The sequence below is a fragment of the Phragmites australis genome, chromosome 15, assembly GCF_958298935.1.
Source record: "Phragmites australis chromosome 15, lpPhrAust1.1, whole genome shotgun sequence".
Lineage (NCBI taxonomy): Eukaryota > Viridiplantae > Streptophyta > Magnoliopsida > Poales > Poaceae > Phragmites > Phragmites australis.
In genome coordinates, this window is record NC_084935.1 from 1,676,566 (window position 1) to 1,812,606 (window position 136,041).

Sequence of the window (136,041 nt, forward strand, 5' to 3'; positions counted from 1 at the left end):
TAGGGTCCCCTAGCAGGGGGACCCATGAGGGTCATTTAATCAACCTTTTCTACACGTTATGATTGGGCAGGAGCATGGTCTCCCATCACGTTCGACCAGCGACCACACGACTAGTTTCTTCGACCAGTCTCTAGGTCTCAGAGGGAAACCTCGCAACCAGTTTTCTCTGGTCGCGAGCCAGGTATGTGCCTAATCAGTCTAATTTTATTACATACTTTTTCACTCAAGTGTTATCTCTTACACAAGTCGTCCTTCCAGGTGGACCTAAGCGTGACCAATACAGGCTTGTCGTGTTCCGTCCCGTAGCATTAAACACTATAGGACAGTCTAACAAAGCGTGACAATAGGTTTTGCAGGAGCACAGATGACACGTGGGGATGGGATCTGGCAGAACAGGCGATAAGGATGGCGCGGTGTGAGACAGATGGCACAAACCCTATAGACCGATAGGGAAGGTGGAATGCGGTCACTCGTCGTAATGATAGGCATATGTTAGAAGGATTAGTTAGATCTGGGTCTAACTTAGGTCCTCATGTAAATCTTCTCTCACTCGGATATATAAAGAGAGGGAGACACAAAGAAGAGGTAGAGGATATCCAATTCATTCAGACTCATATAAAAAATACATATGATGTGGAACTATTATTCCAAGTGAGATCCAAACCTAAATAACTCATGGCATTCTTGAGTTCATCATACACATGCAGCTAGGACATATAGCTTTACGTCACGGATCACACGTCCGTCATCAGTTATACCCTAGTATTATTATTAAGGACTAATTCTCCACAGTCACTCTGGCTTCTCGGAGGCTGTGATCGACAAAAACTGAACCAGAGGCAGGTTCAGGACGAGCTAGCTGTATGGGGCTATGGATCACAAATGAAATGAATGGATCGCTGATGAGCTTGCTACTATATATAGAGAGGAAAAGAGTAATGCGCACCCGACCGGTCCATGGTTGGTGTAGTAGATAGGTAGAGGAGTTGGTGAATTAAAGATCATTTTCATGGTGCTGTAAGCTTTTTGTACTTCAGAGGTGAAGACTATTGCACTGGCTGGGAAGTATGTATCCTCAAACTGATTCAGTAACTTGGTAATTTTGTTTCAATTCTAGGGTCAGTAACTGTTGGTAATTTTATTTCCCGAGTGTATGGTAACATGATAGTTGGATGAGTGTTACCGTGCCCAAGACTGAGGTTACGAAGCCCCAGGTGATCATTGCCCATTGAGATCTCCGGCTACTGAACCTGTCGCCGTGAGAGTGGCGTGCTCCACTGTAGAACGAAGCATGGGTGCCATGGTTGTATCTATCTGCATGTGGTATAATGTTCTCCAATGGACTTGGCCCATTTTCAGTGCCTGTTGAGAGTAGTTTTGTACTGTACAAAACTGAATAAATAAAGCAGTTCATGTGCTGTGTATGATACTGCTCGCACCTTTCGATCGTACATCCGCGTTGGTTCATCCTCTGCTTTTTGACTTCCAATTCATCATCGTTCTGCTGCTGAGCCGTTGCATCACAGTTCATGCCTTCATGGTGTTCCGACCTTGGATTCATCTTGGCGTTCGCATTCCTGGCACCGCGCAAGACCACACCCACACAACACAGTCTTGGAACACCAACAGTCATAGAACTAGGAGCACCATATGTTTCGTGTACCCTCGAGATTTGGCTGTCCTGAACAAAAACATTGGGATTGCCATGTGCATGAGAGAGGAGCAACAAATGAACACAACCATATTGGGAGGGATTATCAGGTGCATCACAGTTCCAGCCGAATATGTATCACCATCTCACCAAAACTAGCATAGAAAGAAAACTGGTGACCTTAGACACAACACATGTTTCGCCATAACACACCGCCTGGCATTTCAACTATTTTAAGATAAATAGAGATTCAAAACCTGAGTAACTAAAGGATAAGCTCGCATCCCAGGAGAAACTTGTGCGCTCGCCATCACAACCAGTCCCAGTTCCAGACCCCCAGCAGCAAATTGAGTGGTCTATTGAGCTTTTTAGATCTTGTTGAAGGCAACAATATCGCAGCTCTGAACATATTCGTTGATGGGCTCTTCAGTGAGATGCTCCTCAATTAGACTGTCAACAGACACGAGGTCGTCCACAATGGTCAACATGATCGTCAACTTCTTGATTCCATAACCAACGGGCACAAGTTTTGCTGCAATATATAAGAGTATGTTAATTGTATGTCACAGGCAAATCAATAGCAAGCAACGATGCAGACACAGATAGGAGACACAAGTTCCTTACATGCTCCCCAGGTGAGACCCTCCATCTGAACACTGCGTACAGCCTCCTCAAGCTTCTTCATGTCAGTTTCATCATCCCACGGCTTCACATCCATCAGGACAGAGGATTTCCCACCTGTAAAGATATGCATAAGCACAAGCCATACATAACAGGCTAGATCTAGATGTAAAACTGAACTAAACAGTGTCAAAATTGTCCAGTGCATATAGTAAACAATGTATGTTAACACTCCAAACTGAAATTACACGTACTTTCTTTCTTCTTGGAAGAGACCTTGGCAGACGCACGCTCCTCTGCGGCCTTCTTGTCCTCCTCGGTTTCATCCCCGAAAAGATCCAAATCATCATCATCTTCCTGCAGAGGATCGAGAGCATATTATACACCAGAGCTAACTCAGCAAAATTATATATGTTCAAGTGAGAAGTTTCATGACTATGATAAACTCTACTACAGTACCACTACTGTTTCCGGTTTTTAGTTTTCAGTTAGTTGACAGGATTACATTAAGAGAGGATGGTGGTACAACAAACAACAATTCATTAATCTAAAGCATCCACGTGAGCACAATTTTATCTGCTGAAGAGATAGCTACATCAATCCAATATAACAAAACAGAAAATATCTCAATAGAAGAATCTAGCATAAGATTACTGCAACGGGAGTTTCTGCAATTAATCATAATTCATAAAGCGTACTGTGCTAAATCAAACAGAGCAGCAATGCTCAATTGCTCAACCTACTACAAAGTAATAACAGATTGATAGAAACAAAAAAAGAAGGGGTGATTGGGAGAAGTCCGGCGAGAACAAACCTTGGTAGCCTCAGCGGCAGGAGCAGCTGCTGCAGGAGCCGATCCCGCTCCAGGCAGATTCACACCAACATTCTTGCCAGGGAATCTGAAACCAGTTACAGATCAATCTACTATCAAAACAAATCCCAGGACCACCTATAACATCTGCCGAACTACATCACAAACGTAGAGGACGGACAGCAACACTGATCGCACCTTGCAGCAACAGCCGCGGAGACGGTCTCGTACCAGCGGGCAGCATTGGGGAACTCGGCACCAGGCTTAGACGGCACCGCCGCGAACACCTTAATGTCGTCCTTGCTGATCGCATCCCTACACAAAGCATCACAAGCACCATAAGCAAGCACAGCACCGCCCCAAATCACCAGATCGATTTGCTAAATTTGAGGCGAAAACAGCAAGATGCCATAGCATGGGCACAATCATTATACAGCACCTCAGAGCGACTTCAAGTGATCCGGCGCAAGCACTACCGATCAACAGATCTAATCGCTATGGCAAGTGGAATTCGAGACCACGAGAGAGAGTAACCAGGCTCACCCAGAGACGTAGGTCTTGTCGGCGAGGTGCGACTCGAGGGCCTTGACGCCTTCGGCGGTGTGGAGGTCGGAGAAAGTCACGGCCATCGGATCCGGCGAGGACTACGGCGGCCAAGACTGGGCGTGAGGAGCGGCGGCGGCAAAAATCCCAAACCCTAGAGACGGAGCCCCGCTTATTTATACCTGGCGGCGATGGTGCAGGTGGGACCCACCTGACAGAGTCGCGGAAGAGGCGGACACCCGTGTGATGAGGCATCTATGGCGAGGATTCCGTGGACAGCGTAGGGGCCGTACGGACCGTCGGATCGAATCTTCGATCAATGGACGGATCAGATTTTTTCCTCTCCATGGATAGCGCTTTCGTCTTCCTTCCCCAGCTGCTGCCCTGCGACCCTCTTCTCCTCGTCTCCTCCGGCGCCGTCCCTTCTTGCTCCCATGGTCTCGCTCGCCGTTACCGCCTTGTACTCCCTGGGAACCCAGCTGGCCAGCGCGCCCACGAGCACGAAGACCTCCTTCCAATGCGCGTGCGTGCGCGTGCCGGCCGGCCATGGAGCGGAATTGAAGGCGCTGGCTGCGGAGGCTGAGCAGACGGCGGTGAGCGAGGCGCCAAGATTCAGGTGGGACGCATTCGGGTCCGACCTCTCCGAGTCCCAGAAGCGGGCGATTCGGGGCCTGTCTCCGAAGCTGCCCAACCGCTGCAAGGCCCTGATGACACGCGTGGTGTGCCTGTCCCCCGGGGATGAGAACCTTGGTGCGTTGCTCGCGTACTGGGTGAAGGCCATGAAGCCCAAGAGGGCTGATTGGTTGCTGGTTCTAAAGGAGCTGAAGGCCATGGAGAGCACGCTGCTTGCTGAGGTCAGTGACAGTGAGCATTCCCCAACCTGGTTGTTACATCTTTGAACTTCTGAAGCATCATGCGATGTTCTATGCTGTCATGTTGTTAGGGGTGCTTGTTCAAGTGCTAGAACAGCTAGGAAGTCATTTCCATGTTTTTGACGTAGCTGATTCGAACTGTTGATTCTACACCGCTCAAAGATACTGAATTTAGATCGTTACTTGGCTATTTCAGTGTTGTGTTTGGACCAAATATTCTCTGGTTGCTGCTGTGCTTGGTTGAAAACTTGAAATGATCACTATTAACACCACGATTGCCTAAAGATTGTGAATTACTAGTTTGGAATTTCTTGACATTTGATCTGTTCGGTGTTAACTGATACTCTGTTCTTAGCAATGGGCTTATGAGTCAAGTAATTTGACAAAGGTCATGTATGTTTGGTAGTTACTGGAGTATGCATTGCTGGAGGATTCATTCGAAGCAAATGTTCGCGACTACACCAAGTTGATCCACATCCGTGGCAAGCAGAAGCTGCTGCAGAAAGCTGAGGATGCATTTCATGCCATGAAAGGCAGAGGTTTACCTTGTGATCAGGTCATGTTGACTGCACTGATGGACATGTACAGCAAGGCTGGAGATCTCACCCGCGCAAAGGAAATTTTCGAAGAAATTGTCTTGCTTGGCCTCCCGCTGGATAAGCGTGCATACGGCTCAATGACCATGGCTTATATCAGGGCTGACATGTTGGACAAAGCAGAAGATTTAATCAAAGAAATGGAGGATCAGCAGACATTTGCAGGAAAGGAAGTTTACAAGGCATTGCTGAGAGCCTATTCATACAAAGGCGATTCAGGTGGGGCACAACGGATTTTCGATGCCATACAGTTTGCTGGGATAGTGCCTGACACGAAGCTGTGCGCGCTTCTGGTGAATGCTTACTGCCTCTCCAGTCGAATAGATGAAGCTGTTTGTGTAATACGGAACATGAGAAGTGCAGGAGTGAAACCATGCGACAAATGCATTGCCTTGGTACTGCGTGCTTACGAGAAGGTGAACATGTTAGAAAGTGCGCTAGCATTTTTGACAGAGCTTGAAGAAAACGGCGTTACAATTGGCCAAGAGCCTTCTCAGTTGCTGGCAGGATGGTTCAGAAGACTCGGTGTAGTTCATGATGTCCAACAAGTTCTGAAGGACCTCTCAGAGGAGAACAGTAATAAAAAAATTGCAGTATCTTTGGAACAGAAGTGATCTGCTGAGTAGCCTTCTCAAAAGACATTGTGACAACTGACAATGTATTGCTTAAAATGAAGTTACACAGCTCTCCTGCATGCTCTCGGGAAAAAACTTGCCGGTGAATCACAGGTCACTCTTGGAGAATCCCCAACAGGAAGGCCTATATGGAGTAAATGCTGCTGTAGAATGTTTCAATTTAATTCTATTGCCAACTCCACTACAGGCTGCAGCAATGAAACGAGCTAATGCCGATAATACGTCTATATATTCACGTCATTTTGCCGTAATAAACAATGCTACCTTATTTCTATAATAATATAATAGAAACACATGCGAGCTAATGAGCTATCCTCTTCAAGTTTCATATATATCTAAAATTGCAATAAACTATACTGCAAGCTGCAACAGGGCTATTCAGCATCTGTGAATCATCAACGACAATATAGAAATACCGAACCAGGCGTGCAATAGCTTTACCGTTTCAATTCAGGCCTCATCGCCTCACTACATTATAAACCTCACACGGGCTCAAGATGTGACGGCACCACCCACTAGTGAACGCTTAATGTAGCTGAGGCCCAATTGGATCAACTGGTGTACATAAGTAGATCCAAGATGTTAACTTCGTTAAGCACAAATGCTAGTTACTAAATAACTACACATCATTGTCCTCAGTTTTTGACTTTTTCTTCTTTTTCTTCTTCCCTTCAGTGCCTGTCTTAGGCTCAACATCCTCTGATGCCTCACGGTTCTTCTTTTTCTTCTTCTTCGGAGTCTCATCTTGTTTGACACCACCATCAGCTGCCTCGGTAGCCATCTCTTCATCCTGTGGCTCCTCTAGCTTGTGTTTCTTCTTCTTTTTCTTCTTCTCAGTTTGAGGTTCATCTTCTCCAGCAGCGGGCTTATCAACATCCATTGCTTCACCGTCAGCCTCAGCTTTAGACTTCTTTTTCCTACTTTTCTTAGCAGACACATCACTCTTATCGTTGCCTGCAAAAGAAATTATGCAAAGCGTGTAAATTACAGTTTCATGTGACTACAAGTGTGTTGAATTGAGTGTTTAGGTGATCAAGGAGTGGGGATGTGTATCCTTACCATCACCATCTTCCGACACTGCATTTGTAATACCCTCAATAGCAGCTTTCATCACATCAAGATTCTTCCGTGGTGCAACACCCTTGTCATAGAAGTCTAGTCTCTCTTCAACTTGTTCACGCAGCTTCTGACCGAAAATGGATGTACTCAACTCTGGAATAAATAATGCAATCACACTCGGAACAAGGAGTCGGCATATGTAAAATGTGAAAACAAAGTTCTGCAACTCACCTGAATAACAGTCAATGCGTGAAGCAATGGAACACTTGTTTGCCAGGTATCGAGCCATTCGGCCCTTGTTTCGAGCTGATGCACGGCCAATGAAAGATGAGTGAAATATGAGGCCATACTTGGGTGTATTTCCACGTGTTTTCAGAGCTCTGCGGTTAAATTGTGAGAAAAAACAAAACAAAAAGGAAATCAGAGGCATAAAGGCAAACTTCTGAATACTTGGCAAAACAGCAATAATCAAAAGCAAAATTATAATGGTTTTGTAAGCATGGCTTAAATTAACAAGGGGCTGAAAAAAAACATAAACAGCTCATTAAGTACCTGAAAAGCGCCTTTTCAGCACCAAGTATCTGGAGAGTGGAGGCAGGGCACTTTGCAAGATTTGAAAGACTGCCAGCATGAGAGATTAGCCGAGCTCCAACAACCTCACCAATCAAAGAAGTGAGATTTGGTGCAATATCATTCATCTTTGTTACCAGATACTCATAGAGCTTTTTACGGTATTCAGATAGATTCATGACCCTTTGGGCAAACTGTTGGACATTGATTAAATCAACTGGTGAAAGATCCTGACCTGAACACACAAAGGTGAACAATAAGGGAACCATGAAGATATCACTACAACTATTGAGAAGCTAAATCAATTGTAGGCATATGTCTTACCCATAGAAGCCTTTGCTGCTTCAACAATTTCTTTCGCCTTGTCCTCATCTCCAATTAGATCTGCTAAAGCTGGAATGTCTTTTTCAGCTAAATCAGATTTGTTCACCACAAACTTGGCAATCTTAGCATAAAGGTAGTTGTCATTCACGATTTTGACCAGCTCTGGAAAATGCCACGAATACCACTCCCTGCATCATGGTCAAGTAAAAACTTAATACATCCACACCAACACCATTGCCATACAGAATATTAAAATAACAGTTACACCATCTGGTCAACGAAATAAAATTTGTCATATGCCCATCCCAAGTATAACATAGAACATACTGCAGGGCTGAGGAGATGAATAATCTCTCAAAAGCATATAGCCTGGGGTGGTCCTAAGAACAATCTCCCAAAAAACAGAATTGGCCAAACTTAGAAGAACCAGTTATACTGGTGCTCCACGCTTGAAATGATTCACGCAAACATTTGCTGCAATTTGTAGGAGTCCTCAATAAGAGTATTCCAGCATTGCCCACACTTGATAATTTAAAACTAAGTTGAGTGGCAAGTACAACATTACATCACAGCTTTGAATTGCTTGCTCTGAAGCACAGCATATAGTTACATACACACCCTCAATGGAAAAATATGACACAGTGCAGACCACTTGACCAGAATGACATAACTGTAGGAAAAAAATGCCATGACAGGATATGCAAACAGAAGAAACAAGGCCACTCAAATACCATTATCTAGAATATTGCTGAGGCTCAAACATCAAAATCAAAACAATATCGAGGTGGGCACAATGTTGTAATGCCGTCAAAGCATCTAAACAGAAGCACTGAACAGTGAACAGTTAGATTAAGGACAGATGAGAAACCAACCTCACTCTCATGGAGAAGGAATTGATATCCTTATCAAGCGTGTCCAACAGAAAGATTGCTTGAATCACCATGTTATCCACACGGTTCACATTGAATTTGACCTTTGCTCTGCTATAGCTATGTCCCAGACCCAGCTGAGCCTTCTCCAGGTCAGATTTCTGCAACCAAACACCAAAGGAGCAAGTAAACAAACAATTAAAAAATGCAATCACTGGTTGTGTCAAGCAATTCACTTCACATGTGAACTAATACCCAAAAAGAAAAATTGATGCACAAGCAAAACGTAGTTATAACTGACGAGATGCTCATGAACTCTGTAGTGTGCAACTCCTCAGACCAAAGTCATGCAGAATCATAGTTTTCAGCTAAACAAGTGCAATTTTACCAGAGCATCAATTTTCTGCAACAACCAGCTAATGTGCAGCAACTCACTCAACAACAGCACAACCCGCATTTGATTTATTCCACTACAAAAATGTAGACTCCATGTTTGGATCAGTTACAAAAATGTCAAATATAGAGTAGAAATAATCTTAAAAGTAAGACTCATCACCTTGAGTTGGTCGATGAACTGATCGAAGTGCAGGCGCACTCCTCGAAGCAGCTCCTGAACGAACTCATTGCTCTGGCAGGGAATCCCGGTGGCCTCGGAGATGTGGGACCCGACCTTGGGTTCCATGACGCCGACGCTGAACTTGGCCTTCTTCCCCTCCTTCACTTTGGGCAGATTGAGCTCCAGGAAGTTCCTCAGCTCGTCGGTCATGATCCCTGCACCAACCCAAACACCATCCACCAATCATTCGGGCTGCGCGTCACGGGAGACAGCGGGGGTTTCGGGAGTACCTTCTGAGATGGCGTTGCATTGGTTGAGCGCATCGACGGCGGAGGAGAAGGGGGAGAAGCCGGCGAGCTTGACGGCCTTGCCGAAGCGCTGGAGGTCCAGCACGGAGGCGCGGACGGCATCCACGCTCTGTCCGATCTCGTCGATGCCGTACGCATGGAAGAGAGCGTACCCCGACGCCGACTCGAAGAGTAGGTACAGCGCCATCTCCTCGCCGCGCGCTTCGCCGGCGGCGGCGGCGGAGGGGTTCGGGGGTGGACCCGCGGGAGGCTAGGGTTTTAGGAGGGGAACGGAAAGAAGAAAAAATGGTTTCCCCGGAGAGCTATTTATGGTGGCTTTTCTGGTTCGCGCGTGTCCGCTGTTGGATCCCCGCCGTTGGATAGGATCATCGGCTCATCGCCGGTTGCACGCTAAAATTTCCACTCCAATAAATTTCATCTAAAAACAAATTTCCACTCCAATAAATTTCATATAGGCGTCTTTCTTACCAAAAAAAGTCGCTAGCGCCTATGAACTGCTACACTCCAATGGTTTTATCAAAACTAACATCGGCTCACCCATCGGTGCACGTGTAGTATAAGCAACAGGAAACCTTGAATGTAAAATTGTGAAAGAAGACAAAGTAATGGATAGAACTTATGGAGTAAATATTGATTGTTCTCAACGTAAGTCCAAGATTTGAACGCAAAACATTAGTATGTGTGGGCTCTATGCCATCGTAGACGTAGAAACATATGTAATATTAAACTTCAAAGCATTAAAGCAACTTCAACCGATGTCTTATACGACCTATATCCTATTTTTGAGAAAAAAAAAGATTAAAATCATCTCCAACCGACCCCTCATCCAGCTCCCGTTATTTGATAAGCCCTCATTGCTAGTCACTCACCCCCTCCTCCCACATGTAGGAGCACGCCGTGAGCCCATATTCGAGCAAAATTGCAACTACAAGTTGCTCGCGCCGCCATGTGAAAGTGCATCTAACCCCTAAGAGTGAATTTTGTAATTAATAACAAAACTTATGGACTAAGAAGTGTGCTAATAATTGTTAGTATGGTGTTCCTTAGGTGATGTATGGAGGAGAAATATACATCAAGATGAATAAGCTTTAAGTAATACTCGGGTAAGTCAATAACAATATCTATGGACTAACAATTATGTTGAGAATTGTTATTATATTATTCTATAGGTGATGCATAAATGATGAAGTATGGATTAATTGAGAAATGCCATGAGTTAAAAGAAATCAAAGTCATTGAAATCTTAATGATGCTCATAAAAAGAAGAAGAAGCTTGAAGAATAAAAGTTAAGTTACTTGTGGAGATCAAGTAACTGAAGGTATATCATTATTAATAGAGTTTTATGGAGTAACCCGTGTGCTATGTGCCTGAAAATAAGTGGAGTTAGGTTCCATATGAAGAACGACAATAAGTATAAAAGCTAAGTTACTTATGGAGATCAAGTAACTTGATGTATAAAGTTGTCAATTATATTTTATGGACTAACTCATGTGATTTGTTCTTGAGAGTAAATTAGGAGTTAGGATCTATAAGAAGACATAAGTTAAAATGAAATCCAATATGCCAAGAGTGAAGAACAAATATTGGACTCCATATTTGATAAAGTAAATTCATTGAAGATATCGGATACAAAGTTGTTTTTATATGGCAAAACGGTAAAATTCAAACAAAACTCGATTGTGATGGACCATTCGGTAGTGAAGGACAAGCAAATAGCTTAGCGTCAAAGGACCATGATGGTGGTGAAGATCAAGTGAAGGCTTTGCGCCAATACCGTATGAGCCCATGGGAAGCTATAAGTGATTCGCATCAATCACATGAAGAATAAGAAGAGATTGATGTGAAAATGATATAAAGTTGGCAACCCTCTAAGTTTGAAGTAAAGAATATATTCAAAGGTTCAAAGTGGTTCAAACGAATTTTATCTTTGAATTTGAGCATATGTATGCCGCACTATTAATAGGGATACAACGTAGAGCTAATTGTTGTGTATAAGTGCTCAAAAGTTTCTAACCAATCCAAAGTGAGAGTTCGTTTTATGAGTCTAGTGTGGAAAGTGTGGAAGTGTCCGAATCGAGTTTCAGGGTGTTACTAGTTTTGATTCAATATGTTTCAGATCATGAATTCAGTTGAGATGTGTATCCCTTTGAATAAGCTTTCTGTAGAGTCTAAAATCGTCAAAATTGTACATTAGGATCAAAAGTTATCTTTTTTTCAGAAGAACTGCTATGCTGAATTCGTAAGTTCCGAGTTGACTCAGAAGTTCCGAGTTGTCAAAAAAATTCGGGTTAAATCCGGGTTGGGGTGCTCGATTTGGGCCTCTTTAGTCTACTCGGAAGTTCTGGGTTGGGGTTCTCTATTGGGTTTAGCTCGTGTAACTCAGAAGTTTCGAGTGAATTCGGAAGTTCCGGGTTGTACTGACTTTTGGACATAACGACTAGTTTTTAGGGGTTGGGTATAAATACTCTCTCATCCTTTTTAAATGAGCTGTTGCTTGGGCACAAAAGAAAAACTTTCTAGAGTCAAAAGAACGCCTTCCTACTCTGATTTAGTGTGAGATGTAAAAAGAAAAATGAGTTAGATTGAGAGATTGGAAAATTGACTGCAAGTGAGCTAAACTATATTCTTGAGCACTCGAGTTATCTGCAAGAAGTTCATCATCGCGTTTGTTACTTTTGGAGCTTGAAGCTCTTAGGTGGCTATGCGTCACTAGCTAGCACCCAAGGTCGTGTTGTGTCATGGGAAGTTTGTGAAGGGTCCGATTTCATCTTCGAAAGGGAAAAAATTAAGAGTAAAAACCCAAACTTAAGTGTGACCAAGCTTGGCTAGGAAAAAGATTGAAAGAGACTCGTCTCAAATATGATTGACAGAGACGTAGTAACCTCTAGAGGAGGTGTTCGAACTTCGAGAAACAAATATTATGTCTCCTTTCTTGTTTCCTTGTTCTTGAGTTCTTGTTTTTCATTTGTGCATATTTGTTGGATCTACTTGTTCATGTGAAATTATTTGTAGGTTCTCCATTGATCTACTTGAAATCATCATTTGGAACATACGACTTCATTTGGTTTGAGCTATAACTCATTAGGCGTACTTTAATTTCAACTTCGAGCTCTTTCTCTATCTAAACCCGGAATTTCCGGATTGAACCTGGAACTTCTAGTGAACAGTAATTTCAACACTTCCAGTCAACAGTGTGTCAAGATTTTCAATTAGAGCTTTCTTGCATATCTTTTGCTAGATTTGAATAATCTTTGTCACTCTAGAATTGTAACCATCACACTTATTTAAGGTGTTTGTGCACTAGTTAAGCCTAGTATATTTAGGATTTTCACTTGTGAAAAATCCGTTAGTTTATTTTTCGGTGCAAGTTTAGGCTAACAGTAAAAAGGGACAATATTTTATGAAAATACATATTTACCCCCTCTAAACGACATCATTATAATTTCATAGTGGGCCTGTTCTTCCCGCTAGGTACAACCACCTCCCTCACTCGAGCCACCACGTCCTCGCCTCTCTCCCTCTCCTCACTCGCCTGCTCTCTCTCGGCCGAGCCAGCCACCACCGCAGCAGATCGAGCAAAGCATGTTGTGGAGCACCCAACCACCTCTCCTCGCCACCTGTCACTAGATCTGGTCAAGAAGCATCACATGAGCTTCCTCGCCTCCTCCTCGACACATCTCGTCGATCGCGGCTCGCTGACACGCCTCCTTTCTTCCTCACGACCGGCTGCCTTAAGCTCTCCTCCGCCTCCACGCCGACCGCCGCCTTTGGCCACCCTCCGCTCCATCTGACCCCACGATGAGATTCACCGCGGTCTGTGGAGCCTCAGTGGCCCCTCATTTCCCTATCTCCCTCAGTAGATCGAGCCACCGTCGTGCAACCCGACACACGCAGCCATGGACCTCCATCGCCGGTGTGCATGCTGCCGTCACCCCCCCAAAACATATTCCTCTCATCACGCTGGTCCTCCTGGTACTAACATCCCGTCGAGCTTCGTCGTCGGCGACGGGTCAAAGGATCGGTCAAATTGATCCCTTTTTGCAATGTAGGTAGAGGAGAGAGAAGGGAGAGATGAGCTTTAGCCTTTAGGTTTACCTATGTATTGTATTGCCCGCATTTGTAAAAATAGAGGAAAAAAGTTGACTAGAGTGATTTTGCATGATGTTAGTTCTGATTTGCAAAGAAAAGTGTTCCGAGGAGGGTGGCTAATCTGCTTAATGGTGAACAAATAGGTGTGCTCTCATTACCATTTTAGGTAGGATGAGCAATTGGGAATTGCTGCTCTGTTTAAGTAAATGATGTTTTGATGCCATACTATGAGTGAATGTTTCTTATTGATGCATGTTAGCCTTATAAGTGATCTTCTCATAATGTAAACTTGTCAACTATCGAGACATAAACTGTGAGAAGGTCGATTTGGAGAGGTGGAGAGCAAGGGAGAGAAACCTTGCATATGTTGTTATTTTTTTGCAATGTAATCTTCATATAGGCTGTGATTATCTAAATGGATAATTTGATTCTTATATGATGTGATCTTGCATTACAGGTAGTTAAATGCATAGCTATATTAATTTGCTAAATGCAAATAATGCGGACAACAGTGAGTTAAATTGGGATGACACTCAATTTACAAGCCCACTTGAGAAACAAGATTTTGGAGAATAGCTAGTTGTCGAAGCTACTCCAGCCGTGAAAGGAAATAAGAAGAGATAAAAAAAAAATCAGTGTAAAGGATGATTTGAAAAATAGTTGTTGTACAACTTTCAATGCATGTCTTCTCTGTCGCGATGAATATATTGACGCCTAGGCATATGATCGCCCCATTGTGGAGCATACATAGTGTAGCGAAAATGGCCCTATAAGGTTATGATTTGTGATTTTGATGATTAATAACAACATAGTCATTGAGACTAACATGTATGTGAAGAATATATGTTAGTAGGTCTCATAGATGCAATACATTAAGAAACTACCGCAATCGGGATAAAGTTTGATTGAATTGAAAAAGCCCCAAGAAGATTTGTTACACCGGAAGGTCTGGTGCAGAGGGATTGAATTCACCAGAGTATTTTGTCTAAAGGCAAAGTGAATGTTGATAACTTCACCAGATGGTCTGGTGCTCTGTGTGTTGAACTCAACAGAGTATTTCTGAGAAAGAGGAGAATACTGAGGATCTCACCGGATAGTCCGGTGATATACACAGGGTAGCACCGGAGTATTTATTGCAAAGAAGAATGCAAGTGCAGAAGACTAGAGATCAACCCACTGGATGGTGCAGTGCTTGCTTTGTGCACACCGGATTATAGCATCAGAGCATTTCTTACAGATGCGACTTCAAAGTGCTGATGAAAGAAGAACAACACACCGAAAAGTCTGGTGCTCTGAAGATGAATATACTAGAGTATTTTACACAGAGAGGCTGTAAAGGTTTGGATGGTTCAAGATAACTCATCGGAAGGTTCGATGATGGATTTGAAGGTACACCAAAGTATCTAATGTTCACAGAGGCTTTGAGTGGAGTTCCAACGTCTAGTTTATGAGGTTGTACTTACTGGATAATCCGGTATTAGTACTACTGTTCTCATCGGATCATCCGGTGTTAACAGATTTTCTGAACCATTAAGAAAACGTCTAGTTGACGAGTTTGGGGCTATAAATACCATTCTACTCAGTTACTTGAATGTGTAGCATATTGCTGGAGTCTAGAGGAAAATCATACATACTTGAGAAGATATCCAAGCTACCAAAGTGTTTAAAGTGATCATTCAAGACGATTAAGCATAATATTAGAGTGAGTTGTAGCTAGGTGCTACAACTTGAAGAAGAGATCAAAGAGTGATTATAGCTTGTACCAAATGGTACGTCGGCACCTTGGAGTCTTGGTGACTCGTCAACATCTTAGATCTTGGTGGCTCAAGCTTGTTGACTAGCTAATTTGGTGTGGAGCGATAGCAAGACACATGTACAAGGAAGTGGAGACACTTACCTTGGTGGCTCAAGCGCCGAAGTGATCGCGGTGATAAGTGACTGGAAGAGAGGCTAGTTACGAGGCCTTACCTTAGTGGCTTGGTGACTCGTTGTGCTTAAGACCTTGTCTTGACGACTTAGTAACTCAAGAGCCGTGATCGTAAGAGATTTAACGATTAGAAGCATATCCTTTGTGGAGTTCTAACGTGGACTAGAGATGTCATTCATGCAATCGATACTACAAGATAAAAATCTCTTGTGCCGAGTTTGTCTCTCTACCTTATTTATGTTTCTGCATTTACATATTTACAATTTACCTTACTAGAGTATATTACAATGCTTTTGAGTGATAGAGTAAACACACTAGATAAATTTAGAGCATATTTAGATAAAAATTGAGATAGATTTATCTTGTGAAGTTTTTGGAGCCAATGTGGTTTAAATTTCCAAGTCTTAATTCATCCTTATCTTAGGACGTCATCGTTCCTTACATATAGCTTGATATTGAGTATGCTTGGTGTAATGTGGCAAGGATGAGTTCATCGTCGTCGTCATCTGACGATGACGATGACTCATTTCAATTAGAGAATGAACAATAAGGCCAATGACTTGGTATAGGAACTAGGTGAATGGGCATACATATATAGAGGTGCAAAATGTAGCTGTTGAAATATAACCGTTGAAAATGTAACCGTTGAAAATATAGTAGTTAAAAATGTAGTCGTTGAAAATGTAGCCGTTGGAAATAACACTCTTTAAATATGAAATGGTTACCTGTTAGTTATGAGATATTAATAAAATAGAGATAATTGAAATATATGGGGTCAAATGTGAGAGATTGGTTGAAACGTGCTAAGAAGTATCTGTACTACTTAAAAGATCTGTAAAGCGTCGTCGTTCCGCTCACGATTACGTTCCGCTCCCGGATTTCCCGCACTCACGATTCGCCTCCGCAAACTAATCCCCACTTTCCGTTCTTTCCGTCCCCGTCCGCGATCCACACGCCCCATTCACCAGAATGGCGGCGCACCGTCACACTCGCGTCTCTCCTTGCGATCTTCGCGCGCTCGCTTCTCGCGTGGGGCTGTCCTCCTCCTCCGCCGGTCTTGCACCGCCTCAAGCCACGCACGTCGACGCCCTGCTCCGCCCTCGCCGCTGCCCCAGTCCGCCGCCATCCCGAATCGCCACCTCCGAGCCGCCGATCTCGCACCGCCTCAAGCCGAAGCCGCACGCACGATGACGCCCTGCTCCGCCCTGGTGAACCTTCCACCTCACCACTGCCCCTGTCCGCCTCGAGAAGCTGCCCTCGAGAAGTTGCATCGCCTCGTCGAGCACGAGGGCCGCTCCGTGGCGGAGCCCGACGAGCTGGGGTACGGGTTCCTGTTCCGCCTCATGGCGTTCCGCTCCCGCATTTTCCGTGCGCCCCTCGTTCCGCATCTTCGTCCGTCCGCATCTTCGCACCGCACTAGCGCCCACACATCCGCATTGCTCGCTCGCCCGTCCGTCGCCCTCATCCCGATCCCTCTTCACCGCGCCGCCCTGCCTCCCCTCTGAGCCACCTCATCGCGGAGGCGCCAGGTCACGGCCACCACGTCCGCGCCGTTCGTCGGCCTCTAGCTCACCCTCTGGGCCATTGGATCTGAGAGTATTGTGCGCGTCGCCGGCGTGGTGTGGAAAGGGAGGGAAGGGAAAAGGAGGTGGGGGGGATGGCAGCGGCGACGCTCCGGTGGGTGCTGCAGCGACCCCGGGACGTGTCGCGGGCGGCGCGGTTCTACGCGGAGGGGCACGACTTCTGCGTCAACGTGTGCCCGCTCCGCTGGGCCGAGCTCCCGTCGTGGCCACTCAAGCTCGCGCTCGTGCGCACCAACGACAGGTGCGGCTGCTGATACTGCCCTCTCCTCGTCGTGTTCTCTGGTTCGTAGGCCTTCGGGTGGTTGTAGGGGATGCGTATTGAGAGGGGTTTGATGAAATGAGGCGGAGGGGGTTCGGCTGCTTGTTGCCGCGGTGGTGCTCCGTGCTGTGAGGTTCATGTGTTTGATGAAATGCGTGTGTGGTGCACTTGTCAGACTCTGAAAACACATTGGTGATGGCATGCATGACTGTACATTGCTAGATGTTCGGGATAGTACGTTCCTACCGAGATACAGCCAACTTTGGATCCAGTCATGAAAATCTGGGCTCCAGGAACAGAAAGAACTTTGTCCCGCTGTGCATATGAAATGGGTGTTGAAAAATCCTTCCTTTTCCAATTTCCTTATTTGCCATGAGCACCTAGCACAGCTTAGATGAGTAGCTGTGCAGGTAAGATGGAGTCACGACTAAGTAATTGTTCTCTTGCACGCTTTACAGCTTACTGGTGGCCTGGTGGGCTTCAGGCTTTTGAGCAAAAGGTTCTTTTTTTTATATGCCTGGTTGGACTTACCATAGGTCGTGTGCCCGACACCAATACATGTCAAACATGCATCGCGGCCATAGCAATGCTCCAACGTATGGTACGGCCGAAGGAGTGTTGGATCTGCGAGGTTGCAGATTGCTCATTATTCTTGAGAAAACAATGACCAAGATAAGGGATAACCCTAGATTTAATATTGCATGAAAAATACACTTCATATGTTTTCATGGTGCTTCTTGCAAGCTTAGATCAAGAACAGCCGTGGTACTCGGTGTATGAAAATATTTGATCAACTATTGGATTAATTTGTCCTCCTTAGCTTTTGTCACTTGTCAGTTCTTCTCATGTACTCTGAAGATCATCATTATATGAATATAGGATAGTGAAACATCATGTTCGTGTGGAGTATGGGGATAGTTGTATGTTAAGAAAGATATATGAATTTCCAGTTGCAAAATGTATGTTCTTGAGACATTTTAGCATGTTTTTGCAATGGGCCAGCGCATGGAATTGTAAATGTTGTCTATTTCATACATATTTGCAGTAATCTTGCATCGCAGAGAGTCTATTCTTCAATGCTGTCCTTCACTATACCAGATATCAACAGTACAGTTTCAAAATTAATGGTGCTGGGAGCTGTGTTGGATGGGTCAATCAAATACGAGATCCATGGAGAAGTATTGTGTCTATATGCACATAATTTCCATACATGATTGTATTCACGAGTCCTTCGGAAACAATTTTATGACATTATTATATTTCTCTAGAATTCCTATTTCTTTCATTGCAGGTTACAGCCTTACGATGCATCGACATGCTAGGTCTTTACAAGCTAGCTTGAAGAACTCATGCTACAAGTAAAGAAATGAAAAGCTCCTTTAATCGCTCAGAAATGACTGGTGCATGCTTATTCTTCCGGACAAAATAACTTTTAACATAAGTCAACTGGCTGGGACTCTTGTATTTAAAGTGCCAGAACAGACTACAATTCTCGCTACGATCAGTGATGGGTCTGTGGAGGTATAGAGTCTAAGCAAGGTTAATTTTTAAGTGCCTTTGCGAGTTACAAAGTATGATGGGTTTGTTTTTTGATTGTTTATTTTACTTGATGTAAGTATTAACTTTTGCATATGTTTGAAGTCAGTTTATGTAATTTTTGTTTCCGCTGCAACGCACGGGTACTCAACTAGTAAATGATAAAATCAGAATGAGGAGCCTCTAAATCAGAGGAATAGGAGGTTAAATACGAGTAACCGATTAGAGTCGCTCTTATTAGTAATTGTGCTTCTCACGAATTCACGATGGTAGGAGGCTAAATAAGATTATTTTTTTGGGTACGGAGGCTAAATAAGATTAGTGCACCCTAAATTCGTTATCTTGATATTAGTCCTGCAAAGCGTTGAGGTATTTCACGCATGGGGACAGTTCACACGTGTAACGAGCATTTTACCAAATAAATATCAGTCCAAAAACGGATGGGTGCATCGAAAGTGGGACTCGTAAAGATTTTTTTTAAAAAATCTTATAAAGGTTGCAATTAGACAAATTGTACGCTTTGGCCGCTATATTGATGATGTGGCTTGTCATCTAGCAAGGACTTGGATTTACTATTGAACTTGCTCTTTGAAGTGATGAAGTGGATAACATGAATTTTAATTTGTTGAACTTGAATATCCGATATCCCACATTTCCTTACTTAGATGGATTTGAAATTAGAAGCCCATAATTTTCACTAATGCCGCAGAATATGAGAGATTTTTTTCATCAACTATAGGAAATGGTCTTACACGGTAGTATACTCTTATATTATCCGAAAGAAAACACAGAGATTCTGACAACATACTCTTCTCAGCCTAATGTGAAATAAGGAAACAAACCTTGCCGTCCTCCTCTCTCAGCATCTTAAAATGTATTATATACATTTTAGAAAAAAATATACTTTACTTATAAAGTAGTATATACATATCAGGAAATAATCTCCATATATCAGAAAGTAATATATACTTTAATTATAACGGGATCAACTATGGACTGAGCTAGAAGTATGTACTCTCCGGAGAGCGGACTGCATATATAACACATATGTATGTATATAGGAAAACCAGTATGCATTTCCGTTAGTACGTACTCCGATTTGATCCATAGTTGATTCTATTATAACTGAAGTATATACTACTTTTTGAGATGTATATACTATTTTCTGAGATGCATATATTTGTTTATAAATAAAATATTTTTTAGATATATATACTACTTTTATGATATACATACTCCTTTCCAAACCGACATTATAAAGGGAGTATATACACCGGAGTATAAAAAAGCTTCCGATATATCTCATTTTTAGAGTACGTTGCCATGACATTTGGATGGGCCTTTACTGACTGGAACCTCAATCACAACTGCCTACTTCAACGGGCCCATGGACTGCTGGGCAGCAATCATAACGGCCTACCCATACGGGCCTTGATGGGCTTGTAGCAACAGCAGAAATCAGCCTGTGTGATCTCCTGGGCCACAAGTCCGTTGACTTCATCGCGCTCCATCCACTTCCACTTGTCCCACCAAAAATCCCTTGACCAGTCCGTAGTCTCCTCTCGAATCCGAGGGCTCGAGCAGGGTTTCCGTCGCTGCGACGGACGGCGAGCATGGCGGCGGGCGATGCCCACGCGGCGGGGCTGGATGAGGCCCTCAAGCCCTTCCAGGAGAGAGCTTCCGAGGCCGAGGTTCGCTCGCTTGTCTCCCGAGCTCCTCAACACCTGTGATTCCGTTCGGTTTAAGTTAGATTAGGCAGGCCTTGGTTGACAGTGATCTGGTAGCTCCTCTGCTCTTCCTGGGCAGCGGTGGGTTTGGTTTGGAAGCAATTGGCGCCGTAAGATGCCACGTTTTTGTTCAGGAATTAGAAGATACGGGAAAGGATTTATCTGTTATGCTTACTTTGGAGAAAATTGGTGAGGCTTTGTGGGCAAATAACCACAAGCAGCTTTTTAGATATCTTGCTATTTATTTTCAGAATCGGATCCATAAGACCATAGGTTGAGATTTCGGATGTGTGAACCCAAGCAAATGCTTGAGAAATTCCAACTTTTACTACTACGTCATTGCATAGATTTGTAGTATCCAATACCCCCTCCATTTCTTTTACTTGTATTATCAATTGCTACGAAACCAATATATTATTAAAAGATATGTGTTATATAAATTTATTGATACATCTTTTGCACACTAAACATACGCATAATTTGATTAACTGTTGGTAAAAAATTACGAAGTTGACTTTTTTAATCCTAATACGCCCTATATTTTGAAACGGAGGGAGTATTACAAGGCATAAGATTATGTAATTAACACTCAATCTGCTATAGCCTATAGGAGGGATAACATATTTCCAGCTATGGAGAAAATCCAATGTATTACGAACCAACAAATTTCGGTTGCTTCCATATGTACTACTGCATTGAAGACTTTTCAATTTCCACCATACTGGCAACGCAAGCGCCTAACTTAGTAACTAGCAACCTAGCATGTTTTTCTACTACAACATTATATACCAGGCTACCATAGACCATATGTTCTACTACTGCAGTATCACCTACCCGGCTACCATGCTGGCTATGTTCTATGGATAACTACCGGTCTAAGCTGTACTTTGTGGGTTGCTGTCTCTTATGTTTCTTTATCAAAAGTCATCGTGATGTGATGTGATGTGTTGACCAGTCTAATGGAAGCCCGTGGTAATCTTATCATGCTTGGTTAGAGTGGTTACACTAATGCTTAATATGTATATGTGGTTGTCTCGATGTCATCGTTCCTAATTTTATGGTTGTTTCCTTTCGTCTTGCAGATACGCTTAGCAAAGCTGGAAACCTTGCTGTACAACAAAGGTAATTTGATATGGTTTTGGTATTCCAGATGAGCTTATTGATGAGAGATCAGAGAAGTCCCTAATTCCCTCCTTACATGATTTACTAGATGGTCTGAACAGTGGATCTGAGACAAGTTCCTCTGCCATGAAAGATCTTCAGTCAAAGCTGGACGCAGTTAGTGCAGAATGCCTGGCTGAAAAGGACAAGGTAATCTGTTTTTCTTGACTGTCGCCATCATACAGCTGTTGATCTCTATATAACCACATCTTGTCTCATAAACCTTGTAGAACAAGAAGCTAGTCATGGAGAACGAGAAGCTCCAGTATCGCATCACCCATCTTATTCGGGCAATTAAAGAGGCAGAATCAAGATAGAATACGCCTGATCAGGTCGATGTAAAGCCTGATATAGAAGTATCCTATCTTGTTGAGCCTTCTCATTATTGTTGAATTTAGCTTAAACTGTTGTTGTGATCTTGATGGGTCTTGTTGGTTAAAACTGCATCGAACTATCGATCAGAACTACATGTACACAGTTGTATGTTTTCACCTGACACCATTTTGGAAGATGATTGTTCAGTGTTGAACATTGGAATGCATACTGTTATTTGAATTGACAGTTCTTATGTAATCTTTTGCTTCCCTTTATATCTAGCAACATGTAGTGTTGTAGTGTGTGGTAATCTGCTCAGCTGACATTGGAGCCGGGTGGTTGAAGGAAAGATCTTTAGAAAGAAAGAGGGGTTTTCACTGATAATAGCAAGACAACTTTCATGATTTCATCATGCTTCATGCTAAGAGGGCAGGGGGCAAAAGCTTGTAGCTTTACTTGTATTTCACATTATCTCCTTTACATGCACACATGCAAGCTCTATCACTAGAAAATGATCCTCGGATCATGATTCATGCTAGCTAGTCAATGTTTTCAGCAATCAACAGATATGTTGCGTTTGAATCATCTGACAGTGATTCAAATAATCTGTTTGAATCACAAATCACAGAAATTCAATCTTCATTACACGCATATCAACTAACCATCTCGATCATTCATTGCATTTCGCTACATAAAAAAAATCACACAAAAAGCATTTCCTTTCAGAAAATACCAAAACAAGCGAGAAAATCACACTTCATATGATTCCCAACTTTTAGTGCAGGGGTGATACAACTCTATCCACCAAAATTTAAATTACGTGTTCATGAGTTATACATTTGTGAGTATTTTTATTGATTTTATTTATAGTCTCGTGATAGGTGTTTATTGATGGGTGGATGAGGGAAGGAAATTTTATGAGACTCGGTTTCACAGAAAAATTATCTCTGGTGTATGCCACGTATCCCCGTCTTCCTTTCAGTTGTACATATTAGTCGTGGATCAGCGAAGGACTATATAAATCAGAATCTCGTAGAGATCTTTCGGTGAAATGTCGTGCTAAGTTGACCTTCTAATAGAAAAAAGTGATTATCTACTAATTGTCCCATACAGCATGATTACGTGTAATTACGGCCGTCTAATAAAGACTTCAACCGGGCGGGACGAAACCAAAACGGACATGGCTAGCCAACACACCACACCTTCCAGAAACGTACGTGGCAACCTCCCGTGACCCCAACCCGCCCGGATCCGCCTCCATGACATGTGGGACCAAGTATCGCGTGTTCACGCGTCAGAGGGTCTCGACCGTCACTGTACTACTCCCCTCCCGTGCACGCAAGGCACCCGGAGTGAAAGCGAGAGGGCGTGAGCTTTAAATGGCCCCGCCACTAACCCACCGCCACTTGAGCCGTGCCGTTTACCGAAGCGGGAGCCCACGGAAGTGATTGGGGCGCTGCGCCGCGCGGATCGGGAGGAGCGGAGGCAGCTAGGGTTCGGGGGAGGTTTTGGGCGGAGGCGGAGGTCGCTGCGGCTGGGGGGGGGGTGGTGCTGGGATTTGGATGGTCGCGGCGGCGCGGTGGTGGAGTTATCCCGGTGGCGGTGCTCATGGGCAAGTCGTTCAGGGACTCGCTCAAGGTGCTCGAGGCCGACATCCAGCACGCCAACTCGCTGTGAGTGAGCTCACCTCATTTCAATTGATGTTTTTTTTATACTGCTCCTGTTTCCCAGTACGTTGAGGTGGGCCACTATGCATATTGGTACTAGTAGCTTACCACAAATTGCTGTGTTAATTTGAGGTCTGGAGTGGAGTGGGTTAGAGATTAGACCATGGGATGCCACTGTCTGCGCAAATGTAATCGCACTGGATACGGCTTATTCTGTTGTGGTTTCCGTTCAATCCTGACTCCCGAGAAGAGCTTGATTAGAAGCGAACATTTGCACTAGTCACCTTAGCTCGTTGGTTCTGTTGTAGAATATGCGATAATATGAGCATAGATTTTGTTCCACATATACAAAGGCATAACAGAGTGTACTCAGTATACAAGGCCTTTGAAAATATTGACAGTAGAGCATAAAGATCAATTTCCAAAGTCATGTAAACACCAAATTCTAGACAGCAGGAACATAATTTGTAAGAAATTGCTCTCAGGAAGTAAAAGACAACTGGCCCCAGGACTAACAAGATCCTGCCCCCTAATTGTCCTATTGAAAACATCACTGACTGGAATGATTTCTAAGATAACAGCTAGCTATAGAACCTGAGCAATTTCTCTAGATTTATAACATCATCTTGGGCGATGTTGCTGTCCCAAAACAAAGCATACACGTGCTGACCAGATAAAACAAAGACAGAGATGTAATTGATCAGCTACTGCAATTAGAATCAAAATTGACAAGCACACTCTGCACTGACAGCAGCATCCAATCAGGAATCGCCCAATAGGTAGACCCCCGGAGTTCAAAATCAAACATATGCCTCGGTGCACAAGAACAGATCAGGAACATACATCGACTGAAACATCTAGGGCTACCAAAATGTCGAGAGACTAGAGAATTCACATGTCTTTCTATTGTACTCAGAAATCATGTCCAGTCTCAGTATCAACATATATCATAAAGCATCTACAAGTATATAACCATGTTGTACAGAATAGAAAGGATGAGGAAAACTCACAAAGTAACTTGCTGAAACGTGCAAATGACCAAGGCAATGCACAGCTTTACAACCGTTGTCCCAGAAATCCGATCACCCGCCAGTTGCGCCGTTGAGAGGGAAGATGGAGATACAAAGCCTCAACCGCACAGCCACTGCAAGTGCGGGCAAGCCTCGGCGTTCACAGCTCCAATAAGCCCCAACACAAGAGCTCCACCACCAAATCACCCGAGTACCGAAGCACCAGAGCCAGAATTGGAGCCCCCCTTCGATCAAGTTCAAAGATGCAACCGAAAACAGGGAGAAATCAGTGGAGATCCAAAGAAGGAGGGGAAGTTTTCTACTCTTTTTACTGATAGAAGGAGCCTACCCTCTAGCCCCGCACAATCCTCGAAGGAATCGGGGAAGGCGGTTGCACCGCCACCGCCGCCCCAGAGTTGCTGCCAGCTCTCCTCTCTTTCTCATTTTCTCTTGATTTTTCTTAACCCTAGCCGAGCAGCAGCTGCTGCCCCATTTGTGCAACCAACCCGTCATGGGCTTTGGGCCACATATCCACCAACAGGCCAGCAAAACCAAAGAGAAATAGCCCAAGAAAAGAAAACATTAAAATTCATATTTTCTTCAACAGGTTCCACTCATAATTAGATATGATGCGTTGTTGATTGTGACACCTCGAATGAGATTTCCCCCACGTTTATTGCTTCAACTTTGATGTTGGGTATATATACCACTTTACTTTAGTTATATATTTGGGGTATAATTAGTATGTGTAAACAACTAAAGTTTTCTGCTGGTAGCTTTTCACGCTGACACCTGTCAACAAATCTGCTACTTTTTGGCCAAATCTCTTTTAGCAGTGAAGCCCTGTTGTGTAGCGCTTTTGAGTTACCATCATGGAATTCCTCTTGCTTAGGTGCCATGTTGTTCCGCTATTTGGCCAAATTCATCTTTTTTGGCCGTGAAGAACCATTTTATAACACTGGGATTTGCCATGCACTCCCACTTGAGTGAAGATGTGGTGGCTCTTCATTATTGCCATCATTGATTTCTATCATCCTTTAGGAATTGTGATGGAATTCGTAGTCCACAAATATACAAGACACCATGAGAGCTAATATTGTGAAGGAATTTGTAATCATGAATTGAACTATGGTTCATGGTTTGTTTCCCACCTTAGATGTTTGAGCATTAGTTGGTCTAGCAAGTCATCATTTAGGTTTCCCATAACTTTAGTACCTTACTGAGAATTCATTGCTAATTATTTTGTTTGTCAAATGCAGTGCTTCTGAATTTCGGAGGGAATATGATGGTGCCTGCCTTCAGATGAGGATGGCATACTGCCCTGCAGCCCACTTTTTCCTTTTTCTTGTGCAGTGGACAGATTGCAGCTTTGCTGGTGCACTTGGGCTGTTGAGGATTCTAATTTATAAGGTTGACAATCATTTCTGTCTTAGAGCCAGGTTTCTGTCCCTTCTTTTATGGTTGAGTTGGCGCTTTGGTTAACATTACAATTATATTAAATGTGCAGGTTTATGCTGATGGGACAACAACCATGTCTACTCATGAAAGAAAAGCAAGCATCAGGGAATTTTATGGTATAGTGCGAACCATTCGAACCATATTTGCTTTGCTCCTTTATTATCTTTAATTGCTTATTCATTAGGTCTCTTTTTTGGCAGCTGTCATATTTCCTTCTTTGATGCAATTACATGAAGGAATCAATGAAGTGGAGGACAACAGACAGAAAGCAATATGTATAGAGAGGTATAGAAGGCGAGATGAGGATCAGAAAATGGTGATATCAGAGATTGATGATGATATAGAGGATGAATGTGTCATATGTATGGAGATAAACAGCAAAGTTGTTCTTCCAACTTGTAGCCATGCTATGTGCATTAAATGCTACCGTGACTGGTACAAATTTGCACTCCCATTTCTAAAGTTTTTTGGGATATGTTAGCTATTCTGTTCTTGCGACAATTAAGTACTTCTGCATGCTCATGACAAAATGCTATGCCTTCAGTATGTGAGATAATTTCTGATTATCATGCAAGATGAAATGCTATGCCTTCAGTACATGAGATAATTTCTAACTTTCATGCAATAATGCATATTTAGCACACCTGTACATGTATATATTTAGGCATAGAGCCCTCACGATGGATACAAGTGCCATTCGTAACAATTAGTACCAAACTGAAAGGAAGCATCAGTCTGTTCATCTGGTTACTTGCTAGAAAACTATCCGGTCCCTTTCTTGCTTGCCTGACACCCCCCGCCCCTCCCAATTTCATTTATGGGATCATTCACCCTTTTGAACTCTTGATCCTGAATCATGACCCCAACTGGCCATTTTGCTTTGCTTGCTGTTGTGGCATGCATTCTTATACTGCCACGTTCCAGAAATATGCTGGTTGATCTTCACAGGAGGTTTGATGGGCAACAAACTGTAATGGAAAAACCTTGCTTCAGATCCCCTTACAGCTGCTTGATATCAGCTGCCACTCCTGCTCTTTTGATGTTTGACTAGCTTTGCATGTAATGTTTACTGTCTTATGGTATAGGTAGAAGTAGAGGTTGAGGAACTTGAAACCTTCAAGATACTGTTCATCACTTCGTCCAAATAACCGGCCTTGTATTTTTCTTAATTCTTTTTTCAATGCACATGTTGCCACGAAACCAGAATTTAGGAATGGGTGTTGCAAACTTGAATAATAGCATGCTAGTGCAGCCTCAATTAATTAAATGGCAATGCTGGTATTAGCAAGGCTCTATGCAGCCAAAAGTTAGATAGGGAACTCGTGTGGAACAACATGTGGTGATGTGTATTGCAGGCCAAGATACATGTGAGGTGGAGTTCTCTTTGTTAGGTCTGAATTTAAGGGTACCAAGGATATTACTGAACAAAATCCTAAATTTGTTGGCGCTGGTTGTCTATACTTGCCGGATAGTGTTCCTATGTTTCGGTGACTGTTGGAGTGTTTTCCATAAGGAATATCCACGGACCTTCTTTGCTTAGAAGTTAGAACATGCCATGTCATCTTCTGCTTCAGTTTGGATTTAGGTTTTCCCATTATTGAGAAACAAAACAAAACCTTAAGAAATTCAAGTGAAGTGCAAAAGGATTTTTTTGTGAGATTATGTCCCACTTGTGAATATTAGTTTATCTGGGACTGGGGACTCGGCTATCAGTCTGACACTGCAAGAATGGGGGATTCATTTGTATAACTGCCCAAACTGTTCTTTTATTTGAATTAATGTTACATCAATCCAAAAGGACTAGGATCGTTTGTTTTGTGTGCTCTCTTAACATGTTATTGCAGCACTAGCATGGGGTTTGCTACTGTGAATCTGGCCATCACTGTCTAGTGTACAGTCTTATATCTTTCAGATTCTTCCACTGAATTTCTTCTTTTTTCGAGGGCTATCTAATCTATGTTGTTCTAAGCGTCTTATGGTATTGCTGCAGGAGATCAAGATCCCAGTCCTGTCCATTCTGCCGCGACAGCCTCAAGAGGGTAAACTCCGCCGACCTGTGGATATACACGGATGACAGGGACGTTGTCGACATGGCTACGGTCCGAAGGGAGAACCTGAGGCGACTCTTCATGTACATAGACAAGTTGCCCACCGTTATTCCAGAATCTGTCTTTGACATCTATGATTCCCATGTGAAGTAGCGAGGGATCGTCTGCCAATTGTCTACGTGCGTGCCGGGTGCCACTTCGGCACTTCTAGTGCTGTAAGCATTGTGGAGCCCTGGGCATCTGATGCTCTGCGCTTTTTTAAGGCTCTAAGCAGCTCGCCGATGCCGAGGCTAATTTATGTAAGGAGGTATATACATGTAAGTAGAACTTGTTCTGTCACTGGTCATGTGTGAGTTAGACCGTTGTGAGGGGTTAGGATAATCTGACGCCGTCGGTCTGTAAGCAATGGATCATTGAATCGGTTTACATGTTGAACATTTCACTCGTGCTGAGCCAGGAGAAATTGCCGTTTTGAAAGCACCTGTAACTTAGTGGCTGTTCAGTATTGTGTCCTAGACATTGTAACAGTGGCTGCCTGAGGCATATGCAGGTATGTCAGTGGGGTGTTTTTGGAGTGCAACCACCATGTTTCTCCACAAGGGCCAATATGCAACCGGAAGGTTTTATCTGACAGACAATGCAGCTTCTATGTAAGCTAAAGCAAGGACTGATCTACCAGTTGGATTACACGATCTGTTAAATTCTAATCTAGTTTACCAAACAATGTTGTGGTCTGCCTTTCGCAATATTATGCAGCAGCTTTGAAAATCTCTCTTGTAAAGCCTTTCAAATGCGGAATAAATCATAAATGCAATATCCTGGTAATCAAATATGGCGAGTATGTCAGCTTACCTTCACAAAAAATGCCCTAAGTTCTTGGTTTCTTACCAACGAACGAAGGCCTTTGCCACTATGTTGGTTTATCCTTTTGCCAGAACATACCCGTGCATATCACTTGTACATATTTGTGTACATAGGATAGGACTGTACTGTTTTTTTTTTTTTTGGTATTTTAGTTCATTTTCGAGTATGCACAGTGGCCGGCCTCCGAGCTGATTGGTGGGTAGATCCACAAGGGCTTGCATTCTTGGCTACTCGTGTCTTGTTGGCACTGACCGTTTTAGTACTAAACTCCCTACTGGTTTGTTGGCTAGCTGGTGTCATGTTATCTTTGACTATTGTTATGTGGTTTCAGGTGTCATTTGTGACGTCCATGTAATCTACATCTGTTATAAGAATAATTTGAAGTATGCCAAGGATTATAAGGATTATCTACATGCTTTCCAAATTGTCATGGCTAGTGAACTACACGAAGCAGTACAAACTAACAGTGAGCAATATAACGCTATCGACATACGTCCGTGTGGAAGCACGTGTCCTTATCTAAAATAAGCACGAAAAGACATCTTATTTTCGCGGAAATGCATATGTCATGAAGCTAATACAATTTACAATTTTATCATGTAATTGTTTTGAAGTGTATGATAAAGGGTGCAATTCTAGTGAAAACTGGGTAAAAATTGGAAACTTGAAAACTCCGTCAAAAATCATATGCGAAGGTTCTATTTTTTTTAAAAAAAAAGATATATCATCTATAGCAGATGTCATATAATGGCTCCATACAAAATTTGAAGAGCAAACTCAATCCCGTTTGAGAGATGCAAAAATGACAAGTTTGGGATTTAGATGCACAAAATGACAAAATGTTGTCCTTTTGTGAATATGTGTCCGATATTTTACAATTTTGTACCTTGCCGACGGTATCGAGTTTGGTGATGCATGTCATGTGCATCTTAGCAGCTATGTCAATGGGATGACACAGTTTTCACGAGCAATATGATGTGCATTTGGGTGTTCATTGATGTTCACATGTGTCCTCTACATGTTTCTTGTTTATGATGGATGGATGTAGTTTTTAATAGCAGAAAATTGTCACTTATTAGACATGTTTATTTCACGTCTAAGTTTTTCACGTCATAGATTTTTATACAACTGTTTGACTAACTACTGTAACTATAGCAAGTCACATTTTCTTAGTTTATTGACCCACACGTCATACACTTATTTTTTTAACTGATTTTATAAGATTTATAGTTAAAAATTTGTTAGCCATATTTTTTATGACAAGCCGCACTTAGCTAAGTTTAGACGTGACAAATTTAGACGTGAAAAAAACATACCCATATATACTCAAGCGGTACAGTACCTTGAAATGGATATCTGGTTTGCCGCATGGCCATCATGCATTTCGTAATGTGTTAGCTCCTAAGTGTTGTGGGTTTGTAGCTGAGTCGGTAGTCACTAGTCAGAACGCTCCTGTTCATTTTGATCGTGTTTATGATGATTTCATTATCCTACAATTAGTACATGGTACCTGCTTCGGCGGTCGGTTTTGCGAGATGCTTTTGTGCCTGGTCCAGAAATATAATGATTTGATTATGACCGTCGAGAAATTTAATGATTTGATCATGACCATCAGAGAGAGATCTAGATATTGTTAGGGATATAAGAAGGACGGACCGGTTACTACTTTCCTATAGTCCTCCAAGTCTCTTTTCTATTTTTTCTGAGAGAAGAAAAGGAGTGAGAATGATTATTAATTTAGGATTGCATGATTTGTTAAATTATAATCTAATTTGGCAAACAATCGTGGCAAGTCTTTCGCGATCCTCCACAGAAGCTTCGGAACCAGGAGCACGACAACACAGTGCAAAGACCACAAAACTTTCAACGTCGGCCGCCCTTTGGCGGGGCAAGTGAAGTCGAGAGAGATGGCGGGAGTGAATCGATCGAGCGCCATCTTAGCACGCTACTGGTTTCGAATTTGCAACGGCTACTGACGTAGTGAAGAATACAAAGCGATAAAACCTAGAGCGGCCCAACAATCTAATGCTATCGGGCAACGATATGTGTCCAGTTGGAAGCATAGCTCACATACACACTTTCAAATTAATCCTCAAAATAAGATGATGTGAGGGCATCTTCAATAGAAACTTTAATTTTTTTTTCTCTGTAACACAATTATATCATACCCTAATACTATTACAATATTCTTTATTTTTTCATCTCCAGCAGCTAATCTATTTTTTACTTTTTATTACTCTCCTCCTCTTTTCGACCCCACAGTCATATTCTATAAACAGTATTATAGATTGCTACAGTAACCGCAAATTTGCTTCTCCCTTTTCCGCTGAAGATGAAAACCGGATGAACAGTAGTCCGCAAATCACTGTAGCACTAGATTTCTGAATTTTGCAGCTTTCGTTGGAGATGGTCTTAGAGAGTACTATCATAATTCATAATCCTGACACATGAGATGAATGTCAGTGACACACGTTGAAACCCAACAGCAGTACACGTACAACCTAGTTCATATGTTCATGTGCATTCGTCCTGCTTTACTCCTTAATCTTGGACGGAGGCTTGGAACCATTAAACTCTGAAAGATACACTAAATTGATAATCATTCTAGAAGAAGCAAGAAAAGGCATCTTATTTTCATAAAAATGCAGATATCATGAAGTTAATACAGTTTACAAATCTGTCATGTAAGGGTTTTCAAATGCAATATAAATGCACAACATGCTGGCTATCAAATCAAATATGGTGAGGGTGTCATCTTACCATATGTGCCATAATGTACCATCAATTTATATGCATATTTTTTTCAAAGTGCATATATTATGTTTTATACGTATTTTCTAGTACGGTTGTCCAGACGTGTTTGGCTATTCTGGATGTATCCAGTGTTGATTACTGTCTTATGGTGCTGAATTTGCACATTGGAAGCAACGACATTTAGGATCCGGGGAGCTCCTTTCCACATTCCTCTTTATCAAGTAAAATAAAAAATTCCAACAAAAAGTATTAATTTTTGACCCACTCATTTGTGTTTTCTTTTCTTAGGTTAGTACAACTACAAAACATTAATATTTTACCCCTCTTAGGTAGTGCTTAGAAAAATGCTATGTAGCATGTGGGTGAGATCCATGAGGTAGGTAATCTAACATAAGAAAGGGAACAAAGGAGGAAAGGGGAGCAAGGATTAGTGAGAAATGGGGAAATAAAGAAGGGGTGGGAAGCACAGTGGTAATAGAGTGAATTATTTTATTATTGTAGATAAGGATGTCAAATAAATTACCCTACTAGATCTAGACATGAAAGACAAATCCTAAAACATCAGAAATCTCTATGATCACCCCCTTCTAGCCTTGCCTCCGTTGTTGTCACTGCATCTTGTATTCTTACTCCTGCCTCTACTCTCTACTCATCTTCCTTGCTTCCTTTGTCAGTGCCACTTCTGCTACTCGTCTTGTTCCTCTTTTGTTACCATCACTTCTCTTTCTCTTTTTGTTGGCAGTGCAGAGAAGCCGCAAAGAAGACCGGGGGTTTGAGAGAAGGCATGGAGAGTGCTAGAAGTGGGTGATTCAACGGAAATCTCGCTTACTCGGTCACTTAGGCGGCTATTTGACCACCTAAGTAGGAAACCACCCAAAGATGATGACTCCCAGCATGAAAGCAGGGTGGTGAGACGTCGTCTACACCGTGTTTTGAGACATTACTCCTGAATTTGTATTCTATTCCAAATATGCTCTCCTAATGCATATTGAACAACTTCGAATTCGATTAGCAAAAAATATTTCTGCCACGGTACTAAACTTGTAGCGGTAGAACTAGATAAGATCAGCCGTTTTTGGCAATTTTAAATCAGTCTAGCATTGAGATGCTACAATTTAACTTGATTATGTTATTACCATATTTTATCGATAACGTTGAGAAGAAGTATGATATCCTTCTGTAAAATGTTTATAACACTGTTAACAATACTACCATTATAACTCACGCTTTACTATCCATTTTGATTTAAAATCAAACGGTGCAGCTTCCCGTGTGACGCGCTTGTTGGAGCCCATGCCCATTTTCCCTCCCAAAAACACCCCATCGAGTCGACGTTCCATTCTGCGCTGCGTTAACCGAAACGCCTCAGCTCGAGCGAGACAGAAACACGCCTCCCCCCTTCCCCTTCCCCTTCCCCTTCCTCTGCCCACGGAGCCCTAATCGTCCGCCGATCCCGCCCGGAGCCACGCAGCCGCGCCCGATCCGCCGCCGCGCTGGCCTCCCCGCACCCCGAACCCTAGTAATTCCGCGCGGGGTGGTGGGATGGAGGAGCTGGTGGGGAGGGCGGTGAGGAAGGCGTTCCCGGGGTTCGGGACCTACGGGGGCGTCGTGGAGTCGTACGACGCCGAGGCGGGCTACTTCCGCGTGCTGTACGAGGACGGGGACTCGGAGGAGGTCGATGCCGAGGAGATGGCGGAGATGCTCGTTGGCCCCGCGATGCCGCCGGCGCTGCAGCAGACGCCGCCGCGGGGGGATGCCGCGGACCGGAGGCCGAAGAAGCGGCGGCGCGGGGAGGAGGAGTCCCCCCCGCTGGCGGACGGCGTGATCCTGGCGGTCCCCGCGGTGGGTGAGTCATCGAATGGGGAAATCGAGCCCGCGACGCCGGCTGAGTCGAGCGGGGAGTTGGTGGCAGGGCCGGCGGAGAAGAAGCGGAAGGCCAGTCCCGCGCCCGAGTCGGCCAGGCCGCTGCGGAGGAGCGCGCGGCAAGCGAAGGCATCGGCGCGGGCGGCTGAGATGGAGGCCGCGGCTGCTGTAGCGGCTGCTGCGGACGCCGCTGAGGCTGAGGCTGAGGCTGCGGCTGCCGGGACGCCACAGAAGTCTGGGCGGAAGCGACCTCGTGCAAATGGGAATGGACGGTATCGGTCCGTCTCCAAGGATTTGGCGGAAGCTGCGGCGGAGAGGCTGTCTCTGAAGCCGGAGCTGCCGCAGTCGTCACAGGGTTTGGATTTGGGGGGCCTCCCTGTTCTCGACCTCTTTCAAGTCTACTCCTGCTTAAGGTCATTCACCAGGCAGCTATTCCTGAGCCCGTTTCCACTGGAGACATTTGTGGCTGCACTGCACTGCACGTATGTGAATCCTTTGATTGACTGGGTGCATTTCGCTCTGCTGCGAGCTCTGAAGAGCCACCTGGAAGATTTCGCCAATGAAGGAGATCCTTTCGCGATACACTGCATTAGGTAAAAGTTTTTGCTGTGACCTAAGCTTATTAGAGAGCTCTACGTGACGAAAGACATGCTTTTTAGTTATCTACTATTGTCTTTGTAGGAATCTTAACTGGGAGCTTTTAGACCTAGCAACTTGGCCAATCTTTCTTGCTGAGTACGTATTAACCAGGGGCTCAGAATTGAGGTATGGTATGAAGCTTACAGACTTAAAGCCATTGAGTACAGAGTACTATAGGCAACCTGCAGTGGTGAAACTCGAGCTGCTGCGCTCACTGTCTGATGATGTTCTGGAGATTGGGGCTGTACGGTCAAGGATGTCTGAGTCAGATGGAAATGACGAGGGATTCAGAAGCTCAGGTTTAAGAAGAAAAAGGAGGGGTTCTTCTGCCAAGGGGGGAGTAGATTCTTCTCTGCCTCCAGAAGGCTCCGATGATATGGATGATGGTAACAGTGATGAGTGCTTTCTCTGCGGCATGGATGGTAATTTGTTATGCTGTGATGGCTGTCCGGCTGCCTTTCATTCTAAATGTGTGGGGGTGGTGGAGGATCTATTGCCTGAAGGTGATTGGTATTGCCCGGAGTGTTTAATACAGAAGAACGATGGATCCAGGAATATGACAAATTCTATGAGAGGAGCAGAGGTTCTGGGAATTGATCCGCATGGCCGACTATACTTCGGCACCTGTGGCTATCTTTTGGTGTAAGTCATCATGGAAATCTTACTTTTGGTGTTACATGTATATCTTTCTGAGTGTTTTTCTTGACTCTTGGTGTGATTGTGAATATTCCTCTGCTATATTGCCCACCTGTATTATTCAAAATCTTAGTGTAACAATTTCACTGCTTACCATTCAGATAGTCAAGCTCCATTAGCATGTAAGAATAATGATGTAAGCTGTAGCATTATTCTTTTGTCTATGAACTTCACCGAGAATGCTCTATTTGTCTTGTTTATTCTGGGTCCCATCTATCCATAGAACATGTAAGCTGTAATGTTAATTTGTTTCCGTGTATGCTAGCTACCGGTGACATGTGAGCCTAGGCATACATAGTGGAGTTAGCAATGGTTTTTGTTTCTACATGCAAGTTAGACCATACAGACTCATTGTTCTCTTAGCTAGAGGTTTGAGGGAAAGTTGGGCTTACTGATCGAAGCTGTATCTTGACGTTCTGTCAGACAACTGTAAAAATATCTTTTTTGTGGTATAGACAATAGCTCTTTTTGCCAAATAGGAAATACCTGCAATGCCCTGATTTAGTAATATCCAGTTATTGTGATGATTACTAATCAAGGCTTTGCAGAAAACTATACTATTTATATTTTAGAAGTGAGACTTGATGTGTTTACTCTGGGAAATTGATCCTATATGTATCTGATAGTTACTTCTTGCTGCATTAATAAACAAAGCACCTTCTGAACTTGCAGGGTTGACTCATGTACTGTGGAATCCCCATGTCATTATTATGGTCAGAACGATCTTCATTCCCTTGTTACAGTGTTGAACTCATGTCATCCTTCGTACAGCTCAGTTGTTAATGCAATATCTTTGTTTTGTGGTATTGCAATCGCGTCACCCAATTTTAATGGTCGGTATCAGAGTAGCAAGGAATGCAGTACATCTGATGCTGAGACGGACTGCAGACATTTATCACCATTGAAGCAACCTAGTGAATATGAGCAGTTCAAGGTGGAACAGGATAACTCCTTTGAACATCTTTCTGGAAGTGGAAATGAAACTACTGCTGAAGAGGTGTCGAGTCAAACACCTCAAAATAGATCTGCTAGTTCTAAGAATGGTCACTGCGATTCTCAGCAAGATGTTACTTGTTCACATGCTAATGGTTTGTCTGCAAAGAATCAGAAAGATCCATCACCTCGGAAAAAACCAAGTGATTGCCATCTCCATTTAGACCCTGCTAGGTACATAAACTATTACAGTTTTGGTCAAATAGCAGCTTCAGCTGCTGAAGAGCTAAAACACAAGCTGTCTGAAAATAAGGAAGGGAAGAAACCTGTTCAGGATGCACTCTCGTTCCATCTAAGAACAATATGTAAGAAATATGCTAACATTTTCGCACTAACTGATCAAAAGCTTTCTGTCGAACTGCTTAAAGAAAAATGTGGCTGGTGTAACTGCTGCCAAATTAGTGGTGGTGTTGACTGCATTTTCAGGGTAACTGATGCTAAATTTATGCAAGGTCCTAAGCCACATGCTTTTGATCTCCGGGCAGAAAAAAATAAGGAAAGCCATATCGTCCTTGCTATGCATAACATTTTGTCAATTGAAGAACGGTTGAATGGTTTGCTGACTGGTCCCTGGCAAAATCCGCAATATAGTGATTTTTGGCGTAAGGCAGTTCTGAAGGCTTCAGATGTATCATCACTGAAGCAGCCTCTTCTAATGGTATAATTTATCAAATGCTTCATTCTTATTAAAAGTTTTCTGTATATACTACAATGATACATGCTTATCTGCTCATATTCTGCAGTTAGAGTCCAGTCTGCGACGTGTTGCCATTTCTGTGGAATGGCACAGACCGGCAGACTCTGTTGAAGTGGTTGGTTCTGCAGCTCATATCCTGGTCCGTTCATCTAATAAATCTTTAAGCCATGGAAGTGCTAAAAAACCAGGTAGAAAGCCATCATCTAATGGTGAACTCAAAGTTGACTCTCGTGATGTTGGTGTTTATTGGTGGAGGGGTGGAGAATTATCTCGTCAAGTGTTTCACTGGAAGAGGTTGCCTCAGTCACTGGCCTACAAAGCTGCTCGGCAAGGTTGTATGACTGACTGCCAATTTTGAGATATGCTTTTTCCTGACATCATATTTGCATTAAACCTTTTTTTATCTGGCCTGTCTCAGCGGGACGTAGGAAAATTCCCACCATTTTATACCCCGATGGTTCACAATTTGCCCGGAGGTTCAAATACATAGCTTGGCGAGCTGCTGTGGAAATGGCAGAAAACGTTGCCCAGCTCATTTTGCAGGTAATATCTTCTCTTCGTTTTGGAAAGAACTGTAAAATCTTGTCATTAAATTTGTTCTCCTTTGTGCACCTTCAGATTAAAGAGCTTGAATGGAATATCAAGTGGACTGAGATATTGAGCACTCTCCCTTCCAGCCTTGCTACAAAGGAAACCCAGAAAATAGCAAGGCTTTTTAAGAAAGTTATAATACGAAGAAAACGCATAGAAGGAACAAATGTTGAATATCTACTTGATTTTGGAAAGAGAGAGAACATTCCTCCTGTTGTTTCTAAACATGGAACAAAATTTGAGGAGCCCTCTAACGAGAGGAACAGGTATTGGTTAAGTGAAGGCCATGTCCCTCTGAATCTGTTGAAGGCATATGAAGCCAAAGCTTTAGCTCGCTTACTGAAAAAGAGAGAAGCCGATGATCTTCCTAAGAAGACTAAGAAGATGCGTGACTCCAAACCCCAAAAGCTAAAAAGATCAGGGTTTGATTACCTCTTCGAAAAAGCAAAAAAGCTGTCCATCAGGCTTTGTGGTCATTGTAACAAAGTAGTTATTGCCAGGTATGTCAAGGGAGCTTTCTTTTTTTTTTCTCAGCCAAACCATTCTCACCCACACAATCATTAGTAGCAACTAGTAAAAGCTTGTGTATTTCATCCAAGTCGTGAACTTGTCAGGGCTAAGTTTTGTTTTGATGATATTTGGATGGTTTTGTTGTGCCAATGTCTGTTGTTACTTGTTAAGATGCATGCGAGTAATGTGCTGTTGGTAAGGTTTCATACTTTCATATGTGCTGTCAGAATGCAATACATGTTAAATCAATGATTTACTGATTAGGGCCTTAGTACAGTGACATTTAAACTCTTTATGCCTAATAAGCTCTGATCACGTATTGATGTTTTCAGTTTCCTTGTGGCTTTCAGATACAATCACTATACTGATAGTTTTATAGCAGTGTTTTAGCATATATGTAAATATACTTCTTACTGATTGGACTGTGCTGTGTTAGCTATTAGTATATGTTTTCTAAACAATCTAGGTTCAGAATCGCCAATCTAACTGATGGTGCTATTTCTTTACAAGTCACTCCATCGAGCAAATATTTTAGAAAACTTGTTATGGCATTATAAGAGTCATGTTTCAACATTTTGATTCTTGCAGTTATTTGTTTGGCCACTAAACTCTTGCACCATGTTCTCAGTTTGCAATGCATTTGTCTTTTTTGTAGCATGGTAATTTTTTTACTTGTTAATTTGACCCCCCCCCCCCTTCTTTTTTCTACAGTGAAGCCGTGAACTGCCAATATTGTGCAGGTATGCACTATTGCACAGACATCTTTTTTTTGTTTTGCACATGCATAAATACAGTCCTCAAGTTATTATGTTTATTATACGCCTTATTTTTGTGCTGCCTTATGTATGCCATTGGATAAAAAGGAATTGTCATTGACAAATAATGCCCTATCTAATCAATCATCAATTATTAATTTTCTCCTGTTACTTCGGTTATTGATGCTTGAAGTTATATTGGGAGTCATTGCAATGTTTGTCACTTAGTTAATTTTATCTTATTCTATGCAGCTCTTTTCCATAAAAGACATTTCAAGGTTCCTAGGGGTGCTGCTGATGCTATTTATGTCTGCAACAAGTGTCTAGCTGAAAAGGTCTTGAAGGTGAAATCTCCACAGAAAAAGGCTGCACCAAAGAGGACCTCTCCCAGAAAGAAGCAAAAGAAGCAATCACACAAGATTGTGACTAGGAGAAATCAGATAGTTTTCAAATACAAGAAAACTGGCAAAAAGGGTAAGCGTGGTCGGCCTAGAAAGAACCCACTGAATTTATCAAAGAAAGAATCACCAAAGATGCCTGAGAGTGAACCATCAAATGTGCCCAAGAATGAACAGGTGAAACGTATATCAAGACGATTGTATGATAAGTACATGAAAGGCAACTCAAATATATCTGAGCAGGCTGCTAGCTGTTCTAAGAGGAGGAGAACTGCTTTGCATTATTCATACTGGTTAAATGGTCTTCAATGGACACAAAATCCAGATGATGAACGAGCAAGAAGTTTTAGGAAAGAAAGAGTTGTTTTTCCATCCGAAGATGCTGAAACTTCTGAAGTCAGTCCAGTATGTTGTTTGTGTGAGAAATGCTATAGCGAAGAGGCTATTTATATTGCCTGTGAAAAATGTGAAGGTAAGCAAGGTTTTACTTGCATGACATATATATTTGTGATGTTAGAACTACTTGTTGCTCGCTTAGCAATTACGTGAGCTAAAAAATCTTTTTTATTATGCTTTGTTTTTTTCAAGTTGTGAGGACAGTCAGGAGTCAGGACCTATCAATTTTATCTTCAGTCCTCTTTGAAATAACTTAGCTGTTACTTTCCTTTTCCTATAAACTACTTTAGATGCTTCTGTTTGGTTGTGTTGTTTATGCAAAGGAGCATCCTCTTCTAAGCTGCAAGGCTTTATGACTCAACAAAAGTAGTACTGGTAGTGTTCTTATGCTTTCCCACACACTAAGTTGCATGAATCCCCAAGCGTATTGTTAGTGGTGGAGTAGTAGGTAGTTGAAAGTCAGTTTTTTATGTGCTTCATAATTTGTGCTTTTCACTTCTTGGGAGAGTAGAAGAGCACTAACCAACAAGAACAAGTAATCATTGTTGCGGTTCATATGTTGGCTGTGTATGATGTTAACTTTTGTTGCTTCATATTTTACACGCTATAATCCTTATTGCATTTGCTCTTCCTTTCAGATTGGTTTCATGGGGATATATATTCTATTACCCTTGAGAATGTAAACACTCTCATAGGCTTCAAATGCCATAAATGCCGTCTGAGAGATGTACCTGTCTGTCCATATGCACAAAATGGTACAATTCTGGAAGCTCAGTCAGATGAGGAACACTGCATCAACAAGTTTGTAGAGGACGAGGACCACAACTGTCCAGAAGATCTTGGTGCCTATGGTAATCAGAAAGACCTTCAGGATCATAACATCGATAAAAGGTTCAGCGGTCATATTACTGAGAAAGAGCTCAAAGATCATGATTGTCTGAAGGAGCTGAATCATCATAGTAATCTGAAAGAGGTTGGCAGTCATAGCACCGGGAAAGAGCTGGATGATGAGAAAAGTTTGGAAGAGCTAGATGCCCATAAAAAACTGAAAGAGCTTGACAGTCCTGGCTCTAAGGAGCCTGATGCTCATAATTGTCTGAAAGGGCTCGACTATCACAGCAATCTGAAAGAGCTTGACAGCTATAGCGCTGAAAAAGAGCTTAAGAATCACCATTGCCTGAACGAACTGGACAGCCATAATAATCTAAATGAGCTTGGCAACCATAACAGTCGAGAGGAACTTGATGGTACCGAAAGTAGCAAGTTTGCTGTTGAAGAAACACAATGTATGGAAGAACTGGACAGTTTTGATAGTCTGAAGCTTGATAATCATAACATTCTGGAAGAGCTTGATAATCATAACTGTCCAAAAGAGAGTAATAATCATAACAGTTCGAAAGAGCTGGACAATAATCAAAGTCCAGAAGAGTTTGATAGTACTGAAGGTAGCAAGTTTGCTTCTGCAACAACACATTCAGGTGACTTTCTAGCTGAACACTTCAGCAACATTAGGATATCTGGCAAAGAGGCACTGATCATTACATCTGAAACTGGTTCAGTAAAGGAATCTCTTGCTTTGCAGTCCAAGGATGATTCTGAGAACTCTGTTCCCGCTGAGCATGACATTGACATTCAGGTGGTGGTGACTTTATAGTGTACTGTGGACAGTCAAAGGAAACTTGCAGCCCCAGCATGAGTGTCCTTAGTATTGACATCCAATGTTCACTTCTTGCTGCTGCACTGGTTGAAATTTCCATTGACTGTCAATTGAATTGCCTCGCAGCTTGGTGCCATTGGTTCTATAGGATCTTACATTGGGAATTCAACCCAATAATCTACAAAAAGGGAAAAGCTAGTTTTTGTTGTTTCCTTCGGGAAATATGCTGGTCTGACAAGCTAACGTTGGAATAATTGACTCTGAGGTCAAGTTATAACATTCTCGATAGGGCTGACATAGGGACTAGTTAGGTGCCATTTCCTTCCCACGCTTCACTCTACCAGTCAGAATATGGTTTTCACATTGCACTTTCCTGATATTATGCATTCATTTGGATATCTCCAAGTATAAAGGGCTGGTATCTGGTTGCCCTGCATTAACACATGACGTTCAGGGTGTCTCAATTTTGCTTTACGTATGCCGGCTCCTTTGTTTGTTTAGATTATTGAACATGTTTCCCTTTTTTCCGTGTTGACATACTGTTCAAATGAAAGGCTTCCAGTGCCTTTTCCTGTTGTTCTTGTTCTGGCTAAAGTTCACATAATCACTGTATTTTTTCGTGAGGTTTCGGCATACCATCGTGCTCGTATTGTGGATGAAACTTCCAGCTGGTGGACAATTGCATCTCTACAAGTTTGGATGCCTACGATCTTGTCACGCCCTGGACATGTGCGCCGGTTGCGGCCTCGTGAGCTCCTGAGCCGCTCAAATCAGCTCATTGCCATCGGGCTCGTAGGCTCGGAGCCTGTGACCCATTGGGCTTGTTCTCACTTGCTGCTCCCCTCTGCCCTCGACGCGACCGCGTACAATTCTTCGCCTGGTACAGCAACTCAACTCTGCCTTTATCTCCTGCCAATCAATCAGTTGCCATGATCACAAATTCATAGGCTGGTCTACACCTTTGTTATCATCCATCCCCAAAGTCGTCGGTCCCCCAAAGGTGAAAGCAACATCCTGATCCGCCTGTCTACCGGACGCCGCTATCAGCGACAAGGACCCATCGCTAACGTACTTGGTAAACAAAGGAAAAATCCTCCCTTCCATAAAGCAGCTGGCGAAGAAACAAAAGCCAAGCAGCACCCACTTGGTACTGGTCCACATCGCAAATTCGCGATCCCCTTTAGCCCAAACCCACAACGGAGCAAAGGTAAACGAAACGTACTTGATGCCATGGCGTGCGTCGAAGGCAAAACACTCTGAAATGGATCGATATGCACCTCCACCACCAAGACGTCACTGGACGCCTTTTGTGTCAGACCGAGCTGAGCTGCTACCGGCCGGACACACATCCTCAGATATGCTACAGAGTAGCACCAAGACGTCACTGGACGCCTTTTGTGTCACCAGCTGCCGAAGGACCGAGCTGAGCTGCTACCGGCTACCAGCTGCGTCCTCTACGAGCATGTCACGTGCTCCCACTGGTAGTTCAACGGCCACGGACCACACCCGGCCGTAGCCGTAGACTCGGCGGAGGCAGACGTAGAACGTCAGAGTCCGGCACCGCAGCACCGGCCGGACAGCTAAGGGGCTGGTTGGCTGTCGGTATGGGAGGATCTGGTATTTTAGTGGTTCTTATACACGGTTTCAGTCTGATCTAATGGATATAAATATACACCTATATTTTGGCTCGGGAGAAAATTAAGCTTTTATTTATAGTCTAGGCCGAGTATATAAACTCCTGCATCTAATAAACAATCACAATCTTAAATCTAATGTATTAGATTCAATCAAACAAACATAAATTCAGCTTAATTTATCAAAAATATACAACCAATTAAATATTTTTTTAACAAATATAACCCATTTTCCTCGACCTACGTATACGACCCTTTCCTTCACCTACGTATACGACCCATAAATAAAAACCTCGTACAGACAACCCATCGCAGCCTAACCTCCTCCGTTGATGATACGGTGGCGGACGGAGGGTGGCGTACGCCGGTGGTTGGCACCACATGCACGCGCAGGCAATAATGCTGCCTCGATCGCATGATTCGTGAGACACGGAGTTGCATCTTTATGGAATACAGCCAACCAACCGAGGCTCCGTTCCTGAACCGTTCGTCGCATGAATTTGCCGGTCCTGCACCTAGGCAGGCACGGCTCTCTCTCTCTCTCTCTCTCTCTCTCTCTCTCTCTAGCCGGCAAAGTTTAGCCCTTCTTCTGCTGGCCATCTAGACACTCACGACATGAAAGTTTACTTGAGGTCGCCAACTCGCCATTGATGCATGTTACGCGAGACGAGATGCTACTACGAACCATCATCTGAAGAGCCATATTGTTTGCACAGGAAAAGCATATGATCAATCGAATGTGCCGCTGGCGCTGGGTAGAGGCAGAGAAGCTAGACAGAGAACACTTTTCAATATTGTAGTATGATTCTTCGTACCTTAGTGTAAGTAGATGAGAGCGAAATAAATTCTATTTTTTGAAAAGAAAAGATAAAAAGCTAATAATTACAAATCACCTTAGCATCTCTTTTATAAGATATGAGAAATTGTAAACAACAAAAGTTATATGAATTTTTTAAAAAATGCTCTCTCAAATTAGAGATGATAACTTTGTATAACGATTGAAGATGCCTAGTGGACCATCACACAGCAGCGAGAGTACAGCAGGTGGCCCTCGAGCAGCGGGGAGGGAGGAGACTGATGGATGAGACGGGGCCAGCCACGCGGCCCACGCGATCGAAAGGGATTTTGGGAGTCGTGCGCCGCGCGCGCTTTCGTACGGTGGCAGACACGTTATCCTTGCCATGGGCAGCCACGAGCAAGCCCCCATCATTCCATGTGGGGTGTCGGGGTGTGGGGTCATGGCCGTATGACGTGACCCCAATCCTTTCCTGCGCTTTTTTTCTCTCTTGCTTTGCGTTCCAAGCAGCGATTAAAATTTCGTTAAAAATTTATGAATTTTAAGGAAATGAAATATTTAATTTTGAATTTTTCTTTCACTAATATACAGGTCTCGTAGAGCAGAGGATAAAAAAGATTGAAATTTGATGAAATTTTGCAAATTTCGTTGAAATTTCAATAGTTTGGTCTTTTTGTTGGTGAGGGAAAAAATTGTAAAACAAAATTAAAATTATTGCTCCAAGTGGTGGTACTAGTTTTATTGTGGTGCCACTTTGGTGCTTTTCACTCATCGTGCGTGCGTGATTGCGTCTGGAACGTTTAACATATGGGAAGCGCTCCCTCCGTGTGCCTGACTAGAGTTATTTTGAGAGCATGCTACGTCGCAGCATTTGCACACGCTTTGCTTGCGGTGCAGCCCCTGCCAAAACGAAGTGCAGACAGACAGGTGTTGGGCGACCCATCGACTTCCAACTACACCACACCATGATTAAAGAAGGCACCCACTGGCTTCATTTCCACACGGTGATGTCGGCTACCAGCCCGGCCGAAATCGATCGACCGGGCGATAATAACCTTATTAAACGTACGTACGTAGCATCTAATCATTGCCTCGCCGATTGCGACGGCGAAACCAATCGATCGACCGACCTTTCATGTTGAAAATACTCCATCCGCTCAAAAAATGTAAGACATAGTTTATTTTGAAAAAAAATCACCAAAAATAAAATTTGAATGTTAATTAATTTCTCTTAAAATATATTGAGAATTTCTACAAAATTAATATTATATTAAAAGTACTTTGAAATACTCCCTCCGGTCATAAATATATGAAAAAGATTTAGTTCAACTTTTAAAACTTGATTAATAATAGCTTTCAAATATTTAGTTTGGAAATCTTGAAATTATGTGTGCAAATTTGTCTTTAAAACTACTTTCATAATATCATAAATTCAATAGATTTTATAAATATATTATACTAGAAAAATAATAGTTCAAGTTATGTTTTAGAGATTGTGTCTTACCAAAATGATATGTATTTATGACCAGAGTGAGTACTAAACATGTGTATTATTTGACTAATTATCAATCAAAACTGATAAAATTTGACTTTTTTAAACAAAATGTGCCTTACGTTGTTTAGTGCTGGCCAAATAGGCCGACTCGAGTACGACACTATAGGCACGATCAAGACACGACATGGCTAGCCGTGCTGTGCTTTGGCCGATGCCTCGGCACCACGTGTCGACCCGACTCAGCCCGATTTAGACAAGCCGGCACAGTCATAGCCCACCCTCGCCCCGCTCTGGCTATGCTGCTTGGCCGCCCCCACCTCGTATGGTCGCGTCGACCCACTCAGCCCTCGCGTCGGCCTCACTCCGCTGCCCCACCTGACCGCCTGACGCTGCCCCCCCCCCACCCGACCCCCGCCTCGCCCGGCCGCGTCACCCCGTCCGACCGCGCCACCCTGCTCGGCCCCGGCCTCGCCCTCACCCCATCACCACGCATCTACCCAGTGCCATCGCCGCACTGTGCCCGTTGGGCCTTCGAGCTGATCGTGCCGCAACAGTGCCCGAGCCGGGCCAGCACGGCACAGCCGGCCACTAGCCATGTCACGGGCTGTGCCTCTGGCACACGAGCCGACATAGCACGACGCATTTGCTTAACAAGACCTGTTAGATCGTACCTTAGCCAGATCATACCTAAACGGGTCCGTGCTAAGTCAACCCGACAGACCTATTTGTACAGATCTATCGTTAGATATTTAGTTTGAAAATCTTAAAATTATGTGTGCAAATTTGTCTTTAAAACTACTTTCATAATATCACAAAATTAATGGATTTTATAAATATATTCCAATAGAAAATAATAGTTAAAGTTATGTTTTAGAGAATGTGTCTTATCTAAAATAATATGTATTTATAACCACAGTGAGTACTAAATATGCATATAATTTAACTAATTACCAATCAAAACTGATAAAATTTGACTTTTTTAAATAAAATACGTCTTACGTTGTTTAGTGTTGGCCAAATAGGTCGTGTCTATTGGGTCATCCCAAGCCACGACACGGCTAGCCAGATCGTGACTGAGTCGATGCCTCGGCACGGCGTGTTGACTCGACCTGACTCGGCCCAGTTTAGATGAGCCGGCACGGGCACAGCCTGCCCTGCTCTAGCTACGCCGCTAGGTCGCCCCCACCTTCCCCAGTCGTGCCGCCCTGCCATGCCGCCTCGCCCCACCTCGCCTGATCGCGCTACCCCGCCCGACCCTACTCCCCGCCGCCTCACCTGCTCGCGATGCCCTCTCTCAGTGACCCCGTCCGACCACGCGCACCTTGCTCGGTTACTTAGCCCCAGCCTCGCCCTCACCCCGTCGCCGCATCGCTGCCCAGTCCCGCCGCCGCGCTATGCCCGCCAGGCCTTCAAGCTAATCGTGCCGCAACAGTGCTCGAGCTGATCGTGCCGACACGGTCGGCCACGAGCCGTACCGTGGGCTACGTTTTCAGCACACGAGCCGACACAACACAACCTATTTACTTAATCAGACCTATTAGATCGTAACTTAGCCGAATCATACCTAAACCGATTCATGCCGAGCTGGGCCGAAAGACCTATTTGAACAGAGAGAGTATTAGTGAGACTCAATTACTAATTCCTCGTTCATCCATACGTGTCACTGGCTTAGGCTCTCGGCGAAAAGGAGTGGCTTCCGACGTTGCGGCCCGATTCAACGACCAGCGTCCGTCGATGCTACGCGTCACCACTCAGCTAGCGACAGTACGCGTCACCACTGCAGGCGTCAACGTCGGCGAGTGTATGTAGGAATTATCGTCAAGCAGCAGCTGATTACTTAAAACAAGCTTATCTTGCCTTGAAACAAACATTTACACTAAACAAAGGATCACAGCATTTACGACGACGGCCCTTGCAAGACGTCTAATCGTGCATTGCGAACGAAGCCAGCAAGTTGGTTCGTGCTTATCCAATTGTTTAGTACCATTCGTGATTGACGTGGACAGCTTGTCCAATGAAATAACATGGGATGATGCCATGGCAGGGACGACGTCCGCAGAAGTATCGATCGATCGATCCTCTACTACTTTATTTCATCAACCAACTGGATCAGAGGAGATCGGCATGGAGGTGCTCGCTAAACTGGAGATCGATCGCAACGAGAAATACTAGGCGGCGGAGGGACGCACATGCTGGGTTTAGCAAATCTCCCCTAGTCCATCTGAGAAAAATGTAATTGATTATTTATATCTATCATTTTAATTTGACTTGATCAATATAAATGTACGATCTTATCTTAATTTAAAAGTGAAACTTAATTCGAGTTTCACTTATTAGTCTAACAGGTGCACTGCTCGTACAGATAGATCAACTTATCAATATTACAAAATCACATTCATATAATTAATTAATCATAATCTTAACTCTTACATTCGTTCATATGATCTTAGATTCAGTCAACCAAATAAAAATTCAACTCAGTCTGTTAAGATACATACAACCAATTAAATAATATTATTTTTAATAAATTTAACTTTATTCAACCTATTTATATGATACAACTCAAAACCTAGTACGAAAACCAAACACATTCTCACGTTCGGTGGCACGTAGCTGGACGAGTCCGACCTGATCGATCTGGGGTCAACAGCGAGGGCAGCACCTCGACAGCTGATTTTGGCGTGGGAATGCTACCGACTGCCGTGACACTTTTAATTTTGTTTTATAATTTTTTTCACGGTGAAAATACCAAAATTTTAGTTATTTTTTATTCTATGCTCCTATGAGTTTCACAGGTTAGTGATTTTTTCTTTCAAAAATAAATATTTTATTCCTCTTCAAAATTTATAAAATTTAACCGAAATTTTGATAAAATTTTAATCGCTGCCGCGACCGTCCCGGCAGAACCGGCCGGTCATCTGAAACCCCGGGAGGCTCCTGCGCTGTTGACCGGCTCTGTAAACAGTAGTCGCTGTTGACTCTTGACGGGAAATTCGGCATGGTTGCTCACAAATTTCACTTGGATGGAAACCATGCCATTTTTCAATGATGATGATTTTGCACTGAACTGCCTAGTTGCCCCGCTTTTTCTCGAACTCATTTCTTTCTCTACCCGAGTTGCTCTCTAGCTGCTCATTCGATCGTCTCCTTTACTTCTACCTTTTTCTTGATGCCACCACCCCACTGGCTGAAAGGAACGTTTCACCAAAACAATTTGCAATTGAATAAGCTTAAGGCGTGCCGGTTTCTGATTACGACATCATTGTCTCTAGCGCCTTCAATCTTTGTGGTTTAATCTGTTCCTAATGCCATATGCTACATCCTTAATTATTAACGAGCAGCTTTGCAACTTGTTTCGATTTTTATTGACTTGAGGCCGGGTCTCAAGCCTAAGTGCCGATCTTTAGCTTTTCCTGGCAAAGGACGATGTCCTTGTGTACAGGGGCTGATCCACCTTTAAGTGGAGGGTGCACAATACATTCAGTAATTTTTCGTTTTTTAACTATCTATCATACTCCTTCCATCTTAAAATATATAACGTATTATAATTTGAAATAGTCAAACTTCATAATTTTTGATAAATAATTAATCAAATTATACGTACGTTTTAATGTATAAAAATTATATCAGTAGATCCATATTTCATAGATCTTTTAATACGATATTGATTTTGTAGAAATTAATAATATATTGTAAAATAAATTAACAAACAAAATATACTTTTGAAGACTTTTTAAAATCATAATACGTCCTATATTATGATATGAAGAAAACATACACTAGACTCATATGACACTCTAACTTAACAAGTAAAATACTCAAACCTCCAATAAATATGATACCTGATCATTTTTCTACTGCTAATGTATAAAGTGACCCTTGAGGCCTCCTTTTTCACTACACTAAGGTGTTCAACGAACTCACAATTTACCCAGGTTATTATGCTCAAATTATCTAATCACAAATTCCCCATTTGTGACTGTTGCACGGTTTACATGTTGCATCTCTTCTGGCTCATTTCATGTTTGGATCATCTCCAACCATATTTCTTTTATTTTATTTTCTTCTTAATTCTTCTTGTTTCTATTTTTTTTATTTTCCTCTATCTCCAATATCTTTTCTTTAAAAGAATTCGCGAAAGGAAATAAAAGAGAATATAAGAGGAAGGAAATATCCTTAGAAATTACTTTACAAAGAGAATCGTGAATTTTTTTATTAAAACAATAAAGTGAACGAGAATCTATTTCTTTCACGAAGTAAATAGAACTTGTGAAGGAAAATGGTTGAAGATGACGTTACGAGGAACCTTCCTGCCGAATAATTTCCTCACCCCACTGGCGCCACCCCATCGCCCAATCACCGACGCGACGCGCATAGAAGATCCGGTCGACGCACCGCGTTCGTGAAAAAAAGGCCAAGCCGACCAGTCCCCATCCGTCGTCCGCCCCACCCACCTCGAAGCCGCGCCCACATCCCGAAGCTGCCGGCTCGGCGTCGCACCGCGCCTGGCTATAAACCCCCGCCCCCTCCCCACCGCGGCACGGCACGGGCTAGGCAGCCAGAAACCACCAGGCGTCACAGTCTCACACCCGAGATATTCTCCCTCGCCCGCTCGACACGTCCGCGAGGCAGAAAAAGGTGAGCACGAACACGAGAAAGCTATCTCTCAGATCTGTGACGGTAACGAATTCCCCTTCCGGATCTGGGCGCTAGAGTGGTCGGATCGCGTATGCGTCTGTTTCGAATCGCGTTCGCAAGCTCCGGTGAAGGTTGAGGCTAAAGCTGTCTGCTTTCTTGCGTTCCAGGAAGAGAGGAGTCGAGGATGAGCACCATGGCCATGGCGTCCTCGTCGCTGAACCCGAACGCGCCGCTGTTCATCCCGGCGGCGTACCGGCAGGTGGAGGACTTCTCGCCCGAGTGGTGGGAGCTCGTCAAGACCACCGCCTGGTTCCGCGACCACTGGTTCCGCCAGCACCAGCTCTACGAAGAGGAGTACGCCGCCGCCGACGACGTCGACGTCGCTGCGCTCCTCCCCGACGACTCCCTCGACCTCCTCGACATGGTCGACACCGACGACCTCTTCTACACACCCGACCACCACACCAAACCAGCACCCGGGTTCGACGACCTCGACGTGCTCAGGATGCTGAGCCTCAACTCCCCGGGGGCCGTCGGCGCGCCGTCGCCGCGTGCTCAGCCGTGGCACGCTGACAAGCCGGCGCAGCACGTCGGCGCCAAGGGCGGCGCCCGCCGCGTCATCCACCAGCCTCGCTAGAGCCCTCATCGCGACCGACGACGATGGCTGCTGCCGCTTCTGTCTAGTGTAACCTTCGAGTCTAGTATCTTCCTGTGTATACAACTAAAAAACAGAGGGGAGAATCAATCTAGGCGTCTAGTGCTCTCCTCGTAGCTTCCTGTGTTCAGTTCAGGTCGATCGAGCCGTGTTAGAAAACAAAAAAAACAAAAAAAAATTCAAGCAAAAAAACTGGAGTAACGTAGAATCATGTACTACTACTCTACTCCTCCCTTTGTTCATGTTGGATATAAGATGGCAAGCAGTCTAATGTTAGAACTCAAACCAGATGCTTCTTCCTAAATCTTTTTGCTGAGTTTGAAAAAATCTTTTCTGATTTCTTTCATGCGCGTTGTTGGAGCTTGGCAATTCAAGACATGGCATGGTTCTTTCTTCACCATGTGTTGATTAATGGCGATTCTGCTCGACTTGCTTCTCCCTTCCATGTTGTCATCAAGAGCTGAACTAGATGGTGTGATTGATCTGGATCTCGGTTCTTCAAAAAGACGTCGACGGCGAGTGATGGTAAAAGGAGGAAATAATGGTCCTGTTACGAAGTCCCTGAAGCATGTCAGTGTGTAGCTGTAGTGCTGTACAGAAGGGAAATGAAAGCTCCATCGGATAGATCTTGTCCTTGCACTCCAATCAAATGACAGAAGCAACCATGGAGGAGAGCAAGCTCTGTGTATAGTGCGTGAGAACCTGAGGGGCAGATGCTGGGCAGAAACACCTTCGGATTTGATCTCTGCAGGAGGTAGTGCCAGGTTGCTGATAGGCTTCTCTGCAGGTATTGATTTCGGATTTCATTATGCTTTTGTATTTCAGGGTTCTCCCAAATGAAGAGTTCGCATCACAAGCATCAAGCATGGCAGCTTTGCAAAATTATAGTTCATACAGCAGTCAAGTTTCAGCTACTAGTATCAGCCTCACTCTAAGAAGCCAAAGCAGCAGTTTAAGCTGTTTTACCAGATGAATTGTTTGAATGGTTAGTGGTCAGCATGTTGGGTTTGAATGGTCAGCAGTTTAAACTTCTTTGACTATGGCATGATTGTTTCAGCAACGTAAAATAGGGGCAAAAACTTCTGTGGGCACCGAAGTGCTTATGTCAGGAGAAGACTTTTTTGAAAAACAAGATGACAGCATACTAACTGCTCATCTGCCCTGACATGTTGAAGCCATCAAGTAGGACTCCATGGCAGGGAAATGACACCTCCAAAAGGAAATTCCCTGAAGCTTTCCGAACAGGCTAATGATGCTTGCAAGGCACTGACACTTTACACACTCTAAGAAGGCAGTGCACATGGCCATGCCGATGCTTATGTCTTCTCTTCACCGAATCCAGAACTGGTTTATGGCATGCAAGTAATCACACAACCAATCCACCAGTTGTCAGCAGGTGGCCATAATAAGCACATCACCTTACGACACCACAGAACTGACATGGAGCACACTTTAGGGGTGACATGATTAGTATCTCCTGATTACTTTGCTGGCCATACAATGATAAGCAGTTGAATTTTACAAAACCTCAAAATGGGCTGAAAAAAAGTCCCTCTCTCGCTATGTAACCAAGCATATAAATAAACACAGGCAACCAGGACACTTAACACAATAACTCGGCTCCTACATTAATAGGGCGATAGTTAGGCAGTATATTTGGCTGTGTAAGCAATAAGGAAGGGCTAATCCACTGCGTAGTACTTTTCAGACTTATACTTGTTGGTAGAACAGGACATATGCCGGGTCATGCAAGACCTCATTCACACCGACAGGCGCGACGGAATCATCATCGAACCGAAGCCATTGCCCGCTGGCATGCTTCGCAGCAGCGGTATAGTGTCCCCTGTACGGGTCCCTTCCATGATGAGTGATGGTTGAAACAAGTTCATATCTTCTACCCTGCATGCAATGAAAGACGAGCTGTTAGATCAAGTGATTCAGGAGTAATCAAGAAACTACTGTAATGTCGTTTTCATCTGTGTTCAAGCCACACACTGGCACCCTAAGAAATGCTGATGGTAGTACAAACTTCATACATGATTAGAGATACAGGTACTAAATGTCCAACAATTAGGACAATGAAGACAACTATAGGGATAAAAGCAAGCTTGCAAGTGCAAACCATTGATCCAACGGAAGATAACAAATATTTTGAGAAGTCATGTACAGAAGCATATCTGGCAAATTATCACCTCTGATGCCGGCGAGGACAGCAGATCACGACTAAGAACCAGTTGGAGAGGGAAGTGGAGTGGCTTATAGAGTTTAGTGCTCCCATGATTTCCATAACTGAACCTCTTCAAGTGTAGTATCATTATCTTCGAAAGTGAGTGTATCTTGAATGATTTTCTAGCCGTCACCAAACCAGCCTGCAAGATCAAGTTTGATACATTGTAGTTGTAACTGATTCCAATAAGGTAATAACTGCATCTTTTATGAAAGAAGCGTCGAATCATGGCACTGAAGATAAATAACATGTAGAGAAGTACAATTCAACATAACTTCAACTTGTAACAACTTCAAGAGAAGAGAAACAATCAAACAAGGATAAAAAGGTAAATGACAAGGTATACACCCATCTCTGTGGAAGGAAAATTAAAATATTCAGATCTTCAAGGGAGAGGCAACCGACAAAAAAGAGAGCTGTAAGGCGTTCTAGAAAAGCATCAAAAGGTAAAACAACTTAAATGCTGCATTTGACGATTTGCTCTTCACAAGTAGTTTCATGAGCAAAATGCATTGCATGTGACGTTCATTGACGTTATTGCAAAAGGGAAGCTGTCACCTATATGTCAAATAGCACTCAAATTAATGTAACCAATCCATAATAAATTGTAAAATAACGCTTTAAAGAATGTTAAACAGTTCACAAAACGGATGGTGTCACTTGTATTGTGCGTAAGAAAATTCAAGGTCAAATTACTGAACGCAAATTTCAGCGAGCTAGTTACCTTTCCCGCAGCTGTTCTGTATCCTTCCAAAGACTCAGGAGTTGAGAACAGATGAAGTGCATCGGCAAGCGTCTGAACAACATCTGAGAATATATCAAGATGGAGCAGCATGAAAGGCTGAACGGTGGCTGATGGTTTGTTACCTGACAGATGAAAGAATAGTCATCAATAAACAACACAAAAGGTTGATAGGAAACTGCACAAGGTGGGCCCACCCAAGCAAAGGTTTACACTATGGTTAACAATATATCAAACAATGGTAAGCATGATGTGATATTCCAGTGGAGGAAATTAAAAGTATTTGCATGGAGCTCTTTAAACTTACAGGATTCATACTGGAGCAGTACTCGATCCCTAATATCGAAGAACTAATCGATATATGACATCGATGAGACGACTAATTTGAGTGGCAATATGTGTGCATTATCAGCAAAACTTCAATGGCAATGACAACAACTACGCATAATACTGACAACAATGATAAGCAACCAAACAGGACACATGTATAGTTCTAGATTCTTATTCATTCGAGTACAGATCCAACACAAGCATATACTTTTTTAATTGACAACATTTATGGATGCTCTTAAAATATCATTTACTGTACACGCTAATTACCATATTGGGTTTGAATAGAGACTAAAACTGCGATGACAACATGGACAGCAGAGGGCAAAAGGTAATAACAATATGATCAACAGGGCAAGTTGTTCAACAAACAATAAATGGCCTGATAAAGCAGGGTTTCACAGAGTTACGGGCATGAATTACAAAATATTTCTAAAATTATTTTCATGGGAACATGGCACAAACATAAGAAAGCAAGAAATAGCACAATTTTCAAAAAAGTGATGAACAATTCTTTGGAAGAGATATTTCTACTATGTCGATTTAGTTGCAAACAAGTGTGTTACTTCTGAGGACAAGAAAAAAATTACCTGCAGCTTTCACAACGCTCTGTAGCTGACCTCCAAAAATAGCACTTAGCTCAGAGGGAACAAAACTCTGAGTTCTAACTATTGCAGATTTGTTCTTTCGCCCAACTGTCTCCCAAGCATCATCATCAGCAGAAGAAACAACCATACCCTCCTTTGAATTTGAACCATTGCCATTAAGCTTCAACAGTTCATCATGCATTCTATCCATGGCAAAACTTAAAAACTCTTGAGCATCTTCTTGCCTGCAGAAGTGCATAGCATCACAAACTGAAAAAAAGAAGCTTCATTGCAAGGAAGATAACAATTTATCCTGGGCATTTATAGCTTGACAACAAACAATATGCCTGGGTTAATGCAAAAAGAAGTTGACAGATAACAACATGCATACTGTTTATAAATGATGTGATGCAGAGAAACTACTTTGTCGGAATAAGCTTGACAACAAAATCAATGCCTATGGTCAGTTCATGATTCGCAAGTAGGCCCTAACCCAGCAGCTTAAAAAATAAGGTTGTTTGGGAGACTCTGAAAATGATCATATGACCATGATTATAAGCATCACTTCTGACTTTAATATGCTAAATTTGGTTCCCAATAAAGAACAATCAAGATATATGATCACTAATGGGATCAGCTGAACACCTAGCAATATGTACTGATCCAGATCTTGCTACTGCTAGACTCGATGAGATCAAAATCCTCAACAGAAAAGAATAATTAGTCGATTGCTATACTCAATTGGCAGCCACAACAGCCAAATTATCAGCACCCGCAACTCAATGAGTTTTACTTCCACACAAGAAAAAAAAGATGCTCAAGAGAAGCACCAGCAAGCGCTTACCTTGGCCGAGCAGATGTTCCAGCTGGCACATCTGGGGTAAAGTTTCTAAGAACAGTATCAAACATGGCAGGATTAAGTGGTTTTGCGGCAACAATAGAAGCCTTCTCGTTTTTCTTCATTATTGACTCATCAAGCACATCAAATTGCGAGATGAACTCAACAAATGCACTCAAGGTTGGGTAGCCAACCTAAAATGAAAGAACCATTTAGAACGAATGCAATGAAATAAGCACCGAAATTGTGTTGAACTGACTTGGTTAAGTAGTAGTACCTTAGGTATACTTCGATTTCTCAGGTCCTGTAACAGGTGGACAAAAGGTGAGCACGAAAGCAGTGCCTGCAAGGTTGCATTTAGGAAGCAAATATTTCCAGTATTCTTCAAACCATGAGGAAGCAAGGGCATGTTCTGAGAGGCTTTCTTATTGAAGCTTGTGGCTGCCTCGTCTGCTGGAGCTGCAACAATAGGTGTATCAACAACTGGGCGTCCATTTTCAGATATTTCCTTATCTAAATTGCTGCTTTGTGTGCATTTGATGCCATCTTTGTGCACCTCTGATGCTGTGTGTGGTGCTGAACTGCTGATGTTTTTGACAGGCACACCTGACGGAACCACAGCCCCAGTCTTCTTTACATTCTCAAAGATGCCATTATTAGGAGAGACATTGGCAGTGGGGCTACCATTGGCCAGCAATGGCCCACCGTTTGATAAGCTTGATTTTACAGTTTCCTTTTTATTACTGCATGCAGCATCTTTGGTATTGGTAATGGCTCTGTTCTGGACACCGATTGATTTTGCAGGAAGAACAACATCCTTATCAATAGGGTTTGAAGCTTTCTGTAAACTTAACACTGAAAGATTCAGTGAGCCAAACTGGATCTCAGGTAGTTCCCATGTTTTGTCCACGCTTTTAGTTGGACTTTTGAGAGGCTGACCCTGGAACAACTTAGTCTCATCCTCTGTGAAGGACCCAAATAGTAAGATCTGCATTACATACATAAGCAAGAATAAGATGAGAAAATCAGGACGACTTGGACAACTTTCATTGTTAACATAACTCGTGTCGCATACAAACTACTACTACATATCAAAATATTTGTGTTGGGAGGACCTTTAAGAAGGAGCTGTATGCATATAAGGGAACTTAATTTTAACATTGAATTACAGTAGAACTAGTGCCACACTCTCACATACTTCACACAAGTTGAAAGCAACAACAGCTCAAGCACTGATCAACGATTTGTCTACTTAATATCTAAACAGAGTGGACAAAATATGAGTATACAATCTAGTGCCGTGGGTATGCTTCACACACACGCAGTAGCATTAAATCAGCAGTGCTAGTACTCCAAAACCCTAGCAAATAGCAATCAACTCACTCGCACCCCGACCATCAACAACCCCGCGCACTTTAATGCGCCACGCCGTGGGAACAGGACGAGCAGTACCGACAGCTAAAAATCACAATTACGCCGTAACCGATGCCAATGCAAGCCCACGGACGGATTGATACCTTGTCGCCGGCGCCGCTCATCTCGGCTGCTGTGCGGGGAGCAATCTCTGCGCGCCGGAAGTGACCGCTTGGGGATCCTCTTGGGAGCTCTGCGACCAGGGCCAGAGGAAGCCGAGGCGGCAGGTGGGAGACATCAAAGGCGGCGGCGGGCGGCGCCTGGGGGAGTGGCCGTCCGCGCCACCGACTGCACGGCTCAGCACGGCACGGCGTGAAGCGGTCACTGCGCGGAGGCGCGAGGGGGGAAGGGGCGGGCGGCGGAGACAGGCGGAGGCGAGGCGTAGGGTTTGGCGAGGGGAGGGGGCTTGGGACTTTGGGACGGGTGGGGGGGGGGGACAGGAGGTTGCTTGCTTTGGTGGGTGTATATGCCTACGCGGGAGGACTCGTGGGCCGGGCTGGGTTTATTAGCGATGGACTGCGCCACGCGGTTTTATTGGGCCGCTGCAGGGCGGTTGGTTAACAAACTGTCCCCGACTCGCACAGTGCATTTAGGTAGGTTTGTGTTTGTATTTTTGGTTTTTTAAAAAAGCTGTGTTTCTCTATAAAAGTTATTTTTTATTTTAGTTGTTAGATTTAAAATATTTTTTTGGTTTTTCAGAAAAGCTACTCTCAATTAGTCTTTTAGATTCTAGTTTATTTTCTTAGAAGCAGTTTTCTGACTTCTTAGAAATCATTTTTTAGCAAATATGTTTGTTTGAACTTCTAACTCTATGCTTTTGAGAGAAGCAAAAGTCAGAAATAACATGAACCAATGGGCACTTAAAATTTAATTTCCGTGTCAAAGAATTAAATTCAGTTCTCTTTAGTTTGCTCTCGCTGATGGATATTGTATTCATATTTGTATGGATGGCTGGCTTTTGTGCTCAGAATTCTAGATAAAGAGCTGTTCTATTTACAACTCCATGGTACAGTTAAAGTAGGTAAATAAAAAGGTAGTACCAGGGAAAAGGACCCAATATTCCAGGCGCAAGAGAGGCTGATGAAAACTTCCAGATATAAATAAAATCCAATGCTAAATAGAGAATCGTTTAGATACATATATGAATGTTGCTATTGTTGTCAGTGATTGAAGGAAGTTTAATCCATCTAGATTGAAGGAAGTTTAATCCATCTAGGTTGAAGTATGTTTAGAAGTCTATAGCACATTGCAGGGTTCTTTCTATTTATGTCGATACCCTTCGTAATGTCATAATGTGTGTATCGGATGAAATCGTAAGAAGAGAGTGCTACAATGCAACACTTTCGTATATTATCATGCGCAGATTAGTACAGATAGAGAAAGCTATATAAATTATCTCTTTGCACTCAATCCAACGGGCTCCCTCCCATATATTAGTTTTGGGAAGGGGTGGAGGGTTGAGGTCTCTGCTCTCCCCCGCCTTCAAGAGCTTATTTAAGATTTAAGACTAATTTTTAAAATTACTTTTAGCCCTAAATTATATAATGAAAGAGTGAGTTTTTCTTAGAACGTATATTATATATAAATAGAGCATTATTAAGGAATTTATTTTTTCACCATATAATCTAGAACTAGAAATAATTTTAAAAATTAGTTTACGTACCCATGCGCTGCAACGGGAGCCAAATATTATATACTACAATATTTGTTATCATTGGCTTAACGAGCCCCACGACATTTAGAAATTTAGATGTAGAACTTCTATAAACAATTATGATTGGGTCAACCTTAGATAGAAATTAATGAATAACATTAATTGAAAATGTAGATGTATATTTTCATATACACTGGGCGAGAAGGGTTTCTATATTGATATACAACAGATAAAAAAAATTCTAAGTAAGCTCGAACCGAATGATGAATACATACTCAGTCAAGTAAGAAAGATGGAGGCTTCAAAAGATCCATATGCTGAGGTGTCTTCAGGTCCTTCACTCTGGACAACCGGGGAAGCTTGCGAGAAGGCAATACTATTTACCTATATGTAACCATCATCTAAATTGTATATCATCATGCCTACATGTGATATGCGATGAAACAATATCCCCGTATATACTTGACAAATGCTACATCTCCGATCCATTTATGTTGAAAAATGTATGGGGTGGAATGCAAGTATTTGACCATCCTAAGGTTTCGAATGATCTCATCCTCATGCAACCCTGTACTTACATATCCAATTCGGTACTCAAGATCAAGCAGTTCCTGTCCAATGAAATAGTAAGTGATGATAACCGTGCAAACTTTCGATTTTTAGGGTACATGATATGCAGCTGGGGTACCTCATATGTCATGTTATCGACATCAAGGTGCCAATCCTGATACTGATCATACATACCCATCCTTCCCAATAATACCCTTGTTCGAAACATCATCATATGCACGTCGTAAATAAGAAGTTTTGAAAACTGAAAGGAGAAATAATGAGTTCATACTCTTTGGAGAAAGCACATCCGGACTAAATACATCAACAAAGTACATCGGGATCTCCCTAAAAAAACTCCGGGATCTAAATCGCACACAGATGCCTGAGAATGATGAACTTGGAGTCATCAATGACCAGGTGTCAATCTCTAGTATAGAACAAGTATATAGTGCTAAGGAAACAGTACCATTAACCCATTTCCCTGAAGAACTGAGAACTTTAATCGGTAACTTCAACACTCCAAATCTACCACCAAATGGCGCCTTTCACTAACAAGCATGTCAGTTCACACTACTTAATACCTTTGTTTTAGAGCTACTTAATACCTACTATAGAACCAACTTGAACAGAAAATCAAAATTTAAATCGCTGCTCAGGCATATTCTTCATTGCCCCTGGTTTGTTCTAAAAAGCACGGTAAGACCATCATTTCGGCAACGCTGTAGTTAACTGAAAGAATCAGCAACATGGTTGTTCAGTTCAGCACAATGATTCAGCACTTATGCATGTACGCAGAAAAGGAAGGGAACTCTTCATCTACACTCAAAGGCCCTCTTGACCACCTAACTTATCTATTCCTGAGCCATGTTCCACTACCACCTGCTCTCATGTGCCCTCCTCATATCTGTTGCAGTGTCCTGAATAAACAAGAGTACATTTTTCCGAAGGGATTAAACTTGAGTACATGACTACCAAGTAGACAACATGTGTACCACACACTCCCCGAGCTGCAACCTCTTAGATATTGAATGTCTATCCGAAAGACACAATTTCAAAAGGATGATATTCATGTGACATGCTCAACTAACAAATGAGCCAAATTGACACACACCGTTAGTTACCTAAGAAAATATTCCCTGTCGAGGGGGCCTTATGCATGGCCAACCTTTCTAAGAGCAACGCTCTAACTACAATATCACATTGTAAATTCGTAATTTTTATAGCTTCACTGGTAAAAAGGTCCATACGCAAGTACATGACACAATGGGCAGAACTGAACAGATGCTGCATAATTGCACTGTACCTCTTCCTGAAGCCGTGCGTGAGAGCGCCGACGCCCATTCACATGTCGGTTGCGGCCAAAAGGTATATGGTCGGCATCAATGAACGACATTTCATGGTGTGTGGGTGAATTCATGGGAGATGAGGACATGTGCTCCGCATGGTGACCCGCCTAGCCGGAGCTGCGCCAGGCCTTTGTCACCGAGCAATCAGTGGTCAATTCAGCAGCACAGGATAGAAATTTACTTGCATTTCTGAAGAAAACTACTCCAAATGCTTGATTTACAGTGACACAACAATGATTTGGGAACATATGAAATGTATCAAACATGACTAAATTTGACCACGCTAAGCCTCTAAATCCAGCAAAATATGGACACTAAATCCAAGGGAAACAAGAAGCAACGGGTACCTCTCTGTTCGACCTCTCTGCCTGGGCGCAGCAGCGCGTACCCACCGTCAGCTGGTGTGGCCCCACCATGCAGTCCACCGACGAAACACCGGCCGGAGTAGAAGAAGGTAGCACGAAAGGCACCAGCTCGTCGGTGACGACTACACAAGGCACCAACGCAGCCAAAGCTACCTCGACGGCCACGATGATGCTGCTGGCCAGAGCTAAACTCGGCAAACCCCTGCAAAATAAATTGGACCGGAGCTAGATCGACGGCCATGGCCACTTGGCCGACCGGAGCTAAACTCAGCGAGCATCGATAAAAGAAATAGGAGAAAGAGCGGAGGGGATCACAGATGCACGTCGACACCACTTACAAGTGAAGGCGATGGAACTGTGCGCCTTTGACGGCAAAAGAGGCGATGACGGTGGGCGACGGCGGTGGAAACGACGGTGGCGACGCGGATGCGAAATCCCGACGGCGGACTCATCGAGGTTGAGATGCCCGGGGCGGCAACCGCCATGGTCGCCGGAATCCGAGACCACGAGGCAACCCTTGCTCGCGGCGGCGGCGGCGTTGCTTGCTTGGCCACCCTGCCCTCATCGACCTGCACACACTCGCCATCAACCCTGGCACGGGCGAGGCTGTGCGTGAGGGAGTGTGTCAAGCTCAGCCTCCACGACATCCTGCACGACCACCCGACGAAGGACAACACAGCTGATGATGATCTGTGACCGACCCTCCCAAATCGAACTCCTTTCTTCGGATCCATCTCATCCATGCCCGGATCGAGTTCCAGTCTGCAGGATCGAGCTCTCCCAGGTGCTAGGCGGGGCGTCTCCGAACAGGGACACGCAGGAGAATGAGGCAACTTCGGAGAACGGGGACACAGTGGTGGCGGCAGTGGCGTTGGACGAGGAGGAGAAGTAGCCCGCGACGAAGGGCACGGGGTAGGGCAACGCACCAGGGTTGGGGGTGCCCAGTGCGGGCATGGGAGAGAAGATGCGCAGTTGCAAGGGGGACGGAGGTGACGGGTGTGCTGGCCGCGGCGACGTCTTTTCCATGCCGGCTGCGCTCGTGCGGCAGGGGATCGGGGCCGGCGACGCGCAGATATAAAGGGACGGAGGGAGGTGAGGTTCGGGAGAGTGGAATGAGATCAGGGCACGGGGAGGGGAGGGGAGGGGAGCGGTCGACACGGACGAGCGGGCGAGCATCCGCGATCGAACGAGCGATCTGCGTCCGGTCGTCCGACTACACTGACCCACCTGTCGGCGCCGAGTGGATGCGGGGATGCAGGCGAACGAAGGGACGGACGAAGGCGTGCGATCGGACGGGTGAGGAGTGTCTGTTCGACCGACTGTGGCTGACGAAACATGGATTAGAGATTTTTTAAGTAGGAGAGATAAATAGAGCATTATTAAGGAATTTATTTTTTTACCATATAATCTAGAATTAGAAATAATTTTAAAAATTAGTTTATCACATAAGAAGAATATTGGTGAATTTTTCTAGATTTTTTAATTTTATTGGAGTCTATAACAATTATTAGAAGTTATAAAAGTAACTTTTTGAAGAATTTTAATTTAAATTCTACACATTTTTTAATTAATATAATTAAAAATATGTTGCATATGGATTATAAAACATGTAAAAACTTTTAAGATTTTTTAAAATAGAAGACCACTAATTTTTTATAACAAAAGTCTCCTGCGACTAACAAACAGTAACCGTGTTTCGACGGGAGTTCTGTCAGCAGCGTCACGAAGGCCCTATTTGTTTCAGCTCAGGATTATAATAAGCTAGCTTATTTGTTCTTAACTGAAACAAACAGCTAGTTTATTTGTTCAGATTATTATAAGCTGAAGTTTAGATTATAATAATTCTATAAGATGTGAAAATGAATTTATTTTGGGTTTTACTATAGTACACATCAAATTTAGAAAAAATTACCCGCGCAATGCCACTCTCCTCACCCTACACGTGAATTCCCCGTCCTCTATTGAGGGCATTGCAGACTTTTGCCAATAATTCAGACTCTAATAATCTAGGTTGTCAAACAACTCACAACTTATTTTCCTTTAGTTTATCATAATTCTATTTATTATAATTCACAATCTATAAGGCACTTATTATAATCCTGAGCTGAAACAAATATGATCAGAGTGAAGAAGGGAAAAAAAAAATAAAACCGATGGTAAATAAGGAGGATGAAATTTTTTAATGGTAGTGAGGGAATATGACCTTTTTTAAATGGCAGTGAGGGAATTAGTTCTATGAAAAGCCCCTTCTCCCAATCGTCGCCGGCGGCGACCACCAGGCACCAGCCCGCCACTGCTGCACCCACCGCAAGGCCTCAAGCAACGAACTCTTCGCGAGCCACTTCACCGAACCCCGAACCGCCCGTCCCATGGACGTCCGCCGCAGGCCCGCGGCGGCCGCTGCAAGGGACCAGCCTCGGCAGCCGCCGGCAGCTGCGGCGCCGGCGGAGCCGACGAAGGAACTGATCCTCCGGCCGCCGAACCTGGGCGTAGTCGCTGCGGCGATGGTGCTCTTCCTCGCGCCCTTCTCGTACCTCGCATTCGTGCACTACCCACTCGCCGCCGATCTGCGGCAATCCATCCTCATATGCGGCGCCATGAGCCTCGGCGGCTTCTTCGTCGCGCTCCAGCTTATCCCCGTCGCCGCACGCTACCTCCTCCGCCGCCGGATGTTCGGCTACGACATCAACAAGAGGGGCTTGCCTCTGGGCGAAATCCAAGTGTGAGTGCGCAAGTAAATTTTAGTATAGGTGTTTCTGAGGCCTGTATTTTTACATGCCCTGTTGCAAATGCGATTGCTCTAGGACTATATTTGACTCGATTTGGGTGTTTGGCATCAGAACCTAGGTTTTGCTGGTTCACCGTTTCAGCTTCAGGGACGGTGATTTTAACGTTGAGAAATGGGAGCTTGTTACATTGGCATTAATTAGTTGTTAAGATTCATCGTGGATACTATGAATTCGAATCACAATACAACAGTAATTGTCACTAGAAGTGATTTCAGCTCGATCAAAGTGAATACATTGGGGTTTTGATAGTATAGCTTCAAAGGCTAAATTAGCTGGTTTTATTCGGTTCTAGTGCATAATTTGGAAATTAATGCCTCAAAAAAGTTTATTGTTTCAGAAAAGGTGCATAATTTGCACTAAATCTTTAGCGTGATCTGACTACATACGGATATAAAGATGTTAATTAGCATTTTTTGTCTGTCTAAACATCGTATTTGTTTTGCAGGCCTGAGGCACTAGGCCTTGTTGTTGGGATTGTCTATTTAGTCATTGCAATTATATTTCAACAATTCAACTTCGCAGCAGACTCCATGGTATGTTGTGACTAGTAATCTTTTTGACATCATGTTTTATGCCCTGAAACATGTGTCACAGTTACTTTTTGTTGACTTCTTGTTTCAGTGGCTTGTTGAATACAATGCAGCATTAGCATCAGTCTGCTTTATGATTCTTCTTGGATTTGTTGATGATGTTCTTGATGTTCCATGGAGAGTGTATGTTGTTTGTCAAACTGTTTTTCAGTTCACTTAAATAGTGATGTGCCATCACTATCACATTGCTGATAAATTTATTTTGGAATTGTGTGTTTTGAAACAGGAAGCTTCTGCTGCCCACAATTGCATCACTTCCTCTGTTGATGGCATATGCTGGTGGTACCTCCATCAGCATTCCAAAGCCTATAGCCCCTTATCTTGGAGTAGCAGTTTTGGAGCTAGGTATGTTCATTGTTTCAAACATGGGAATAGTTTTTGAATGTGAATATTTACTGTTTGGTAGTTGCACAATATTGATCTAGGGTTGCAGGACTGATGATTTTTACTGTTGTTGAACAATCAAGAGGTAATTGGGTAAATCTATAGCAGATCACACTATAAAAAAAATCTATTATGCAGTTATTAGTCATTAGCCCTTAATCACAACTCATAGGATAGAATGTGATTATCAGAGATTATGTGTATTGGTCAGCACCACATTGTGTCAAGTCACCAGCAAGGTGTTGCCTGTTGGCACTTTTTTTTTTTGTGTTCCTCATTCTGTGCTGAGGCCCCTTGTAAGTCTTTAGCTTTTCCATTGCCCATAATAAGCCTTAAACTCCGAATCTTGGTCCCCACAGACTGATGGCACTAAACTTACTGGTATTTTAAACAGAAGGCTTGTACGGGATAGTGTTTAGAGTCTTTTGGAGATTTGTGAAATGTTGAGAAGTCAACAACGGTTGACTTTTTTATATCATTGGGAACACAGATTCATATGCTTATGATCTTGTGCCTGTTTATCACTTGTATTCGCAAGAGGCTCACAACTTGTTTGCATTTTGATAGTTTCTGATACATTGTGTTGATCGTGCATGATAATTCTGTAATAGTGCAAGGATGTTATTTCCTTATTGGCAACAATGTCTTATGCTTGATGTGTGGATGTTGAAAGCTAGAAATACTAGATAGTAATATGCCTTCAGTGCTCTTTTTAGTGAACTATTTTTACATTTTCTTTTATTCCATGTTTACTTATTTGCTTTTGCTTATAAAACTTACTCTATTTCAACTCTGTAGATGAGCCCTGTTTGTATTCTATAATTAAAAGCTATCCTATTCACTGACCTTTCGTTTCCTTTGGCATGCAGGTTCATTGTACAAGCTATTCATGCTCCTGTTAGCAGTCTTTTGTACAAACTCAATAAATATACATGCTGGCTTGAATGGTCTTGAAGTTGGGCAGACAGTTGTTATTTCTGCTGCGGTATAAACAGAATATATGTCTTATGAGAAGTACATAAATCTTGAATACCACTCATCTCCTGATGATTTATAACATTTTCCAGGTTTTGATACACAATGTAATGCGCATAGGATCTTCTACAGACATTGAAATCCAGCAAGCTCATGAATTCTCTATTTATCTTGTCCTGCCTTTCCTAACCACTTCTTTAGCTTTGCTAGCCTTTAACTGGTAAGGACCTTGAGAAGCACACTAGATCTGTTTAAATCATAGATTTTTGCCCCCCCCCCCCCCCTTTTTTTTTTGAGAAAGCATCATGTGTACATGGATGGCATCAGGTATCCTTCATCTGTTTTTGTTGGTGATACCTACACCTATTTTGCTGGAATGGCTTTGGCTGTGGTGGGAATTTTGGGACATTTCAGGTAAACATCCTCAATTATCTCCCACAAGTTTCATTACTTTATTACTTACCAGCCAAGAATACTGAGCCAGCTTATTCCACATTTGACTGTTTATGATGTGGAATGATACACTATTAGCAGTCTGATGTCTGTAGTGAACGGCTTCCTTGTTCTGGGCACATGCGCATCAAAGTCTTTCCCTATGTTTGTTTGTTTGTTTATCTCTTGCTGCATGTAAATTAGTGAAGTGAGTAAACGTTTACATGGGAAAACAGTTATTTTTTGGAACCTTAGATTCCTGAGACTGGGAGAGGGGATTTACAATGGAGTCTGATGGTGCTTGTAGTGTACTATAATATCCTACAGAATTCTGGTTGGATTTGACATCTAGTTTCTAAACATTTTGTGTGATGCCTGTTTAACTTCCTGTGTTCATATCTTTGGATTCATATACTTTTATCGCCTGCCTGTGTAGGGTGGATGTGTGGGGTGGAAAAGCTATCTTGACTGTGAACCCAAACTTGTGCCATCAACACTTCCTATGCACATCCATCTGCCATATATAGCATTAGCATATGCTAGTTTTACATACAGTTTACTTTACCCGTTATTATTGAATTGCAGCTGATTAATGACTGTTTTGAGTTTGCAGCGAGACGTTATTGCTCTTCTTTTTACCTCAAGTTCTTAATTTCTTGTGCTCAGTCCCACAGGTCTGGATAAATCCTTTACGTTTCTTTTCTTTATTTACCACTTCATTGAGATAGTTTCCTATTTAGCTGATTAGGTGCTCAATATGCTTACATTTTGGATTTATGTCTTTATTTCCTACAGCTCTTTCACTTTGTTCCTTGCCCAAGACATAGGTTGCCAAGGTACTTTTGTATTGACTTGACCTGCAACCTTCAAGAGAACTTACTGTAACAGGATCATTTATGAAGTTTCTGAAATCTGTTTCCATTGACAGGTTTGATCCTGAAACAGGTCTGTTGACTGGTACCAAAGATGGGAATCTAGTTAACATATTCCTTAGGTTATTTGGAAGATGCACAGAGAAGGCCCTTTGCATAAGGCTCCTTATTTTTCAGGTAGATTCTGCAAACTACTGTTTCACTTAATTGCAAATTTGTTTCTTGACTTCCAAAGATCTCATGAACTAATTGACTATGTGTTGATTAGTTGGTTATGCAGCAAAGATGTCATCATTATTTACATTTGCAAAATTCTTATTTGGAAAATCAGAACAGGAGATATGTTCTTTTGTAGCAGCAGGAAAATTTAAGAAAGAACAAAGTTAAGTAGACACTTAAGTTGAACTAGATGCACAAGATTCAATGGTCAAATCAGAATTCAGATGAACTATAGACATCCTTCTCAGAGCACACATCAATCTAAATCAGCAGAGTTGTCTAATATATGTCGCTGACACTAGCTATAGTGCTTGCCTGCTTGGTGTTGTCAACATATGTCGAAATTAACAGAGATTGGTTTAAGATACCAAAATTGTTCAGAGCATGCAATATGTCAAGGTTTTTAACAATTCATTGTAATTTTGGCATGATTGCATCATTGAATTAGCTGTTTTTTTTTTTGAGGTAGAATTAGCTGTTCTTAAAGCTCAACCAATTTCCCCAGTTATTGCACAGATGTGTGAGCACTCGGAAAAATCGACACTGAATAATTTCAACTAAACTTGTGCTTTGGATACTTCAAATATCTGCATATTGGGTGCTTTGAACTGACCGGTTCTACGAACCGACTGCTAGAAATCTTAACTTGGTTTCCCTTGTTCAAGTACATATGGTGATGAGCAGCCACATGAACAAATGATAAATTTGTTTTGCAAAAAAAGAGAGATAAATTTGGATACTTAGAGTTCTATATTTATGTGACATCGTGCGTGCATTTCATTTTGGGATCATAACACCACGTCTTCATGTCTGACAGGCTCTTTCTTGCATATTCTGCTTCTGGCTAAGATACATGCTTACCGGATGGTACAAATGATCACCTGCAAAAGACTCTTCGCTTGTCGCCTTTCTTAAAGTTCGCTCGCAAATCAGTTGCATCTGATGGCTGTTATTTTCCTCGACATATTTGTAGACTAACCACCCAAATTTTCAAATACTGGTGGAAGGGCATCTCGCTGTTCACGCATTTGCTTTCTACCGTTAGTCTTTGGGTTTGTTTGCTTCACTTGTGGCATCTATTTTACTGCAGTTCCTTGTATCTCTTTACAATGGGTTCAAGGAAGTTTGCTTGCCTGCACAGCTGTACTCTGCACGCCATTGGAAGAAAAAAAAACATTTTCTGAGTTACAATGAGAGAAGAGGTTTACCTCTATTTGTGTATCACGGTTCCCATTTCTTCTCTATAGCTTTGTATTGGTAGCGTATAGGGTCTTTAGATCTAACTCATTTGTTTGGTTTGAGAAATGAAATGGATTGCCCCATCACCGTCTCGTTACTCATATATGAGTTGTACTAGTGTTTTTTAAAATCATACCAGTTGTAGTGGTGTTTCTTTAAAAAAATCTTGTGAGTTGTATTGGTGTTTTTTTTTTTTAAAAAAAATTGTTTGGAGACGTGTAACGGTCTTACACCACTAGATTGATAAGATAACTCCATAAAGGACCATCCAAGACGAGATCATTGATTCATAATAAAAAGCACCCCACCAAGCAATGTTTTGATTTTTTTGAAATAGGTATCAGTCGGTATTTCAAATGTCAATTAAGGCGTTATCAATAATTAGAGTGATGATACCCTATTTGGGTCTACACATGGAGGTGAGAAGTGAGATGAGCTCATGTCAAGGTTTATTGGCATACCAACTGTTGATAGGTCTCGGTATCTCTCTCGTCCTGGCGTGTGGGAGGGCCGAGAAGTGCCACACGCACGTCAACAGCATGCATGGCGCCTACGTGGTCTCCTGTACCACCCTTTGTTGGCTTAACGAATATTGATATGTTCTCTGTTTTTTGATAAGAAACTAGTCGACACTCTAATTGCTGATAATGGCATATATTTATACAATTTTTTATTTTAAATTATATTTTTGCATTTTCTAATAAAATAATATTATTTCAAAAAAAAATCAATGTTTTGGTCCCTCAAAATCAAATACTATCTTTAGAAGCTTAATTGATCCACAAAGGCTAGTGGGGTTGCGCCTCTCGCGCCCCGCCACCCTTCCAAACCGCCCTGCCCTCTACTTCGATGGATTCAGTTGAGTCTCCACGACGCGATCGCCCCCGAGGAACATGCTGCGCTCGTCCGCGTCCAGGCGGGAGGCCACCGCGAAGGCCAAGAGCGGCGAGCTCCCCAAGTCCGCCGCCATTTCCTGGAAGGACGTCGCGGCCATCGCCAAGAGCGGCGAGCTGTCCAAGGCGGTGGCCGCCGTCAGGGAGGCCGCGGCCGTGCACCACGAGGGCTGGATGGTGCGCTACGACCGGCGGAAGATCGGCAAGTCCTTCTTCCACACGCGCTACTTCGTGCTCGAGAGCAGGCTGCTCGCCTACTACAAGAAGAAGCCCAAGGAAAACATGGTAGGAGTATTTGCTTCGTGCTCAGATTTTTCCATATATATTTGTTAGGGTTGTTCTCACGGAGAACTTGAATCTCCGAAAAGTCTCGATTTACAATTTGGTAACACGTTCAGTGCTCTGCCTTGCTAACCTAGTTGTATGGCTTGTTCGCCGGTAGATCATGCAAGGTAAAGTGGTGATCCGTTAAACATGATAATGTTATTCACCATATGCCAATCAATTACGTTTCAATAAATGCCGATTAATTAATTATTATGTTGTGGTTTTCTAGATTTTCCTTTTATAACTTGCATTCTTGCTATTTCTGATACTCTACTGAAAATGATTAATTCTGCCTGATTTGCCACCATACAATGCTTCCTGCTGCCAAAATTCCAAAATCACACGAGCCCCTTCTGATGTTTGTTAACTTGGTGGAGTTTGTGGATATTCATCCAGGTGCCGCTCAAGTCGCTGCTGATAGATGGGAATTGCAGGGTGGAGGATAGAGGGCTCAAAACACATCATGGGCAAGTGAGTTTCCTCTCCTCTTTTGTCCGATAGCTTAAAGTCTGAATGTTACAAGTTCTTAGATCATAACGGGGATAAATATCGCTGAGAGGATAGCTAGTTGGCGTCAGCTGTTAGGGATGAGAGATTTAGACTATATATGAGGGAGATGAATATGGGAAGAGACTAGATTAATTCTTCTTGCTTGATTCATAATACACAACTATTGCCAACTATATATAGCCAGCCACCTTACAGAGTTACAATCTGATTACAACTCGTTTATTCCTTTCTGCCAATTCTAACTCAATCCTAACCGAATCTAACTTGACTACTTCTCCTAATCCAACTTTCCTAACATATATTTACTGATCTGGCCTTCCAAACTAATTTATCTATTCCCTAAAACCAAAACAAACTCATCTCTTTAATCAGCTGCGCTACAGTAATCTCCGCCCGTAACATTTCTCCTCTCATTCGGCGACAGCTCACCCTCGAGCTGTAGGGTGGCAGCCATGGATGCAGCCCTTAAAATCCTCACGTTGACGAATGGTTGTAGCGCCAGCATGACACATTGGAAAGTGCAGAGTAGCGCGTACATGATATCTGTTTTCTGAACATATAAGGATGTTCACGCGGCAGTTGTTGATAGACACTGAAATCTAAGACTCCATGACATGCCTAATGCATACCTTTGCCATCCCATGAAAGACGGCATTGGAGTTGGTGGATTTTTGTGGTGGGCGGTAATGATGTCGGGCATTCCGTGATGGTGACTGGAGATACAGTTGCCGCCGGTGAAGGAGCCGCTGCACTTGATGGCGTACCACTTTGCAGGATGTCAGACCCACACAAAGGGGGCACATCGATTGCGGAGGGGGCTGCTGGTGGTCCTGTTTGGAGAGATCAGCAACCGATGAGACGGAATCACCCGTGATCGGAGCTTGATTTATGCCGATAGCCTTCTCCACTGTGGTGACACGACCCACGAGGCTGTTCATTGCGCACGTGAGGGTGGACAGAGAGTTTTGGATGTTGCCCAAAAGGCCGAGCTGCTGCTTGATGTCGTCCAGGGTGTTGTTGATGGATGTGAAACCCTCCTGATACTCCTTGCGCAACATGTCTTCTCGAGCAACGAGCAATACTTTGAATTGCTCATGTTCAGCATTTGAAGCCATGGAATCTGATATCAATTTGTTATGATCTAACGGGGATAAACATCCATCGAAAGGATAAACAGATGGCGTCAGCTGCTAGAGATGCGAGATTTAGACTATAGATGAGGAAGACGAATATTCGGGGAGACTAGATTAATTCTTCTTGTTTGATTCATAATACACAACTATTGCCAACTATATATAGCCGACCACCTTACAGAGTCCCAATTTAATTACAACTCGTTTATTCCTTCCTGTCAATTCTAACTCAATCCTAACCGAATCCAACTTTCCTGATATATCTTTACTGATTTCATCTTCCAAACTAATTTATCGATTCTCTAAAACCGAAACTAACTTATCTCTTTAATCATGTGTGCTACAGTAATCTAATGCCTTTTGCTGATCTGTGTTGGGATCAACTCACTCAATCCCTCTTATTGTTGAAAATGATTCACTCAACTCCTCTCTTTTGTTCTCTCAAACTTGAATCACATAAGTTCACATAAGAGAACACAAGAGTAGTAACTCAGAATTATTCTTATCTAGTAACTTCATACTGCTACTCACTACTTCTCTTTGTACCTTCACACTACTCCTATTAGTAGCTTCACACTACTCCAATTTGTAGCTTCACTCTACTACTTGGTGTGTATAGAGGTACTGCCCTATTTATAGGAAAAACAACTGGTCTACTCTAGCTACATTAGATCGTTTGCTACAGTACCAGTGAGGCTCACCTGCTACAGAACTGATGGTATAAGGAGCGGCTCTGTACAGTACCAAAGTACTGTTACTACAGTACCCGACATACTGGTGCTACAGTACATGCAGGGATTATACTAACAATCTGCATAATGTATCTCACTAAGTGTTCCATGGGCATGTGATTTTGAACTTCCCTTGGCAACCGAAGCTGAATTTTCATTTGTTATTCTCATGCCTCCTTTGGGTTTTTATTTTCAGATGATTTATGTCCTGTGCATTTATAACAAGAAACAAAAGGAGCATCAAATCACGGTTTGCTTTAAAGCTTGACCCTTCAACAGAACCACAGTTCTCCTTGATTCATGTATCTTCAAGTCACAAGTAAATTCAATTCGCAGATGGGTACATATGATATTGAAGATGCATTGACCTGGAAAAAGAAGATAGAGCTCATCATTGATCAGGTGTAGTAGGTCTCTGTTTCAACCAGGCTTTACAAATACGGCACAGCTGCTATAAAAAAAATCTGGAAAAAAGCTTGAATTTCAATTGCCTTTTTCCAGATATTTTCAGAAGGCAGTACTGTTGTACAATAAATCACAGTGTTAGAATGTGATATGAGCTTCTTAGACCCCCTAGCTCATTGCAGACGCACTTGACTACCGTCTTCAGAAAATTTGCAACTTGAATTAACTGAATGGCACCGAATGGAAAACTAGGCAGCACTCTATCTAAACTCACTTGGATTGAAGAAATTTTGCAAAATCAAGGGCAAATTCTGTATGTTGTTTTAACACATACAGATTCCCTTCATTCTTGCAGCAACCAGACTCTATGACAGCTAAAAACCATAAGGCGTTTGCTACAATGGACTTTGACATGGAACTTGGAGGGCAGTTTTCGTTCTCGGATCGTGACAGCGCGTAAGTGGCACTCCATCGCTTAGAGTATCTTCTGTGAGGCGTTTCACTGAATTAGTTAGAAACTTATTACTAATGTAGAGCTGAAGACGAAGAGGAACGGCCTACCTTGACTCGCAGGACAACTATAGGGAACGGTAAGAAGTTACATTAACTAATCTGCGTGAAGAGTACTTATTCACAACAATTATTTTCATTTTTGCATGTTACAAAATTCAACATATCATTCCTGGTGCTAGGTCCCCCTGATCCAATACATGATTGGACCAAAGAGGCTGAGATTAGTCTGTCCAATCAGAACGACCCCAATCAAGTTTACTCCAAGAAGAATTGGCGACTACTTAGATGCCAAAATGGCAAGTCTGTGTTCTTATCCTTAGGTCATTAATCATTCCTTGTAGGATTATTGAAGTTGGGGTCTTACTGGTTTGTCATTGGCAGGGTTGCGCATTTTTGAAGAGCTTCTGGAAGTTGAATCCCTTGTATGTTCCAGCTGTATTTTTTTTATTTGGACAGCGTCTGAAATTGTGAAGCTGACGACAACATATTACTTTGATGCCATGTAGGCAAGAAGCTGTAGCCGAGCTATGAGGGCTGTTGGTGTAGTGGAAGCCACATGTGAAGCCATTTTTGGGCTGGTGATGAGCATGGATGTAACAAGATACGAGTAAGCATCTGGTCCTTTAACTTGATACTTTTCCTAATACTAATATTGATCTAGTTGATCTTTCTTCTCCATTTAGGTGGGATTGTAGCTTTCGCCATGGTAGTTTAGTTGAAGAGGTTGATGGTCACACTGCAATACTATATCATAGGTTGCAGCTGCATTGGTGTCCAATGTAACTTCAATTCTCACAGGCTGACGAGTTCTTATCAATTGCTTTTGCCTCTGATTATTCTCAATCAATCTTCCATCTACATGGCATGCAGGTTAGTCTGGCCTCGGGATCTGTGTTATGTTCGGTATTGGCGGCGTAATGATGATGGAAGCTATGGTAAATTGTTGAATTGTTACTTTTTCCTGTCACCTTTACTGTCTTTAGTGCCTTATTTTTTACACTGTGTTTACGCATGCAGTCGAGCTATTTCGATCTACAGAACATCTGAACTGTAACCGCCAGCGAGGATTTGTGAGGGCTTTTATTGAAAGTAATTTCCTTGGGTCCATATTAAATCCTGCATCGGCCTTTATGAGACACTCCAAATAAACAAAAATGCCAACTTTGATTCCTTTTTTTTCCCTGAAATTTCTACTATTCAGGTGGAGGGTTCAAGATTTGTCCTCTCAAGTGTCGCAATGGAAGGCCTCGTACTCAGGTTCAGCACCTTATGCAGATTGACCTGAAGGGATGGGTACTGAATTACTCTCCTTCCTTTCAGTATCATTCTTTGCTGCAGATACTGAACTGTGTTGCCGGTACTGAAATACTGTCTTTCCTATGCCATAACCATTAGCAACTTCATATTTAGTACGAAAGAGCAAAATATGTTTGTTAAATTTACCACTCAGCCCTATTGTTCTACCGATTCATTCTGGTTCTCATGGCTCCAATCTACACTTACTCCCAGGGCTGCGTGAATATTTTTCCCAAACAGATGATATCCATATAACTCCAAGGATTCCTGCAATGGAGAGCATGGTTGATGCGGCTTCAGCACAAAAGGATCAGAAGCTTCAAGAAGTTGACTGCAATACTAAACCAGCAGATCAAGGACAAGCAGAAAATAAAAACATGGGAACGATTGATGAAGAATCGGATGAGGACGAGGAGTATCAAGTCCCTCAAGCTGATATAGAGGTGCCAATTGTCCTGGACCAAACTATGAGCAAACAATTCATGAATGCTTAGCTTCCTACAAGTTTAACGTATTTTCTCACTTCGTACTAAACCTTGACCAAAACCAATGTACAGGAAGGCCCTAACAAATCTGACAATGAAGCTAAAAACAACAAGGGTTTGTTTCCCTCTTTAATTCTATATTCCTGCATTCTCGTATCTGTTGTTGTCAAGTTCCAGGTGTTCTTTTTTTTTTCTGTAACCACGGTAGCTATGCCATTATGACAGATGAGCCTCCAGAAAAAATTGTTTTTTCTTGCTTTTCTGGGATTCTCTGTCGTGGTGCGGATGAGAAAAGCCGCAACTGTTGGACAGTACCTGATAGCAAGATTTTTAAAGTTCGTAGCAAGAACTTCCCGCATGACAAATCAAAGGTCTAAAATTTCAAGTTTGTGCTTTATTGATTTTTTAAGCATGTCAGAAAATATCAATACTCGCAACACACTAATATCCAAGTTACAGATACCTGCAGAAAGTTATCTCATGGAGCTTGCGGCCATTGATTGGTTTAAGGACACCAAGCGTATGGATAATGTTGCCAGGCAAAAAGGTTGTGTTGCTCAGGTAACCAAAAGCTGGCCTAATAGTTTATTCTATTCTCATATTGCTGCTGTTATTTTTGTAATTTTTTTAGTAAGATGTTCGTAATTTTAATATCAGGCTATTGCACTAACACTGCGAAACAGTCTCAGTCAAGGAGGACCAGCACAAGAAACTTAACTAATGTGCATATTATGTGTTGTCAATTTCTATGAACAGTGCACGAGGCTACCTCAAAATATTTCTTGCTTGTCTGCATGAAGGACTACAGTTATCATAATTCAGTGCTTGTTGAGTTGTGCTCCAACGCTTTTCAAAATCAACTAGTAAAATGGGCACATTAAAGTAGATTGGCTTAATGCAAAAATGATTTCTTCTTGTCTAATCTCAATCATCATCTGAATATAGCCACTTCAGAATTCAGACTCACTTCTGCCTGAAGTGGCATAGAATCAAATCATATCCTCATTCCCTTTTTTCACAGCTATATCTTTTACTGCTTTTACAGGTTGCTGCTGGGAAAGGGACGCATACATTTGTTGTCAACTTACAGGTAAGTTGGTATTCCGTAAGACTTGTTTTCAATCTTTATCCATTTGAAAAAAAAGGGTGAAGTTTATCCTCTCGTAGATTCCTGGATCAACTCATTACAGCCTGGTCATGTATTTCGTCACGAGTTCCTTGAAAAAGGGATCATTACTGCAGCGTTTCTTTGATGGCGATGATGACTTCCGCAATAGTAGACTGAAGCTAATTCCATCCGTTCCTAAGGTATTTTCTCACACATAGCTATGTAGGGTGTAACAACAGTTTTGTATTCTTCGACTTCATTTTAATTTCAAAAGGGAGGGAAAATCTTCAGAGCTCTTGGATAGTACGGCAGAGTGTTGGGAGCACCCCTTGTTTGTTGGGAAAGGCTGTAGATTGTAGCTACGTACGAGGTCCTGGGTATTTGGAGGTAAGTCGTAAAACGTCATACTAAAAGTACTTCTAATGCATTGCTTATGATTTCATCCTTGCTTTGTGTGAAAGGTTAATCTCGATGTGATATGGCTGGGCAGATCCAAATAGGCTGGGTGTTACAATTACTGATTGATGGAAGTGAAACGTTTTGGTCATTTGTGAATACGGCAATGCATCTCAGCGTGCTGCTTTTGCAGGTGGACGTTGACATTGGTTCTTCTGCAGTAGCAAATGGAGTTTTGGGCCTGGTGTTTGGTGTTGTCACAACATTAGTAGTTGATATGGCTTTCCTAATACAGGTCGGTGTCCCTTTTCCACCTTGATGAACTTTTCTTTGACGTAGCATTGATGAATTTTTGTTTTTCTAAAGACTAATAATACAATTCAATCTTTCTAAAGATGGAATTATTTTAGTTGGCAAAAAAAGTTTCTGGCCCTATCAAAGAACATAATGTTTTCTCCTATTGTATGTATGGATATCACTTTTGACTGCTAGCCTGATATAACTTGTAGGCAAACACATTTGATGAGCTCCCGGAGCAAGTTATAGGCGCAGCTCGGCTGGCTCATGTGGAACCGTCTACAGCTGTAGTTCCGGACCTTGAAAATAACAGTGACAGCAACAAAGATGACAGCAGCAACGACGATAACAACAACACTACATCCTCGGAGGATGATTTGTCAAAGAAAACCAACTGATTTGGCCTTTCTTTGAGGACTTGGACAAGAGGCGCGGATTTGATTCTTCTCTTTTAAGCTCCATTAGTTCTCCAGTACTGGCACTGCACCACTTGTAGTTTGGTAGTTGATCTCCACGAGCGCCTATACTTGAGTTCATAACTTCAGACATCAATCTTTTCCTCTCTTGTTTTCATTGCAGTTCATTCTTCAATTTTTAATTTCCACTCCAGTTTTGGAGGCGATTCAATGTACATGTTGGCAAAGTCATACTCTGATGAATACGCTCAACTGTCTAACTACAGTATATGCCATTAACCAACAGATGACAGTGATGTGCTTACCAACAAATCGGAGCAGGGAGAAGCTGCGCTAAGCGTAGTTGGCGAGAGCGTGTTGTTGCACCCGTGTTTGAGCCTCGCTCGACGTCGGTTCTCATCAATTTCACAGTCGGGGTCTTACTTACTGTATTTCCCGCAAAAAAACAAATCAGAGCAGGGGCTCAACTAATCTCTTGGTCAAATCATAACTCTATTAAAAGAGTGATACCAAATGACATTGCAAGTGCTTTATTTATTCAAGGAGAAATAAAATGGTCATTGGTTGTCTAGAACTAGCGTGGGCTGTTCAGACCACGTACGCCTAATTCTCGTGAAATCAGTTATTTCATCCATGCCAATCTATACCCTCATGGCGGATAAACTACTCAATTGGGTAATCAAGGAAATTGATACTATTCGATGCAAATTTCTCTGGACAAGGACTGATAAATCTATGCGGGGCAAATTTGTTGTTGCATGTGGCGCGGTCTACAAACCATTGAAGCTTAACGGCCTCGACGTTCCTGATCTCAGGCTCGTTGGCTTCACGCTGCGCCTCCGCTGGCTTTGGCTACACAAGGCTAACCGGGACCGGGCTTGGGCGGCACTGCAATTGCAGGTTGAGCTGGAGGTTCGAGCCATGTTCGACGCTTCTGTCTTTGTGCGGCCTGGTAATGGCGAGCGCGCCCTCTTCTGGTCAGATGCGTGGCTCAGCAGACTCACGATCAAGTTCATGGCGCTGACGCTTTGGGCAATGATTGGATGTCGTGCCATTTGCATCTGGGATGGTAGCGCAAGCACTGAATGGCAGGCAGTGGATATGAGACATTGAGGGGCCGCTAACGCTACAGGTGCTCATGGAGTACGTCTACCTCTGGCATTGGCTCTCGGTCACCCAGTTGGAGGTGCAACAAGAGGATACCTATGTGTGGCGATGGACCTGCAACGGGATTTACTCGGCGAGGTCGGCTTATGGAATGCTTCACCTCGGTGGTGTTCGTTTTCATGGAGCAGATAGGATTTGGAAGTCTTGGGCTCCTTTTAAAGTGAAGTTTTTTATCTGGCTAGCGTCGCGGCGACGCATTTGGACGTCGGATAGGCGCTTGAGGCACGAGTTGGATGCTTACCACGCTTGCTAGCTTTGCGATCAGGAGTCTGAGTCCGCGAATCACCTGCTGCTCAGATGTTCCTTCTCCAGGTTTGTCTGGTGGGAGGCTCTTTCGTGGGCCCACCTTGATTGTGATTTCCTCCTGGATGCCTCTTTTCAAGATTGGTGGGCTCACACCACCTCCTTGCAGCCAGCGGCGATGTGGAAAGGCACCAACATGTTTTTCATGTTTGTCGATTGGCATATTTGGAAGGAACGCAATGCCAGATTATTCCATCATCGCTCCTCTTCGGTGTCACTGCTTCTTGAACGGATCAAGGCGGAGATGGAATTATGGATAGCAGTGGGAGCACGACACCTAGGTCGCTTATTCTGTGAGTAGTCCGTTAGGCCTCGCGGCACTTCGTTGCCACCTTGCGTGAGTCTCCTTGTGTCGCGTTTGTAACCAATATTTTAGTGTTGCCTTCTTCTTAATACAATGATGCGAGTCCTCATGCGTACGTACTAGGCCCGATTCGTTCCCTCTTCACCTAGACTGGCTTCGATTTTATATATATAGATATAGATATTATATTTATTCGACACCTATGCACAGCGTACCTGCAGCATATATGCAGACCGTGCACGTGTCCGACCAAGTAACCAACCAAGCTTTGACACGCGCGCTAGTTCCACTGACCCAACACGCTTCCTCCCACCTACCCCACGAGCCCACTAAATGACCAAGCGTGTTCCCACCTCGTGAGCATTGATTGCAACTATCTGTTACAAATAAGCATAGAGCAGTTACAACTATATATATAACGAGATTACAACTTACCTGTCCATGTTAATTGATTGTAACTAACTGCGATCATGTTGCAATCAATAATGTTGTAACTATATTGTTCAGCATATTATAATTAAAGTGATTACCATGTTGTAATTAGCCCACACTCAATTATCATATTGCAACTAGAATGTCTAACATTTTGTAACTAGAGTGTTTACTATGTTGTAACTGCTACTCACTCAATAATGCATTATCGTAACTAGAGTATCTAATATGTTGTAACTATATTATCGTGACTAGAATATTTACTATGTTGTAACTATGTTGTTCAACATGTTATAACTTGACTATCTCTGAATCACAACTATAACTCAAGTTGTAACTGCAGTATAACACAAAGCGTAAAAAGGTATCCAACAACTAGTTTTTAAAGTAGTCTCTTTATATACACTTCCCCCTTTCACTCCATACCTCTTGCCCATTTCGAATCAGATAGCTCTCTAAGGTAAAAAGACCCTCTCCTCTCTTAAAAAGTGTTCCACTTTTGAGAGGGATTTGAAAAGAGAGTTTGAGTGTTGGAAAGTAAAAGTTGATTTTTGAGCATTAAGTATCATCTCTAAGCTTTTGAGTTTGCATTTTTTTTCTCTCTTCAAGTTTGAGAACTTCGAGAACAATATCATGTCTCTCCGTTCTTCGATTATTCTGCATAATTGCTTTACTTTATTGCAAGTTCATAAATTATTTTGTGTTAATCCTTATGTTTATATCTCATATAGGATTGCATCTTGTTACTTGCTTCAGACTAGATTTAAATTTCATATTTAATTTCATTACGACGAAATTTCAGCTTGTTTAGAGTATTTTTTTTAAAAAAAAATATCTATTCACCCTCTTAGGCCACCATCTCGATCCTTTAGTAAGTTTCGTTACCCAATTGCAGTAGCATTTATGCAACCACATATTAAGGTTTCCTTAGAACGGAGGAAAACTAAAGAGAATTTGGAAGTTTGGAAATGTATTTGGAGCAAATGATTGGCACCTACAAGTTCCTTTTAAATCTTTACTACCACTTTACCCAAGATTTTCTAACCAAGAAAAATTGTCTAGCCTAGGAAAAACTGTAACCTTAGTAAACCCTGAAGCCCATATGCATTTTCATAGGTGACTTTCAAGGGTAGCAATATCTTAATCACCTCAAAATTAGCAATTCTCGTAGTTTGTTCACAGTTTTTCCGAAACTCCATGACATGTGGAAGGGAAATTAATTAGATCCCCACTCTGACCAAGCTACAACCTTTACCTAAATTTATTGTGATACTTTTGTTAAAAGAAAACAATTTAAGTGATGAAGGGCTAGGAACAACAAATGTCTTTACCACTGTTATAAGTCATTCAACGATTGAACAAACGACGTACATAATGCCTGAATTATCGATATAGACCTTATATAGCGGGTTATCTGACTTTATAGGCTATGTTTTTTTTTATTGTCACAAACTAGATTTTATGGAGAATTTTTTTTATCAGATTATAGATTGTATAATTTCGTAGTACAAGTTAACTTATGAACTATAAAAATCCACTTTTAAATATAATCATTTATTTTTTTCTTTTTACTTTTAAGGTGAGAATTCATAATCAGAAGAATAAATATCAAACATGTTCGAGAGCGTATCCTTTGAGATAAGGATCACCCTATTTTTTTTAAAAATTATCGGAGGATTGAAAAGCTCGTCGCTGGGCCGATGGATGGTAATATATACTTGTCCGACCCTCCGCGTGCAGATTGGCAGCAAATCCGTCAAACCTAGAATCGAGGCGAGCCGGCGGCGGAGGAGACCGAAGAGGAAATCGAGGCGGCGAGGGAGAGGGAGCGATCGGGATCATGTCCCTCCGGGCCCTGGGTTCCCTCCTCACCCGGAGGATCCCCCGGGCGCAGGCGGAGGCCCTAGGGTCGGCGGCGGGTAGGGCAGCTCGCTCTCTCCACACCCTCGTGAGTCTCCGTTTCTCCCAGAACGAAAAATTGTTTCTTCTTTACTAGCGGTGGCTCATTTAGAATTCTCATCCCGCCCGATGCAGGGTGGTCTCGCCGTTGGCGATGGCACTTATGGTGTTGTAGCCGCGGCTGCGTTGGCTGGATTGGCCGGAGTCCTGCATTTCAAGAAAGATGCAGATGAGTCAGGTATGAATTGAAATCGCCTGTCTTTATATTCCTCGTCGTTAGCTTTAATTCGTTGCGTGTATGACCTAGCCATGAACCACCAACCTGTTCTATTCATACATACTGTAGCTGGCGAGGTGACTGGCGATGAGGCCAGGAAGGAGGTGCCTGACAGGGAAGCCGTCAAGAAGGTGACTGGCGGGGAGGAAGACAAGGAGGTGACTGGCGGGGAGGCCATTAAGAAGGGGGACATGAAGCAGGCAGCCGTCAAGGCACTGTTCGAGGACAATGGCGACGACTTTTCCTTGGAAAAGTACCTCGCTGAAATGACCGAGCTAGCTGCTGCGCAAAAGAAGGCCCGTTACAAAAGAGAGGTGTCTGGTAAGAAGGCCATGAATGAGGTGACTGGCAGGGAGGCCGTGAAGCAGGAGGACATGAAGGATGAGGCAGTCATGAAGGCACGGTTCGAGGACTGGATCAAGGAGTATGACCGGAGATACAAAAACGAGGAGGAGAAGGCTTGGCGGTATGAAATATTTAAGGCTTTTGCGAAGACTGTGGACAAGGCAACCGCGCAAAGTGGAGGAGCCCTTTTCGTCACTAACCATACCGCTGACTGGACCGAGGAAGAGTGCGAGTGTCTGTATGGCGGTGAAGTAGACTGGGATGACTACCTCGATCACATCAAGTCTTTGATTGCTAAGAAGAGGGCCAAAGAGGTGTCTGATAAGAAGGCCATCAGGGTGGTGACTGACAGCGAGGCCATCAAGCAGGTACAGTTGCCTAATTATCTGCAAGAGTATCGATGCTCATTCAATAGAAATGTTTCAGATCATATCTTGTTTTGGACGCTGGCAATCATATCTTGTTATTTCTGAGATTCTGCTTTAGAATCTGCAAATTAGTAATTCAATTTCCTATTGGTGATTAGTTGATGTATTAGTTATTGGCCAAGCAGCTAGCAACTAGTTTGCTCTTGATCTCCTAGTCATTGCGCGGTAGTTGCAAGTAGCAACTGCACCATAGGGGCACTGAACTCAGTCCTGCTGGTTAGTGTTAACATGAATAACATTGCCCTTTTGTTCAAACATTTAAGCAAGTGTAGGCGAAATAGCTGTTCAATTTCCAATTGGTGATTCATTGTTGTATTGGTCATTCATGAAGCAGGTAACTACTCCTTCCTCACTCATTGCTCTTTACAATTTGTTTCTAGTTGTCTCCCTAATTATTTGCGCAGCAATCATTGTTGTTCTTTTCATAGAAATATGCCCTTTCTGGAAAATGTGTGTTAGAACACAATGACGTGTGCACAAATCGTGTTTTGGGCGACAAATTGAACCTTATTTTTTCCTGTTCTTGTTTCGATTTTAGCTGCACATGCATGTACCTTGCAAGAATAACTAAACAACGACCCAGTACTAACATTAGCCTGAACATGCACTTTTTTCTTTTTACTATCTTGAAATTGAAGAAACTTTGAGATGCAATTTTTCCTCTATAACTGCTACATTTGAGAAACGACATGGACTATTTGGATTGTGCCCCAATCTGTGTACTACAGTCTAATCCTAAACTGCTCTTGTCGGAGCTGAGCGGCAATGCAAGTAGTCAGGTTTTAGTGTGAATGCCTTCTTAGCTTCATAACGTGTTTATATCTTTCCAATCAGCTGCACCATTTTTCTATTTTGAACAGCTTGTAATTTTTAGCATTCTTTGCTTGAGAACAGAGAAACAAGGAACTAGGCGCAAGTCACACCCAAGGAAGCCAAGCAGACAACCTCTAGCCAGAGAGGAGGTGAAACTAACAAGCATTTGAATGGTACTTTTGTCTTCACTCTGTAGTTATACCACTTACAAATTTGTTTCTTTCACGGATGAAGAAGCACCGTCCTGTCTGCAATTCTCTGGAACAGTGAAAGCTTGTAAATAGTCTTTCATGCATGGATAGCGGCATTAAAGAAGTTTGGAATTCGTGGAATGGTGTACTAAAATCTATGTTATGAGGCGCATGGGTGCACTTTTTCATTCTGTTATGATCTAGCTGAAGCAGAAGAACCAATCATGAGTAAATGTATTTTGAACTGCATAGCGTGCCTATTTGTGAAATTATATGTATCCTAGTGAAGTAAGGAGCAGTACTTCAGTTCCAACTGCACTAGAATGTGTACGTTGGCTATCCGGATCATGGAAATGTTGAAGCACCGACAAAATACGTAGGAAAAAGTTAAAAGAATAACTGAGCAAAGGCGTACTGCTTCTAAAATCAAGAAAGGCGAGTAGATAACATATATATTACCTGTTGTGTGTTTTCTTATCTTGTATACGCATGTTGGTTCTTTATTCACGATGTAAACTCGGAAAACACTTGTGCCTTCATAGGTTTTAGGCAAACAAATTTATGCGACACTTCCGCTGTGTAGCTTTTGCTGGTGGACATTAAAATTTGTTATATGATACTCTCCAAAGCTGGATATAGCCGGAAGATACTCAACATTGGAATATAACCAGCTAAGTTCTCGTGCGTTATAACAAAAACACAGATATTGGTTGTGATAATATCAATCACAAACTTAGGTGTAGTGATGTGTAAAGATGTTCAAATGGATCATATCTACTGGATCGGTTCGAATCACGACCCAAGCACGGCACGGCTCGAGGCTAGACGGGCCGGACCGGCATGGCACGAGGTCCCGAATCGTGCCTGGATCGAGCGCGCAGCACGACGGGTCAGCACGGTCCGACCAGGCAGGCATGAGCACGGTCCGAACTGGCCCGGGCACGCAGTGACCCAGGAGGTATGACCGGCCCGGCACAGCACACAGCAACCTAGACGGCACGGCCCAACGGGCACGCCTGGGTCGACTGTAGCCGTTGTGCATGAGCTCGGCACGCGGAGGCACGAATGGCACGCGGGAATGGCCCGTTTAACCCGTTAACAGGTATTTTTGAATTTTATAGCCGTTTTGTTTCCATTTGAGCTTCAAAAAAATCAATTTTTTTTGTGCAAAAAATCACTATTTTTCACCTATAAATAGAGGATCACCTTACCCTTTCATTGCACATCAATAACACCATTTTCTCTCTTATTTCCTCCTCTCATTCTTGTCTCAAAGTTCTTGAGAATTAGCGATAATTTCGCAAAATTAGTTTGAATTGTTGCCAAAAATCCGAGCAATTCCAAAACCGTCATACTGCTGTCTTGACGTTGAAGAAATCTTGGTGATTTTTTTGCATTGTTGTTCATTCCTGTTTTGCTATTAGTTTTATTAATTGATTATTTCTAACTCTGAATATTTGCATTTTTTTTCCATTGGACATTGATCGTTGATGCCGATGATCATGATCATAATACATCCATTGATCATGATTTTTTTTTTTTGCAATGAACGGCCCCTTTGATACTAGTGCTGCAGGTGATGATGGACCCGACGGTGAACCTCCGGTTGGTTCACATGTAGGTGATGCAGCAGCACCTCCATCGTCAGTCTCTACAAATGCACACGTATCAGCAAGCACTAGCTCTAAAAGATCAAGAGCCGGTATTTTCGAAGTTTGGCAAGACATTGAAAGGTTTTGCAGAGAGGAAGATGGAGTAAGTGCCAAGTATGTTAGGTGTTATATTTGCAAACATGAATTATCTGCAAAGCCCTCAGGTGGAACTGGACATTTGAAGAGACACGCCACAACTTGCAAGCGAAAGAGTGGAACAGCTATGAAGCAGACGGTGCTGCAATACAACCCCGACAGCTCTGTTCGTCATTGGGAGTATGACTTTGTCAATGCTCGAAAAGAGTTATATCGCTTCATTGCAAGAACGGATCTACCACTCAACATCGGTAAGTCTCCTGCATTTGAAGATTATATTTGGTGTGTTTATTCATACACACTATCATCGGCATGAGGGTCAAACTTTACTCACGGAAGCGCATTGTTATGTTGTCAAAAGGATACTAGAGTTTTTGAAAAAAAATTATGATTCAACTGTAAGTTTATCGGGAGTTTATTATCTAACATCTTGTTTAGTAGTGCATAATATTGTTGAAATTGCTACTCATTTAAACATGTATGAAAATGACAATCTTCTAAAAGATTGTGTAGTTTCTATGAAATCTAAATTTTTAAAATATTAGAAAGAAATTCTTTTATTGTATGCATTTGTCTTTACTTTAGATTCTAGAGCTAAAATCGCAGGTTTTTTTAGAGTTCTCACAATTCTAGTGATGCTCTTGGCTATGATTATTCTACTTATTATACTAATTTTCGTTCTAAGTTATTCGATGTTTATAGTAAATGTGAAACAAAGTATACCAGAGTTCGCTTGCAACGACCTCCACTAGCATCCACAACCAGTAAGAAGACAATAACGTGGGAAAAAATATTTGGTGAAGGTTCTTCATCAAGAAGTTCATAATCTTCATCACGATTGTCTACGACTACGAGTGCTGGAATTTCAAGATCCGGAGGGAAACTAACTACCTTCATCGACAGCGACGTTATTAGTCATGAACAAGAAAATTTCAACGTACTGCAATGTTGGCATGAGCATAAGATGAATTATCCAATGTTTTTACTGTTAGCACGAGATTTGTTAACGATTCTCATATCTATAATTTCTTCTGAGGATGCATTCAGTCTTACTGGAATGATAATGGAAGAGAGAAGAACAAATCTGCCAAGTGAGATGGTTTAAATGCTCACCATAGTAAAAGATTAGGAATAAGCTGAAGCAAGAATGCAACACACTGCAGAGAACATTTAGCTTGAAGATTCATTCTAAAATTTGTATCTAGATATTGATAAGAATGTGTAATTTTTAATTTTCTGAGCTAAGGTGTACTCTTTCTTCCTTTGTTAGAAAGGTTTTTAATAAGACAATCTATCAATAAAGCTCATTTTTAAATTAATTATGTGTCCCTATTATTTCTAAATTTTTATTTTTTTCAAAAACGATTCACCACCCACCTCTCTTCTTGGCCTATAAATACCATCTCAAACTCCCTGTGATCCCATCGACCACTCATCTCTCTTTTTCTACTTGCTAGCCAGTAGCCACTTGCCCACTTTAAGATATCAATTCCATATTTCCATTCATGGATCAAGACGTCGAGAACTCGCGTGCATGGTTATGGATGTGGCAACATTTTGAAAAGGCCTTTAGAGAGTTTAACGGTGAACATGTAAGATTTGCTAAGTGTAATATATACAACCATGAATTATTTGTCAGATCTCCAAATGGAACGGGACACTTGATGAAGCATATTAAATATTGCAAGCAAAATTCTGGGTTTTCTAATAAAATCATGTAATTTTCAGAGCATAGCCATAGGTTATACTCTTTTTTCCTTCTAGTAGAAAGGTTTTTAACGAGGCAACTAATCAATAAAGCTCTTTTTTTATTTATTTTCTATAATTTTTTTGATTTTTTTGAATTTTGTAGCTATTTCTTTTTATTTTTTTCAATTTTTGAAGTGCTGCCGAGCCGAGCGTGCCTCCACCGTGCCCGCCGGCCCAGCCGTGCGCCGTTGGGCCACTGTGTCGTCGTGCCGCCGACCTGCCACTGTGCCTGCTGGGCTCGTCGTGCTGACAGTGCCGTGGGCCGAGGGCATGGCACGTGGACCGACACGGCACGACCCGTTACAATAGTCGGGCCTATTGGGCCTTGCTGTAGCTGAGCCGTGCCGAACTGGGCCCGTGCTGGGTCGGTCCGAGTGGCTCATTTGGTCATCTCTGGTGATGTTGATGTGTCATATAGAGTGTCGCCGAACGAATACATTGGGAGAGATGTCGTAGTTTGATTTCAGATGAGATCTGAAAAAGAAGAAGGAGATTATCTACTAATTTTCTTTCTAATTTATTTTTTCATTAGTAAAATGGGTCTATATCCGTAGCCAGAAAGAGGTTGGAGGATGATGTGGATATTTTACTGATAGGATTAAAAAAACTAAAAATGGCCTCAATGCCCTTCTGACCTACTGGGCCCACATGTCAGCCTCCCTCTCTCTCTTAATGCCGCCTGTATCGATGTCCGCCTGTTCATGATCTTCGGTATGGCCTACGCTTTCAGATGTACCCATGCCGCTTGGGCGTGCCCCTCTCTGCAACGGCGCTAGCTACTCATAGCCGGAGTCAGGCTCTCATCTTCAGGGTTCGAAAATGTGATGAAATTCGGTCGATATTCGCGAAATTCGAAGAATGCGAACGACTCGCATTCATAAACCAACCGATTTTCAAAAATGGAATTAAAAATTCAAAAAATAATAAATAAATTCATAAATTCATAAAAATAATTTAAAAATACTAGAGACAATTCTATACGGAGGAAGTTTGAAAAAAAGAAAGATACTGAAATGGATCGTATGAACAGGATGATTTGGCCCATCACGTTAAGGAAAAGTTTAACATATAAACAAATATTTTTCTTGTGTAGTGAGTATCTTAAGAGAATCTTTAAATTTTGTTTCATTTCATTTAGAGTTTTATTAATTTCTCCATGATTTGTACAAAGTTTACGAGCATAAAGTGAACATATTAAGAAACAACATTGGAATTAACTTTACATGTATATCGTTTTTTTTCTTACATGAAGCATAGTATAAGTAAACTAATAAAAGTGGTTTCACTAATTTTGAAGGTGTGAATTGGTTAGTTGTGAATTAATCAGTTGCAAAATATTTACACAATCTTGCATGTTACAATAACTACTCCATCCGTTTGTAAATATAGGTCGTTTTAGACTTGTGCATAAGGATTAAAAAAGTAGATCAAATGACCTTGTTACCCTTTATTTATTCCGCATTAGAAAAGATAACTCATTCAATTGTGAGAGTGGTAGCATTTATTAAACAAGGGTAAGACGGGAACAAAAAAGAAAAAAATATATAGAAGTTCGAGAATGACTTATATTTAGAGAATAGTTGAGGAGGCTAAATTGTAAAAGACATATGATCATGTAAAAAGACTAACAAAATTGGTTTCATGATTTTTGGATTAGCAAAGAATTAACTATGCATTTAATTAGGTTTAGCAAATGCATTTTCTCACAGAAAACATTCAACTTCTTCATGAGTATAAATACTTTTATCATGTAGATCATGTTACAAGAGAACCAACAAAATTCGTTTCACTTGGTATAAAGGTCAGATGAATTAGTTATTGATTTTACAAGGTTAAGCTATTTTTTGGTTTTTTTATTGAATTTCACTAAAATTCGAGAAATGCGCTCGGTTTTTAAAGAATTCGAGCGGTTTTTGACATTGATCGAAATGCGAAGAATGTGATCCAATATCGGTAGAATTCATTCGAATATCGATGAAACTGATCGCATTTCGGGCACCCGATTCAAGCGGATTTTACCTCGATCAATCGGGTTTGACCACATGAATTAGTTCAAAATTTGGGTCGTGTTTCTTGATATTCACTATATTCGGTAATTCGACCACCCTCGAATTTTCAGCTGACCTCGCATTCATGAACCTTATGTAGAGATTGGTGACGCTGCAAGAGGGTGTAAATAAAGACACTCATTTATTGAATATTCAGGGTTACAACTTAAAAATATATAGCACTCAAGTTATTATAAAAAGAGTATAAACACGTCGTGTATTTATTTATGCATGATAAAATGTAAAAAAGAAAAATCAAAGAGATAATCGTGTAAACAGGCAAAAAAAAAAAAGGTGAACATGTCGTGTATATATTTATACTTATATAAGAAGATGTAAAAGAGAAAAGTTAAACAAATACTCCTGCGAACGGGCACGAAATCTAACAGGGTTGTCGAAGCAGCCGCGGCGGACGGCATGAGGTGGCATCTGGAGTTGCGACCATGGTCGGTATTCCATCATGGGTGTTGACCGGCGAGTCAACGGGCGAGCACCTCTTCAGTCTCCACACATCAACGGACGGAGCATCGAGCTGGCCATGGAATAACATTTTGCCTTTTCCATTAAAAAATCATCAAGGCTTGGCGCTTCTCTGACCTCGCTGCGCCCTGGCTCTCGCCCTCCGATCCCAAGCAGCGCCGCACCCAGTGCCGCGATGGAATCCGAATCCCCCGTGGCCGTCGTGACGGTGCCGTTCCCGGCGCAGGGCCACCTGAACCAGCTCCTGCACCTATCCCTGCTACTCGCCTCACGCGGGCTCCCCGTCCACTTCGCCGCGCCGGAGCCGCACCTCCGCGAGGCCCGCGCGCGCCTGCACGGCTGGGACGCCGCCGACTCCCTCCTCGCCGCCGTCCGCTTCCGCGCTCTCGAGATCCCCGCTTGCGCGTCCCCTCCCCCGGACCCCTCGTCCCCGTTCCCGGTGCACGTGCAGCCCCTCTTCGAGGCATTCTGCGCCGGCGCGCGGGCCCCACTCGCCGCGCTCCTGGCGGAGCTCTCCGCGTCCCACCGCCGCGTCGTCGTGCTGCACGACCGCATGGCGGCGTTCGCCGCGGCCGAGGCTGCGCGGCTGCCCAACGGCGAGGCGTTCGGGGTGCACTGCCTCGCCGCCTCCTACAACGTCGGGTGGATGGACCCCGGGCACCGCCTCCTGCGGGAGCACGGCCTCGTCTTCCACCCGCCCGACTCCTGCGCGACCAAGGAGTTCGTGGCGCTTGCCAAGCGGATGGGCCAGGAGCGCAGGCGCGCCCCTGTAGCCGGGATGGTCGTGAACACCTGCCGCGTGCTCGAGGGCGAGTTCCTCGACGTGCTGGCGGGGATCCCCTCCTCGGACGGCCACAAGCTGTTCGCCGTTGGGCCTCTGAACCCGGTGCTCCTCCCCGACGCGAGCAGGAGCGCGCGGCCCCTGGCGGAGAGGAACGCGCCCGCGCGGCACGAGTGCCTGCAGTGGCTCGACAAGCAGCCGCCGTCGTCGGTACTGTACGTCTCGTTCGGCACGACGTCGTCGCTCCGGCCAGAGCAGGTGCGCGAGCTGGCAGCCGCGCTGCGCAGCAGCAACCAGCGGTTCATCTGGGTGCTCCGCGACGCCGACCGCGCGGACATGCGCGATGCCGCGGTGAGTCACGGGCGCCTCGCCGTCGCGGCGTCCGAGCTCGGCGACGCGACGGCGCGAGGGGCCGGCGTTATGGTCACAGGGTGGGCGCCGCAGCTGGAGATCCTGGCGCACTGCGCGACGGCTGCGTTCATGAGCCACTGCGGGTGGAACTCGACCGTGGAGAGCCTGAGCCACGGGAAGCCCATCCTGGCGTGGCCCATGCACAGCGACCAGCCCTGGGACGCCGAGCTCGTGTGCAAGTACCTCAGGGCCGGCGTCCTCGTGCGGCCGTGGGAGCATCGCCACGACATCACGCCGGCAGCCGCGATCCGCGAGGCGATCGAGAGGGTGATGGCCTCGGACGAAGGGACTTCGATGCAGCTGCGGGCGACGGCACTCGGGGAGGCCGTCCGCGACGCCGTGGCCGAGGGCGGGTCGTCCAGACGGGACTTGGATGACCTCGTTGCGTACATGACGAGGTAATCGCTGCGGCGATTGTGCCGCATGGTGCTGTTCGAACTAACAATTTGATGCTATCTAAGCAATTTGATTTGAATGTTACTTACGAAAGCAAAGGCTTAAGGTGATTTGGATTTAAGCGCGTTGTGGAGAGGGGTGTTCCCAGAATCGCTTTTGCGATAAGCTCTACGAGGTCATTTACAACGCGAACGCTTGGCCGGGCGCTCGCGGGTGGTTGCTGTTTTTTCTTCCACGATGGAGGTTCACAGGAGCGCTTGCCGTGGCGTCGCTGCTTGCTTAAGCCGTCGACGCCTCATGTCGTTTTCAGCGTGGAAACAGACAGTTGCAGCCCGGATAACGGGAGATTAGCATGGAAAATTAGTTGATCTCATTGTAGCTTAAGACTCTTATACAATAACATCATTATTTTCTCTTTTTAAACATATATTTAAGCATTCTTGCATTGAACATGCCTGTGTTTGGGGAGGAATCAACTTTTTTTTTTGCTAGAAAAAATGGAGAAGTTGTGCCAAAAAGGATCATAGAGACGGAAATGTGATTTCATTTGGCACTTGGTCACTTGTTGGCCCGAAATCAACCAGCACGTTACTAAGCTTGAATTTGCGATTATGAGTGAGAGTGTACGCAGGTATTCATGAAGAAGTACCAAATTAGGGATGAAAGCCAGAGTAAAAATTTGCAAATTATGTGACTTCTGAACTGCAATCTAGAGGTGCAACCTTTTTGTGCTTACCATCCTGTCAAATTTGGTCTTGCTCGCCAGTTTGGCCAGAGTTTGGTAAGAAAACGGACTAAATAGACAAAATCTCATCAAAATTTAGCGGCACATAAATATGCATGCCAAATTCGGTCAAACATACCAAATTTCAGAAAAAGAAATTGACAAACCATAAGCTTCAAACCAATTGTCTAAAAAAATAGAGATAAAGCTTAGGAGCTGTTTGTTTGTTACACATACGGATCTTACCAAAATTTGGTAATGTCAAAATACAGTCGATGCCAAAACGTTGGCAAAATAATATTTTGTTGGATTGCAACCATACCAATTCACGGGCATTGCCAAAGCATGGCGAGAAACAATGTGTTTGAATTACAACTGTACAAAAACTTGTCAATACTGTGACTATAACATGCAAGCTTTATATGTCATTAATATATTTTTATGTCAAAATATATTCAAATGAGATCTCATTTTGTAGATTTAATATCAAGGAACACCATAGCGCAAACCATTTATAAATCGGATATACCATTTAGAAGATACTATCATTTGAAGTTTGGTAAATAAAAATTTTGGACTCCATGCACCTATTAGAGTATGTAAAATAGTGTTTAAAGAAGATGCTATGAGAAAAAAAATTAGATTTTTTTAACTGCATTAGCACATGTGCTTAGACAGAGACAAAAACTTACTTAAGCACCACTGGTTATATTAATGCTAACAAGATAATTAATCATATTTAAGCACATGTAATCTTTATTTACATTAGAAATTACAATTTTTTAATGCTTAGCATTTTTTTCCAAAATGGGGGCGGGCATTTTGCTCGCCCGTATTCTGCCCTGCTTTGGCTATGTACTGCACATCGGTAACGCCAATATTTTGCTGGCATGCCAAAGTTTAGCGTAGAACCAAACAGCAGCCTAATATCATGGCTATACTAAAAATTTGGTGAGGCTAGCTGGGGCTCGAACCAAAAGCCCTTAAGCTTAAGTAAAAGCAGGGAAAATATCATCATCTTATCTGACCTCGGTAGCCCAACGTCCCAACCCCAAAAGCCCAAAACCGCAGAACCAAACTCCGGCTCCCCCCGCCGCCGCGGCGACACGCCGGGATGCCGAAACCGGCGGCCTCCACCGCCGCCCTCCTCCCGAAGCTATGGCACCGCCCCTTCCCTCACCCTCCCTTCCTCCCTCGCGCCCTCTCTTCCTTCTCTCCGCTCCTCGCCACCCACCCCGCCCCACGCCGCCGCTCCCTCCTCTCCCCCTCCTCTCCCCTCTCCGCCGCTGCCGCTGTCGAAGTCCCAACAGCCACAGCGTAAGCTCCCCCAACCCACCCTTCTGCTATCTTACCAGCTGCTGTTCTTAGGTGATACACTGAGATGGTATCCACCGTGACACAGGTATCCAGTGTATGGTAGGCTTCTGCCGTGCCCGCTGCAAGACGACCCTCCAAGAATCGAGCACCTCGTCGCCCGAGAAGACGAGGTGGCCGCCGATTTCATCTCCAGGTCTCTCGACCTTCCTCCTCTGTAAGCACCGTATGCTCTTTCGGGCTTACTAGAACGAAATGAGTGGACTGGTGTAAGAGCGAGTCGTGAGTAACATTTTGCTTGTGAAGGTATGTTGCGGATCTTATCAAGTTTGGGGCTGTATATTACGCTCTTGTCGCGCCACAGCCGCCTCCCTACGCAGCTCCGGAGCATGTTAGAATCTTTAGGGAGGTGACTGAGCCTTCAGTCCTGCGCCGGAGGGCGTCCATTAAGGGGAAGACGGTGAGGGAGGCACAGAAGACGTTTAGGGTAACCGACCCCAACCAGCACCTTGAGGCCGGCACATATCTGCGGGTTCATGTGCATCCCAAACGGTTTCCAAGGTAAGATGGATGATTTTCTCTGTTATCTGATGTGAACTCTTTCTATGATGAATGAATGAATGATTCAGCTTAAGTGCTTATGAGTATGCTCCTTATTCAATCCTGCCAGGTGCTATGAAATTGACTGGAAATCCAGGGTAATAGCTGTCTCTGATGACTATGTTGTCCTCGATAAACCAGCTGCAACATCAGTATGTCTCTATTATCCTTTCTTTTTTCCATCTGTTGGCACTTGAGGCCTCGCATTCTAAATTTCCTAGGCCGCAGGGATCAGAATACAGAATGTGTTTTTCAAGATTGCTATCCAGTTTCTTGAATTGTTCATGTGTTAACTTGCGGCTGTTCAAATTGTCTTTGACTGTGTAATCCAATTTGATGCGCTAGAATGCTACTTTAGAAATAAAATTTACTTAAATTAAAATGAATATGTACCGCCTATGTAGCATAGAGCACAGGCAGAAGCACAGGATTATTCATGAAGCAAGGTTTTTGTTTTTAGTTCTTGGGGTTGTCCAATCAGTTGATTTGGTTATGTTTGAACTTTTCTCGGTTCCAATAATATTCTGTGGTGAATTTAGAAATTATCCAATCAGTTGATTTGGTTATGTTTGAACTTTTCTCGGTTCCAATAATATTCTGTGGTGAATTTCAACTTCTAGGTGGGAGGAGCAACTGATAACATCAAGGAATCCTGTGCAGTGTTTACTTCACATGCATTAGGCTTGGAAACATCATTAATGACGACTCATCAAATTGACAACTGTTCTGAAGGCTGGTTTGTCTATCACTCTACTTGTGTAAAGTTGGTATGCTAAAATGTGGGAACTAAGTAGGTAATGCCATCCTTTTTTTCAAACTTTGTAGTGTGGTATTGTCTAAAACGAAAGAGTTCTGCTCAGTTTTCCATGGACTGATAAGGGTATGTTACTACCTGAAAGCAATACAGTGTATTTTTGCACCATGAACCTGTATTGCCAATGATACCCATTTTTCATTTTGTAACAGGAAAAAAAGGTTAAGAAACTTTATCTCGCACTTACTACAGCACCTGTGTCTGCAGGAATAATTACACATTATATGCGTCCTGTTAATCGCGCTCCTAGAATAGTTTCCGAAGGTAACTTTTGAATTGAAATTTGTTGCTCCTATAAGATTACAGGTTCAGCCAATATGTGTTTCGTGTTTTGATGTTAGCATTATGTTGTCCTCAGTTCAAACATACATATATCTGGGTCGCAAATACATTTGATTTTGGGTGAGATTGTTTATTCTCTTTATAAATATACATGCATTCACACCACCATTGTTAAGTTGTGGCCATTTAATAAAGATAGTGAAATGTGAATCAGCGGTTTAGATAAAAGACTCGTCTCTTCTCCATCAGTTCTTCTCGCATTGCCTTGTTATTATGTTGTCAATTGCTGATTGGATGTTAAAAACTCTATAAGATAAGAGGTCATTGACCTTACTAAGGCAAGGATGCTGCATAATCTTGTGGTCTGAGTGCTTGCATCAGAAGTTTCAAGGATAGTATGTTGCTTGTTTTTGTATGCTGGGCCTTGGTTGTTATATTAAAATCCTTGTATTAGTATATTAATGTTCTCGTCTTACTTAACCAGACCATATTGGAGGATGGTATCTCTGTCAAATGGAGATACTTGATTGTATGAAGGTACCATGGCCAAGCTCTTTGATCAGGAAAGTTTACAATGTGAACGACTGTGGGTGGCCCCAACAAGAAGCTGCCTATGAATGTAAAATCAATCTCTTGACAGGAAAAACTCATCAGGTATCATATAATTTCTGTCAAACAGACACCATTAAGGGCTTGATTATTCCCCTTTTATAATAATAAGATTTTGAGTTAACAGGCTGTCGGCTTGGAAAATTTTAACCACTATTTGCTTCTTATTTTTTCCAACACTTGTGTTTTTGAATTGAATGAGCTATGTATGTTTAATTGTCTCGTTCAGTAGTATAATCCTTGTGGCCTTGCCAGTAATGTGATGCCTTGGTTATAGTACATCACAATATTGTCTAATTTGGAATTACATTATTTTGCAGATAAGGGCACAGCTTGCTGCTATTGGCACTCCAATTGTAGGGGATTCTGCATACATGACTGCAGCAATGGCAGTGATGGCTAATCCAAGCATAAACCCATTCGGTAGGGAGAGGCTAAGTTACAATAGCGAAGAGGAGAAAGAAGCTGCGGTTGAAGCATGGATTGCTTCCCATGGCAAGGAACCGAAATCGGTAATTGGCCTGCAAGCATCAGAGATCTCATGGGATTATGAAGGTGAGCGCCACTCTTATATGGCGGGGGTTCCGTGGTGGCGGCAAGATTCAGTGGAGTCTGACTTGGTTTGAGCAATGGTATATGGGAATTTCAACCCTGAAATACCATCGTCCGAAGTCTGAAGTGACTTGCTTTGCACGCACCTTCTGGTGGACAGTGCCCTCCAAACAGAAACAATTGTCCAACTAGGCGATTTCACTGAAACAATTTCCACCGGCAATCAGAACCTAACATACAGAAACTCTTCAGATAGAATGTTTTACATCTCAGTCTAAGATGAGACTGGCTGATGCCGGAGTTATTGCTGTTGATCTAAGGTGCCACAAGCCTGCAGCTGCTACCGTTCCCTTGTTTTGAGCACAACTTTAAGAGAGTCTGTCTCGGTGCTGTAGATTTCTGAAACTGTTGTTGCTCTCATGCTCTGTACTTTTTCTTTTTCTTGAGAGATCATGTCCTGTTCCTGTACTGACCCTGTATTGGTAGTAGGAGTATGTTGCAGCGGGGTTGAAAGAATTTTGGCCGGCTGGTTAGCATGCAGAACTTCTTGGGCTGATCCACGAGTGAGGCCCAAACTGGACATGGGCCCGAGCTGAACAGCGGCAGTTCTCCTGGCCTCCTGACTTGCTATTTTCCGCTGGTTTCCAATGTTTCCTGTCGCCACTTGTGAGTTCACTGAGTTGTGTTAGGCCAACACGTATGTTATGTAGGATGTAAGTTTTGTACTCTTCCATTATTAGTAGGTGTATTTTTTAGAAAATTCAAACGTCATGTATTTTGATTAATATTTAATTAAATTATAAGAACGGCTAGTGTATAAAATTATACAACTAGGTTCACAATTCAAAATGATTTCATATTATATAGATTTTGTAGCTATAAATGATATATTTTGTGAAAAAATCTTAATTAAAATTTAACTTCAAAGATCGAGTTTAAAACAGTATTTTTTAAGTTATAAATGATATATATTTCTAAACAGTATTTTTTAGTTATTGGGTTAACCTAAAATTAAAAAATGAATTGAAAATTCACTCCCGTCTAATTAAATTAAAAAAATAAACTAAATAGTGATAAAAACACTTATTAAGTATCCACCGGTATCCAAAAATAATTATAAGAGTTACGGGGTGCTCTATCCGGTAGAGGTTTGCACTGAACTGTTCAGCCGGGAAGTAAAGTGAAGGCGAAAAGACGCCATAAATTCTCTGGATAGCAGAAGCATACTGTCAGCACCGTATGTTGAGAGATTGAGATTTGTAGATGCTGGAAAGTTGAGGCGGCTTTCGGTTCGTTTGGGCGGTGTGGTCGATCGATGCCAAACGCAAACGTGGAGGAGCCCTACTCCGGCGGAGCACCGCACTCCACCAGCCCGTCCGGGCTCCGGGATTCGAGTTTTTTTAACGAACTCGTGTACGGAGTGGAAGCTTTGTTTGCCGTGTTGGCGACTTTTGTGTAGCCGTGTAGGGATGGTGCGCTGTGTGCACTTTTTTTTTTCTTTTTTCATTTGATAGGATGTGCTCGTTTTGGAAGAGATGTTTCATATGTACTAACTTCGGCTTTGTTCGGGGAGCTCGAGATTGTCGAGAAGCCACCGCTAAGAATCTAGCTAGCCACCGCTAAGAATCTAGCTAGCTGTTGTCAACCTAGTTTTTGAAAGCCTGCCTAGCTTTAGGCCTTGTTTGGTTGGTTTTTATTATTTAAAAGTGGAAAGCTGAATTAAACTCTCTGTTATTTTTCAAGATAAAATTTGTTGTTATTATTAGAAGCTAAAAGCTGATTTGAAGGAGGTTTTGTACCTTTTGAGAGCAGATGTTCTGAGAAATATTACATGTATTATATATTTCATCCGTATCAAAACCAATTCAAAAGTAACTTTTTAAAGCAACTTTTACAAAAGTCTTAGCACAACCAAACAGATCTAAAACTGAAGCTGAAGGTTGAATTGCTCGAAGAAAAAAGGCCAAATTACTCCCTAAACTATTCCTGGTATCCGGATAGCCACTCCAAACTTTAGAACCATTTATTTAACTCTCAAACTTTAAATACCGAATCACATAACCCCCTGAAGTTGTTTGCAACAGCAGTGTTGCTGACGTGGTGACAGTTTTGCTAACTGGGTCGTCTCTTTCACCGCTCCTCTCTCTTGGATCCTCTCTCTTCTCATCTCTCTCTGCTTATATCTCGCTGATGCTGCTCTGCGCCGCCAACGAGATCAAGCTCACCCTCTTGCGCAAAGGAGGCCCACCCTCTTGCGCATCTCCACTGCCCGCTCTGCCTTATCCCATCGTCCCTGACTCCCTCTGCTCCCTCTCTCTCAACCGCCAGTTTTCCCTAATGCGCTAGAGCAGCAGCGGCAACAAGCCGAGCTCACCCACCACCTTCCTCAGCTCCTCCCCGTTGAAGTTGTCACCGCAGGGAGAGTCATCTGGAGCTCCTTGTTCCATTCCTGGCATCAAACCCCGCTCTCTTGTTGTAGAGGCTGAAATCGAGGCCCTTCTTCTCTAACTTCGGTCGCAAGACAACACTACCGCCACCGTCGATTTCTTCCTCCTCTGGTGAGCCATCAGCCTATTCCCCTCTCCCACATCTTCCTCACTCTATGGCGCACCCCCTTGACCACTTCTCGTCGTAGGTCCACCGGCACCCAGGCCGGAATCGACGTTTTCTCCGTCGCCAAGGTCCAACGCCTCTCTGCCTAAGCCAAAATCGCAAAGAGCTTTGTCGTGACCCCAAGAAGCTAGAGAGGAGGCCCCCTTGGCTTTGGCCCATCGTCGACCTGGACTTCCACTGGAGCCAAGCGTCGCCGCGCCATTCGGCTCGTCGCCAGCCAGGTTCCGGTCGTGCCTACCGGCTGTCGAGCGCCTATGTGAGTTCACCATCGCGCGCTGCAGCTCCACGTGCAGCTTCTCGGGCTCCCATTCCGTTCCTAGCTCAGTCGCCGCCTACACCCGAACCCCACCCCCCACCGCCGTGCTCTATTGCTTGCTCGCACATCCTGTTGCACCGTGCTGTCCCTCTGCGTCGCCCAGCCAACAAGTGATGCTCGTGCGCGTCGGCCCGACCTACGCCGCCATCGAGCCGACCCGGCTAGAATCCTTCCTCTCCGGCACCGCTTCCCCTCTCTGCTCTCCCTTCTATCACCGTGGATTCCCACATCGGCTGAGACCACGCCGCACTGCCGCGCCACCGCCCCACGCCATGCACGCAGCCCAGCCGTCATGTCGCATGCCGACCACGCTCGGCCAAGAAGCCCGCTGTCAAGCCCTCTCCTCTGGCTGGAGAGAGAGAGAGAGAGATAACGTGGTAGCCACGTGGTGAAAACAGGTGACGTGGCAATCACGTCATCAAAATCGTTGTCGCAAACCACTCCAGGGGGTTTGTCATCCAGTATTTAATGTTCGGAGGGTTAAATAAATGGTTTCAAAGTTTGAGGGGTTTATCCGGACACCAGAAATAATTTAGGAGAGTAATTTGGACATTTTCCTTGTTTGAAATACCCTTTAGGGAATGAATGCCTGATTGTGTACTGAGTTCTGATTAATACAATTTTTTGTTTTAATTTGACACTCTTTCATGGTCTTATCATTGTATATTTGCAATACATGTTCGATCTTATAGCCAGACACAAATAAATGAATCATCAAGAAAGTAGACCATCCAAAATTGGTAGCTTCATGTAGCAATAACAATTATGCATAAGTTTCGAGTTCACGCAAAAACTTTGCAAAGCATAGCAGAGCTAACATTACAGAACAAATATGCAAAAAAAAAAAATTTACCCTTTACATAACTATGCAAGCCAATACGATGCTATTTCTAAAAAAAAAAGAGAGAAATTCTACTATTTACCATCGAATAATCACCAATTCTACGATTTACCATCGAATAAATTCCGTTTACTTTTATACCATCGAATAAATGGTTCGGTTACTTATCCGCCATCCGCTCATCTGATTTTTTAAGAATTCCGACAATACCCTCCGCTGTACTGTTCCTCCGCTGTAATGTTCAGCTCATTGTGAACAGTACCTGAGAGCTAAAAAAGTCAAAAAAAAATATGTCGATTTTTGTACACGCTCTATAATTTATAATCAACCCATTTTAATTGTATTCACCTAAAAATACTGTGTAGAATTCAAACTAAAATTTCTCAAAATATGGTACTTTTGTAATAATGTGCATTACAAAGAACTCACTTTTTCACCGCGGGAGATAATTTTAGAAATTATTACATCACATTAGAGAAATATTAGTAATTTTTCTCAGATTTTTTTATATCTGTGAGGCTTAAAAATTGCAAGAAGTTACAAAAGTAGCACATTTTGAAGAATTTAAATTTAAATTTTACACAGTATTTTTTAGTGAATACAGTTAAAATAGGTTGATTATAAATTATAGAGCGTGCACAAAAATAGACATATTTTTTTTGACTTTTTTTATCTCTCAGGTACTGTTTATAATGAGCTGAACAGTACAGCAGAGGGTAGTGTCGGAATTTTAAAAAAATCAGACGTGCCTATGACATATAAGGAACTGAAATATTTATTTGATGGTATAGAAGTAAACGGAATTTATTCGATGATGAATTGTAGAATCGGTGGTTATTCGATGGCGAATCGTAGAATTTCTCAAAAAAATAATCATCACTGCCTTTGAACATATTTCAGAACAAGGGACATGTAGGCCAATAAAGATCAGAACAGCGTGAGTCCTATGCTAAATTACTACAAAATTACTTAACAATTATCTCCAAATTAGGAAATCCACATCACACATTTGCAAATGAAATAGCCGGGGGAGCTTATGACTTTTGGGCCTCGTGGGAGTAGCAAAGATGGTAGAAGTTCCCCAAACAGGGCCTTTTAATGTATATGATCTTGTGTTTGTGCAAGTATTTATATCTTTAATTTGAGTTTTAGTGATTAATGATCACACGATAATAGTGGCTAACATGTGTTTTATATGATTATTGAAAGTTAGATCACGATAATAATACTTGGGTATTTTCGGTACTGTCGGAGGACGAACTCCACAAGCGGGGATCCGGAGGGACCCCTTTGAGATTCGGCCGGGGGATGATTTTGAATCTACTTCGTACGTGAAATAAATGGGAGTAAATAAGATGTAGGTGGATTGGATGATCGGATGCAGGAGGAAATAAATGCTCCGGGGATTTTAGACAGGTTCGAGCCGCACGGAGCGTAACACCCTACTCCTGTGTGTATGCTATAAATGTTCAAGGAATGCCTCTCTGAGGATCTCTCATGTTACAAGGATGTTTGTCTAAATCTAGAGTTTTGTGAGCTTATCTTGGTCTTGAAGAAGCCGTTGTCTTCTGTGTGTCTCGATCTTCTCAGTTCGGTTTGTCAGTCCAGTTTCGTCCGATCCCTTCTCTCCGTGGAGCCCGCTCTCTTTTTATACCCGTCGGGGCGGGTAGCGTGCCCAGAAAGGATGGTGCGAGTTCTAAGACGCCATAAATGAAAAGCAACCATCATGGGCTGCAATCTGATGTGACGGGGGGGTTAAAAACACTCCACTGTCTGGTCCTGTCGTCATCATCCTGCTTTTTAGCGGATGCCGCGGGGAGGGCCCACCGGACAGCCATCGAGCACCCCGCGTGCCCGCCCGATCAGAGCGAGCCTGACACAGCAGGGCGGTAGGCGATATGCCTCGAGCCTTACGACGATATCCCGAGGCACGCCGGATAACGTGTGATGGGACCCGCCGCATTAAATGACCTCACGCCTTCCTGTCAGGGAGTGGCAGGGGCTGACAGCAGGCGTGGGGGAGTGGTTGGAAGTGACAGGTCACGCGCCATCTTAAATGCAGCATCGGGCCTCTCACCAATTGACACCTCACCGCTGAGCCCCTGTAGGGACCACCGGTGAAGGACTTCTCAGGTCCTCGGGGAACTGTGAGTGCTCGAGGACTACTATTCGTAGCCCCGAGCACTCCCTCCAGGATATTCCTTTTCTTGGTCCTCGAGGAACTCGGGTGCTCGGGGACCACTGTTCATGGCCCCAAGCACCCTCTCCCGGAACTGTGACTTCTCTTGTCATCGGGGAACTCGGGCGCTCGGGGACCACTGTTTATGGCCCCGAGCACCCTCTCCCGGAACTTGGCCTTCTCGGGTCATCGGGGAACTCGGGTACTCGGGGATCACTGTTTATAGCCCCGAGCACCATCTTCCGGAACTTGATCTTCTCGGTCTTCGGGGAAATAATCCCCGAGAGAGAGCGCCACGTGGCACTCTACTGTCCTGATCTCGGGACTCGGGGATCCCTGATTCCTATGTCACTGACAGGCCCCTATATTGATTTTCATGTTGATGATTCAAAGCATATGTACAAAAATTAAGGACTATCAAATTCTAAGTGTCGTCTAGTGTTGAGAGACGCATAGAGTAGTATAGGACTTTGGTTTTTTTTTGACCATAGTATTATGGGGGTTGAGGATAATCTAGTTTGAGCTAAAGAGATAGTTGTGATGTACACTAGTCAAGTATAGCACTAGGTAGCTTAGAGGAAGCTCAAAGTGTTGAAAAGTCGAAGTCGTGACAAAGAGTGTTTAAATTGGAGAAGTCCTAGGTATTTCTATTCACCGGAAGTTAACGTGTGTTCACTAAAAGGGATGGCTACGAGGATATACTCACCAAAAGCTTAGGTGATCACCAAAAGCTTGCACCGAAGAAGGATTACAGTAGGGTCAATTTTAGTGAAGATCAAGGTCCTCTACTCACCAAAGGCTTTGGTAAGCACTGGAAGCTTGCATCGGCAATGGTTTCCAGTAGGGGTCAGCTCTTGTGAAGTTAAGTCGATCTAATCACCGAAGATTTTGTGACTGCACCAGAAGCTTGTCACCGTAGAAAGGTGACTATTTGTAAAGGAGCCATGGAAGTTTGGTTTTCTGCTCACCGGATGTTCTGGAGGGGAATTTCTAGATGGTTAGGCAACATCTAAGGTTTGCCCTTGAGCTATAAATACTCCCCCACATGTTCTATTTTGAGTCTCTTGGCTGGTGGTTGAGAAGAAGAAACACTCGAATGATTTCTAAGTTTCTTAATTGCAAGATTAAGAATATCATTAGTGCTAGAAGAGTAGCTAGCATACATCCAATCGTTTCTTTGGCTTAGATTAGGTCAAGTGAGGTTCTTAGCTTGTTATTTTTGGTGATTCACGTTATCCAGACAGCTTGGTGACATTTGGTCTTGAGGAGCTTTACGGTGAAGTGATTGTTAAAACTCTAAGATGATCGTGTACTGGTTTGGAGTTCACCGATCCGAAGTGGAGAAGTACTATTACTAGAGAGCGCTTGTTCCCTTGCGTGGGACCAAGTGGGAGCTAAAACCCTTGCGTGGGTACTCTAACGAAGAGGAGAGTGCTAGCTCCTTGATACATTGGAAAAAAAAACCGAGTCTCCCTATCTTTTCTCTTTACTTTGAGAAATTTACTTCTAACATTTAATTTCCATATTTATATTATTGCAATTCCCTCTTCTAGGGTTGCTTTACTGGAATAGGGATAGTCCTTGATCGAGCTTGCTTGTTTTTAACCTAAAAATTAGCACACATTTAGATTAAAATTGTTAATTTTCTTAACAATAAAGATTAAAATTGTTAATTTTCTTAACAATAAAGATTAAAATTGTTAATTTTCTTAACAATAAATTTTAGAGGTAGAAAAGTTTTAGAACCTAGTCCATCTTCTCTTGGGCACTTGATCCTACGGTTTAATACTAGTACTTTTTTTGGGAGCCTTTGAGCTAGGATTTCAAGGAGAAGCTTGAGCTGCCTGGCCAAACGCTGAAGGTCCAGAGTGTGGTCCTGAAAAAATGGAGCGGATTCCTGCCAAAACTATGCTAACTTGCGACATTATCAATTTTATTTTTAGGGGTGCAAATTAAATAATCTAAGGATACTTAGTTCAACCAATAACATTAATTTTTTTTAAATTGCTTAATTTGAGAAAAATAGTATTATTGATTGAACTGAAGAAGGCTGATGGGTATCTCTAGATTAATTAATTTGCACTCCTAGTATTTCATAAGTGGTATTTTGCGATAGTTTTTTTCTGGACCATTAGGATAAATCATGTCATGCAAGCACATGGCGAAAGCGGGTTACATATCAGAGTGAGTGAGGTACAAAACCAACCAATATAGTAATACCTTAACGCTACAAGAAAAAATTATTACAAATTTTGACTATGATTAGAGCCAATATGTACATGGTTGCATCCGAACGCTAGCTCGGTTGTTAAGCATGTGAGCGCTCGAATCAGCTCGCGTTCGAGCCTAGGCGCTCGCACGGGTATGCACGGAGCGGGTGTGAACGGAGCGGACGCGCATAGAGCGACTTCGTTTGACCCGACCTCAAAGAAATCCGCTATTTTATATATATATATATATATATGGTACAGCTCCAATGAATTCCTGAGATATACCATGCAATGCACGGAGTAAAACCATAGCACACCATGATTTATATCAAATCACACGACTTAACACCATGTTAGAAATTCAACAAAATCAGAATCGCTTGTTGCCTACTGACTTCCGTTGGCACGAACGATGCTAGGTGCTTATAGTTAAATATTTATGAAAAGAGAATGTTAAACATCTATATAAAAATATAATTTCTAGTGCAAATAAATACTACATGTGCTTAAATATGATTAACTATCTTTTTAATACTAATATAACTAGCGATACTTAAGTAAACACCTTATACTCCGTCTAAACACCTATGCCAGTACAGTTGAGAAAAAAATCCGATTTTTTTTAAAACACATCCTCTAACCAATTGTAAATGCTCTCATAAGCATAAAAATGGCAACAAACAGTTCAGATGGACCTCCATCGGAAAAAAAAGAAAGGAAAAGAAAATAAAGAAAAGAAAAGAAAAACATAGATGGGCCGGGTCGCCCTTACCCATATGGCCACATCGGAAAAAAAGAAAGGAAGAGAAAATAAAGAAAAGAAAAGAAAACATAGATGGGCCGGGCCGCCCTTACCCATATGGCCACATCGGCATTCCTACTCCTCTCGAGTAGAAGGCGTGGAGCAACACAGTAAACACGGCATCGGGCACGCATGCACCCGCGGGGCCAACAGTCACTGACACGCCAACCCACCTCGTTCCCGACCCCACACGTCATACACGGAAGCCCTTCGTGACACCAGGCTGCTAGCACCCACCCCAATACGCGTCGCTTCCCGGTTGGCCCCACCAAAGGAAATTAGGGGTGTCGAGAGACGAGCCCCCGAAATACCACAAGACCCCCTCCGCACGCCCGAAACAAAGACACACACAACACAAGCCAAAAGGCGAGCACCAGAGAGAGGAGAGAGAGAAGAGAGGAAAAACTTATCTGCCCCCCCCTAATCGCCCTTACCCCCTTGTGATAGGTAAACCACCCCCCTCCCTCTTTGCGCGCCGCCGCCGCCGCCGCCGCCGCGCGACCCCTCGCCGCCCCGCTGGGCGTCGGTCTCCGGCGATCGCCGCCGTCCAGCCCCCTCCTCCCCCGCCTCCGATCTGAATTTTAGGGGAAAAATCGCGGAAAATACCGCAAAAAATCGCGGAAACTCGTCCGGTCCTTTTTGAATAAATCGCACGGGTGTTTCACCCCTCCCCTCCCTCCCACCCACCGCCTCCCCCTCGCGGCCGCCGGCGACGGCGATCGCGTCGGTCAATAAGCGCCCCCCCACCCCCCCGCGGAGCCAGCCCCGTCTTCTCGCGGTCCGAGCTCTCGCCTCTGTCGCGGGAAGCGGGCGCGTGCCCTTCTCCTCCTCCTATTCCTCTCGTCGGCCGCGGCACGAGGTGCGTCCCCTTGCCACCTCGCGGGTTTTTGTGGCAGTGTTTGGTTCTAAGGCGTGGGCGCGCCTCAGGCGCGCCGGTTCGAGCGCCGCCCGCCCGATCCGCGTCGCCGCTGGCTCGATCTGGCCGCCGTCTGCGCCGATCTGCGCAGTGGCGCGGGAATCGGTCGGGATTTAGGGTTTCGGAATCCAATTCGAATTCTGCACTCTCGAGGCTGCTCACCGCCGTATTGCTCTCCTTCCGATGCTGGATTTTGATTGGAGTTGGGTAGTGTTGTTTCCTCCTGGAAGAGTTTAATCCATTTGGCATTGAAACGATCAAGCCCTAGCAAAAAACGTAACACAATAATCGGATTCGAGTCCGATTGCCCCTTTTAGGGCACTATACGTTGATCAGGAGCTACTCTAGTGGGGTTTTAAATTGACTTCGTTTCATAAACTGCAGGGAGTGATAGACTGCTGAGACTGTGAGAGGTTTCCCATGTGATGTCATAACTTGTGATGGCATTCTTCAGCAACTCTGGTAGCAGGGCTGATTCAGGAGGGTACAACTTGAATGAGAAGGCTGAGGATGAGGGCACCTACAAGTCAGTCAGGGATGGGGATGCTGACTTGAGCTCTAGGCAGTGGAACTTAAACGAGAAGGCAGAGGATGCCTGCCACAGTGAGGGGGAGCAATATGAAGCTGGTCAGTCAGGTCTGTACTCTTCCAAGAGCACATCTGGGCCGCATGCCCGAAGAGGAGGTGGGTCGTCTGGTGGGCCTTGGGGTACAAACTTTTTGAATGATTCCAGATCCAAACAGATGGCAAAAGAAGTACTGTTAGATAGTGATAGGGGAATGGAAGATGGGTCTGCTGCTAGTTCTCATGATGACATAGATGGTAGTGGAGAGGGCGATGAGATGAACAGAGAGAATGGGGAAGTGCCTGCTGAGGAAATGCTTTCCGATGACTATTATGATCAGGATGGTGAGGAGCAGAGTGAATCGTTGCATCGTGGTGGGATGAAGCACCCAAGCTGTTCCACTTCTGGTGCAGCGGCGAAGTCTGCCTCCAGACAAAAGAAGAAGCCGACAAAGTACAACACATATGCTGATGATGACGACGATGAGTATAATGATGAGAATGATGATGACGATGATGACGCGGATGGTATATTCAAATCTGGAGCCTTGCGCTCAATAAAACTAATGTGGTCTTGTTTTATTTGCGGCTGTATACTTGCCTTTACAACCCATCATTGATTGGCATTTCGTTTCTTCCTTATTTGTAGAAGATGATCCAGATGATGTGGATTTTGAGCCAGACAGTGAAACTGACAAGCCTGTTGATAAGGTCATATATTGACTTAAATTCTCAGCATCAAATGTCATATCACTTTAACAAGTTATACTATACACATATTAAGTTACATCATCATCCTATTATTCAGGCTAGTTGGTGTAGTGAAAGTTTGTTGCAACTATGTTTGAGGTCTGCATGTTGCTCCTGAATTATATAATTGTTTTGTATTTATATCTTCATGAAGGTGAGCTGGTGAACACCAGTTTTCTTCAAGCATGTTGAAAAATATTGCCCTAATTGAACTCTGAGTCATGCAAAATGGATTGTTTCTTAAAATGAAATAATAGACCTAATAACACAAACTATCGCTTGAAGCATCAGATAGGTAATCTACGGGAAATTTATGGATGTGATGACAACACATGATAAGATAATAAAATCCTATGTTCAGAAGCTTGAAAGAAAGATACACCTTTTGCTTTTGTACTCTTATGAAGGTAATACAATGTGCTGAATATTACTTTTGTGGGCCTTGTCAATTAGATCAGTGCAATTGTAAACTTCTAAGTTCTAACCAATCCTTTAGTAGTTTAATTCTATTTATTCCTTTTTTGATCATTTTGGTTTCATTCTTATGTACTTTGCAGTTTCTTGTGTGACCATATGGCTAAGCTGTGCTGTTCACTATTGCTGCAGCATGTTGGAGTGTTTATTTTATTTTGATTTGATCATCTGAGGACACACTATATAGACTTTTTCTTTGTGCTTTTGAATATACAAGTTAATCAGTCCAGTCCTAGGTTTTAAATATAAATTATTTCACAGTTGTGTAGGTTTTTTCTTCTGAATTGCTGATTTTTCTATTGGCTCGTTCCAGGCAACTGTATCAAGTTTTTCTTGTTATATTTTTCATATTCTAGCTATTGGAACTTTTTGTTTGATTATCTATGTTGCTGAAGGTTACTCTCTGAAACACTCGACTTACAGGACAAGTTTGTGGATAGTGGGAATTCCGATGATGATGACGACGATGAGCTTGAGCTCTCAGATAATGAAGATGATTTTGTTGAGAATCGGAGGCAACCTAAACGACTTAAGGTTGGAGTAACTAAAACCTCCAAGGGAAGAAAGTTGCCTGTACAGGCCCAACGGAAACGAGGGATGTCTTTCACAGATGATGAATATTCTTCAGGAAAAGACTCAGATGTGCCCAGTGATGATGAATTCAGTCACATATCGAAAAAACCTGACAAATTGCATCAGAGAACCATCGGTCACAATGATGTTATCCCAATCAATTCTCAAAATGAGCTTCGAACTTCTGGGAGGAGGAGGACGGTGAAAAAAATCTCATATGTTGAAAGTGAAGAAAGTGATGATAGTGAGGAAAAGTCAAATAAACAACAAAAGGTGAGAGCTGAATACAAACTATTAGTTAAAGTAGCATTTTTGTCACAGAGGAATCATAACAGAGGACCGACTAATTAGTGTTGTCATGTATATCTTATTTGATATATTGTGCTTAAGTAGCATATGCATTTATTCTTAATGTTATCATTGGTTGACGCGCAATCATTTTTTTTAGTTGCTTCTTTGCCTTTGGAAATTGAGATATTTATCTTTTGACGTTTCCTTTTTGTTTTATTGTCCACATCATGGTTATCACACTGTTACTTGACGCTACTGCCATCTAATCGTGTCTGTAAATCAGTGCATATATATTGTTCGCACCCCTAACAAATTTTAAAATATCTAGTTCTTGAAGGAGGAACCAGAAGAGGAAGACGGAGAAACTATTGAAAAGGTTCTTTGGCATCAACCAAAGGGTGTTTCTGAAGAGGCAATGAGGAATGACCAATCAACTCAGCCTACTGTGGCCAGCCTAACATCAGACTTTGATCAACAGTGGGATGATGTAGAATTCTATATAAAATGGAAAGGCCAGTCTTATCTACATTGTCAGTGGAAGACATTATCAGAGCTCCAAAGTGTAAGTACTTACCTGGACTATTTACAAATGGTGTTCTTAACTATAGGTGTATATACTCATCTCTTTATCTTTGTCCTCTCTAAATCTGCTTTCATATAATCTTTATACAACAGGTTAGTGGATTTAAAAAGGTTTTAAATTACACAAAAAGAGTTGCTGAGGAACAGAGGTACAAGAGGGCACTATCACGTGAAGAGGTAAACCAATGGACCTTTTGATTTTCTGATGTATAACTTTTTTACATGAAGCAGAACATGGTAATTTTACATGAAGCAGAACATGGTAATTTTACATGAAGCAGAACATGGTAACTGTTGCATCTCTGTATCCAGAGAATAAATAGTAACTATAATATAAAACTTGACAAGTGTACTAGAAATGTTTGTGCCTCTTTGTTTTGTTATCAATATATATCTAAGATTCCTGATTTTGGCACAGTAATTATTTGATGATCAAAATTGAGTAAATGTTAGGTTTATTGTTCATCAGTGACCGTTAAATGAATATAATTGCCTGCATTCATGCGCTATGCACTTAACCTTTCCAACATCTGTAGCAGCTTGATATATTTCTCTCTACTGGATTAAGCCATTGGTTATCCTAATTTGTTCATATATCAGGTTGAGGTGCATGATGTGGGCAAGGAAATGGAGCTGGATCTTATTAAGCAATATAGTCAGGTTTTTTACCAAGTTCAACTTTGGACTGTTAATATAAATTTTTCGTTAGCGCGTTTGCATACTGTCTAAGCATTCAATCTTCAGGTTGAACGGATATTTGCTGATAGGGTCAGCAAAGTTGATGGAGATGATCTGATTCCAGAATATTTAGTCAAATGGCAAGGACTTCCGTATGCAGAATCTACCTGGTAATTTTCATGGCAAGATTTTGTACGTTCAAGTGTCATGGCTAAGGTTAATGTTTTGCACATGGATGATCTTCCATGATAAAAACAACTGGTACTCTACTTCTGTTCATTCAGATTTATATGATTATGTTACAGTGATCTTTACGCAGATTATTATAATAGATTTGGTGGATGCTGTAAACACGCAATCTCTGTTGTAGGAATATGCTACTGTTTAATTAGCATGTTTTAGTGTCACTAACCTTATTTTTGGTGCTCTGTTGCAGGGAAAAAGATACAGATATTGAATTTGCTCAAGATACAATAGATGAATACAAGGTAAGGTACTCAGTAATCAATATGAACTTCTTTAACTGTACCTGTATTGTTGCATAAAGCATAGGCTGATTGGCGTATAATTTTGGCTTTACACTAAATGATAGGCCCGTGAAGCTGCTACAGCTATACTGGGGAAAACAGTTGATTTTCAACGGAAGAAAAGCAAAGGTAATGTTTTTATTCTTATTTTTGGTCCAGAAAATATTTGATGGATAAGACATACTAGTTTATAAATTTTTCTTATAGCCAATTTTCTTTTAACTTCCATGCGCATCTATCCGTGGATAGTTCTTTGGGGATATTCCGTAGCAATCCACGTGCCATAACCTTAACTTATGCATCCGTCTCCTTGTACTGTTATTACTTTTATTTTTTACTATTACTAGTACCTTTATTATCATTATTGTTTTCTCATAATCTTTTTAGTTGGATCTTGTGGGTTTCATCTCTAGCCTACCCCAACTTGCTTGGGACAAAGGGTTGGATCTTGTGGGTTTCATCTCTAGCTTACCCCAACTTGCTTGGGACAAAGGCTTTGCTGTTGTTGTTGTAGCCTATTTTGTTCCTTCTCTGTAGTTTACCTCATTGTTCACTGTTATCAGTCTTAAATTGGTACTGTATTTACCATGATGTGATGCTATCTTATTAAATGATCCCCCATGTCCTAGAATCTGGAGCATTGTCGCTTAGGATCATTGTTTGAATAAGGATTTATTTTGGCATATCTATGTTGTGTGGGCTTTATGAAATCCAATGTACTTTCTGTATCAACAACAGATTGCTATTGTTCAGTTTAATCTAATCTATGTTTTTGTTTTCCAGCTAGTTTGAGGAGGCTTGATGCCCAACCAGAGTGGCTAAAAGGTGGTAAACTTCGTGATTATCAGCTTGAAGGACTCAACTTTCTTGTCAATGGGTGTGTAAGATCAATATACATACATGCACAACAGAAGCACCTTGTTTGCCTCCTTTTCCTCATTGATTGATTGGTGAAACAGGTGGAGAAATGACACTAATGTTATACTTGCTGATGAGATGGGTCTGGGAAAAACTATTCAATCCGTTTCCATGCTTGGCTTCCTTCATGTAAAATTTTCAATACATTTTTACTCTTCTCTGTCATTATGCTGAGTGATACTAGCATTTTTTTACTAATTATTAACATCTGACATTTATGTTGCAGAATGCTCAAGAAATCAATGGTCCTTTTCTTGTTGTTGTGCCACTGTCAACATTGTCGAATTGGGCAAAGGAGTTTCGGAAGTGGCTACCCAACATGAATGTTGTGATTTATGTGGGAAACCGTGCCAGCCGAGAGGTAAAACTAGTAAATTACTTATGCATCTGTTTTACTTCTCATGAAGTTTGTATGTATGTGACCCAGCTGTCACTATCAAATTTTAGCAACAACAATTATCGTTTTAAGACCTTTAACATTTTTTCTTGGTAAATATAATCTATATTTGACTACCAATTATTGTTACAGCTGAAAAGTAACTTATTTACTGTCGGCACTAGAATATCATGCTTGCTATAATCTATCTTCGGACAAAGCCCTATCTTTTTCAGCTCTAGTGCAAAGAGCAGAAAAAAATGATATGAAGGTAAAAATGGACAAGGCTGATGGAAAGCTGGAATAAATTGATATGGAGTCTACCTGGATTGTTTTTTTTTTTTTGTGAGAAATCAACAATTTGTTGACTTGTAATATGCAGGGGTATTAATTCCATTCCATTTAGGCCATTAAACCTTTCCTACTGAGATCGTCTTTTTCAAAACGGGACTGTTCCACTTCACCATGTTTATCTTAATGAGGTTGTAATCTATTTATGTTGTGATAATGTCACAATGTGGTTGAGATGAAACCTTTTGGTAATCATAGATCTCGAGCAGAATTGAAGCTGAACAACACATTATATACTGATGCACATCGTGCTTTGTTTTGTTGCTCTTTTTTAGGGTATGAAACTGTGTATGTTTTCTTGGCTTCTGTTTCCCATTCTGTTTGCATGTGTATACTGATGCACATCATGCTTTGTTTTGTTGCTCTTTTTTAGGGTATGAAACTGTGTTTGTTTTCTTGGCTTCTGTTTTCTTATTCTGTTTGCATGTGTTGCATTCGGATGTTAGTACTAACAAGAATTTGTTATTTTGAAGGACCAAAAGGGGCAAAATCCTAATTAATACACTTTCTAAAAAAGTTTCATTCACATTGTTTTATTTTAAACTTCTTCCCCAATCTATTTGCCTCAGATGTGTCAGCAGTATGAAATTTTTTCAAACAAGAAGGGAGGACGTCATGTAAAATTCCACACATTGATAACTACATATGAGGTGATTCTGAAGGACAAAGCTGTTCTTTCCAAGATCAAATGGAACTATCTTATGGTTGATGAAGCCCACCGGTTGAAAAACTGTGAAGCATCACTGTATATGACTCTTTTGGTATGTAATAATGTCTTGAAGTAAGCATATAGCTTCTGTGTTATGTAACTACTGGGAGAAGATTAGACTAAATTCATTTTTTCCCTTCAGGAATTCAGCACTAAGAATAAGCTGCTTATAACTGGAACACCTTTGCAGAACAGTGTTGAGGAGCTTTGGTATGCCCTTTTTACATGGAATTGTGATAGTTAAATTTATATTGGTATTTTCACTTTAATATGTAATTTGACACAGCAATCTTTCATAGCTGTTACATCTGCCTGCTTCAATTTCATTTCATTTCTTTTTACCTTCATTTTTCATTTCTTGTTACTGAGCTGTGGGTTTTGATTTTTTTTTTTGTGTAGGGCATTACTTCATTTCCTTGATCCAGTTAAATTCAACAACAAGGATAGTTTTGTTGAGAAATACAAAAATTTGAGTTCCTTCAACGAAAGTGAGGTAATGCTTTAAATGGAAGTTCTGTCTTCACTGGACAAGCTTCTTATACTATTGCCTGACCATTGATTGGACGCCTGTAACTTTATTTGCTCTGGTTTTATGATAGCTTGCGAATCTGCACAAGGAATTGAGGCCTCATATACTGAGGCGAGTTATAAAAGATGTCGAGAAGTCTTTACCTCCTAAAATTGAGCGGATTCTACGCGTTGAGATGTCACCCCTTCAGAAACAGTGAGTGCTCCGTGCTAATTTAAGGCAATTAATGCATTTCATTATTCATTGAGGCTAATCTTTTTTGTGTTTTACCAGATACTATAAGTGGATTTTAGAGCGAAATTTTCAGAATCTGAATAAAGGAGTTCGTGGGAATCAGGTGTTCCTTACATCTTGAGCATTTTATTCTTTTAATCGAGATCTCTTGTGTTTTCTTATTTCTTTGTAGTTTTAGTTACTATGATGAGCACATTTAATTCTTCTGATGTGCACACTGTATTTTTTTTGTTAACAACCGTCAACCGTTGCTTTATTTTATTTTGGAATCGATTGTAATTAGGTTGTTCGGTATGTTAGTACAAGTTAATAGGCGAGCAATGTGAAATATTTTACGTTCGAAAGATGACAAGTACAAATATCGCTACTAGTCTAGGACCATTGTTCTGGCAAAATGCTTCTTTGCTTGCAAGGAATATCTAGATTGGTGGTTCAAGATTTATCTGTTAGTGAAGCTCCAAGACCCATGCCGGACCAGATGGTGATGGTTCCGCTGGTTGCCCAGGATAGTGTTTGTCGTGACTGTGTGTATTGGACAACCTTTTTCCACCCACGCCCTAAGCAAGATGTTTTCTATTTCTCTCCCATGAGATACTAAGGGAACTTTTACTATTTCTGGTATAATGTTTCTGTTGTTCCTCTGACATGATGTTGTAGTGTATCAAATATTAGAAAAATAGCGGTGTTCTTTTTAAAAAAAATAACCACAATATAAAGCAAGTCTTAAACTATGTTTGATTTCGTTGCTAATCGAAGCAATTGCTCACGTGGCCATATATTTGCCAATCAAACTTGGTTGCATGGGCAAGGGTTGATTGCTCATCACTTTTTCATGTTTTTATCTGCTAAATCCAAATAAATATTGTATAACCTAGTCTTGCTATCTTATTTTATCTGACTGACTTGATCATGGTGTATGTAGGTCTCACTTTTGAACATTGTTGTTGAATTGAAAAAATGCTGCAACCATCCATTCTTGTTTGAAAGTGCCGATCATGGTTATGGTGGAGATAGCATTGGTGATCGAAATAAAGTTGAACGCATCATTATGAGTAGCGGGAAACTTGTTTTGTTGGACAAACTGTTGGTGAGACTGCGGGAGACTAACCATCGTGTGCTTATTTTCTCCCAGGTTTGTATTTACAGTTCGTTGCCACATATTGTGGTTATGCAATTGTATATAGTGGCAGCATTTGTTAGTTTCGAATGTTTTGTTTTTTTCGTTCTTACACCAAATAAGCTTCTAGTTCTATAGCTGTTGTCTTTTTGTGATTGGGTAGATCTTTTTGAATAGAATCTTGGTTTTCATTCACTTGAAAGTTAAAACATTACCATAACTCTGTTCTTATTGTGCCAACAGCAATATATTGGGAAAGCAAAATATTATTTTAAAGCATCCGCGCCTCATATGGTTCACTTGTCTAAGTGCCTCTGATACCTTGCAGATGGTTAGGATGTTGGACATCCTCGCAGAATACCTATCTCTTCGAGGATTCCAGTTTCAGAGGCTTGATGGTAGTACAAGAGCAGATCTTCGTCACCAGGCTATGGAACATTTTAATGCGCCTGGAAGTGATGACTTTTGTTTTCTTTTATCCACGCGTGCCGGAGGACTTGGTATTAATCTTGCAACTGCAGATACTGTGATAATTTTTGATTCAGATTGGAATCCTCAAAATGATCTGCAGGTCCTCTCCCTCTCCCTCCCTCCCCCCTCTATCTCTCTCCCTCCGTGTGTGCTAATTTCCTATTTAGAAAGATTTTCTAATACTTCCTATGTTTCCTTTTATGCCTCATTTTCTGCCAGGCGATGAGTAGGGCGCATAGGATTGGCCAACAAGAGACTGTTAACATCTATCGTTTCGTCATGTGCAAAAGTGTTGAAGAGGATATTTTGGAACGCGCAAAGAAAAAGATGGTTTGCCATGCTGACTTAGTTCATAGGTTGCTTTAGTGGTAGGACAATTGAACTGTCTTTATATAATTTTTCCAATTTCAGGTTCTTGATCACTTAGTTATTCAGAAGCTAAATGCTGAGGGCAGGCTTGAGAAGAAAGAATCCAAAAAGGGTGGCTCCATGTTTGACAAGGTAGGTTTTCATTTCAACTATCTAGTTTTCTTGGTTATTGTGGATTTGACATAAATTACCTTAGAATTTTGTGTGGGCTGGTACAAGATTCATTTGTAACTTGAATATTCAATCTAACATGGAAATCTCCAAGGTTCCTGCAGAATCGAACTATATCCTGTAAAATTCTTAGCAATTCCTGTGAAATTCCTGCATTCCAAACGGAGCCTTGACATATTGAAGCTGCTATTTGAAACCAGTTGTAACTTATAGATTAAGCAATTTTTTGTATACATCTTGTCAAATGTTGAAATTGAAGTGTCGTCATAGTAATTTTGTTCAGTTTTGGAAGTTTCATGTATAACAAGCTTGTGCCATCTGCCTTATCTGGATACTAGCTATATTCTTTTGAAAAGAAAAAAAAGATACATCTAGGACTTTCTCGGTTTCCTCTACTTTCCTCTTCTGATGTAAGCTGTATCATTTGGCAGAATGAACTTTCGGCCATATTGAGGTTTGGGGCAGAGGAGTTGTTCAAAGAAGATAAGACTGATGAAGAGACCAAGAGGAACCTTGAAAGTTTAGACATTGATGAAATTCTTGAGAGAGCTGAGAAAGTTGAAACAAAAGGCGATGAAGGGGAGGCAGGAAATGAGCTTCTTAGCGCTTTCAAGGCATGTGATTTGTATGCTATATCCATAAACTTACTGATGCAGATCAGGAACTATTCTGTATTAATATTTATTTTAAAATTTTGGGTAGGTTGCCAACTTTTCCAGTGGCGAAGATGATGCCACATTCTGGAGTAGACTAATACAGCCAGATCCTGCAGATATGGTTCAGGTATTGATTGGCTATTAACTTTACCCAGTATAAACCTGCTTCAGTCATTGCTTGCCATAAACTTAATCAGAGAGTGACAACTGATATGTTCAGGAAACTTTGGCACCTCGTGCTGCACGAAGTAACAAGAGTTATGTTGAAGATCCCCAACTCAACAAAAGTAGCAACAGGAAAAGAAGGGCAGTTGAGACACAAGAAAAACCAAGGAGGAGGTCTGCCAGAACAGTGGACACAGTTGTTTCATTACCGTTTGTTGATGGAGCAGTAGCTCAAGTACGAGAGTGGTCTTTTGGAAATATGCCAAAGAAGGACGCAGCCCGTTTTGTTCGAGCGGTAATATGCGCCTGTTATCAATTTATATGTTTCTTCTGCTTTTTGACTGTTGAATTGTGTGTGTGTGTGTACATATACATACATACATGTTTGAATCAACTGTTGAATTATATGCGCAAGTACTTCGAAGCATGGTATTAATACATCATTATAATAATATCTCCTTTGCTTTGAGTTGATGGGATAGTGTAACACTTTGCAATGTGATCTTGTCTTCTTAGGGAAGTTTTACTGTGCCACTTACGTATATGATGTGGTGATGTTCAACCACCAAAGCACATTTGCTTTCGCAGTTGCATTCTTTTGCAATGTAATTACTAGTTCACAGTTGTTGCTTAAACATGATTATAGAATGAAACATCAACTAAGGGTTATTCTAGTTCTCTTGGCATGTAATATGAAGTCCACATTATATTGATTTTGCAAGTTTTTTCAAGGAAATTTTTGCTGTGGTAGCGGTTAGCCAGTCTCGTTTCAACTTTTGGTTGCACTTTGTTTGTCACGTAAAAGATGTAGATTGCACTGTATTGTTTGTGAAGCAATATATGTGTGACATGCTCTCACCCTGATAAGTGAATTCTCCAGGTTAAAAAATTTGGGAATCCAAGCCAGATTGGATTAATTGTGGGTGATGTTGGTGGTGTACTAGCAAAGGCACCACCTGAAGCTCAAATAGAGTTGTTTGATTTGCTCATTGATGGATGTCAAGAAGCAGTTAAAGAGAAAACAGATATCAAGGTATAACTATCTCTTCCTTTAACAGCAAAGGACAGTTCGTAACTTCTCCACTTTTGTAAAGTTCGTTTGCATTTCGAATGTAGGGCACAGTTTTGGATTTTTTTGGTGTAGCAGTAAAAGCCTATGAATTGTTGGCTCGTGTTGAAGAGCTTCAGTTCTTGGCAAAGCGCATTGCACGTTACAAAGATCCAATCAGGCAATACCGGATCCAATTACCTTACAAAAAGCCACAGTGGTCAGCAAGCTGTGGATGGACTGAAAGTAATTGACATTTCAACCCTGGTTCTTTTAAAAAAAATTATAATGAAAATAGGCTCTTATTGTTTGTTCTTGTATCTGCTTAGCTGATGATGCTAGGTTGATGGTTGGAATTCATTGGTATGGCTACGGAAACTGGGAGAAGATACGGTTGGATCCAAAGCTTGGCCTGACAACAAAAATTGCACCAGCAACACTTGGTGAAAGAGAGACATTTTTACCACGTGCACCAAACTTGGATAATCGTGCTAGTGCTCTCCTGCAAAAGGTACTCCCTCCTCTCACCTGTCCGTTTGCCTCCTGTTTATATGCAAGTATACCCTTGAGGTGTGTGTTCTTATGGTTGGGTGTCAGGTATGATTAATTTAGTAATTGTTTACTAATGGCTGGAGCCTTTTCTCATGTCCTGTTTATCCAAACAATTGAGACTTTTGAGTACTATCTGTCTTACCAAGGGTATCATATAAATTAGTTTGGATTTTTACAGTCTCTTAAGTAACAGTTACCCTGCATTGTAATACAAATGCGTCTTAGGATGGATCAGGTGGGATGCCATTTAGGTTCTCCCTTGTGGTGATAATTTGAAGGTATTATTTAAACGAAGACAGTAACTTCTAGTCTAATCCAACTGGATAGATCATTCATAATTATGCATTTGGAACATTGTAGAGGATATAGTATTTTAAGGAAATATATCCCTATGTGTTGTTTATTTGGAATGGCATATAATGACACCAATGCGTAGGGACTGTTCTTTTCTTTTCTCCTAATCCACCAATATTAGTCATGCAGTTAATGCTCAGAGTATTTTTATTTCAAGATTTGCATTTTCTATATGCTTTAAGTTTTGCATTTGTTTTTGTTGACAAGTTGTATTTTTTCTAGGAATATGCTAAGTTTAGTGGTAAGAGCTCAACTGCCAAAGGAGCTCCTCGCCAGACAGTCCATAATGACAGCAATAGTGGAGCTCGATCATTGAGAGGCCGACAAAAAGATGCAAAAGGAAAAGATGATAATAAGTCAAGCAAAGATGACATCCCAAAGCGCAAGATAGTGGAAGCTGAAGCAAGAGAAGAAGGTGAAATTTCAGAATCCGAGGCAGAAACTAAATATCGTCTGGACAAGGAAGAAAAGTGGCTTGAATGGTGTTCTGAAGTTTTGGATGAGGAGCAGGAAACTTTGAAGCGCCTGGATAGGCTACAGAATACTAGTGTAAACTTACCAAAGGAAAAGGTTTCTACTTTATCTGTGGACAGTATATTCTTAAACTGCTCTTCCACCCAAATCTTACCTTAATACACTATGTTAGGTTCTTTCAAGAATTCGCAAGTACCTCCAGATAATTGGGGATAAAATTGGAGAGGTTGTCCGTCAACACAGCGAATCTTACAAGCAATCCCGTAAGTGTAATCGCTCCTAGACATACATGATGTGTCATTTTCCTTTTGAAAAACATTTTCCGACAACTCTCTATGATTAACATTGTGTAGGAAATTTGAAAAGGCACATAGTTGGATACTGTCTAAATAATTGTGTTGCTTGCAGGCATGACAATGAGGTTATGGAATTATGTGGCAACCTTTTCAAATATGTCTGGGGAGCAGCTGCATGATCTCTATTTAAAGCTTAGTCAAGACCAATTGGAAGCTGGAGTTGGCCCATCCCATGGTGGTAATTTTGCATCCGTTCCTCCCAATAAGGGAGGTAACTCAAATCAGCTTCATCCTTCGAGAAACCAAAGGTCAACTAGGTCTCTCCAGTACGCTTCAGTGTCTTTGAACAATAATGAGAACTCTGGGAGTTCTGAAGCCTGGAAGCGTCGGAGGAGAGCTGACCCAGATAGTCAATTTGACACCCAGCCTTCGTATCAACCTCCTCCAATGATGACAAATGGAAATAGGTTGCAGGAGTCTAGCAGTTCTGCTGGTATCCTTGGTTGGGGTCCGGTTGAAATGAGACGGTATGGTAATGAAAGGCCAAAACGGGGTGTTCATGCCAGTCATTTCCCTGCTGGGCACGGGCCTCTGCTGTAACTGAAGTAGTCCAAGTGAACAACCTTGTCATTTGGGCAGAAATGTTTCCCAAGGATCTTCAGCTTCCACAGGTAGAAATGGTGGAACTCCGGAATTGAAATTCTTTTTGCACAACATAAAAAAAGAATAAAGGACCAAATCTGATCTGGATCACAGCTTCGAATTCTGAGCCTCATAGAAATGATGCCAGGCTTCCGGAGGAGACGCTGGTACTTTTAACAGTTGTACACAGAAGATTCTTCTGACACCAAAACAAATATATGGGGGCTTGTGAACTGCCTAGAGGAAGACTTGAGAAAATTTTGTTGGTTCAGTTTTGTGATCTAATAGAAGAATATTTCAGTTGGGATCTTTAAGAAGATATCATCTCAACAATGATCTATAGTTCAATCTCAATACATGTATGATCTTTTACATTGCAATATAATGAATTATGGTTCATCTCTCTCATGCGCGTTCTCTCTCTCTCCAATCTGTTTATCTGTTATGTTCTGTGTCCATGTAACAAAGAAAAGAAATGCATGCTGCTCTCATTTCGAGGCAACAAATGTTGCAGCGGGCATATAGGATAGGGTTTAGGTGTAGTTTGATCCTATTTCTGTAAATAGAGAGGTGAAACATATCTTTGTTCTTTCAATGTAACTGCTGGATACTTGTACTGCTTCCATAGTATTTTTTTTTTTTTTGAGATAACGCTGAATGTGGTGCCGCTTCATTGAAGAGTGAGAATCAGTTTTGCTGGTATATGCTTTTGTTTGATACAATGCTTTTTTCTTCATTTTGACATGTCCTTTGTGGTATATGGTGCAGTTAACTCTTGAGGAACATGTCTTAGTCTTACTGGCGAGGTTCCCTGTACCATCTCAATTTTTGTAGGTGATGGATGGAGAGCATTACCAACGTTGCAAAGGACGTCACAAGCTGTTCAAGGCAAGTCATTTGGCTGAAGCAAACTATTTAGAAGTTCATGATATCTGTATGATGCTACTTTGACATGGTTGCACACTTGTGCTATTTAGGATCTGTCAGAAATTTTAATTTTTGTATAATGTCCCCTTCGACACTGATCCTGGATGATGCATATAACACTGATCTACCAGATTCGAAATATCTGAAAAGCGAGAACACAATTATTTTATGTATAGAAGGTCCAAGTTACGGATACATTGCGTGAGCCACAAGGTTGCCATTTGTAATTACGTTGTGGTTGCAGTATTTGAAGCCTTTACTAATCAATTGTATGATTCGCTATCTCCATGAATCTTACAAGTCGGGCGTTTCACCGTTTGGGAGGGGCCTCTATCATGCGCACCAAATCAAAAGTTTTACCTATGTACGTATGCACCAATGTATTGGGTGTTGCGCATCCTAGATTCTTGAAATTTTAGGTTTTTGTTTTGCAAATTCCCGTATAAATTTCTAAGAATTTCTTGAAGTGCCCAAGTTTTAAGGCCAAAAAAACCACTTCCTGCACATTCGTCTGTTGCTGCATCATAAGCATACATGTTGTCTGAGCTGCTTCAGGAGCGGCATCTGACAGCTTGCCAAATATTGGTGAATAAGTGAATGACCCGAAGTCCCGAAGCCGCGGTTGTGTTGAGGTGGGATGGCCAGATCAGAGACCATTTGACCGAACAGGACGTGCCACCTGTCGTTCCTTTCGTTTTTTTTTTCTGGCAGCATTTTAGGGTAATCCAGAGACGATCGCTTTTCGTGCTATACATAACACTGAACAGGCTCCACCGTGGTCTTGATCATTATGGTTTGTTTGGGAGAACTTCAGTTTCAATAATTTTTTGTGCAGAGTATTTCTAGGTTTAGAAATATATGTTGTTTGCACTCGAGACTAAAAATAGACACTTAAATTATTTTATATTAACTTATAAACATTGTATCTAAGGTAAAATTAGGAGCTGTAGCCTTTCCAAACAAGTTATTAGAAAGATCCCTGTAGTGTCCAACTCATACTAGTTTTTTTCTTTATAAAAAATAAGTTACTATTTGCTGGTAAGCAAAATGGATTTGAAATTTCTAAATGAAATGGAATTTCAAAGAGTCAAACTGTAGATATATTGCAATTCTAGATCCCAATGTAAGAATATTTTATTCATTAAGTATGGCTCATGTAATTTATCGGATTATTCCAATAATTAATGTTTCAGTGTAGGGATGATAACAAGCTAGCTCGGCTCGTTTGAGCTCATCTCGTTTGGGTTTGGCTCCTTTAATATAACGAGCAGAAAAGCTAGTTCAGTTTGGCTCATTTGACTCGCGAGCAACTTATTACTTTTTTTAAAGGGAGCAGCTTGTTATTAGGATAAAATAATATAAACATCTAATGAAAAAAATACATCGATAAAATCATACAATAATAACAATGACATATACAAGTATAGTAATTCTTTGCATGGTTTAATCAGATGTATAATTATTGTAAATTGAATCTCTTCTGAAAATTTTTCAAATCCACATGCAGCATAACAACAGATAAATCTACCTATATATGTTCAGCTTCTGAAACAAAATATTCCTAAAAAAAAGAGAAACAACATTCTCCACATATACATCTATACATGCAAAGCTTGAAAGAATGATCGATGTGAGAAGAGAAAAAATAAGAGCTGTATCGTAACGAGGAGCTGACCAATATAAAATCAAGTAGGCTGGTGAGAAGCCTCTCCATCGAAGATAAAGATGATCAATGAGCGAACTGATGATCACAATTAAAAATAACGATATGGTGCAGACGATAACTTTGGCTTATTTGCCTCGCGAGCTAACTTATTATCTAAATAAGCTAAAACTCTGACTCGTCTCGTTAGATTTTAAAATGAGTCCAGCCAGACACAAAGCTTAGCCTGATATATGGAACACGACCACGTCGTTAGTGGGCACAACCCCGTCGTTAACCAATGCCTGATATATGGAACACACACTAAACCTACCCGTCCTGATAGAACGGAGAACGACCAACGACCATATTTATCATTATTTTTCTTCTGCCGGACTCAGTATAAAATTGAATCTCCTATCAATAAAGGAAGTTTTTCAATGCTACAATAGCAAACCAATTCTGACAAAAGTAATCCTTGTATTCTGGTTGATCTGTACCATATAGATCCACCAAAATCCAGAGGAAACCGTCATCTTTTATGTCTTAGATGAAATTGGACATAAAAATCTTCTTCAGAAATACTACCAATATCAAACACCTCTATGTTGACAGCTAGCAAAATGCCCCCCACCCCACCTGAAAATTAAGTCGCATTAATCCATACCTAAGATGATAATCTGAATTACATAGAGTCTCAAGCATCTTCATGTTCTCCACGAGATCTTTTTATTTATTTATAACCTTTAGAGGTATGGTTAGCAAGGGAGCTAAAATCCTTGGAAGTGTGGCATACCTCTGAAGATTAAAATATTTTTTGGCAAATGTTTCGGGACAAGCTACAGGTGTTAGCAAGCTTAAAGAAAAGAGGTTGGAAGGGTAATGAGTTGTGTTGTATATGTGGAGAGAAGGAGACCGCTGACCATATTTTCTTTAGATGTTACATTTTCAAGTTTATTTGGTGTTGCATTAGGGATGACTATGGATAGGATGGATACCCATTGTCGGTGGATCATTTAGGGGTGAATTGGCTACCTAGTAAATTTAGTATTTCACAACATTTGAGCATGTCTCCTTTCTAAAAAAACATTTGAGCATGTTTATGTCTGCAGTGTAGCTTGGGCTATTTGGAATATGCGGAACAAAATGATGATTGAAAAGATATTTCCAAACAAGCTGACTGAAATTATATTTTTTGGGATATCTTTTCTGCAAAAATAGCGGTTGCTACTCAAAAAGGGCTCGAAGCTTGAAGCTGAGAAGATTATCTTCTGCATGCTAGAATGGATGAAGAGTTTTGCACCTACTCAAAAGACTCTCACTGACATCATTAAGTTGTAGATTTCCTCTATCTTTGTCTCAGAGTCTTGCTACTCTGCTCTGCAGATGGTTTTGTGCTTTTGAGCTCATGGATAGTTGTAGCTGGACAGACTCCCTTAAGTCATTAGCTCTATTTTGATAGTTTGGACTGATATTGATAAGCTGATAGCCTCAGTAGATATTTAAAAACTTTGTGGTGCCTAATTTGGCCTTCAATATAAACCGAGAAAAGTCTCAAGCATCTTACCCTGTTCACTCTTCATATAGCAACCATGGTATTGGGCGAGGAGCACTCGTCACCTGTGTGTGTCACGTAACACAAGCAGCCAAGCACGTCGTAAACTCGTCGTGATCTCTTCTCTCCCCATCAAGGCATTGCTCATCATCCTGCTTGTCTCCTTGCCGTTGTCTCCGCTCTCCATGACTGATCATCTGCTTGTTGCGAGGGAACTTGCCATCTTCCTGGCATGATTGCGTGCTGCCCAGTCATATCGCTGGCCCATCGCTCACAATGTGCTTCTGCTGATTCGTTCTTTCTGCTGGATGGATCCAAGAGGCCAGATGCATAGCACAGACAGTGAGGTATGATCGAGAAGAAAGATCAGGTTCAGCGACACAAATCAAAGGCGACGTGGACGACTGATCAACCAATGGAGACCAGACAAACAATGCAACGCGGACAGGCATGGAGCAGCACCGTGGTCCATGATCCCGAGAACAGTTTGAGACATGGAGAGCTATGGAAGAACACGCATGGCTCAACCGATTGATGTGCTACACTAGAATGTTCACAGTTCGAGTGATCCGGTTGCCTTCAACTATTCCTTGGCAATTTTTCTCTGCACTTTGTCATTGGGAACTTCATCACGGGGACCGTACTGGCTGATGACAACAGATGGCTCATCTTTCCCAGAAGAGCAGTCGGTTAGATATCCTTATCAGATTGCCTTCTTGTTGCCCTGTGGTTAGAAAGCTTCGGCTTCGCTAGCTTTATTTACAAGGCATCCTCCAATTTGTGCCAAACCCCTGGCTCACTCTCTTTCATGTGTAAGCCATGTTTTTTCTCTCTCTCCCTGCAAGACAGCATGTTTGCCTTTCCTGCTCTCACTCTGGAGTTGGATACAGGTATGCTCTATTCAGCGAAAGAACGTAGAGATTCTTGCAACAAGTTTGATACGTAGAGGATCTTTGTAAGATAAGAAAGAGGTTCAGGCTTCATTTTCAACGATACGGTCCAATGGATCAAACTAAACAATCTGTCTCTTTCCAGAAGCAGTAAAAAAATAGACAATTATTGGTGTATTTCCCAATCGAAAATGGAACAGTTCTTGTTGCAAAAGGGGATGATACTAATGGTTGAAAAGTATTCTCAGTATCAAGGCTACAATGGACAGTGATATGTGAGCTTACGTCAGGCTTTTCATAGGCATCGTACGTTGACTATAGTATAGCACTAAGGAAACAGAACAATTTGGTTACCCTGGAAGACTAATCCATGCATCGTCAGTGACTTTAAGCTCTTCATGATGACTGTTTGATCGACAGCTTATCAAAAAGAAGCGGATGCTCAATGTTGCTACATGCTCTGTGGCTTCAGAATTTGATCTGTTAAGTGCACGGGGAGGAACAAAAGAAGGCAGATGACTCACTTGGTTTCTGTTTCTGCTTCTTGAAAAGTATAACGAACGCAACCGCGTGACACGACCAAATCAACTGTAAAAAAACGACAAGCCAAAGGTCTTTCTGTATTTTTTTTCCTAGTCTTTCTCCGGTGCCAGTTGCATATTTTATATCAGTTTTGCAGTCGTCGTCGACTCGTAGCTCGTATGTTGAGCCCTTTCACTTCGCTGTCTTCTGAACTCTGTCAGAAGCACGCCTTTCACATTCAAGTTTCAGAAATCTCTCTGGTTCCCTTTGTTTCATATATCTATTATAGGAGAAAAGAAGGCACCATGTTTATTCTTAAGATCACAAAATTATCATGTTAATCTGAAAAAAAAGAATCTAAGACCATTTATTATTATGAACATCTAACAATCTAGATTTAACTAAAGAGTTCGTATCAAATGCAATTAATAAATAGCTAAATTTGGAATTAAAAAATATGGAAGATTAACAGTTTGATTTCTATGCAACTTGGGAAGCAAAATACATAAACAAAAGAGTCCATGTAAAATAAAATTAATAATAAAAGGATTAATTTTTAATTAAAGATTATCGTGATAAAATATTATGACGAGGCTAGCTACGCTATTAGCATGAGCCACTTGCTATGTCCTTGGATTTAGTCTCTCAATGGTTTGATACTTGGATACAGTTTGCAAAAAACTACTATTTGAATATTAAAGATACTCAATGGTTTATCTGATTTAAACAAACCCAAGCGTCCAAATTTCCCTTTATTTCAGTTTGTCGAACGAACGACAGTAGCATGGCAAAATCAGATTATTACACACTTGCCATCTCTTGAACCTTGATGCTCCAACTGCCAACGATTCACCATCAAATCCATGTTTGTACTAACTAGCAACGCATTAATCGATCATGGAGTGGTGTTTATAGAGAACAGCTAGGATGCCATATGAGTTGGGGCCCGAAAAGAAAAGAAGTTGAGCAAGACGGATGCAATAAGTGGCGGATTAGTATTCTAGGTAAGGTGACCTAACTTAATATAATTTAACATGTTAATATAATTAAGTCTAAAATTTATCTTAAAAAACTTGCATACCTATATGTGCTTTAGGCTAGTGCAAATTCTTGAGTGGTCCACGCCCACAGTGCCACCTGCTGGATCCACACTGGATGCAATGCATGTTGCTCCATGATCCAGGACCATGTTCCGGAGAAGAGCTTATGCTCTCCAACATTTGCTACTGTGTGGGTGCTGTTATGTTTCTCAAGCTGTAGACATACACTACGCGCAACTTTAATTGTAAATTTTAACGATCATCTGCAATGGCTCTGATGGCATTTCGTGCATGATTTACCTCGTCAGATCATGCCTGCCTCATGTTATAGTTACAGAAGCCTTTCAGTGAAATAATATCTCCAATTCGAGTTCCTGCTTTTAAAAAAAAGGTGCTTAAAGTTCCTGACTCAAAATGAAGAATACCCATTTCGATTTGTTCGTATTTGGACACCAATAAAATGTGGTTCACAGGAAAGACAAAGGAAAAAAAAAAGAGAAATGAAGAAAATGATAAAACTGACGGACATGGAATCCAGTGACAAGATCGCTCAGTAAAGTTGAGTCCGTCCAGATTTAAACTCTAGGCGCCTCATATTTCCTCTTAAATAATCTCCGTGAAGATTCCGAGAAGGGGCCTGATTTAAAAAAAGAAAAAGAAAATAAGCCTCACGTTCAAGCTGAGCGGCAACACGTCCACGAACCTTCCTGTACCCTTTTGCACAAGTCACGCCCGCCCACTACACGGCTATAACGGGTCCAACTCCAACACCCAAACCCCACTCAATTTAACAACCAACAAACTTTTTTTAAATGAACCATTAGGAAAATTATCTATTATATTAATAAAAAAAGAGTCCAATAAATAAAAACACTTAATTAATTAAAAATATAAATAAAAAATCACATCATAATAAGCAACTACCTATCTAAACTAGATATAATACACCGTAACATTTGATCATCTACCTAACTAAATTAGATATAAGATGATCCATTCTGCTAAAGCAATCCAGTACCGAATGAACCGAATCCACGCCCCAAGGTAACGACGTCAAAGATTAATCAAAGAAACCATCGCTTCAAATTCAAGAAACGAAACAGAAGAAGGTTATTAGTTATTGCCCAAAAAATTAATCATTACTCAAAAAAATAATCGTTGCTAATTACCCCAAAATTTACTAGTGCTAGTACTAATACCTTTTCGCGTTGCCTAATTCCTACCACAAAACCAACACCAAAAAAAAAAAAAAAAACGAGAGCAACAAGAACACCGTCAAAATTTCCACCATCACAAGAAAATATATATGCGGCTCTGAACCCTTCCCGGCCAATTCCATTTCTTTCTTGCTTGCTTCCGGAACTGGCTTTCTTCCCCCTTTCCTCACCTCTGGGTAACCGCCATAACCAAGAACCTAAGCTCACCTTCTCCTACGGCGGCGGCGACGGCGGCTGGTGCTGCACCGGCGGCTCGTGAGATGGAGGACGACTGCGGCGTGGCGGCTGGCAGTGGCGGCGGCGGGAGCTTCGCTAAGAAGCCGTTCCAGTTCGCGCGGTCGCTGACATATCACCACCACCAGGGCCACCGGCCGTCGGCGGCCAAGTGGCGGCGGCACCACCAGGTCGCGTACGAGCCCCGCGCGCGGCCGCAGGCGGTGGTGCTCTACACGACGTCGCTGCGCGGGGTGCGGCGCACGTTTGCGGACTGCTCCGCGGTGCGCGCCATCCTGCGCGGGTTCCGCGTGGCCGTGGACGAGCGGGACGTGTCCATGGACGCCGCGTTCCGGCGGGAACTCCAGGACCTTCTCGCCGCGCGCGGCCGCGCCTTCACGCTCCCGTTGCTGCTCATCGGCGGGCGCCTCGTCGGCGGCGCGGACGAGGTACGGCACCTGCACGAGACCGGGCAGCTCCGGCGGCTCCTTGAGGGCGCCGCCGGCCAGGACCCTGCCTTCGTCTGCGATGCCTGCGGCGGCGTCCGGTTCGTCCCCTGCCTCTCTTGCGGCGGCAGCCGCAAGTTGTTCCTCGAGGAGGAAGATCGCGTTGTACGCTGCGGTGACTGCAACGAGAACGGATTGGTACGCTGCGCTAAATGCTGTTCTTGATCGTCAAAGATGCGATCTTTCCCGTTCCATTCGTGCTAGTAATTAAAGGATTAGAGGTTTTAGAATCAAGAGAAAAACAAAAAAGAGGTACCTTTCGCTTCTTGGCGTGGGATTTGGGTATATCCGATCATTTGGGAATTGGATTGCTTCTTATGGAGAAGAACATATTGTTCTTGGCTCCTTGCTGCAAAATTGTCATACGGTGATGGCAATTGGATAATAAGAACCGAGCTTGTATGTATATATATGTGATATATGGAAGATTGACAATGCTATTAGTTCAATCAATGTAAATATTTAAGTTTGGAGTGATCATTGGCTCGTTTCTTGTCTAGTTCTTGATTTCGCTCTATTATTTCTTGCTAAACTAGTTCTAGATTTGATGTTCTATTTAGAAATAAAAAGAAATACTAAAACTTCATAAAGATATTTTCTTTCTGAGTGCTAGATGCCTAGATGCGCTATATATGCGTGCAGTTCAAAACAATGTGATCTGGAGATGATCCAACTGTACTATGTTAAAACTCCTTTTCTTTTGCATTAACTAAAATAAAGCTCCTTAACTGTAATCATGTTGCCCTTGACTCTTTTCTAACTTAGCCAGTTTTCGTTCCTTTATGGAAGGGCACTAATCTTGAACGTAACTTTGCAGCCACAAGCCCCACATAAAGTCTTTAGGGATTCTTTTCTCAATTCATTCAGAAAAAAACTGTTTGATTGATGCAACTATAAGTTCATTCTGTCTTGCATCATTCGGGCCTACTTGTGTAGTGGAATTAACTAGTTCACTGTTAACATGAAATTTCTTTTTCTTATGATAGACACTCAAGAGAACAAGTAACAAGGGAAATGCTTGGTATAAAGTCTGTTCTGGTTATTTTGTCCAGTACTACAAATGTGCATGTTCCCTGATTAGTTTGTTCACTGAAATTGGGAAGGGGTAAATTCTGGTTACCCTGCTTTCAGTTTATGATGGGGGAATGGACCTAGTTTCCTTAGTTCTCTGGTATCAATTCTAAATGAGGCCTAGTTTCCTTAGTTCTCTGGTTATTTCTGTTTCATAGTTTAATCACACGTGAATCATCTCATGTCTGAGAACAAAATCTCAAGCTCATTCCTCACTCCATGACTTGATTGACACCATTCAAATTTCGAAACCACGTACACAGCCAGATTCATTCGCATTTTATATGCAACCACTACCGTCGTGCCGGCCAGCAGCTGAGCACGCCCTTCGGCCGAGGGAGCGAGAGCCGAGCCGAGAGCGCGCTTTCGCTGTCCGGCGGGGCCAAAAGGTGCGAACATTTATGTTTTTGCTCGATAGAATAATTCAATTTTTGTTTAATAGTACGATTATTACGATTTAATTTCTTGTTTAGTTGGATGAATAGAACTTAGATGAGGTTAAGGATAAGGTTAGATGAGATATAACCATTTATGTTTTGTGGGATGAGGTGATTCAATTTCTTGTTTGATAGCATGGTTAGAGATCTAATTTTTTATTTGGTTCTACGGATATAATTTGGATGGTATTAACCAAAATTTGTAGGTCCTGCTTGTCATATATTTAATTTTTTAATCAAAATATAATCATACGAGATCTTATTTTGTTGATTTAATTACAATAAATACAATAATACCATCAAATCGCAAATCAGATAAACGATTTAGTAGATAATATTATTTAAAGTGTACTAATAAAAAATACCAGAGAATACAAATCACCGGAGTCAATTTCTAAATTATTATTGAACTATGATTCCAAAAATCATATGTACATGTATATTATTATTGAACTATGATTCCAAAAATCACCGGAGTTAATTTCTAAATTTAAACCTGCATCAACTCGAGCAATTGCATTTTGGTTTCTCCGTGTCCTTGTTTCTATGTGCGGCAATTTGAATTTGAATATTTCTGAAATTCGAATCATGTTTAGTTCTTTTCGGCTAATTTCCTAATCCAATTCAATCCTTGAAAATCAATCTTCCAATCCAACTCAAATCAATAATTCAAGGCTAAATTGAGTTATACCTAAATTGACCTTGATCGACTTGAATTTCAATGTCTCTCAAATTTGAATCTCAATCTTGGTCGATTCAGCTAAACCAAAATCCTCTTCTAGCTCAGTCCATCTATAGAGCGGACTCACATATGTATAATATTTTTTATATTTTTATTATTATTTTGTATAAAAGAGTTAATCCGAATATATTATATTTAAGAACGTAAAGACTTTATAAGCTGGTTTGAATCTATCTAATCTAGATTACTGAGACTATCTCTAATCATATTCTCTATTTTATTTTTTTCTGATTTTTTTTACCATTCTCATTCTTTTTATTTTTTCTCATCTCCAACAATTTCACTTAAAAGTGAACCGTGAAAGGAAATGAGAGAATTTTGGGCTTGATGGAATGAGAGAGAATCCCTTCGTAAAGGAAATCATGAAGTAAAGCCATTGGAGCCCCAAAAGAAACGAGAATTACTTCGCGAAGGAAAACCGTTGAAGATGTTCTAAGATACTACTAAACTCACCACATCGGAACACTTAGATCATATAGGTTAAAACCAGAAATAATAATGGACCAGGGTATTATATTCTCCCTCTTCAAGGCTGACACCCTTGGTAGCTTACTGCTTACACTATAGACAAACACTACGATCTCCCCTCGGTGCCACGCCATGCTATGTCCCATCTACGGATCGACACGCATGCACTCATGCAGCGAGAGTTGGCTTTGAATAAAAATTCGCTTACAGCACAATCCATTCGTAGGACGGACTCGTATACGTATAACACCATGTTTACATTTTTATCCTCGATCCGTGTAAAAAGATTAATCCGAAGATGTTATATTTGAAACACAAAGACTTCTAAATTAATCTAAATCTATCTAAATTATCAAGATGATAAGTAAAACTATCGTACTAAAACATTTGGATCGTACGGATCGAAACTAGACAGATGTATTACCATATGTTCCTTCCTAAAACTGTTATTCTTGCGATCTAAAAGCGAATACGCGTGTTCTCTTGGACAGGAGAGGATGCATGCAACGGAGGTCAGTGTCTCATAGCTTGCGATATAACTATACGAGAGTCCACTCTATCTTCTACATAATTAAGACGCACATAACTCAAAGCACTAAAAACAAATAAAAAGTCCAGAAACAAAGATCAAACACTGTCTGATACAAGTGAAAACTGAAACCGTGGGAAAATTAATGATCTCGACACCTATAGCTCTCTAACTTCTGTCATCGTTCGAAATGGTGCCTCCACTTCTTTTTGGTTTGATCGTTCTCTTTCCTGAAAATTTGGGTACAACTGTCCTCACACACAACAAAACCAAACATCGCAGTGAAGAATATTTTCCGAAATGAGCTGAACTTGCACTTGCGCTCCGGATTAACCGCAGTCGCTGCGGCTCAACTAGCTACCTTGCGAGATAAGCTTTTGCAGGTGACTTTTTTAATAAGGGAATGTTTTTATTCCGACCTTACATAAGACATGTACATAGCCATCTATTATTACATTGAGCAAATGGCAAAAGTAATAGAAAACCAAACATAAACATGATCAAAAACCAACTTTAACGATGGAGCCTCCTAAGTAAATATCTATCCATGCTTGGTGAAAATCTTTATTATCATAGTCTCCAGAATACGGCACGCTCACTTTATTTGTTGCCTTGCCTCCTCCTTTTGTAGCAAGTACCATTGTCGAATCCAATACGTTCTCATAAAGATTACCTGCATATAAGTGTTTGACTTTGATTTGTCAAAAACAATTTTATTCCTAGTTAGCCAAATGACACAACATAAAGCACTTGCTCCAATCAAAATTTAGGATTTCAACTTTTGGTTCATATTGCATAACCAGTCATCAAAAACATGTGAAATACTTTTTAGAGGTGAAATACCAAAAGCAATCTTCACCACTCTCCAAATGAACTTGGCAAACTAACAATCAAAAAACAGATGTTAGATAATCTTCTTACTATTAAAAAACAACATTGGACACTACCATACCAGTTTTGCTTAAAAAGGTTATCTTTTGTGAGAGTGACCCCAAAGGAAAACCTAGATTTTTAACTTCCACGAAAAATAATATGTACCATTGAAACCCTTTTCATCAAAATGTTGTGTATAGATTATACCGTAAAAGTTTCAAAAGGTTGCATTGACCATTTAAACACATCCTTTTGATCATTAAGACGCACAAAAGCCAACTTTGAAAAAAAATTCCAGCAATCTAAATTAGCCATACTAGAGCCATACGAAAGGATATATTAAAGGGTTATGACTTTAACACATCTGCAACAGTTATATTTTTCTTTCTAGCTATCCTGTATAGATGTGGGTAAAGATCTCAAAAACTTGATCTTCCAAGCCAAGAATCTTCCTAAAATCTAATTTGAGTACCATTGTTAAGATGAAAAGATCCCAATCTTAAGAATTGATCTTTGACCTTCATAAGGCCCGACCAAAAATGGGAATCACCAGTTTTCTATGTCACCTCGTCTATTATTTTATTCTATAAATATTTTTTCCTCAGCAATCGTTGCCACATCCCATCTTCATTTATAAGCTTGAAAAGCCATTTACTAAGCAAGCATTTATTGTAGACATCAATATTTTTTATACCTAAGCCACTCTGGTCTTTAGGTCTACATAAGATTCCCCATTTCATCAGGCGGTACTTTTTTCTTGTGTTCATTGCTTTGCCAAAAGATTCTTGATCTATAGTAATCTAATTTCTTATGAATTCTGCGAGGAACTAAAAAAGGACAACATGTACATCATAATGCTACTTAAATTTGAATTAATCGGAACTAAACATCCCCCAACAGTCAAAAGTTTGCCTTTCAAGCTACTCAATTTCTTTTAAAATATATTCCCTATTATTCACCGATCTTTATTGCTTATCTTTCTATGATACATAGGGATACCAAGATATCTAAACAGGGAAGGCCTACACTACGAAATTGACCCGAATATCTAAACAGGGAACCCTCGCCACGACGGTTTGGAACTCGGTGGTGCTCGTTATCCTTCGGAGAATCTGGGTCTTGGAAACCTAAAGGTGTCTCAAGGCATAGATGAAAACCTGCGCTCTATTCTCTCTAAGGTAGAGCGGAAGATGAGGGCACGTAATCGTGCCGTCGTTCCCCTGGACAGCAACGCGAGGGCCCGGGGAGCCTGCTGGAATCCGAACTTGCATCGCACACACAGTTCCATAAAAAAAGTTCATGTTTGTTCACGAGACCATGTGTCCTCTTGTACAGGTTGACAGTTTGAGATGCGCATGTCGACCCACTGCTCCCATTTCCCGGGGCGCTCGCTCAACGTCTGCCGCCGGCTCTGCGGTCACCTCGGACGGAGGAAATGGCTCGACGAGTCACGAGTAAAAAAGTATTCAAACTTCCGGATCTTGATTCCAGATTGCGCAGCGTCTGAATCTCACATGAGCACGCGACATGCACATCGATCGTCCTTCAGTTAAACACCCAGTGCCGTTGGTGCTGCAAACACGCTTGAGAAAACAAAGGCGGTAATTTCTTCGAATACGGGGAACACACTAACAGGGGCAGTAAATTCAGTGACACAGTCTCAAACCTCACCAGCATGCAAATACCTGTTGCTACAGATTTATGAGTGCTAGTTCATTGACCAGAGTTCAGAAACAATGGTGGTCTGACATAGAATGAGTCTCATACAGAGGAGCCGAGCTACATCACTTACATTTCACGAGTCGCCGTCAAGATTCGCCTACAGCGGCGCTATGGTCAACTCTTGACTCTTCAGAGGTTCAAAGCAAAGAGAGATTTGCCTTAATTTGGTTCTACAACAGTGCCACGAGATAACCATCCATAAATAACAAATTTTAACTACCAGCTAAGACAGTCTACAGGATTACAAGTCCTAGTTTCTAGCATCAATTCGCATACGCATAAGTTCTGATTCATCATGGATCCATGCTTCATGGCTGCCAAGAGGAACAGATGCATTTGGCTGCTGCAATTCACTGCTCCTTCCAGATTCTCCCAGTGACCCGCAGTTTGAGCTCCTTCCTGTCGCCACCGGAGAAGAACAAGGCCATGTTCCGCTGGATGATGAGTCCGTCGTAGCTGTCCCGAACTTTCCTGTGGCTGTCTCTGATGCTTCGAGGGACGCCTTGCCATGTCATCTTACGACCACTGCCTCCAACCTCGAGACTGTAGCTGTACTTCTTAGCATCAGCGTCGTCTCCCATGAACCGGAGGAAGGCAATGTAGACAGGTGCCATGCCCAACTGGAATGCCTCGAAGTGCAGACAGAAGTACTGGCCAAAGCAGCTGAAAACCTGGAGGATGATTCTGTAATTAGCTAACCACATACTAGTTACCATGGAAAGGAAAAACACAAGACAGGCTTCAAATGGTAGTATAATCATATTCTACTTCTACCCAAAGAAAGGTGACAGAACTGATGATGGCAAGCGTTCACTTTGTGTGAGTAGTTAGTATCATAAGTGATAGATCTAATAATGGTTAGCTAGTAATACTGATAGATGTGCACTTGGTTAACAATCGGAAAAGAAACACTAGCATAGTGTTAAGATCCAGGTCAATCGGAATCTACATAGGCAAAATTATCCCAGAGATTCGGGTCAATCAGAATTTCATGTTTACAAAAAAAAAATGGCATCCTATAACTACACTGAGAATTAAGATCCAGGTCAATCAGTACATGTAAGAAAATACAAAAAACATGAAGTACAGAGCTTGATGAGCATTACCGTGAGCATCCAGGTGGCATTCTCAACTTCATGAGGATTTGATTTGACATAACGATGATTGAAAGTGCTTCCATTGTGCATGTCAACCTTATGGTCATCTTTCAAGTGATTTACTAAATATGGAATGTCACCAGTAACTGTGCAGTCAGATCCAGCATACGGACAGGTATAGGGTCTGTATTGGCATTGTGATTCATGTTTCAGCTTGCAATAGTAAGGGTATATGCCCAAGCACCCAAAGTTCTGGTACTTGCATGGAAGTTCTAGCGATGCAGCCACCTTCTCCAGAGCAAGACATCTTATGTTACCCAGTTCATGCCTGCATGTTGGGCAGCGATTATGAACCCTTGGCTTGCATCCAGAACACAGAGTATGTCCGTTGGAGCACTGCACAAACACATGTGAAAACATAGCTGAAGAATAAGCATACAAACTCAACTTGCTTTTTTAGGGCTTAAGATTATGCAGTTACGTTCAATATAATGGACCATACCAAATGTCAGAGTCCGTCCAAAAAGAATCATTTGAAAAGAAACAATCTATATGATATCACAGACAATGTGAAAAATGAAAAGGAGCAATTGAAGTGTGTATGTTCAACCATTTTAAACAGTGACTGATTGGTCGATTGTTGGCAATTTCTTCGTAAAAAGTAATTAAAAAAGAAAGCCTATCTGCAAATTCTCGACTGCATATACTCTACCTAAACTAGAACTCTATCCCAAATTCCCAACATTCATATATATTGACATACAGATGGCATTTGAAAAATACTAGAACAAGGACAGAATATTGAAAGTAGATGCTTGACTAAATGTAATTGAAGTTAGTGAGAAGCTGTACCTGATGAATTGGAGGATACATGGCACTCAAACACACAGGGCATTCCAGTAGCTCACGCACATTGCCATAGCTTGTCACATTTGGTTCTGGTGAATGCTGGATAAGATCACCAACAAGTTCAGTGACATCCAACATCTCATTCTTTGTAGGATCAGTAACCTCCGCATGGCTATCATCAATATAAGTAACTGATGCCATGGGGAAACCTCTAGGTCCAGAACCCTATTTGGAGGAAAAGGAGAGCAGGAGGGGAAAAATTAGGCATGTAAGTTAACAAGAAAAGATCAAAAAAAGTTTGAAGCAGATTTTTTATCATTCACAATAATCGTTGAAGATAATAAATAAACCATTGACTAATCAAATTGCATCACTTTCTTTTGGATGCAGAAAACTATAGTTCATTTGCTAATCCCCAAGGCAATAATAATATAATTGGACTACACTTAAGACAGAACACTAGTGAAATGAATATCATGGGCGTGCATGGGTTTGGACCTTACATGAAGCTTTGGAGATCTGACCTAATACGACAATGTTTTGAAAGCAGGAATTCCAAAAGAAACAGTTCGGACGGGAAGAATTCACACACTCCAAACATGGCCTAAGATTTGTTACTACACACAGAAAAGTGTCATGATGCCTTGTATATGCCCAGAACTTTCAAGTGACCATTTTAAACAAAAAAAAAAACCCAAAGATTTCCAGTACCCACTCAGTTTAAATTTTTTAGACATTCATTTGCTTACAGTTTGAATAAATATTTGAATCAATTCTTTTCAGCAGGTACTCGCTATACCTATATTTTGCTGACAAGTGAGGTTAAAGAGGAAATTGCACGAACAATCGATAGCCATAACCTCAGTTAAAAAAATATATCACTTCCCAAATATAGCAAAGAACAAGAAAGCTTCGTTTATCAGTTAATCTAGGCCCAATTGATTCACTGGAAGGAGCAAGAGGAATGCAGGTCTGAGGAGAACAAAGATGTAAGGGGTGGAAAGTTGGTGGAGGCAAATGATGTAGTGGTAGAAC

General features: G+C 42.1%; 17 protein-coding genes and 1 long non-coding RNA gene across 30 annotated transcripts in view; 13 read left to right on the top strand and 5 right to left on the bottom strand.

Annotated features, from left to right (window-relative positions):
• Positions 1-1,730: 1,730 nt before the first annotated feature.
• LOC133893401 (elongation factor 1-beta) lies at positions 1,731-3,786 on the bottom strand. The gene is made up of 6 exons (XM_062334410.1): positions 3,627-3,786; positions 3,282-3,398; positions 3,087-3,171; positions 2,527-2,629; positions 2,276-2,389; positions 1,731-2,183 (listed from the first exon to the last, which is right to left on the bottom strand). The coding sequence occupies exons 1-6, from the start codon at positions 3,710-3,712 to the stop codon at positions 2,020-2,022; spliced, it is 669 nt and encodes a 222-aa protein (XP_062190394.1). The 5' UTR covers positions 3,713-3,786; the 3' UTR covers positions 1,731-2,019.
• Positions 3,787-3,977: 191 nt separating this feature from the next.
• On the top strand, positions 3,978-5,782 carry LOC133893400 (pentatricopeptide repeat-containing protein At1g01970). The gene is made up of 2 exons (XM_062334409.1): positions 3,978-4,480; positions 4,905-5,782. The coding sequence occupies exons 1-2, from the start codon at positions 4,061-4,063 to the stop codon at positions 5,706-5,708; spliced, it is 1,224 nt and encodes a 407-aa protein (XP_062190393.1). The 5' UTR covers positions 3,978-4,060; the 3' UTR covers positions 5,709-5,782.
• A 360-nt stretch (positions 5,783-6,142) lies between these two features.
• LOC133893402 (nucleolar protein 56-like) lies at positions 6,143-9,696 on the bottom strand. The gene is made up of 8 exons (XM_062334411.1): positions 9,398-9,696; positions 9,108-9,322; positions 8,555-8,712; positions 7,683-7,870; positions 7,341-7,593; positions 7,020-7,168; positions 6,789-6,941; positions 6,143-6,683 (listed from the first exon to the last, which is right to left on the bottom strand). Exons 1-8 carry the CDS (start codon positions 9,600-9,602, stop codon positions 6,349-6,351), a joined length of 1,656 nt encoding a protein of 551 aa, XP_062190395.1. The 5' UTR covers positions 9,603-9,696; the 3' UTR covers positions 6,143-6,348.
• Positions 9,697-17,089: 7,393 nt separating this feature from the next.
• On the top strand, positions 17,090-18,616 carry LOC133891914 (uncharacterized). 2 transcript variants are annotated; one of them, XM_062332624.1, is made up of 3 exons: positions 17,090-17,256; positions 18,320-18,459; positions 18,573-18,616. In XM_062332624.1, the coding sequence occupies exons 1-3, from the start codon at positions 17,090-17,092 to the stop codon at positions 18,614-18,616; spliced, it is 351 nt and encodes a 116-aa protein (XP_062188608.1). The 2 variants fall into 2 exon arrangements, with proteins under 2 accessions (XP_062188608.1, XP_062188607.1); XM_062332623.1 differs by having other exon boundaries at positions 18,320-18,452; positions 18,566-18,616.
• Positions 18,617-20,340: 1,724 nt separating this feature from the next.
• Positions 20,341-22,271, top strand: LOC133891906 (uncharacterized). Its single transcript, XM_062332612.1, has 4 exons — positions 20,341-20,501; positions 21,620-21,659; positions 21,748-21,848; positions 21,929-22,271. The coding sequence occupies exons 1-4, from the start codon at positions 20,424-20,426 to the stop codon at positions 22,013-22,015; spliced, it is 306 nt and encodes a 101-aa protein (XP_062188596.1). The 5' UTR covers positions 20,341-20,423; the 3' UTR covers positions 22,016-22,271.
• A 1,262-nt stretch (positions 22,272-23,533) lies between these two features.
• Positions 23,534-28,776, top strand: LOC133893138 (E3 ubiquitin-protein ligase AIRP2-like). Its single transcript, XM_062334104.1, has 5 exons — positions 23,534-23,686; positions 25,950-26,100; positions 26,198-26,264; positions 26,349-26,583; positions 28,139-28,776. Exons 1-5 carry the CDS (start codon positions 23,622-23,624, stop codon positions 28,347-28,349), a joined length of 729 nt encoding a protein of 242 aa, XP_062190088.1. The 5' UTR covers positions 23,534-23,621; the 3' UTR covers positions 28,350-28,776.
• A 4,359-nt stretch (positions 28,777-33,135) lies between these two features.
• Positions 33,136-41,456, top strand: LOC133893465 (DDT domain-containing protein PTM-like). The gene is made up of 9 exons (XM_062334492.1): positions 33,136-34,270; positions 34,359-34,958; positions 35,685-36,663; positions 36,749-37,034; positions 37,121-37,245; positions 37,321-37,793; positions 38,515-38,543; positions 38,811-39,428; positions 39,991-41,456. Exons 1-9 carry the CDS (start codon positions 33,357-33,359, stop codon positions 41,004-41,006), a joined length of 5,040 nt encoding a protein of 1,679 aa, XP_062190476.1. The 5' UTR covers positions 33,136-33,356; the 3' UTR covers positions 41,007-41,456.
• Positions 41,457-49,412: 7,956 nt separating this feature from the next.
• Positions 49,413-50,531, top strand: LOC133893113 (protein EARLY RESPONSIVE TO DEHYDRATION 15-like). The gene is made up of 2 exons (XM_062334077.1): positions 49,413-49,572; positions 49,740-50,531. The coding sequence occupies exon 2, from the start codon at positions 49,757-49,759 to the stop codon at positions 50,207-50,209; it is 453 nt and encodes a 150-aa protein (XP_062190061.1). The 5' UTR covers positions 49,413-49,572; positions 49,740-49,756; the 3' UTR covers positions 50,210-50,531.
• A 1,155-nt stretch (positions 50,532-51,686) lies between these two features.
• Positions 51,687-56,784, bottom strand: LOC133893112 (ubiquitin carboxyl-terminal hydrolase 24-like). The gene is made up of 7 exons (XM_062334076.1): positions 56,469-56,784; positions 55,229-55,939; positions 54,958-55,145; positions 54,117-54,358; positions 53,179-53,321; positions 52,420-52,596; positions 51,687-52,126 (listed from the first exon to the last, which is right to left on the bottom strand). Exons 1-7 carry the CDS (start codon positions 56,487-56,489, stop codon positions 51,938-51,940), a joined length of 1,671 nt encoding a protein of 556 aa, XP_062190060.1. The 5' UTR covers positions 56,490-56,784; the 3' UTR covers positions 51,687-51,937.
• A 1,428-nt stretch (positions 56,785-58,212) lies between these two features.
• LOC133893561 (uncharacterized) lies at positions 58,213-61,421 on the bottom strand. Of its 3 annotated transcripts, XR_009904533.1 has the most exons (4): positions 60,264-61,421; positions 59,874-60,044; positions 58,707-58,832; positions 58,213-58,629 (listed from the first exon to the last, which is right to left on the bottom strand). It is a non-coding gene; the product is annotated as an uncharacterized LOC133893561 (long non-coding RNA). The 3 variants fall into 3 exon arrangements; XR_009904532.1 differs by having other exon boundaries at positions 58,213-58,832; positions 60,277-61,421; XR_009904531.1 differs by having other exon boundaries at positions 58,213-58,832.
• Positions 61,422-62,464: 1,043 nt separating this feature from the next.
• Positions 62,465-67,973, top strand: LOC133892693 (uncharacterized). Of its 2 annotated transcripts, XM_062333598.1 has the most exons (11): positions 62,468-63,003; positions 63,516-63,603; positions 63,692-63,783; positions 63,887-64,005; positions 64,914-65,029; positions 65,112-65,239; positions 65,347-65,433; positions 66,065-66,125; positions 66,247-66,287; positions 66,380-66,500; positions 67,360-67,973. In XM_062333598.1, the coding sequence occupies exons 1-11, from the start codon at positions 62,651-62,653 to the stop codon at positions 67,417-67,419; spliced, it is 1,266 nt and encodes a 421-aa protein (XP_062189582.1). In that variant the 5' UTR covers positions 62,468-62,650; the 3' UTR covers positions 67,420-67,973. The 2 variants fall into 2 exon arrangements, 1 of the variants encoding a protein (XP_062189582.1); XR_009904401.1 differs by lacking the exon at positions 67,360-67,973 and having other exon boundaries at positions 62,465-63,003; positions 65,888-66,125; positions 66,380-66,429.
• Positions 67,642-76,522, top strand: LOC133892691 (protein ENHANCED DISEASE RESISTANCE 2-like). 4 transcript variants are annotated; one of them, XM_062333597.1, is made up of 22 exons: positions 67,642-67,744; positions 69,398-69,472; positions 71,572-71,625; positions 71,712-71,777; positions 72,136-72,236; positions 72,315-72,370; positions 72,473-72,589; positions 72,675-72,715; positions 72,800-72,900; positions 72,977-73,072; positions 73,164-73,228; positions 73,311-73,382; positions 73,495-73,650; positions 73,803-74,032; positions 74,147-74,189; positions 74,300-74,445; positions 74,534-74,635; positions 75,120-75,164; positions 75,242-75,382; positions 75,474-75,569; positions 75,772-75,873; positions 76,088-76,522. In XM_062333597.1, the coding sequence occupies exons 1-22, from the start codon at positions 67,733-67,735 to the stop codon at positions 76,271-76,273; spliced, it is 2,103 nt and encodes a 700-aa protein (XP_062189581.1). In that variant the 5' UTR covers positions 67,642-67,732; the 3' UTR covers positions 76,274-76,522. The 4 variants fall into 4 exon arrangements, with proteins under 4 accessions (XP_062189581.1, XP_062189578.1, XP_062189579.1 ...); XM_062333594.1 differs by lacking the exon at positions 67,642-67,744 and adding an exon at positions 68,502-68,959; XM_062333595.1 differs by lacking the exon at positions 67,642-67,744 and adding an exon at positions 68,502-68,959 and having other exon boundaries at positions 73,830-74,032.
• A 3,679-nt stretch (positions 76,523-80,201) lies between these two features.
• LOC133893488 (uncharacterized) lies at positions 80,202-82,641 on the top strand. The gene is made up of 5 exons (XM_062334515.1): positions 80,202-80,445; positions 80,532-80,634; positions 80,743-81,386; positions 82,341-82,408; positions 82,497-82,641. Exons 1-4 carry the CDS (start codon positions 80,338-80,340, stop codon positions 82,395-82,397), a joined length of 912 nt encoding a protein of 303 aa, XP_062190499.1. The 5' UTR covers positions 80,202-80,337; the 3' UTR covers positions 82,398-82,408; positions 82,497-82,641.
• Positions 82,642-88,371: 5,730 nt separating this feature from the next.
• LOC133893557 (putative cis-zeatin O-glucosyltransferase) lies at positions 88,372-90,490 on the top strand. The gene has a single exon (XM_062334612.1). It carries the CDS (start codon positions 88,651-88,653, stop codon positions 90,067-90,069), a length of 1,419 nt encoding a protein of 472 aa, XP_062190596.1. The 5' UTR covers positions 88,372-88,650; the 3' UTR covers positions 90,070-90,490.
• A 1,288-nt stretch (positions 90,491-91,778) lies between these two features.
• LOC133892763 (RNA pseudouridine synthase 6, chloroplastic-like) lies at positions 91,779-95,718 on the top strand. Of its 2 annotated transcripts, none has more exons than XM_062333711.1 (9): positions 91,779-92,104; positions 92,190-92,297; positions 92,408-92,662; positions 92,772-92,853; positions 93,322-93,437; positions 93,527-93,581; positions 93,668-93,779; positions 94,282-94,451; positions 94,727-95,718. In XM_062333711.1, exons 1-9 carry the CDS (start codon positions 91,902-91,904, stop codon positions 95,030-95,032), a joined length of 1,407 nt encoding a protein of 468 aa, XP_062189695.1. In that variant the 5' UTR covers positions 91,779-91,901; the 3' UTR covers positions 95,033-95,718. The 2 variants fall into 2 exon arrangements, with proteins under 2 accessions (XP_062189695.1, XP_062189694.1); XM_062333710.1 differs by having other exon boundaries at positions 91,781-92,104; positions 92,190-92,318.
• Positions 95,719-104,251: 8,533 nt separating this feature from the next.
• On the top strand, positions 104,252-119,329 carry LOC133892453 (protein CHROMATIN REMODELING 5). 3 transcript variants are annotated; one of them, XM_062333242.1, is made up of 31 exons: positions 104,252-104,366; positions 105,220-105,927; positions 106,049-106,110; positions 107,047-107,469; positions 107,816-108,049; positions 108,163-108,246; positions 108,670-108,729; positions 108,814-108,917; positions 109,184-109,235; positions 109,340-109,403; positions 110,058-110,151; positions 110,234-110,321; positions 110,419-110,553; positions 111,489-111,680; positions 111,771-111,838; positions 112,028-112,121; positions 112,228-112,352; positions 112,431-112,494; positions 113,314-113,523; positions 113,837-114,079; positions 114,199-114,309; positions 114,391-114,480; positions 114,951-115,133; positions 115,222-115,302; positions 115,396-115,635; positions 116,221-116,373; positions 116,457-116,634; positions 116,718-116,899; positions 117,517-117,864; positions 117,941-118,031; positions 118,177-119,329. In XM_062333242.1, exons 2-31 carry the CDS (start codon positions 105,276-105,278, stop codon positions 118,662-118,664), a joined length of 5,193 nt encoding a protein of 1,730 aa, XP_062189226.1. In that variant the 5' UTR covers positions 104,252-104,366; positions 105,220-105,275; the 3' UTR covers positions 118,665-119,329. The 3 variants fall into 3 exon arrangements, with proteins under 3 accessions (XP_062189226.1, XP_062189228.1, XP_062189227.1); XM_062333244.1 differs by having other exon boundaries at positions 106,052-106,110; XM_062333243.1 differs by lacking the exon at positions 104,252-104,366 and adding an exon at positions 104,388-104,778.
• Positions 119,330-126,588: 7,259 nt separating this feature from the next.
• LOC133893662 (uncharacterized protein At5g39865-like) lies at positions 126,589-127,698 on the top strand. The gene has a single exon (XM_062334750.1). The coding sequence runs from the start codon at positions 126,760-126,762 to the stop codon at positions 127,381-127,383; it is 624 nt and encodes a 207-aa protein (XP_062190734.1). The 5' UTR covers positions 126,589-126,759; the 3' UTR covers positions 127,384-127,698.
• Positions 127,699-133,108: 5,410 nt separating this feature from the next.
• The window catches only part of LOC133892703 (E3 ubiquitin-protein ligase DIS1-like), a 4,137-nt gene continuing 1,204 nt past the window's right edge, over positions 133,109-136,041 (bottom strand). For all 3 annotated transcript variants that reach the window (XM_062333620.1, XM_062333619.1, XM_062333618.1), the window contains 3 exons: positions 135,010-135,231; positions 134,167-134,553; positions 133,109-133,731 (listed from right to left, as the gene is read on the bottom strand). In XM_062333620.1, coding sequence (XP_062189604.1) covers positions 133,411-133,731; positions 134,167-134,553; positions 135,010-135,207 — 906 coding nt within the window. In that variant the 5' untranslated portion in view covers positions 135,208-135,231 and the 3' untranslated portion in view covers positions 133,109-133,410. The remainder of the gene's footprint in view (positions 133,732-134,166; positions 134,554-135,009; positions 135,232-136,041) is intronic.

Excerpts from the sequence above, each read along its gene's own strand:
- LOC133893465 (XM_062334492.1), top strand. The coding sequence starts at position 33,357 with ATGGAGGAGCTGGTGGGGAGGGCGGTGAGGAAGGCGTTCCCGGGGTTC. Across the intron at positions 34,271-34,358 it reads TTCGCGATACACTGCATTAG|GAATCTTAACTGGGAGCTTT; the intron begins GTAAAAGTTTTT and ends TTGTCTTTGTAG. Across the intron at positions 36,664-36,748 it reads TGAAGCAGCCTCTTCTAATG|TTAGAGTCCAGTCTGCGACG; the intron begins GTATAATTTATC and ends CATATTCTGCAG.
- LOC133893402 (XM_062334411.1), bottom strand. The coding sequence starts at position 9,602 with ATGGCGCTGTACCTACTCTTCGAGTCGGCGTCGGGGTACGCTCTCTTC. Across the intron at positions 6,942-7,019 it reads ACGCATTGACTGTTATTCAG|AGTTGAGTACATCCATTTTC; the intron begins GTGAGTTGCAGA and ends TATTTATTCCAG. Across the intron at positions 6,684-6,788 it reads AGTGTCGGAAGATGGTGATG|GCAACGATAAGAGTGATGTG; the intron begins GTAAGGATACAC and ends TTTCTTTTGCAG.
- LOC133892693 (XM_062333598.1), top strand. The coding sequence starts at position 62,651 with ATGGACGTCCGCCGCAGGCCCGCGGCGGCCGCTGCAAGGGACCAGCCT. Across the intron at positions 65,240-65,346 it reads GCTTTGCTAGCCTTTAACTG|GTATCCTTCATCTGTTTTTG; the intron begins GTAAGGACCTTG and ends GGATGGCATCAG. Across the intron at positions 66,501-67,359 it reads TAAGGCTCCTTATTTTTCAG|GCTCTTTCTTGCATATTCTG; the intron begins GTAGATTCTGCA and ends CATGTCTGACAG.
- LOC133892763 (XM_062333710.1), top strand. The coding sequence starts at position 91,902 with ATGCCGAAACCGGCGGCCTCCACCGCCGCCCTCCTCCCGAAGCTATGG. Across the intron at positions 93,582-93,667 it reads TTTTCCATGGACTGATAAGG|GAAAAAAAGGTTAAGAAACT; the intron begins GTATGTTACTAC and ends ATTTTGTAACAG. Across the intron at positions 93,780-94,281 it reads TCCTAGAATAGTTTCCGAAG|ACCATATTGGAGGATGGTAT; the intron begins GTAACTTTTGAA and ends TTACTTAACCAG.
- LOC133893138 (XM_062334104.1), top strand. The coding sequence starts at position 23,622 with ATGGGCAAGTCGTTCAGGGACTCGCTCAAGGTGCTCGAGGCCGACATC. Across the intron at positions 26,101-26,197 it reads TGAGGATTCTAATTTATAAG|GTTTATGCTGATGGGACAAC; the intron begins GTTGACAATCAT and ends TTAAATGTGCAG. Across the intron at positions 26,584-28,138 it reads ATTAAATGCTACCGTGACTG|GAGATCAAGATCCCAGTCCT; the intron begins GTACAAATTTGC and ends GTATTGCTGCAG.
- LOC133893112 (XM_062334076.1), bottom strand. The coding sequence starts at position 56,489 with ATGAGCGGCGCCGGCGACAAG. Across the intron at positions 52,597-53,178 it reads ACAGAACAGCTGCGGGAAAG|GCTGGTTTGGTGACGGCTAG; the intron begins GTAACTAGCTCG and ends TTGATCTTGCAG. Across the intron at positions 52,127-52,419 it reads TGTCCTCGCCGGCATCAGAG|GGTAGAAGATATGAACTTGT; the intron begins GTGATAATTTGC and ends CATTGCATGCAG.
- LOC133891906 (XM_062332612.1), top strand. The coding sequence starts at position 20,424 with ATGGCGGCGGGCGATGCCCACGCGGCGGGGCTGGATGAGGCCCTCAAG. Across the intron at positions 21,660-21,747 it reads AACCTTGCTGTACAACAAAG|ATGGTCTGAACAGTGGATCT; the intron begins GTAATTTGATAT and ends ATGATTTACTAG. Across the intron at positions 21,849-21,928 it reads GCCTGGCTGAAAAGGACAAG|AACAAGAAGCTAGTCATGGA; the intron begins GTAATCTGTTTT and ends TAAACCTTGTAG.
- LOC133891914 (XM_062332624.1), top strand. The coding sequence starts at position 17,090 with ATGGCAGCGGCGACGCTCCGGTGGGTGCTGCAGCGACCCCGGGACGTG. Across the intron at positions 17,257-18,319 it reads CTCGTGCGCACCAACGACAG|TAATCTTGCATCGCAGAGAG; the intron begins GTGCGGCTGCTG and ends ACATATTTGCAG. Across the intron at positions 18,460-18,572 it reads GATCCATGGAGAAGTATTGT|CCTTACGATGCATCGACATG; the intron begins GTCTATATGCAC and ends TGCAGGTTACAG.
- LOC133893113 (XM_062334077.1), top strand. The coding sequence starts at position 49,757 with ATGAGCACCATGGCCATGGCGTCCTCGTCGCTGAACCCGAACGCGCCG.
- LOC133893662 (XM_062334750.1), top strand. The coding sequence starts at position 126,760 with ATGGAGGACGACTGCGGCGTGGCGGCTGGCAGTGGCGGCGGCGGGAGC.
- LOC133893401 (XM_062334410.1), bottom strand. The coding sequence starts at position 3,712 with ATGGCCGTGACTTTCTCCGACCTCCACACCGCCGAAGGCGTCAAGGCC. Across the intron at positions 2,390-2,526 it reads CTCTTCCAAGAAGAAAGAAA|GTGGGAAATCCTCTGTCCTG; the intron begins GTACGTGTAATT and ends ATATCTTTACAG. Across the intron at positions 2,184-2,275 it reads GGGTCTCACCTGGGGAGCAT|CAAAACTTGTGCCCGTTGGT; the intron begins GTAAGGAACTTG and ends TATATATTGCAG.
- LOC133892453 (XM_062333242.1), top strand. The coding sequence starts at position 105,276 with ATGGCATTCTTCAGCAACTCTGGTAGCAGGGCTGATTCAGGAGGGTAC. Across the intron at positions 108,730-108,813 it reads TTATTAAGCAATATAGTCAG|GTTGAACGGATATTTGCTGA; the intron begins GTTTTTTACCAA and ends TTCAATCTTCAG. Across the intron at positions 109,404-110,057 it reads TCAACGGAAGAAAAGCAAAG|CTAGTTTGAGGAGGCTTGAT; the intron begins GTAATGTTTTTA and ends TTTGTTTTCCAG.
- LOC133892691 (XM_062333594.1), top strand. The coding sequence starts at position 68,675 with ATGCTGCGCTCGTCCGCGTCCAGGCGGGAGGCCACCGCGAAGGCCAAG. Across the intron at positions 72,371-72,472 it reads CAGGACAACTATAGGGAACG|GTCCCCCTGATCCAATACAT; the intron begins GTAAGAAGTTAC and ends TCCTGGTGCTAG. Across the intron at positions 72,590-72,674 it reads ACTACTTAGATGCCAAAATG|GGTTGCGCATTTTTGAAGAG; the intron begins GCAAGTCTGTGT and ends TGTCATTGGCAG.
- LOC133893557 (XM_062334612.1), top strand. The coding sequence starts at position 88,651 with ATGGAATCCGAATCCCCCGTGGCCGTCGTGACGGTGCCGTTCCCGGCG.
- LOC133893488 (XM_062334515.1), top strand. The coding sequence starts at position 80,338 with ATGTCCCTCCGGGCCCTGGGTTCCCTCCTCACCCGGAGGATCCCCCGG. Across the intron at positions 80,446-80,531 it reads CTCGCTCTCTCCACACCCTC|GGTGGTCTCGCCGTTGGCGA; the intron begins GTGAGTCTCCGT and ends CGCCCGATGCAG. Across the intron at positions 80,635-80,742 it reads GAAAGATGCAGATGAGTCAG|CTGGCGAGGTGACTGGCGAT; the intron begins GTATGAATTGAA and ends TACATACTGTAG.
- LOC133893400 (XM_062334409.1), top strand. The coding sequence starts at position 4,061 with ATGGTCTCGCTCGCCGTTACCGCCTTGTACTCCCTGGGAACCCAGCTG. Across the intron at positions 4,481-4,904 it reads AGAGCACGCTGCTTGCTGAG|TTACTGGAGTATGCATTGCT; the intron begins GTCAGTGACAGT and ends TATGTTTGGTAG.